General features: G+C 31.1%; 2 protein-coding genes across 3 annotated transcripts; one reads left to right on the forward strand and one right to left on the reverse strand.

Annotated features, from left to right (window-relative positions):
• Window positions 1-40,222: 40,222 nt before the first annotated feature.
• On the reverse strand, window positions 40,223-112,167 carry LOC129947759 (cholecystokinin receptor type A). Of its 2 annotated transcripts, none has more exons than XM_056058439.1 (6): window positions 112,055-112,167; window positions 73,097-73,698; window positions 65,461-65,658; window positions 45,405-45,590; window positions 40,861-41,044; window positions 40,223-40,797 (listed from the first exon to the last, which is right to left on the reverse strand). In XM_056058439.1, the coding sequence occupies exons 2-6, from the start codon at window positions 73,611-73,613 to the stop codon at window positions 40,404-40,406; spliced, it is 1,479 nt and encodes a 492-aa protein (XP_055914414.1). In that variant the 5' UTR covers window positions 73,614-73,698; window positions 112,055-112,167; the 3' UTR covers window positions 40,223-40,403. The 2 variants fall into 2 exon arrangements, with proteins under 2 accessions (XP_055914414.1, XP_055914413.1); XM_056058438.1 differs by having other exon boundaries at window positions 40,861-41,047.
• Window positions 112,168-120,785: 8,618 nt separating this feature from the next.
• LOC129948518 (uncharacterized) lies at window positions 120,786-122,399 on the forward strand. The gene has a single exon (XM_056059554.1). The coding sequence runs from the start codon at window positions 120,786-120,788 to the stop codon at window positions 122,397-122,399; it is 1,614 nt and encodes a 537-aa protein (XP_055915529.1).
• Window positions 122,400-144,179: the final 21,780 nt, after the last annotated feature.

A 144,179-nucleotide genomic window follows, 5' to 3' on the forward strand; every position in this document is an offset into this window, starting at 1 on the left:
ATTCAATTTTCTTTCACTTTCTACGTCATGTTAAAAATATAACAACAACGAAATAAAATATTGGGAATGCTTTAAAAGAAAAGGTATGTAGACTTACATATAAGGGATAGCAATTTTTAAATGGGACTATTACCCTTAATAGGGTATTCCTGGAAATAAAACAACAGCAGGGAGGATTGGTTATTAATGTGGGGGTACACGATGTTTATAAATAGTTAATGTAATTTGAAATTGAATTTTTCATAAAGAAAATAACGCAGTGTGGTGGCGGGGTGGTTTACCATCCTTTTCAAACCTGCCACGAAGAAGAAGGTTTCATTTCCAAAGACCAAGTGGTTTGGCATTCGTGATAGCACAGCGTTAAATGGAAGGAAATTAAACACAGCATTCTCTCTTTCTTATATGAAACGATACTTTCCGTTCACTAGATTTAGCCAAGGTAATTCACAACGTGTTTTGAGTTTTGACATTTTGGACTTGATCTACTCGATTTAATTTGTTCCATCAACCCTAACGTAGGAGACTTAATATAATAATATAGTTATCACCTTAAACTTAAACGTCAATGCGGAAATAGCTGCCATCAGTATTAATCTCACACTTGTGTCCGTTTGGTAAATCAAGTAAAGTGCCTTTTATGGATAAACTATAACCTTTAAGACTCTGCTTTATTTTTGTTTTATGAACCACGTTGAAGTTAAAATACCCCTTGTTTTGCCTTAAGACTAGTTAAAAGGTTGCGTGTTTTGATTCTATGGAGGAATTTTGAACGACACGTTTTCGGTGGGATTGGTCTTTAAAATCGAGTTCAATAAATTCAATGAATGGTATTTCCACTGATTTTTCTTGGTGATAAAATTTCGTCCATTTTAATGTCACTGACATTTTCAAAGTACATAAATCTCCATGAAATTTCAACAGACACAAAATCCCTCAAGTTATTTGGAAGAATTTAACCCTTTTACTGCTTTAAACTTGGATTTTTGTGTTTTGAAATTTGTATTTTGTTTTTAATTCTTAAAATTAAACCTTATTGTGAAAATGGCCTAAAGGAATGCTGTTTACCCGAGACATGTCCGCTATTAGAAATTCGAACAACGTTTACTGTGTTCACTTATTTAAGAAATTACTACTTTTAATTTAAAAGTTCCTAACAAAAGTTTTCATAATATTTAAGTGATTATGATTGATTTTTTCAAACGTAGCATTACGGCATTGGTTGTTTTACAGGGGATTCGATTCTTTTTAAAAATTACCTTTTGATTCCAATTCATTATTACGTGAACAATATTTGAATTCGATTAAATTTTTAATAAAATTGGTTTAAAATGAAGACTATTTGTTTTAGTTTCGGACTAACATAAAATACAAAAATAGGACTTGATATGAGTCATAATGACAACTTCCCGTTCGTAACGTCCATCTACATTACTAATGGTTTAGAAAAAAAATATTGATAACAACATTTTGTGCGTAAGATAAAAATGTTTGAAGTCAATGAGCCTAACTAATAATCAAATTAAGTGTAAAGGAACATTTGTGGGAAATTGACCTAAATGCTTTGTACTCTTATTAAGAAACGATACATGTAATCACCTGAATATTAAATTCGACTCTTAACAATAAACCATTTATGGTTTGAAATTAAGAAAAAAATGGAATTAACATGTATGGATTATTATTTGTGATCCTTACAATATATGTTTTTTTTTTAAATCCATTCTAGGTCCAATATTTCTCTATATTTTCAAAACACTTGAATCCGATTTATAAAAAAACAGACCATTAATTAATAAAATACATAAGATAAAATAAATGATTTTAAAAAGATTGCTGGTAAAAAAGCATATGGAGAGGTGGTTAGAAGTCAAATGGCTACTTCTAAATACCAAATGGCTGTTGAAAAGATGTGAGCTGAATGGTCAAGAATGGAATGCATTAAAAGCAACTGAAAACATGGTTCCTATTCACAAAAAACACGAATTATCTGACGAGACGGTTCAGGCAATGATAGCGGATTAGCTGGAGGCTGATACAATTTGTATAGACAGTGATACCGTGTTTCGAGGTTAAGATATTTCTTCTAATAGAGAAGACTTTCTAGGTACTGATCATCGCCAATCCACAATAAACACAATGACTTGTTGAATGCAATATTTTCCGAAGAAACACAAATGAAAACAATAGAACGATGAAGAACTTACAATTTCAAAAATTAAGACACCTACTACATCAAGAGATTTACTCGGCTAACTTCGAAAACTTATAAAGGTCGAGCTTTAGACACTTTTGTTTTTTATTAATAGCTTAAACGCCTTGAAAATATCAAAAATTTGAATTATCAGGCAACATAAATGTGTCTTTAATTTAAATTATGAAATGACAAACGTGAAATCGATAGAATATACTGTTAAAAAGATAAAGAAGCATTTCTTTTGTTGCTTTGAAAAATAGCCGAGGCTTTAGCGTTGAAGTATACTTTGTATCGTTTAAAATTATAAAAGAGTCAACACTCTTGCTAAAACCCATCTTTAGAGTCGACTTTGAATTTACGAATTTAAAAATGATTTGAATCTAGGTTCTACATTTCACTTTCAATCAAAAATAAATTGAAATCAATTAAACATATTTACATAAGTTGGAGTTCTGAAAATGATTTTTATCAGTTTTTTCGAAATTAAAACAGAATGGATTTTGGATGGAGGGAATGGATTCGATTTCGACCATATCAGTTGGTGTGATTTGAATTCAAAATGAGGAAATAATTGAAAAACAGTAATAAACTCATTTGCCGTACCTTCTTTGTATTTCAAAGAATGGACAAAGTATATAAAATGATATTTCTTAACAAAAAATATCTGACTTTCGAATAAAACTTTTTTTTTTCAAATTTCAAACTATTATTTTCGATATTCAGTAGTTTTTTTTTTATAAAAATTCAACAGTCCGTTTTTTCATAACAAAATAAAATCTACAACAAATAGTACGCAATTTTTTTTTAAATCTTGATATCTCTCAAATAAGTAGTACCCGTATCATGATGGTTAGTGCGTTGGACTGTCATGCAAGGGATATTGGGTTCAATCCCTGCCTGTGCGACCTTAATTAAAAATAATAATTTTCGCGGGTACTTCCTCTTGCGAGGAATTGACAAATCCTTCAAGAGTAATTCTTGTCATGAAAAAGTGCTTTCTCAAACTAGCCGTTCGGATTCGGCCTAAAATTGTAAGTCCCTTCCATTCCTGATAACAGTACTCGCACATAGGAATGGTTGAGAGTTGTAAGTCACTAGGCCCTGGTTCACAACGGACTGTTGCGCCACCCCATTTGATTTGATCTCTCAAATTAATTTGTTTCATCGAATTTATAAAAATTTAAGAAAGGCTACTAAAATTGGTAAAAATTTGTTTTCGACAAACAATCTATTTGACAAAACTAGATTTTTAAACTAAACAATTTTCTTATATGAAAAATATTGTTGGTGATTTTAAAATTTGTAAGAATAATTCAACTAACAACTTTTTAGACGCAACACGAAAACCTACAAACTTTTTTTAAACTATTAATATCTATATTTTTATTTAATAATATTAATATCTTCTATCATTTATAAAGGAGCCTCATTTTGTATTTCCATTTTTACTACCAATTTTAAACGTCCAATTCTAGTGTTAATTGAGCCGCGAAGCAAGACCTGCTTGTGACTGCCAATTCCAATTATCAATTTTATTCCAGAAAAATTGACACAATTTGGCACTTAAGGTTAATGTAACACTTAAAAGTGTTTCGTAGAATTTTCGTTGCTGTAAATAACTTATCTATAATATCGATTTTCTTATGGGCCGGAAGCCAAAAAGCTGCAAACAACATTCACACAAGACAATACTAACTTAGCTGGAAAACATCTTATTTACATGAACATAATGTACACAGCTCTTCAGCGTAATAAACAGCTGATGCTGTTCCTCTTGTACCTTGCTACAAATTCATATTGAAGCACTAAGGGGTTATCTGATTTTTAGTTTCTCTAAAGGATAAGTATTGGTTAAGCGTTAAGAAAATCTTGACACTATTTGAAAAACACGAAACAACGATGCTCTTGGAGTTTTAAAATATTAAAAACTTTTACAATATAAACGTAATTCACAATTTTTTAAAACAAAAATTATTTTAATAACATAAATTAAAATGTAATTTTGATTACTTTTTCCTAAATATATGTAATAACAAAGTCAATTTTAAAAGGATAAAGTAAAATTTAATTTTTTAAACTCCTACTCCCATATCAGGAAAAGGATTAAGCTAAATAACCTTTGTTTATTAATATTAAATCAACTCAGTAAATTGGTTTTTCATGAATTCGAATTTATTTAAAATTATTTCTAAAAAATCAACAAAAAATTGAAAATATTTCTTTTGACACTGTAGTAGGTAAAATTTAATGTTTAGAATTTATAAAAAAAATTCAATCCAATTCTTTGTCATTTTTTGTGTAGAAAGTTTTCGCAATATTACCCTAAGGCTTTTAGAAAAAACTACAACTTAATTTCAGGAATTCAGATTTGTAGGTTCTATGCTGTTGTGCATTTTTCATGAAAAGCCAAAACATTCATTTGCAAAAAAAAAAAATGTTTAATAAAAATTCAATATTTTTTATTTATATTATACACTTCCATAAAACTATAAATTGGAATTTTCATAGGTAAGTTCATAAAAAAGAATATATATTCGAAATGGAAGTAACACCGTTGGATAGGTTGTATACGTTACTTGTATGTGGATATACATATATTTATGTATGTTTGTTAGGACTTTTTGTTTTGAACAGTTTTCTAAATGAAGGGTTTTATTGTTTCCAATACATACGTGCTGATATTTTTGTGGTTGGTTTTTTAAGAAAAATTGTTAAATTTTTATATAATGGATTTATTATGATTGATTTTCAATTCGAAATAAAGAAAATAATTTATTTTTTTGAAGAAAACACACTTGGTCTTATTAATGTGTCATTTTATTTACAACCAAGATAACGCCTGAAGTTGGTTAAGCACTGAAATCCTAGAAGTTTCTTCCTTACTTATTATAGAGTTAGGGTCGTTAAACACTAAAAATTTGGGTATAATGATCTTAAATGTAGAAAATTATGATTTACTTTTATTAAACTTGATGAGTCTTGGGAATAGGATGGAACTATTCTGACGAAATTATTTTTTTTTGTAATTTTTGAGCAAAGTAAGTCATTCTAAGAATATACTTTAGGAAATGAAAACAATTTAGATTTAAAAAAAAAGAATAAGCAAATTACTGTTTTACATTTAATTTTTAAAACAAATTCTCAATAAAAATATTTGTTTGGATTTTAAAAATATAGTGCAATGAAATTTTATATTTACTGTTATTTAAAATTATTAAATAAATAAATGAATTGTCAAATTAATAAAAAAGAGGCTGGGATGCGACGCACACTGATAACTTCCCATCCCGTCTGTCGATTTGTCTTCATTAAAAGGTTTTTTAGTTTTCGTGTTTTGTTAAAAAAGTTTTCAATTGAATTATTCCAAACAAATTTTTAAATTATTGACAATATTTTGCATATGATAAAATATATTTTAAAATCAATCAAAGTTAACGAGATTTTTTAGTCGTTTATTTTTACAAATTAGATGAATAAAATTAGTTTGAGAGATAACAAAAAGGGAACATCAATTTTTACCAAATTTCAAATTTGCGTACTATTTCTTGTAGATTTTATATTTTTGTAAAAAGATAAATGTAAAGTTTTGATGAAGATATTTGAGTCTAAAATCAATTTTTACAAACTTTGAGTAATGTTTTTTTAGGATTTAATTTTTTATGAAAAAAAATCTGTCATATTCGATTTTTCTCTAAATATTATTAGATGTTAAAAGCTTTATTTTTCGTAGGTGATTTTTTTTTTTTGATTTATAAAAAAGCATTAATAAGCACACACAGACATCTTTCTAAAAATCTTTTATTTTCAATTTGACAAATCGGACTTATTACAATAACTTCCTATGGGAAATTAATACGAACTATAAAAATGTACATTTTCCAGGAAAGCTGATCTTTTTTTTTAGGAATATAACAAAGAATTATGCATAAATTAAAGAATTTTCTGGCGTATTTTTCTCTGACCAAATTTCGGGGAGTCTGCTTGCTTGTAGAATTGCTGTTTTTCAAAAAGTAGCCACCAAAAGTTAATAATAGAAAAGAGATAAGTTTGTGTTTCCTAATTTAATGATATTAGTGCATTTTAAAAACATAATTTTTCTTAAAATTAAAAACAAACAAACTAAGGTAAAAAATAAGTTGGGGAGAAACTATAGTTGCCGTATCTGTTCCCACTTCAATTTTAGAGTGATTCAAGGTGTAATCAAGGCTTATTAAATTTATAGATATAAAACGTGCATTGTTTTTTTCAATTAGCACCTAGTTTAGCGAGAGCGTCACTTTTGGTGTTTTTGGGGCAATTACACATTTGGGTTTCGTATTTAATTCTCAATTCTAGAGCATCCAAAGCAAATTTACTTCAAAAAATAGATTTCTTCATTTTTTAAGATCTTAAAAATGTTTGTATTTAATATATAATAAATGTTGAAAAAACAAAACACACAAACAAAACACACAAACAAAAGTTTGTTTACAAATATTTCCGATGTTTTAAAATTTAAAAATGTACGTGCAAAAAAAAGTTTATTGCCAAATATTTCAAAAAAAAAATGATTTTTCAGAATTAATTAACATGCGTTTTAAATTTAAATTTCATATCGAAAAGACGACATTTTTTCGTGAATCGAATTTCAAAAAAAAAAATGTGAAGTTAGTTTTTAAAAATCAAAAATTAAAACAATAACATTTTTGATAGTCAAACATTATTAAGACAATGTTAAAACTTGTGCAGAAAAAAATTATTTAGTTCTTTTGATAAATCAAAAACAAAATAACGGTTCTATGGGGGGGGGGGGGTAGTACCCTTTTGGAGCAATACCAAAATATTTTTTTTGTGCTAAGAAAAAAGTCTTAGGGAAAATTTGAAAATTTGATACAAATCTATCTGTCCATTTTTGAGAAAATTGAATTTCGTCTTTAAAAAAATTAAAAAAAAACCTAATGCAAATCGGCCTTAATTCTTTGTCTCCAAAAAATACCCACTCATTTTTTTTGAACGTCCTCTGTGCATCTTTCTTATCTGTATAAAAATAAATATTTCATGTCGACAGAAATGGCATCCCGAAAGTACACAGATACCTCTCTAAAAATCTTTGATCAAGATTCTAGGGATATTGAGACGTCGAGTAATGTCAACATTTTGAATTCCACAAATCGGACCGATTACATTCAATACCTATGGGTATTGAGACAAAAAAAAATATTTGGTATGAATATGTCTACGAATAATTGAGAAATCGGATCAAAAAAATTGTATCTCAAAGTTTGGGAAGAAAAAACAAAACATTTATCTGACCAAATTTAAATTACTGACAGTATTTTTAATAGTTAAAGAGTCTCTTTTAGTTTTACATTACGGTCCAGTTTTTAAGTTTAGTATTTTATTTAACACCTTAATTATTAATTTTGCACTAAATGTGTGAAATAATCTTCCCTGATTACCAATTGAGGGGTTAAAAGTAACACACATCTGTACATTATGTCACCATCATGTATCATGTTCGGTATCTTGTTACTTGGTGCGTGCAACTTTTGCCTACGGCAAAGGAATTTCAATTATTTATGTTCTTAACACATTAAAGATATTTGTTGTATATTATATGATCTATAGAACTATAATGTTTCATTGAAAGGACCATCCAATTAGAAACATACATATTTTGCCCTAAGTCTTGCTTTTGGCTTAAAGTATTTACATGTCGTTATAGTCCTGTCGTATTCGTTCCATGACCTTCCCCTTTTCTTAACATCGAACTAATTGCTACTGATGTAGTTTACCAGAAAGTTAAGTTTTCTATAAATATACCTTCATAACTTTTATTCCACCCTTACCTTATATAGTCTTTAAAATTTGTGAATAAATTAAGTCCTATGTGGACTGTAAGTACTTGTTGGGATGTTTTAATTTAAATTTAAACATGGTCTACATTTTTATTTAAAAAAGGGCACAAAATAGAAATTATTAAAATTTTAGAATTATTATTTTATATTTCTATTTTTTGATAAATGAAATTCTATCAAAGGAGTTACTTTTTCATTTTTCCTTTTTATTTTGACATTTTTGTACAGAGTGGGAGCTCGTCCTTAAACTTTAGCATTACATCTACAACCTACTAAAATTCCTTTTAATGTGAGTTAGTTTTCATTAAATAGCGTCTTCATATAATTTCACTATTTAAAACATTTAAAACGTTTAAAAGTTTCGAAATGACTTGGGATAAGGTAGATAAATGAAAAACTTTAATCTTTTAACGTGCTTATGAGAATTAGGAAGCTTTTAAAAACCAAACGTCAACAAGTTTCCTTCCTCAACATAATCTCATGAAATAATAAAAAAAGAGAAAAATATAAAAAATGAACCAATCGCACCATCATCCATCGCCATCGTAATATTCCCAAATTGCAAGCAAGCAAAGTGCCGGTAAAATGAAGCACTTTTCATCTCTCGAATGCTTCCGTTTGCCTTGAAAGGAATTATTTCCAACACTTCAACATAGCAAACACCCAATGGACTTGTTCGTTGTTCTTTCATTTTCTTCCTTGACATTTTTGTAGATTTCAGAAAGTTTCTCTTCAAAAGGAAAAAATACCTTTGTACATGAATAAATTTCCATGTCCCAAAGTAGTCGGAAGTCCGGAGTTATGAGTTGGTAACAAAACAAATCTGTTCATCAGCCAAAAACCACAATGTTGACATTTTGCTCAAATGCATTTGCTATCATTTTGTGTTAATTCACCAAACTCAACCGGGTAGAAATCCTTAAATCCAAGAGACTATAATTGGCACCAAATTTCGGGGAATCTAACACCCAAACATTTGAAACCATTTTGTCTTTCAATGTTACAAATTTAATGCAAAATAAAAGGGAACTAATATTTGTGTATTCACCAGAGGTAGAATCTATCATCCAAGAAATACTTCCATAAATATGTCATACTTTCTGGTAATTCCTTAAGTCCAAGTGTATGTACAATTTTAACTATGGGTGCTAGAAATAGCACAAACATAAAAACAACTTGGATACAGTGTTCCATATTTAGCTTTCCAAACATAAAAAATTTCATTTTATGACATTTTTTTTTCAGAATTTGACGCTTGACTAACGTCAGTCAAAATGTATTTATTGGAACAATGTGTCATACAAATTAAATGGCTTTCTGATTTATGATGATTTGCCAAACTCTATTGAAGAGATATGTCAAAACAGTTTGACATTCTCAGCACTCAAAACATAGATAACAACCATCGAAGGTAAAAGCAACCTACATATATTTGTTACTTTAATATAAATTCCTTACTTTATGTATACAAAATTATATTTAGATAGTAATATTCCCGACAAAACAAAATACTTTTTTTCAAATCAATATAAAATGTATCTCATTGTTTTTTTACCCCTTTTTTTATGAATCCCGACGCCAGGATATGTAGCCACGAAAACTCGTCTTCAGTTGATTTGCAAAATATTTTTTAACAAACTAATAAAATCAAAGGATTCAAATGAAAAACTTTTAATAAATTACAATATTCTTCTGGCAACTTTCTTAATTTAGTTTTGTGTCTTTTCGTTTTGATTCTTTGTTTCACTTACCTTATTTAAAATAAGAATGTAAACCTATCTCCCTACAACCTTACTAGATACAAATTAAATAGATGTAATAAGTCGAGGAAAATAAAAAAGAAAACACCCAAGAAACAGCAAAAATTTGTGTATAAATTCTAAAAGTTTGCACAAAAAGCTTCCGGTTTTAAGGAGGTAAGTTTTGAATTCGTTTTACAAATTATTTCCTTGGTTTTTGTGAAACTTGTGAAAGATAAAAAACAAAACATTTGTATTTATATCAGTTTGAATAAAATATTTGCTAAGGGAAACTGAATTGCTACAACATTTAAGCAATACAAAAAGAACAATACGCAACAAATTTAGCTTGAAAGTTTATAGGTGGTGTGGCAGCTATCAGGAAGGAGTAAAAGTTAAGGGAAAATAAAATAACATCCTGGCCAACTATTAATTTTTTTGTTTGTTAAAAATCTGTTTTGATATTTCCCCAAACGGGGTTGATCTTTCCGTAGAAATAGGAACATAAATGTAATGTGGGAAGGTGGTAGGAAAATGACGTATTCATGTCTAAAAGACTGACTTTCAAAGCCAAATAGTATATATTTCCGAAATAAAGGCTAAAGGCTGCTTGATTTTGGAGTCCTTGAAAAATTACAGTGCTAATTTCTATGGAAGGATCATAACTTAAAAATGGATGTAGATTTAGAAAAAATTACGTCATAAGATAAATAGCTGGATAACTTCTCGACTGTCTTTCGTGATTGTCGTTCTATGTTTTTTTTTATTGCTTTACTAACAAAACACCCTCTCATGAAAAAAGGTTAAAACGGCTTATAATTAGTTCTTATACCAACTGCCGTTGTTTAGATTATAAATAAGTTTTGACAATTCTATGTTGCGGTATTGATGGCAAACTTCCTTAGAAAATCCGTAAAAGCTTTTTATATCGAATGAGTTATGTTTTTTTTTTAATATGCCGTCAATTAACTAATAACCTCTTGTTATAAATTCAATCTTTTCGTTCTACGTTATCTACGCATTTTTGCCTAGACTATATTTGTGCGTAAGGTCACCAAAGCATCCCTCACATACAAGTATAAACTTTTAAGTAACTTGCATTTAATTATTCGTTAATTATTTCTTAACCAAAAGATTTGGTTGTTCTATGTTTTTCTATCACTGAACAGTAATCTTATAAAATTATACTAAATAAAGTTTTGAAATATGGTTAAACGGTTAACTAACGACTTCAAGATCCATTTAAATTTTTCCTTTCAGATACATTTAGTTCTTTCGTTTCAGAAAGATCCCATTTGCTATCTACCCTTGACCAATTCCAAACCCCAACCTTATCTGTATTGCGATAGTGTTTCGGTGTTGTCTGCAAATTATTTGTATATCAGTTTCTGCCACACTGGCTTCGCATTACTCAAAAACCTAATCAACAATATTGATTTTAATTCGTTCTTTGATAATAACACCTCGATAGGTATAGCCCTTTAATCCATATGTCCCACGTAAAAATGTGTCTTTCAACTCTTTGGTATAAAAAATATTTACGAACTCTTCGAAATGTCAGAAATTCATTGTGGAAAAATATTTGAAAACCAGGCTCATACCAAATCAAAATAAGGATGATATTAATGTCAAAAAATGTACTTTTTTTAATGATGATTTATCTCCTGGCCCAGATGATTTGCATGCAGTATTATGAAAAAAATGTACAACCTTTTTATGCACACGTACACTTTTTTTAGTACTGTTTTGTATTTCCATTTCTCAAGAAATCTTTCCAAAGTTTAGGAAAAATTCCATTAATGTTTCTGTTCATAAAAAATGGGACAAAAAATGATCTTATCAAAAACAGGCTTTCTTCAATTCCCAAGTTTTTTGAAAGCATCATCTAGTAATCTTTCAGTTTTCATTGTAGACCTTAATTTCTTCCCAACAACATATCTTCTTTAAAGGCAAATCCACGAAAATTAATCCTACTGAATTTGTATCTAAAACTCTAAACGAATAAATGAATGACAATGATGTGGACGTTAAAACCGCCGGTATAAAGTTCTTTTTAAATTTTAACTTTCTAATTCCATTTATGAAAACTCAGGAGTCCCTCAAGGGAGCCACCCTGGTCCTTTGTTATTTTTCTATCAACTATGTTTTAAATGTCATTGATTATTCAACTGTTTCTACTCATGACGATGATATGAAAGATTATTTCTACTCCATCTGATTCTGTCTAACTTCAAAATGATCTTGACCTATTTATAACATTTTCCTGTTAGCGTTTACATCTTCCCTTACGAACGTACAGCCTGCACCGTTCATTTTGTATGTTGTTTTCGAAACATAGGAGTTATATTTGCGACATGTTATTATCAAGGAGAACTTATCCCTTGGCTTCATCAATCGTTGGTCTAAGGAATTCTCGAACACCTTTGTTAGACTTATACTTGAATACGCTTGTGTAGTCTGGTCTCTTCTAAAACTCTCAATCCCACAGAATTAAATCTGTATAATGCAGATTTCTTTGATTTGCAATCTGGTGTCTTCCTTAGGGTGATAATCTATTCTTACCACCGTATAAAAAATGCTTAAAGCTCATTAGAATGCAAGCCCTCCAAAACGCCTTGAAGTCGTTGATATTCTTTTTCTACTCCAGCTTTTAGCAGATACCATAGACTCACCAATTCTTCTAGGAAATAATTCAATTTATCCTAATCCAACAAACGGTAGACAGGCTAATCTCTTTTGCTTTCGCCTTCCTGATTACTATGCAAATGTTGGCCTTTTTGAAACTATTACAAGAATGATGCGCTTAGCTAACAACGTGCTGGTATACACCTTTGGCTTCCATATTAGTCCTTCGGCCCATAGAAAAAATCTCTACAACTAAGTTTTAAAAAAAATTAAATTGATAACTCTTCCAAAAAAGAAAGAAAACGTGCAAAGCAACCAAAAGCAAATAAGATTTCGGCTCAAGTATTATGAGAACAAAGAAAAATATTGACATCACTTTTTTAAAATCCACGCAAAATATTGTTATTAATATTTTATCAAGGTTTTAGAAGAATTTAGAGACGGGAACGGAAGGGAAGTTGTAAGTGTGGGTTGCATCCCAGGAGCCTCTTTTATATTTTTACAATTAGTATAGAAAAAAGAACACAAGGAATTCAAAGAATTCTGAAAACCGAAATAAAAAGTTTTATTTGCATTTGGTATCTGTATTTTGCCTGAAGACTTGAAAGATACTTTTTAACTTTAATTAGTATTTCTTCAATTGAAACTAATAACAAATCGAAAACATATGTTTAAAAACAAAATTGTTGAAGTTTGATTTGTCAGTCATTGGAAAAACACAAGTAATTAAATTAGCAAAAAAGTGTTATACACTAAATTGAAAATAAATTGTATCGAAAAAGTTTTATTTATCTTGAGTTCTTAAAATATGACACAGCGTTTTGTATGTTGAACACTATCACACTCTATTACACCCAACCAAAAAAAAAACACAAATCATACAGTTTTCCTGAGAAGGTGCCAAAAGCCACAACTATCCCTCTCCCATTTATTCTTCAAAATTCAATCATCAATAAGACTAAATTAATTTCAGTTCGTTAAAGTTACCATCCGCTTCCAGGCCAGCCATCATCGAAGACCATTGCAATCATTTACATAATTCCAGTGCCATTGCCGCATGTCTCAAATACCATTCCATTGCCATTATTTCAGTATTCTATCTCTTCTCTAAGGACTTATACTCTGCCAATCGAATTTCCATCAATGACAAAAACACGAAGTGAAAATTCATCATCACTTTTGAATTGCGATCGATATAGAGATACCAGGATAAAAGAAAAAATACGAAAAGGCATATTGATAGCAGCTTAACTAAATTAATCTTGGCTCTTTTGAATTTCCATATCCTCAACACGCCCATAAAGAAGAATTATTCAAAAAAATAGAAAATGTTTAGTTACTTTCCACCATGTGAAAGCTTTTACCGAGTTCAATTTAGGAGGAAAATTAAACCCTGATGCCTTAAAAAAACATAAAGTTTTATTAACCTACAAACGAGAACGTAACGGGTGTTTTTTGTTTGGATGTGTGGTTTTCAACCTGTCAATAATCTTTTCTTAGTTCGTCTTTCTGACAGCTGTCACTCATTTGTAAATCGTTCAAAATTTTCTAAATTATTCGGTTCACGCGACGCAACCTCGGTTCTAAACTATACGTCTCCAGTTGTGCACTCTAAGTTGGGTGTGGTCACTTTTCACTTCTAGGTGCCACTTGATCCGTGGTCTTCTCCTACTGCTTTGTGCTGTGGGTGTGGATTTTAGAATTTCCGGGCATTGACATCATGCTGAGATCTTCTGATTATGTCAATGTCATCACTCATCAGCATATGCCACTTATTAGCCAGACATTTGAAAAATAGTGTCTCTAGTATTGACGTGGGAGATCTGTACAATTCTTTCTAGGACGATATTCAAGAAATCGCATGACAGAGCAACCCTATGTCTAATCTTTTTTTTTAAATTGAATCTTTCTGTTAAGTTGTTTCCAAACTTTTTCGAGCAACTCGAATTTTTCATGATCAACCTGCACAAACAGAGCAGTTTGGCAGGGCTGCCAAAACTAAACATTGCTCTATACAGCTCGTTCCTGTATAAACTGTTATATGCGATTTTTCGAATTGAAGTTCTCGAGTTTTCCCAGGATCTGCCGTAATGTGAATGTGAACGCTGTTCATATGCTTTGTCCAAGAACTCGAAGAAAATATCATTGGTATTGTCATAATTGTTTTCTGTGAGGCTTTTTATTGACGTGAAGGACCCCCAACAACTTTCCACTGGGGTTGGAACCCAATCTCTAGTTAAGGTCCTAGTCAACCCTAAGAACATTAAATTATGTGAATTTCATTTTTCTTAAAAACCACACGTTTAAAACAACACCCTTTACATAGCCTCAGCGTAAACCTACCTCCACTATGGCTTTGTGTTGAGAATCTATAAAAAATAATTACGTTCTACCTCAAAGAAGGTATGGAAAATGCTTTTAAATGATTCTTAAAATTATTATCAGAATTTTAATTGTGTTTTTTAAGGTGGATTAAAGTATTTGAAATTGTAATTTCCCCAGGGTTTCTTTTTTTTTTTTAGTATTTTATCAGTTTACACTTAGAGCTGAAAATTCCAATTTATTTTTATCCCACATTTTTTCGATTGTGGTTGTCTAAAAACAGCTTTTCAATGTTCGTACATAGGTTCATTGCCACAATGGTTATTAGCTGAGTCAAGAATCCAAAGAATAGCCTCGAGCTAAGTATAACTATTATAACCTCACTGATGTTGGCTTTCTGGTCTAAAGCGTGGTCGTTGTCGTCGTCTATAGAAATGCTTGGAATGTTAATTTCTATTGAATAATTATTTTCAACGAATGTGTACAATGTGCATCTGGGGAAAGCATCTTTAGCTATTTAGCTTAATTTAGTGCATATTATTAAACTAGGTATGTTGAAAATTTCAATCAGCATGCCGATGATAGGAGTATGATAATAATGACATTGACAGAGGTTATTTCGCAAAATGCAATAATTATATTTGATGTATGCACACTAAATGAATTAATTCAATAAGTATCAGAATTAGCAACTTGAATGCGGATATTTTGATAAATGTTTTCAAACCAATTATAGAGAAATAATTAAAGGATTTTAAGCTATTTTAGTGAGACACTTAGTTTAAATGCTAGCTTCTAATTATCTCTTAACATTTTACTAAATTTAAAATCATAAAACAGTAACTTTAACCTCAGTAGTTTGCTTATTTCATTTATGACTTTAAGGATTCTGGTTTTTTCACAACTGTCACTTTTTAGACGTGTTCAAATGCACCTTTTTTTATATAAGAAATCAAAACTATTAAAAATTAAGAATAGCCAGTAAACTTATTCACTTTGCGCCAAGGTACTTATTTTATTTTATAAAGAAACCTTCACTAAGAAACAAATATCATTTTATCGATTTCACAAGGTTTTGTAAAGTTAAGAGGCTCATAAATCTATTAAAAAAGCTATTAAAAAGACTGCCTCAACTTTTAAGTCTTCTGTCGGTCTCTTTTAAATCATTTCATCAAGGAAGAAATATTGGTTGGCATATATCGATTAAGATTTTAAATGTATCTATTTAGTTCAAGATTGACGTGCATGTAAACATCATATATGCGGAAATTAATAATAACATTAACATTTTATGTCTCAATCTTCTATCCTTCTTTCAAAAAGGGATTTAAATAAATATGAATAACAACTTCATTAAGGTAGACTCCTATAACCGGCTTGCATTATTTTTATCCATTTATGAATCCTGATTTTTAAATCTGAAAAAAACATTTTCCAAAGATTTAGATAAATATTGATTCTTTAATACTAAAAACAGTTTAACTGAAGACGTTAAGAAAATGACAGTTCGCTAAAAACAAAAAAGCTGACAAACCTTTGATTTCAAATATCATAAACTAAGGACCTGAAAATTAAAGGCAACATTTTGTGAGGCCATAGCTTTATTAGATGTAGAACCAGTACATAATTTTTAAATCACCTCCTTAAATTAATATAGACTATCTAATTTTATCAAATAACCAAACCTTATAGAAATTATATAAGTATCGATGATTATAACAATTTATTATCAGATCAGACTCCAGTAATTTTACACCAATTGAAGTGTGGAAATAGTAGAAAAAGTAAACTGTTACTTATTCAGGGATAAAATTTAATGTTTTATAAAGCTTAGATCCTCAATACGAACAATTGTACAAATTGATCATGAAGTTCAACAATTTGTTACTGATGTACTACAGGCCACGAAAGAAAGTACTGCAACTATTTCTAACTCGAGAGAAATAGAAATTAAATATACTGTAAGGGGTCTGATTTTAGGAAAAAAGGAGCGCGAAGAAAGCGGCAATCTTCAAAACTAACAGATTATAAGGCAGTCTTTAATCGTCTAAACAATAAACTAAACAAAAAAATCAATGAGTTCAAAAATCATTCACTAAAAGTAAATTTCTGAGAAGTCGGCTCACAGATGCTTTAGTTGAACACTCGTTGCAGAAAACAACAAAGCGTCTAAGAAAACCTCAGGCACAAAACTCGCCAATACAATTTATAGATGGTAAAAACTCGGTCGGAAACTCGAAAAAACGCTGATCCTTTGCTGAACATTCCGTGAGTGTCTTTGAACAAAGAAAACCCCTATCCAGGCATTAATACGAATGGGATCATATGTTACGAACTGACTTACTTAGAAATAAAGATAATAGAAGCCGGTATACCGCAAGGAAATGACCTACGACCAACCTTGTTTCTTATATATACAAGGGACATTTTAGTGGATACCAATTCTTTCCTCGTCACCTTTGCTGATGATGCTGCAATATTGATAATAAATATAAATCTAATGAAATACTGTCATACATAGTTTATATCGATGCCCAAATATGGACCGAAATTCAACTTTTAACGAATTTGATGCTCTGTCGGACTCTATTCAAAGAATTGTTGCCCATTATCCTCACACTGAAATCGTCATTGCGAGCGATTTCAATGTACACAATTGTTCTTGGCTTCACTATTCTGGCCACTCAACACCCGAAGGAAGGTATTTTGAGGTATTTGATGGGTTAAATCAATTAACTCAGCTTGTCGATGAGCAAACTCGAATCCCTGACGTTGCAGGTCAATTAGCCAACACCCTTCACTTGTTTCTTACTTCTGACCCTGATAAATACATAATCAGTGTATTTCTCCCTCTAGGCACATCAATCCATTGTATTGTATCTGCAAATTTCTCATGCCTTAAAAACACAACACAGTTAAAGAAAAAACTTCTATGAGAACCGTTTGGCAATATGAGAAAGCCAAGTGTTTTTAATGATTTTTTCAGAAACTTTAACTAGTTACTATGTTTCCTCGATAGTGATGTGGATTCTAGCGAAGATAGTGTTGTAAGTCTTCCTGTTTTTGAGAACGTAAACGATTTTATCGGACAAATCTTCTTCGCATTCGTACAGTTGCTAGAGGACTTAAAGACCATGACATACATAAATCACACAAATCAAGAGGTGTTCTTTAACGCTAGCAAACCACTGCGTAAGCTTTTCCATCTTTCCTTCTCTACAGGTATCTTTCCGAGTGGATGGAAAACAACATTTGTACAGCCTGCCTCTAAAAAAAGTCGAATCATCCTCCCCTTCTAAATATCGTCCAATAGCATTCACGTCCCTTCTTTCCAAGGTCATGGAAACGCTGATTAATTATCAGCCTAAGAAAAGTCTCGAAGAATGGAAGGTTTTTATTGACCGGCAGTATTGCTTTCGTAGCAATAGGCCCACTGGTGATCTCATAGTTTATCTCACCGAACAGTGGAACCAAATAAGATTAATGCACTTCTTATTTCAAAGGCATTTGATAAGCTCTCTTATCGAAAATGCGGTGTTTAGCATTGTACAATTGGGAACAAAAAACCGTGTAGAATTGTATGCTTCGAAAACTCTATGCTGTCTTCTGTCGTTAAAGCGATACCCACCCTAGACGCCGCTATTTATTAGTGGCACTTGCATCCAGGAAACTAATCAACTTTCAGTACTCGGTATGTGTATCACAGATCACCTCCTATGGAATGAGCATATGTTCGATATTGCCAAAAATGCTGCAAGGTGTTTAGGATTTCTCCGACGGTGCAAGCGATTTGTCCCAATTTTTGATCTGGCTTTAATTTACAAAGCCATCATTACTCATCATAAGTATTTTGAAAAGGATCCAAAAAAGAGCTTTGAAAGTGATAGGCGATAGAACCGTAACCGAAATAATTACGTCATTCGAACACCGCCGCAATGTTTCATGCCTTTCATTGATATTTTAATAAACAGAGTTCTGTCGAATTAGCCAGTTGCAGTGCACCCTCAAACAATTCAGCCATAATACTCGCTAAATTCCGGACGTACTGTAGTATAGATATTCTGTTTTTAACCGCACATCAAGAATGTGGAATGCTTTACCCAGCTCTGTTTTTCCCTTATATTTTAATATTCAAAACTTTAAGACAGACCAATGTGCATCAATATCTCCGATGTAAAATGTACCGATTAGTAGGAAAAAACTCTGACCAGAACAAACTAATTTTATATAAGCACAATTACTGAAACCCTTGTGGATATAGAAGTTTAACTATATGTGGCTGTACAAAGAAAGCTATAGTCCCTTGTGAAAAAATAAACGCTCAATTGTATATAAGACATAGCCATTAGTCAACTTTATTACGAGCTTCAAATTGAAACGGATACAGAAGTGGTTAAAAAATACGCTGTATCACTCAATCCGCGACTGCAAAGTCATACCAACTAAAAATGAAGACCGTCTTAAATGTAGCAGACATTAATCGGAAACAAGCCTAGTGAGCTGGCGGTCTTAAAGCAAGTATTGCATTTATAAACTTCTCCTAAAGTGAATTATAAATTGAGAAAGAAGAAGCATTTGGTCAATCTTTCGTGGATTGGTCCTGATTAACTTGTGGGTTTTGGAGCTGATACTTTTTCCAAGTGTTTTTTTTAAATTGTCATCAGAAAAAAATAAATTTCTTAACTCAATAATTCACTAAACCATTCTATTAAATACTTTGATATCTTCAACCTTAAGCTTTTACAAGGAATGTTATGTCATACTGTCAAAATAAAATTTAAAAAGCTTTCACGTCAGTATATGATAACTTTTTTTAGTCATTGGATACAATTCTTTTACTACGTTTTTTTAATTCTTCTGAAAGTTCTCTCAATAAAAATGACTAAAATAAAAAGAGAAAAAAGAAGATTGTTCGACAAGAATGTTAACAATTTTCAAAGATTATTCACAAAAGACCGAATCTCAACAGGTGCACTTTGGATGTGCAGCACATTTCTTTTGAAATGAAATCAATTTATGTTCAAGCTTCTGTTTTCCCTAATGAATTCGATTTCTACACTTCTACAATCATCTATATGATTCGATTATATTATCCATGCAAATTTATATAACAATTTAATAATAGACATTGGATATTTCAGATTTGTTTTCGTTTTTATTTTATTGAATAATCCAGTAAGGAACAAAACCAGACGATGATTCCAATCACATAAATAAAAGGACGGAATATTTTGTGCCTTAAATATCCTTTTCCTCATACGTTTATAAAAAAGAAAAATAAGGGAAGTGGATTTGTACATGAAAACAGGAAAAGTAGAAAAAGGAAGAAAATGATGCAATTACAATAAGAGAATTACGAACGCATATAAAGAAATATCCCCAGGCTCTCGGATTTTCCAAATACTACGAGTAGTACTCTTTAGAAAAATAAGAGGTTTAAGTTTTTGAAATGGGAATTATTTCACTAAAGCCGTATTAGGATTGAAAATATTCCTTTTTCAGAATTGTATAAATAAAAGTCTCAAAATGCAACAAAGTAAAAAATATCACACATTTTATGAAACAAGCTGCATAATATTAGGAATAGGAAGCATAATAAAGCTACGGCAATTCTATTCTAGGAAAATTGCAAGCCCAAAATAACATATTTTCTGACGTAGATTTATTTTTCGGAATAGTGTGATTTGGTTACATCAAAAATATCAAAATTCCATTCCATATAATTTTGTACAACGACAATGCATATCACAAAATATCTTCTATTGATGATTTTCGGTTGTGATGAATTTCTAAGAATATACAAAACTTATTGATTTGAATTTCATGGATGTCAAACTCGTGCATTGTTTGAGGAAAAACGTCCACTACCGCCAGTTGCTATAATTATTTTATTGTTGCAGACACGTATTTTAAAATATCAGAAATTCCACATTTAATCCCATGGGCAAAGCAAAACAATAAAACAAGTTATACTAATGATTCCGGGTGGTTTTGCGTAATAATTCAATTTCCGGTATAACTTTATTGTTTTGAATCAGTTTCTAGTAAACTTTCATTTGCATTAACATTGATGTAATCAAAGTCATAAGTCATGCTGTAAAATATAAAATAAAAACGATGTTAAATTTTGTATGAAGCAGCGCCAAGGGACATTGCTAGTTCTGAGAATATTTGGATTATAATTTATTTTTAAAACTGAACTGATATTTAGGTTACGTTTAATGGGTGCATATCGAAATCCAGCTTTTAAAACCGGACGAAATAAGCTAAAACACTGTTTAATTTTGTGTGCTTTTTTTAAATCCCGTCTTCAAAAATCCTCTTTTTATTTATTAAACGCGTAATTTCTCAAAGTCCAATAAATAGTTTTGATTGCAGAATCCCGATTTTAAAATCCTATTCTTTATAAACTCTTTTCATAATTCCGATTTGAAAATGATCCAGTTCTTAAAACTAGGTATTAAATTATCGAGTTTGATAAGAATGCTTTAAAAAAAGGGATTGGCCAGATTTGTAGGAATGCTTATAAGGGGGATTATAAAAGATTAAAATTTTGAACAAGTGAGATCTTAGATGACGAAATTATAAAAATAATAGTATTTTAACAGACGGGTTTTTAATTTTTGTAAGGACTTTTTAAAAGCGAGGTTTTGAAAAGACGTTTTTACCAAAGGTGATTATAAGATATGTAATGTTTTTTATAGAGTGGAATATAAAAAAAAACAATGGCACGACCATTGCGTACACATGTAAAGATGCAAAGATACACAGCTGGGCAAAAAATAGGGATTGAATGTTTTCTCACCACTGTTGTCTTTCATGTTAAATAAGTGTTTTTTTTATCGCCAACCTTACAAGAAGATTTGTTTTAACAAATAACGGTTATTCTCTTATCATTGACGCTGAGCTTATTGCATTTTCTTTGTGATATGATGAGCTGTTCTTTTAATTTTGCTGCATTAGGATTTGGAGTGTTTAAGAAGTCGGTCATACAAATAGGTTTCCATCAAATAAATTCAAATTTCGTATTGTTGTTCAAATTATTTTGTTTAACTATTGACATACGTTTTTTGTATATTACAGTTGTAATATGCGTAGAAAAGTCCACTGTTCACTAGAAGAAAAAGAAATAGTTTTACAATTAAGGAATAAAAGCTGAAATGTGAATATTTATAGTGGAAGCTCTAGGGAAATCCCAGAATTTCATAACAAATGCTCTTAACGCCAGATTATTGCTCGAAAATCGGGGAAGACCGAAGAAAACTTCAATTCGCCGGGTCATATTTTTAGCAAAATCAAACTCTTTTGATTCATTAAGGACTATAGGTGCTGAAATAAATAATGAAGTCAGCGTGCGCAAAATTCGCAGAAAACTTCAGAACTTCAATCTACCAGGAAGATTAGCCAAGAAAGTTCGTTTACTAAGAGCGAATAATATAAGTTCACGGAAAAAATTTGCCTTAAGCCATAGAAGTTGGAGTGGGCCTGAAGGAGCTAAGAAATGGCGTAATGTACTCTGACGAAACAAAAATTAATTTATTCTCATCGGATTGTCCGACAACCAAAAGGAAAGGACTATCACCCACGATATACCAAAAAAAACTATTAAATACGGTGGAGGTAAAATTAGGGTTTGGTGCTGTTACTCCTTGTATGGTGTGGGCATCCTGACCAAATACGGGTAAAGGGATATTTTGGAAGATGTTATTCTCCCATTTGCCGAAGAGAATAGGCCTCTGAGATGAAAGTTTCAACAAGAAAATGATCCGAAACATACGCCGGGTCTTGTGCGAGATTGGAAAGTAGTCTCCATTGTTTCATGACCAAGTCAATCCCCATATCTCAACTCAAGAACTTGTTGAATGAGCTTAAAAGAAAATTAGGAGGCCAATGTTTTACAAATGGAACCAATTGTGGAATGCTGTTCAGAGGGAATGGTATTCTATACCGCAAGAAAAATGTAAATAGATTTTGGAGTCAATGCCACGCCAACTTTAAAAAGTTTTGGATAATAATGGCGGACACTAGGGCTATTAGAAAAAGGTAATAGTAAAATATAACAAAACGCATCAAAATGTGTATACAAACGCCTATTTTACCCATTTTTTTGTCAGGTGCAAATATTGTGTGACAGTTCTATAAATTGTATAATAACTTAATTTAAAAACCGTTTTATGTAAATTTGTTGTTAAATATTTATAATAAAATACAAACTATTGTTAAGTATGAAATCATATCAAAAAATTGAGTTTATATGAAAAAACAATAATTGCACCTATTTTTTTGACGAGCTGTGTATACGGTACAGCTTTTGATATTCGCCTGTTTACATTTCACAGTGACTCTTCACAGATTATTTCATTACCAAATTTGATTACAAATACAGTGTACAATGAAAGGAAATAATTCTTGAACACAGATAGTACCTCAAATACAGGAACGTCTACTCATTTTTGAGTCCCGATATACTTTCTCACTACCACCATCCACTTCGCCTAAGTATGAAGTAGCTTCCGTGACATCAAGCTTCTATCCCAACCGATTACTCCCTGGCTTTCTTCTTCTTAGGGCGTCATGGACAGAGTAGAAGCGTCATGGAAATAATAAAGCGAAGTCCATATTATATTCTAGTTTGCTGCCAAGGACAAGACAGAAATTTAAGCCCCGTTTTATTCCGCCATCAACTTCTTCAATGAGTATGACGGACCGGGCAGGCTTAGGTTAAGCGACTTGTTTATCCTATAGTTAGCTGCTAGAGCTAGGGACAAGGAACTTAGTCTCAATTATTTATTTCATTGCTATCTTCTTCAAAAGGGCGCTACGGAAATAGCTTGTGTCCTCGAGGCGTAGTACCGCATGTCTTTTGGTTTCTCGCCAGGGTTATGAAGGAAATTGAGCCCTGTTTCCAAAGTTCACTTTTTCTAAGAACACGATAGACAAGCCTTTAGCGTAGCCCAACCGATTATTTTATAGTTTGCTGCTACGGACAGGGAACGCAATCCAACCAAATATTTCAGGGTCACTCTCTAAGAGAACCTCGGACTAGCCTAGCGTGATGGTAATTGCTCAGCTGGCCATTTTGTAATCTTTGTTAGGGACAGATCTTAATATTAGTACTGACGCAAGCAAAGCATTCCATTATTAGATTATACGAAGTACCGTGCTATTATAACCCAATATATAGCTTGTAAAGTATTAGCAATAAATTGTTAGTTTAATTGATAAGGAAAATAAAGTATAAGAAATAGCTTCAAAAAATAAAGTTGGTTACAAACTGGAGTTTGAAAACTCTTAGCTCAGTTTTTTTTTGCTTTTTTGGCAAGAACCTTAAACAACGACGAGTTTTATCCAACCATGTGCTACAAGGCATTATGACAGTTTTATAAAAAGGGGTATATCGAACCCAATCCACTTAAAACATAGGTCTTCTTCTTTTGTATTTTCTGTAAATTTAATTTATATAATATATAAATGCATTCTATAGTCCTTAAAACTTGGCCAAATTGTTATATTATTCACTCGTGTATAAAAACTTTTACTTTGCTTGAATATAACTTCTCGAAACTTCTCTAGGCAATAAAAGTAATGAAATTGACAAAATATATATTTTTTCAAAGTTAATACTGAGAACATTCACAGAAAAATGTGCATTTAAACGAAAACTAAATTCAATTCTACCTATAAAACAATATCAAGTAGAAAAAGTCAATAGGAAGTTATTTCAAACAAAGAAGAATATTTCATATCTGTTGTTTGTTAAAATTCCACTTTCCACTTCAACTAACAATTCTTCGATAAATCTAAAGTAACAAGTTATTGAATTCTATAGTTACTTTCCTTTCCACGCAATATTTATTTATTGGACCAAAGAAAATCTTATGTTTGTATAGATATTTCATTTCCTATCTTACTTGACCATACATCTACAATCCTCACAAAGTATAGACGTTTTATACATACATAGCTTTAAAATTGATATCAAATTTTGCACTCAAATAGAGCCATTACTAACGAATACCATTTATCAAATACAATTTAGAAAGTTTAAAAAGTAATTACGTCAATTAGATGCTTGTTAGCTTTTTTGGCAGTATACAAGTAGTTTAACAAAAATAAATAATTTTTAAACTGAAAATCAATTTTCATTTTTCCTGCTAAATTTCACTACTAGTTAAAATTTTTGAGGAAATTCAACTTAAACTTTGATTAATACAAAAAGTTTTTCATTCGGTTTGGTTGGATTTTTCAAAACTCAGCAGCATTTTTCTGTGAAAAATTGTTAGAAATAGTTTTGTCTGTGTATTTTTGTTTAGATAGTTGTGCGCGTTAAAAATAGTGGTGTAAAACTATTTTGGAAGAGAATATTTTAACTGCTCTGTTAGTTATTTTGATTTAAACTTATTATTAACAATCATTATAAAGTACTTCTTGTTTAATTATATCGCATATAAATGGTTTTCCACTTTCCACAGAAAACATACAAAATGCAAATGAGTTACAAAAGTGAAAAAGTTTAGTAATTATACAAATTAAAAAGTATTGTACATTTCTCGATTTACCTTAAAATGCAGCTACAAAATTTCATTATTCTTTGGTAATACATATTAGACGAACAAATATTAGTAATCTAAGTGAATACTTGTAAATTCGGAACACAGACATTGATGGGACCAGTTTCCTTGAAATAATTTGTAATTTCAATACTGACTACCAGTAGTAGTTTTATTGTCAATATAATTAAACATTTTTCACATCAGTATTTAATCCTTTGTTTAATTATTTTGTTACTAATTAGATTCCAGGAAATCTATTAAAGTCCAAACATATTGTGGACCTATAATTCAAATGGTCAATAAGACATTTCAAATGGGGTTAGTACTATTATGGTTGAGATACCAAGAGCTTCCAATCGAAATGTTAGTCAGTCAATGTACATAATTACTAGTGATGTTGAAGTGACTACTCCAGAAACATGATATCTTAGCTATAGAATAGATAAATATTAATTGATAGTTGTGTTTACAGGTTTGTGAATCCTAAGAATAATTTATACTGCTCGCCAGTCTGGTGGACGTTGTTCAGTCTATTAGAGGACGCATTGACATAATTTTGATTTCTTAGCCATGAGTAACTTGGTTTCGATTTTAAAAATATTAGAATTGGATGTGACTGTGATTGATAAAGTAGATATCTTATGGAAAATCAGGATGCATTTTTTTGATTATATAACCATTAATAAGGTAAAGTTAATTAATATTAAGGTTCATAAAACCCGAAAGGTGATTTACAGTTTTTTTTCTATAAAATATGGACTTTAAGTATAAGAAGGTAGTTTAACATGTTTTGCCTTTCAATTAACTTCATTATTTTTCTTTTATAAACTGCTTTTTCTCTTTTCTTTTGAAATAAACTAAATTTTTCAAAACACAGACAACAAATATGCATCAACCATTTCAAATTGAAAAAAAAATTAATTTTAAAGGTTTATTAATTATTATAGATAGTTCATTTGAACGAGTCTATGCAATGACAGTTCACGAAAAAAAACCCTCAAACAAACCTACATACATGAGTGGAACAGATCTTTTAGTTTAAAATGCCAGACAATCAGAAATCATAATATTTAGCCAATTACTTAAAATAAAAGTAACTATTTTGTAATAGCAAAGGTGTTTTCAGACCAAAGAAAATATTTTAAACATTAAAAAACCTTTCGGAAAGAGAAGCTTGTTCCTGAAATTTTTCTGAAATATTTTTATTTGGTCTGGACTCTCGTGAAACATTTCTGAAATGTATATTTATGAAATTTCCCATTTCGAGTGGAAAACTTAAAACGTTTTAAAAAAGTTTTATGGTATCCAATTAACGACCATTTAAAAACAAAATTAAAATAGCCGATAATTTCTATGAAATTTCCAAAATTGTAAATTCTGTAAAATATAAGGTAAACGAAAATTCATGGTGTTAAAAGAAGACACTATTAGTGCTACTTCTTTGACATTCCAGTTTCACGCACACAATTAAATATATAAATGGGAAGCAAAGAAAAATTTCAGAAATGCTTCTCCAAGTTTTTACACAAAAAAAATCGTTTTTAAAAAATGAGAAATACATCAGAAACAATGTTTTCTGATTTTAGATTTAATTTTACAAACAAAATTTAATTTATTATTTTTGTTCTTGAAAATCGTAGCTGTCTTTTTATATAAATTTCTTAATATTCTAATATGAACAAAGTTATTTCTGTTGATCAAATATGAAAATATAAAAATCATTGTTTATCAGTTTTCGTTGTTCTAAAAGGTTTTTGTGTTTTATTATAAAAAGTTGTTAGTTAAATTTGTTTAAAAACTTAAATTAAAACTACCAACAAGATTAACACATGTTAACTTGTACCATATTTTGAAAGTTTTTATTTCCTATGTACCTACGTATACAAATACATATTGGATTTTTTGAAGACTGAACTCATTATGAAGTCAATAATTTCATTGATTCACGACGTATTGAGAATCGAATACACATTTTTACCAATTTGCGTACAAATCCTTGTAGTTTTATATTTTTGATGAAAAATAATATTTCCTATTATGAAATAAGTTTGAAGACATACCTTAATTTTTTTGAATATATATTTGAGTCGAAAACCAATTTTTACTAAGTTTAAGTAATATTTGTTGGTGTCACGTCAAAATAAAATGTAATACAGAATTTGATTCAAGCCGCTAGTTTTATTGGTTCGTGAAATAATTTGGGTTTACCACCCACTTAATTTGTTTAAGAGGCCTGCCTGCATCATTCTGTGTTACTATCTGTGTAACAGATTTTATTTGAAGTCGATATCTATACTGGTTCTTGAGCTATGAACGACGAAAGAATCTTCCCAAACATACGTACGCACACACAGAAATCTCTTTAAAAATCTTTTATTTAATTCTAGGGACATTGAAACTAGGAAAAATTACAAAATTCTCAATTCGACAAATCGTATCGATTACAATAACTTCCTATTGGAAGTTAAAAAACGCTTAACGCAAATATGATTTAAACTTTGTTTTCTAACTTAATTACAATCGAACCAAATACTTTGGCTGTAAAGGTGTTTTCAAATCAAAAATCGATTAAACAAAAGCTCCCCTTTTAAACCCAAATGAATCAGTTATATAGTTAATTTAAGTAATTACTGATACTGATTGGTAATTTATTTTAAAAAGATATAAAACTTCATTAAAATATTCAAAGAGACTTTATTCACAATGAGATGGTTTTGATAACATTTTGGCTTGTGCATATGCTTTGGCTCATATTTACCACATATACCTGCAAGGGTTAATTTTTATTGAATGACTTTCCTTTGCGTTTAATATTTTTTCTTTAATGTTGAAATACTTTGCTTCTGTTTGTGAACTCAATTAAAAATTTAATAAAAAAAAGTGTAAGTTAAAAGGTCTAAAGAAAGGTGAACCCATTGAATACCAAGCATCTTTAAAATAGAGATAATTAAAATACCTTTGAAATACTGTTTAATGAGTAATTAATTTGACCAACAATTAAAACAAAATTCAAATATTTTTTCAAGTTTGGGACTTAGAGGGGTGTACTTAAGCGAGTACATTCGCCAGATGTATACACATTCTAGTTGTGAAATGTTTTAAAACATTTTTTTTCGAAACAAAGTGTAGTTTGGCACTTCCCACATATGCATCGAACTCTGCTATAAAATTTTTAAGGAAATGTCCTTATTCACTGCGAACCACGGTTATCGGAAAATTTTGCTTGGAGTTCCTAAACATTTATGTGGTATCACAATGGGCCATTAAACTGACCTAAGTGTGTCCGTTTCCATCTTGGACAGCCACTATAACCTAACCTAACCCTAAACATTCACCATCATTGAGTAGAGCATGTGCGTTACCATTAGCCACCAACATTTTTATCTTTTACTTTAATTCGGTAATAGTTGACAAATTGGTCATGAAGGAAGACCCAACTCATACCTTTGTTGTATGACATTAATAGACTACCTTTTGTCTCTCTGTTGTTGACCATCTTTTTAAATTTCCAAGCTGATCCAAGTTATCGTAATTATTAGTTCCAACGGTTACAACAGCATTATCTTGCCAACGTGCGAACAGGATGTTGTTGTTTTTGTCAAACTTGTGATGGAAGTACCCTCGATTTGCTTTCATTTCCGTTTCAATGATTTGAGTGGACATTTTGTTGTTCTGTTGTCACGAACTGTACCTGTAGCACGAAATCCTTTTCTTCGTAAAGTGACCAAAAGGTCACTTGGCGTGGTTATTACTTCCAGTAAATCAAGCACCATGCGTAATCCAAGGGGAAAGCACTTATTTATTTGACTCACATTTTGCCACAACAATACACTGCAAAATCGTAGCAATATCCATCGGCGCCACAAAGCATCCGCTCCTCATATCCAAAACGAACAGGCTTTAAACTAATAAATTGCTTTGTGGAATGATGACCAAAGTACTTTAACATCTCTTCATCAATTGAAAATTTATCATGAAAAAACCTTAATTTTCATCAAAGTTCTAATCTTCGCCATCTTATCCGCCGTGTCAATACATGAATTGTTGGCGAAACGAATAAAACGCTTAATTTCCTTGAATTGATTGCTAGACATGGCTTTAGCTATACCAACGAAAGTCTCGTATCTTTGTCTAAACACCAATATAATGGTTCTTGGGGTAAAGTGTGATATCCGGAAAAAAGCATAATGCCAACAAACATTTTAAGATCTTCTTTTGTAAATAAGGATGAGTGACAGTTTTGGTCCAGTGCGCATATCGGACTTTGCTCCACAATCAAATTCATTATATCATCATTGAAAAAGTGTTGAAAGATTTGATCTTCTTCTTCCAATTCCAATTGTTCTCTTACTTTGGTAAGGCTTTCCAAACATTTAAATGTTTCAGCCATGTCAGTAGAATAATCCACATGATTAGAACATTTTGGAGCAGTATTTTTTCCTCCCTCAGATTAGAAAGTGGGTTATAGTCTTCGCTTTCAAATATATCATTGATTTCATCCTCTACTCCTCCTGGGATATCAAAAAGTATATGGGGATCAAGCATGTCATTCCACATGAAATTCGTTCGAAAGGTTCCCCTTATTATGTGAATTCAATCCGGGCGAAATGTAATTCATTAAATAGCTTAAAATTTTGATTAGATTTTGAAAGCGAAGAATGAGAAAACAATGTTAAAATTTAAGGTTTTGTGGAAGTTGCTTATTGTTAACATATATTTATTTATCTCTTTTTTATTTCTTAAATCAACCAATTCTCAACAAAGATATGATTTCTTGAAGACCCAATGAAACCCTGAAATTGCATCGAGTTTAACAACGGGTGGAATTTCAAATTATTGTACATTTAAGGGCAATTCGGTGGTTAAGACCTCAAGTTAATATACTTAACGTAAAAGATATACTACAGCTTTTACAGTTGTCAACTCTTAATTCGAAATGAATTCTTGTTAGGGTGAAAGTAATGATTCTGGGGAAACCACTACTACTGATTCTGGGGAAGCCAAATATACTTATTATTCAGCCGAAACTCATAATAAGGCTGATTGCTTCATATTCTTTTGAGATTAAAGTTTATTGAACAAATTTGTCATATTTTACGATATTGCCAGATCTGCCAGTAAAAGCTGTTCATCTAACGTCTAACAAAGACGTGAATTTTGTGTGACAATATTGTCATCATGAGATATTTGATGACAATTTTCTAATGTCTTATTTTTTAAATCATCTGCCCATACCGTTTAATATTCAAACAACTTACCATTTGCCTGTGAAATTATAGGACTCTGAAACAAATTCTGCAAACGTGTGAAAAGAAAATTTCTTAGTGAAAGATATTTGAATATTGGTCGCTTATAAGCAGCTAATAAAAGGGCACTGAAAATTCAAATATTTTCAAACGATGTACTAAAAAAATCAAAAACATTCACTCCCGTCTTAAATTTAATGCTTATTTTAAAAAGTTGTCTTTTTGTAAAGTTGGTGTTTTCAACAACTTTGCAAAAGTATTGACAAACCTTAATCTGAATGCCTGATCTGTTTTTTTAGGGTCCACCAAAGACCTTCTAATAAAACCATACAGTTTTTATTTAAAACAACTAATTGAAAACGCTTTTGTAAAACATGATTCAGTTTAAAATATGCATACAATTCCACATTCATTTCAATTTCTTGTTTTTTTGTTTTCTGGAAATATGTTATTCTGAAAAAAACCAAAATTACAACAAATTGACCAAAAATAACACTCAAATAAAACCGAAACATTTCCAGCTATCGTAATGTAGTTTGAATTTAGCGAAAAGGCTTCAAAATTGCTCTTCTTCAATCCAAAAATGTTGGAAAACATTTTCACGGTTCACTCTCTGAAACCATATCATTTCCGAATTCCTTGAATCAATTTGATGAGGTTCAAGATTTTGGTTATAAACAACAAAAATCATTCGATAATAATAGAAGTACCATCTAACCACAATTTAAGTTCCAGGGATAGCTAAGGAGAAATATTTAAAGTACTTTTCGATATTTTGAACTTAAAATAATTGAAAATACATTCAAATCGAAAAAATATTTACCTCCTGCTCTGTTTCTGAACATCAACATATATTCTGAAGGTTGGACACGTATTTGTGTCCTCCGAAATTACAAAACTTAATTTTACCACAGGCATTTAGTCTGTTTTTCTGTTTGTGGTATGTAAATTCTGAAAACTCAAAAATTTGTTTAAATCAAAAAACATTCATGCCTACACGCCAAGGTCTTACTTATGATGGTTCAAAAACTGAGGAACAACAATTGTACTTCCTAAATTAAATGTAAAATCCTGATATCACATACATACATATATATTGGCAATCCCCCGAGTCTATAGAATTATGTATGTGAGTTCTCATAAATTCCTTGAAAATTGATATACATTCATCACGTACACTCGGTCGATGCAGATATTCCCGAACTCTCATCATACACCATTTCAATGCATCACAATTTATTTTTCATTTAAATGGTAATGGATTATTTCGGAAAATAAATTTTAATACTATACTGACACGCAATGGAGTCTTGTATGAGCGAATGAGTTTATTTGCTGGCACAAAATGTTCAACCTACTTTCTCAAAATACATAAATAAAGTGCACCAATGGATGAGGGTATAACGTTTTCCATATTGGGCTCAAAGGTTGTAAAGAGCTGTTTTTAAAGTGATATACATATAAATAAATTTTGTTTTGTGAAGGACTTTTCACCTTCTAAAATTATCGAGAATGACAAATATTAGTTAACGATCCAAATTTCTGCAATTATACAATTTTAAATTGATTTGTTCATTATTAAAATTGAGCTCTTTTTGTGTGATGTCGAAAAGGTCAAAAAGTTAACATTTTCTAGGTCTTCTCTTGACAAAAACCAAATGGGATAGAAAGGTATTATTTATTGAAACCAATACCAGCCTTTTAGTGACCAAAGAATGAAAATCAAACTGCAAACACGAATGAAATGATATCCCTTAAACAAAATCACAATATCTCCAATAATCTCTTTGAAAATGAAATAAGGTAAAGATACGTACGTGATATTTTCATTTAAAAGAATTGTTTTTTAATTATTCATGTCCACGCGAAGAGTACTATATTTTTAAACTTGGGCTATCAAAAGGGTACAATTTATTTTGTTTTTTTCAATTTTTGTTTCGTTTGTTTAAGAGAGTGTGTAAATATCTTTAAAAGTTTTCCACGAACACTTAATATTGTACATGTCTCAAATATGAACTGTAATGAACATGTAGTACAAGAGGACTTAAAATAATTTATTTCTTTTAATACATCCGAAAACGTGGGTTAAATCCAAGGTTGTTTGTTTCCATTTTTATAGGTGCACAATCTAAAGAGCAAAACAAAAAAGTACGTATACGCCATAGTGTACAAACAGTGCTTTTTTACAGATTACCACTTTGTAGTAATTTTATTATGTTTTTCTTTGAGCTTCGAGGTGGAGCTTATGTGGATAATATATCGTATTTTTCGCACCCATAATCTTGAACAAGCTTAGTTGTTATTAAGGGCAATTTCTGCGGACCAAGGACTTGAGGTAACACCCATTAATTCTAAATATAAACACAATTACTGCTAAAATATACCGCTGGTGATTTATGAAAGGAAATAAATTGAAATAAGAAAATAGCATTCTAAATATGTTGAGGAAATGTTTGTAAATGATGGGGATTCAAACCTTTAACATGTTTGGTTAAATAGCCAGTCCTTAACAAGCTAAGAAATCTTAATAAAACACAAGAAGATACAAAAAAGAAGAGGACTCATTTCAAATTTTGATAGAACCGAAGGAACAGACATTTGCAGAATTTTATTTTAGGATTTTCGGTTATATCCTGTTCTTTTTTATAACAAATGTTCTACACTACATCCAGGACTCAGGATGGTCAAGGGTGACACACCCTTTTTACCCACTCTTGTTGGTATCATCACCTTTTTGCATATCTACACCTTCGTACTGCTCCCTGTTATGTGATGTCCGAGTGAGATTATGATGCCTTAAGGTGTCATCAACCCTCATATAAGCCTGACCAAAAAGTATTTCGACTTCAACTCGCCTAACAACCTTAAATCATAAAAGCAAGTTCATAAGAACAAGCTGATGGCATTGAATTTTGTATTATGCTATATGAGACTAAGACTCAGTATGTAGTTAGTTTGCCATAGTTTATGCAAATGAGAAGGAGAAATTTTCACAGTCCATAAATTTGACATTCTAAAGCAAACACATTTTATGAAATATATAAAACTTTTATCGATTCAGAGCTGTGAACTTTTTTCAAAATGTTTAATTCTCTCAAAAATATCTGTGAGAACTTGCCATACACTCAAGCTTACCATCAATTTTAATTTAAAAAAAAATAAAAAAAACATTCACTGCCCAACTATTATGTCGGTATTAATGAAAAACGATATTCTGATAATATATTATTCAAAGCCTAGCACAGCCCGATCCCGACAGTCCATGGGGTGACACTTAAACCAAACAAAAACAAAAACTTTTACAAAACTTTTCCCACCCCCACAGATAAATATATTATGCACCTTACAAAGCTCTGGCAGGACAGGATTATCATTAAATGATGATGCATCCTTTAATATTCTGTGTAGTTTTTTTTCTCTGTGTTTTTTTTTCTGAAAAAGTACATAAAGTTGTGGGTGTGACATTCAGAAAAAAAAATTAATTTTTAATTTACTATCAAAACACACTTAACTCAACTTCTTTGAGCATCTGGTTCTGTTTAAGTGCTAAAAACATTGTGTATTGTACCTACTCAATGTCTTATCTTTATTTCTTGGTTATTTATCTTTAAGCAAGTTTTTCAACAATCATTATTTTTATGTTCATCTAAGGATTCCAGTTTCTATCTCATCTGAAACTATTTTCATTTCCCGGATATACACTTACCCACAAACAATATTTCGATGTCAGAATCAGCAGGGGCATAAAGTTTCAAAATTGAAATTATATATTTTTGTACTCATATAGTTTCCTATCTCATCATAAAAAGATGAAAGTTTGAAATGGGAAGGAAAAATAAGTTTTGTTTAAATTTTATGATGATTATGGTCAGCTGCTGTTTGGAGGGGACGGGGTGGTTGATTAGCTAAGTATATTTACACAAAACACGTATTTCGGTATGAGAGTTTATAATTGTTCTAAATTCTATAGTTTATAGTTACTTACAATTTAATATTTCCGCACTTACATGTGGCAGAAAGTTTTAATTTCAATAAAAGTGCATGTTAGCTGATGCAAGATAGTAAATTTTAATTATTATTACTTTTCGGATTTCAAGCCAGCCAGCGAGCGTTAGAGAAGGACCTTCTTTTACCTCGAAATTGCATATGCTTAAAGTCCTTCGGGTTTCAGGAATCCATTTGTTTGATATTTTTCCAGGAAGAAATTTAAAGATTTTAAAAATTTTGATTTTAGACATGAAATTTTATTTTTAATTTTTTTTTCTTATTTAAAGTTAAATATAATTTCGTCCATTTTATTTTATAATTTGTTTTTAAAATTTAATTTTATTTACAATATTTTATTTTTCCTAAAGGTAATAGTAATTAGACTTTGTTTTTTTTTTGCTAAGAATTTGAATTTTATTTTTATGCTTAAATTAAGAGTTTTTCAAAAAAGCCCAACGTTAGATATTTATAAATTTTATTGATAATACAAATTAACAAAAATATTTTTTATTTTCTTTATTTTTTATTTCGTTATCACCGATTTGATTCTTATACATATAATAATAAAAAGATAGAAATTGTTTAAAGCTTTACATTAATTAACAAAAAAAACATGAGAAAATAATAGTATTTTTTTACATTTATTTCACATACACAAAACGATTTCTATTGAGAAACGTATTTTATTTTTATTTTGTTTTATTTATTATTAATATTAAGCTGATGTAAAGTTGTTTTTTCTTTAAGAAATATGAAAATCAACAAATTTGATAAGAAAAGATTATAAAAAGAAAAACAAAATCTAAAACTGTGGCAACCCTATAACTCAAACTGAAATAACTCAAAGAAAATAGTTCTGTTAAAGTTACAAAACATGAACATATGTTAGTTTCTTTCTGCTTCTGGCTTTTCTGATTGGTCTTTTTTTCTTCATTTTCAATGTTAAAGTTCTTTGTAGTTGGTATTTAATAGAAAATATTTTTTGAGCTTTGGAAAGATATAGACATGAGTTTTATTTTTTGTTGCAAACTTTACTGCTACATATTACAAGGAAAATGTTTTAGAAATTCCAAAGGATAAACTACTTTTGTAAATGGAAGGAAAAAGAAAAAGTTAGGTAAGGATATTTTTGGCTTTACTATTAAGTTTGAAGGTTATAATGTGATGTTCAACTTAAGCCTTTAAGCATTCATTCTGCATGATGATGCATCAACTCACATAGAAAATATCAATGTTTGCTGCCTTTTCATTTAGACGGTTTTTGTATTCGTAAAAGAGAACTGCACATTATTGAAGTAATTTCCAATATTCAAGAATACGATTTAAAGCTTTAAAATGATTTAAAATTATTTTATGGAAACTTCCGTGTTTTTTTAAAAAGATTTTTAAATTTTAAGACAAAAAAACGTTTAATATGGAATACAACCGGAATTAATTAACTGAAAAAGAGAATAACAATATTAAAAATAGAAAAATTAGAAAGTTACAATAACTTGATTAGCATAATATTTGCTTAAGTTAGTTAACATTAACTTACATTATGTATTTTACCTGCATAATCACAAAGTTCGAATTTTGCCTTAAGATTCTTCTATCACATTACATTAGGTTTTTAAATTATGACGATTTGAAAATAATTAAGACTACCAAAAACCGATTAAGTTAAGATTTGAGTCGTTTTTTGACTCGATATGATATTTTTAAAAATCTTGAATTGAAGAGTTTTCTGGTTCTGTCTAAACTATATCTATTTAAATCTTAAAAGTACCCATTTTCTACATTATTTTCATTTTTTTTAATATAAAGGACAGACTCGTTACATAAATACAAATTATTTGCCAACCATTTTGCGTTTTTGTGTTAAAAATGATTTCAGTGTTAATGGTTCTTCATCTTTTAAAGATTTATGTAAGACATGTGAAGTCTAAGAACTTTCAAGAATTTTCCGAAAACTTTTTGAAACAATATAATTCTTTTAACTGAATATTGAAAACAGAAATTGTTGATTTAGAAAAGCATCATACATTTTACTGAAAACAAAAAAATATATGCATGACCTTAGAAAAGTTTTTAAAAAAAACCAATGTTTCTTACGGCCAATAGCTTGACAAAGTTAAAAAGCTGTTGAGATTTGACTAATTTCCTTATCAAGTTCTCAAGCTTTAGAACTCCGATTAAGATTGTTTGAAGATCTGAGATAAAACTTCAAATTTATTAGACTCTCAAATTTGAGGGTCTAGTATATAAGAACAGGTTTTTCTTGGACTGTTTTAATGATTAGTTGATACTGTTATCAATTTTATTTAATGTGTAATAGTAATAAGTTGTTAGAAAATACTGTTATGGACGCGGGCAAGTCCAGCTCAGAACAACTCTTAGACTAAAAAGTACACATAATAAAACAATCTGTCAAAATAAACCTTCAAATATTAAACGTTCAATATATCAAAACTTGACATTTTGTTTGTTTAAAGAAGCCAATTCTTCTCTGTGGACATTATATCCATTTAAGAAGCCATAATTCTGATACTGTTAAACTTTGTGTTGAAAAACGATATTTGAGTTTCAATAAAAATTATATTGCAGAGTAAAATCCACCTTGCTCTCATTTATGTTTTCCCAACAAGGGACTTGACCTTTTACCTTCGGCACTGTAACATCAATTCTATGAACTTTCAGGGGAGGAAGAAAGTCAATAATAACTCGTTTCAATTTCTGTAAATTTAAGGTCCATTGACATTCTAACCGCAGATAATTATGTAAATTAATAATATGATAGGTCTAGTCATAGCGAGTATTTCGAAAATTTATCAGAACCAAATAAACAAAACATTTTAAAAGCAAACAATATAAAAAATATTGAAAATAAACAAAACAAATTCTAAACGACATATAAAAATTAATCTTATAGGCTTTTCACACCAAGTTCAATACTTAGTTTTCTCGAAAATATTAGTTTTTGCCGAAAACCTACATTGAAATTTCAAGTTTTCCCATACATTTTTAGTAAATCACAAGTTTGTTAAGCGAGGAACCGGAATTCACTGGGGCTACTGACGTTACGACCCCAAGGTCGAGGAAGAATTGCTCATAGTTCTTAATAACGTTTCCAAGGGATGGAACTCGTCGCCACAAATATGTTCGACGCTTTTGCTTGCTATCTGGAGATAGACTTTCCCGTAACTCCGTTTAATTAAAAGAGTTGGGGAGATATGAGAAAGGCGATAAGTTCATTTGTGGAGGACAATAAGTATGAAAGAACATTTCTGGTTAAGTCGGCTAAGTCCCAGCGGTCTATTAAAATTTGCCCCAAAACATTTCACAGTGTAGGAATCATTGTTCCAGTGACTAAAACCACAACAGTGGGCTATCGCAACTTGATGATGAACAGCCTACCAACATCAAGAAGATCCTCAGTGTATTAGACAAACCAGGCGAGTCCTCAAAGGAAGAAGCCAAAGAGATAGTCATTCCAAATTGCAGCCCATCATACAGCTTCAGTGTGTGTGATTTTGGTACGAATCTGGAACAAGGAATTGACCTTTTCTGCTCCGGCTCTTCTCAACCCCGCCTATTAGTTGAAGGGACATTTGGCCAGCAGAAGCAATAGTCGCAAGCTCAGTTTTTGGATTGAATTTGTTGTGAAAGAAGAAGAAAAAATTTTAAATAAAATAAGTTGTTGTTGTTGATTCTATGATATATTTTCTAAAAGAGGATAGCTGCAGCCAAGCGAGCTTGTAGTTGAAACTTTTCATCGAGACGAGCTAGTGTTACGTTACAATCAATTTGAAATGGTTAGAATTCATTTTATTTTCACAAATAATTTGAGAAGAACAAAACTTTTTAATCACAAATTGTTTTATCAATTCAAAATTTGACAGCCGGACAGACAGAGTAATTGGGCACATCTTTAGTACCATTATAAAGGGTATTTTTTTTAGTTTATTTTAGTTTTCAAGAAGTTATAAAAAGAATTGTATTTAATGTTATTTCCAAGAATTTAGTTTTATTAGTTTTGATCAAGTAATGGCTGCCACGGTTGATCTTGAAAACTTGATAACAAAATCTAGGATCCGTATTTTCGCAGATAGTCAGGTCGCTATTAAATGTCTGGGATCTGTTTCTACAAACTGTATAAAAGTCCATAACTGCCGATCATCTCTAATGGAAATGGCACAACAGTTTAATAATGACCTTTGCTGAGTGCCGGGCTTAAGAGACATTTCAGGAAATTTTAAAGCAGATGAACTCACCAGAAATGGTACACTATAACCTATTCCAACACGTTTGGCTAATGATATCATAATAATCCCTAAATCAAAAGTATTTCTAATGCAAGACGGTATGAAGAAGGCAAACAACCAGTCGAATTAAATCACCACGGGTCAGGTTACGAAAAATATCTGGCCTACGCTGGATTCAAAAGCGATCAAGGTACTTGCTATCTCTAAGCAGACCGCACATAAACTTGATAATCGGTGTCATAACCGGCCACTGTCTAAAAAAAAATCACGCCACGCAGTTAGGCAAATGATTTTTGCAGAAGCTGTATGGATGATGAAGAGGAGGAATCAGTTCTTCATCTTCTCTGTACATACCCTATTTTAATTCAAAAACGCAAAAATAACCTAGGAGAATTCTTCTATAACGGTATTAATCAGTCTTTCACATTTCGTACGTTACTCAAACTGTTTTCAATGAGCTTAGAAGAAAGCCTCAAGATTCATGTGGTGTCACAATGGGCCATTAAACTGGCCAATTCCATCACGAACAGTCACTTTAACCTAAGTTAACCTTACCTAGAGGTTTGGATAAAACACAAGAGTCTTCAACATTAGTGTAGAAGAAATGACTAAAATACAATATTCAAGATAAGGTAAAAATAATTTAGGATGTGCTCTAAAGGGTAACATAAACTGAAGTCAGCAAAGCAACATAAACAAAACATTAAAATCAGAACAAAAAATATCAAATTGTCTTAGCTAATTAACTACTAACTAACTTTTTGGCAGGTCGTTTTGCTATGATAAAACTAATAAATAAATAATTTGTACAAACTAAATTACAAACAAAATCCTTTTTATTTTATCTTTAATGAAAAAGATTTACGAGTACTCAATTTCTTAAAATAACATAATACTATATAACTAAAGCTATTGGTCTCGTTGTTGTGTTATAATAACTAATAGTCTAATCTGCCTTTTTGGGTTTTGTCTGCAACATCTATTTTATTTGGTGGTCTTATGGTATTTGAGTTTCAAATTAGTGTGTAAAAGCCCCAAAGCCATTGTGAAATTAAAGAACAATGCAATGCAGACAAACTAACCACAGACTGTATTTTTCCTGATAACTTACTAAAAACAAAGAAGAATTATACACAACCACAATATTTTGTTTGTACATTTTTTTTTATAGAAATTGTTCAAGGAAAAATTTTGCTAGCTTTTTTTTCATTCGAAGCTTCACTTAACTTCATTGTTTTGATTTTGGTTAAAGATTCCCATAAAATTACTTTTAAGCTTATTTTGTTTGCTTTCAAAAAAATAAGAAATGCTTGAAATTTGAAACTTAAATAAAAATCCCTAAGATGTATTTTTTAAAATTATTTTTCGATATCAATATAAAATAAGTATTAAATAAAAGTAGATTCATCCATGCCTCAACCGTTAACCCACCATAATTTAAATATTTATAAGTAAAAAATCTACAACTTGAAAACTATGTTTTTAAATTTATTTTTATTTTTTTTTAGAAAAAGAAGTTCATTTAACTTTTGTTAATATTCGATTCCATTCTTTGTTGTATCAATTTCAAATTTTAAATTTTATTTAATTTTTTTGTAGGTATGCAGTCTCTTAAAAATATGAGCTCTGAGCCAATTCAAAATTAATGGGTCTTAATCAATATGATAACGTTGAATCGTTGCATATTTGTTGGAATTGAAATTTACTTATTTCCAAGTCAGTGTCTTGAGTGGCAACATCTCCAATGCTGATTTTTCGTTTTGGGGAACGAAATCTTTTGAAGCAACGAAATAAATTCAAAAATGCTTTTCGAAAACCCCGATTCATGAAACAATAAGTTATTGGATTACAACAGCTTGACGAATAGGCTAGAAGCTGAAAGAAAATCACTCCAGAATATCCCAAATTTTGATAAACCAATGATGGGCTGAACATTGAAATTGTATTGATGGTATACAATGGAGTCCAACAGATGAAGAATTCTAAAACAACCATAAATAACATTTTTATCACACGTTTCTTGTTCTGCAAGCTCTTTTCTATATTTGTCCTAAAGAAAAAGAAAATGAAATGACAGTAAAATAAAAAATTGTTTATCTTCTGGAAAACTTACCTCCGAAGACCTTGTTTTCTTCTTGTTGAATAGGAAAATTCTTTGAAAGTGGTCGGCGTTTGCACGCAATTGTTTGCATATTGAGTATAGTTTGCAAGATTGTCACGAGATGTCGTTCGGTAGGACATGAAGCTCCGGTTACTTGGTGAACCATTTTTATTAATAAACACCTCCATTAGATTGTCTGCTGTTGCAAAGTTAAAAACAGAAAAAGAAATTGGTTAAATAAACAATTCACTTGTAAAAGTTAATTTTAACTTTAGAGTTCTTAAACATAAAACATTTTAATACAAAATCAATACTAAGCCTTGACGTTTTTGTTCCATTCACTTTTATTCTAAGGATTCTCCTTATGTCTAAGGAGGTCTCAAGATCTGTTAAAGGAAATAATCTTTCTTTCTTTCTATAAAAATCTTATGAACCAGTACAAATAAATCCTACTCACTGACCAAATTTGGAAGCTGACAGAAAGTGATATACTAAAACGAGACTAGTTTAAGATTTTATCATCAACAAATTTCGAATAACTGGCGATTCCAAGAACAATCCCGTAAACATTAAATTGACGAACATAATTTTCTTGGCGTTTTAAAGGCTACTTATCCTTATTTTAAACATAATATGGGGCTTTTTATAATACATCCCTATACAAAACTCATCCCAGGAACCAAGATGAAGTCAAATAAAAATAAGTTTACAAAAAGGCGGTTTGCTGTCATGCAACTTTAGTAACATCGTTGTTTTAAAAGACTTGTACAGAACTCTGGCAGTCAGCAACAAAAGAGAACTTTGACAGACATGTTCCATAATAAAATACGAAACAAAAATAAAATAAGAAATAATACAAATTAAATTTTCAATTCAGATCAACATCACAAAAAAAAAAAAGAATCAGGTATAAGAAAATATAGAACTTAGGGTAGTCCTTAATTTAATTATTTTTAAAGAGGTTTTTTAAGCTTGACATAAATTTAAGAAAAAGAGTTTTGGGTGCAACCCACACTGGAACTTCCCTGAGATTGCAATTATGATTATTAATCTGTGTATACGTGTTTTGGTAGTGCTTTGGATTAATTGATTTTAAAGAAGTTCCAGTTAAAGGAGTGCGATGGATTCCTGAAAGGGGAAACTTATTTACCATGCAATATAATGTGTGGAGCTTTTGTCCACTTTAAATGTGTTAAAGTTGTTGATATGAAGGACGAAGCTATCCTCATTTGATGTGATAATAATATAAAATATATAAAAGAAGTAATATAGAAGTTTGAAGATACTCGTATGTGGAAAAAGAGAAAACTTAAATGACGAAGGCCTATTGTAAGTTAAGTTTTGGCGATTTCTGAACTAAGACTATTCGAAAAACTTTTCTATAATAGTTCATCTTTTCAATTAACAAACTTTTTTCCTTAATACCTTATTACCCGGGCATGATGGTTAGCGCCTTAGACTGTCATGCCAGAGGTCTTGGGTTACATCCCTGCCTGAACCATCTAAAGTTTTTTTCAAGGGTACTGACTCGAGTAATTGACAAATCCTCCAAGAGAATCTAGTGTCATGAAAAGTGCTTTCTCAAATTAGCCGTTGGGATTCGACTTAAAACTGTAGACAGTGAATCATAGGGTGTTTTAACATAAATTGTTTGCGCTTGGATTTTATTCCAAGCTATTGAGTTGGTTGAAATCCTGTATCCCCAATATTGCTCCTATAGTAAAATTAAAAGACTACCGTTCTGGTTATATATTTCTCACATCTGGTGTCCTTCAAGCTAGTCATTTGGGTCCATGATTATTTCTATATTATTTATTAATGACGTATCGTCAATTTTTTTATCTTCTGCACGTCTTTTATTTGCAGATGATCTTAAGTTGTGTCGTAAAATAACAAGTTTATCAGATGTTTACTTACTTCTTAAATATAAACTTAATTTGACTGAATGGAGTCAAAGAAACGATCTTCATTACAATGTACCATATTCTGTTTAATAATGAATTAAATGATAAACGTTGATTGTAAAAACAGGATCTAGGAATAGTCTTAGGGGCCAGCTAAAGCGATCATTGAAATCGACCCGGACAAATTTTTGAGTCCGTATTTGACGGTATTTCCCTTTGATAAGAAATGAAAATTATATACTGATCGATCAGAAATTACACAAAGAATTTTTGTTGAGAAAAAAAGTATAATGCACATTTATTTGTCTCTAAAAATGTACTTTTTAATTTTCCAGACGGAAATTCATTTTCCTGAACAGCTGATACTTTTATGTTTAAAAGTGAAACGAGACTTTCCACTGATTTGTGTTCTAATTTTACACAATTCCAATGACAGATTTCTGTCAGTAAACATTTTTCGGTGGATTTCAATCAGGAAATTCTTTACAACGACCGAAATTTTTAATGATAGCTATAAACGATTGTCATAAAAACTCCAATGTTTGTTTTCAATGATGAAAACCAATGATAGCTTTAACTGGCGTCTTAGATGTAAAACTCTTGTTCCTGTCATATATTAATTATTTTGGTCAACAAGGCAATCAAATGCTCGTTTTTTTAAAGAGAAACACAAGAAAATTCAAAGATCCTTATTTGCTTAAGTCTCTTTTAACGATGCAAAAAGTGTTTTTGATATAACGATAAGGCATAGGTCTGTAGAAATGAAGAACTGCTTGCGAAATCGTGATACAAAGACTTGTAACAGTGAATAATTAAAATCTAAAAACTCTGCTTTGGCTTACTCGAGGCTGGGTCAATTATGATTGTGGAAGTAGCGAGTGTTTGTCGGAGAAATTGTCGGTCCTATTTATTGGAAAATAATTAACGGTTCTCTATAAATAAACAACTTTCCTGACTCCTGGAAAGAATAATTGATAAGACCTTTAGAAAAATATTAAATACGCTGAAATGTGAAGAATTTGGACCAATGAATGCTAGCCATTTGAAAAGGTAGTATTTAAAAAAACTTAAGCATTACTTCAAAGTCACAATTTAAAAATAGACCTTTAAATGGGTTTTCAAAAGAGTTACACACTGCAATTAAAATTAAGTTTTGACACCGTGGAAGGAAGAGCTATCTAGAAAGAAATATTTATTGTGTTTTTTGGACTTAAAGCATTCATTTAATGATGAAAATGGAAAAATATTGGCGTCAGAAATAGAGAATTAAAGTGGTTTGAATCGTATTAAAATAAAGAAAGTAAAGAGTGAATGTGTATGGTGAAACTTCGAATCCGATTGAGCTAAGCTACGTTGTTTCTAAGTTCAGTTCAAAACACTTTTATTTACTATCTATATAAATGATCTTAAAAACGTTTTATAACATAACAAATTAGGAACGTTTGCGGATGATGCCATTGTTTAATATGAGTGTGTGTCCAGTCCAGTGATAACAGTGTTGATATTAAAAATAAATTACAAGTTACAAATTAGATAATTACAAATTAAACTACATAATTTTTATAATAAAAACTGTCAATAAAATTTTTCAAAAACGTTTACTTAACCTCAAAAACGTTGTTATGCGTCGCATTAAAATATTTTAGAAGATATGTTATTTTCTGGTTATGAAATTTTCAAAAGCTATAAGTTGATTTTTTATCAACTCCTACCAATTCTGTACGAATCCACAAAAAGAAGGTTTAGTTGAAATCGATAATTTATTTAGTTCCTGTGATATTTATGTATATATTAAAAAGAACCACACACTGAATTTTTTGTAGTGCTTTTTTGAATATGATGATGATTTTACCTGCAAAAAAACTCATTTGATGTTGGCATCTTTCTGGGTTCTTGAGATATATCCAACGAAAACACGTTTTTCAAAAGTTTGAACTTAAGATCTAGACTCACACAACGTTAGGAGTTACTGTTTAGTCAGGAAATTTTAAGTTTGAAGAATTTTTTGAAAACAACAGGACCGCCCTAATACAGACATTGGAAAAAATTATACCAGCATTAATGACTTTTTTCCCGGAGACGGAATTAAACATAAAGTTACATACACGTATATTTTCGTTATTTGAAAATCTGTCTGTAGAAAAATTTTTTCATTTCTTTCACATTCTCGGTGTAATTAAATTTCAACCTTCATTTCTTTCAATTTCCATCCAAATTCTTTGTGGTTCTATTCTCCTTTAAACCCATATCCTATTCAGCTCCATCTTAAGGATTAAATGTGATATTCTAACATAATCACCTCATTCTTCGACATTATTAATTTAGATAATGAAGTATGTTTGTATTTTATTTTTTCAAATCAACGCAACGTATCGGAAAATAAAATTAATTTATCAAGGTCTTATCAATTTCTAATGGTAAAATAAATTAACCAAATTAAATCGCAACATTGGGAATTTAAAGGAGTTGTTGTTGTTAAGGGCAATGACAAAATCTAAAATCTTTTTTCTCAAGGGAATCAATAAAAAATGTGACCGTCTGTTTGACTTTACTTAAAATACCAAACTGTTAAGAGTATTTACCAAGTTTTATCGAGAGAATTTCTAATTAAAAAACAAAATGTTTTAAAATAATAATTTTAATCTTACTTACTAGATTGTGTACTCTTTGCGACTTTCTCAGCTCGCATCCCATGCCAAAGAGTCCTTGAGATTAGGGAATACGTTGCTGTTAGCACAACTACAGGAATAATTAAGAGGATTAAATCCAGAAATATATTGTAGGCTTTTTCGTATTGCTTGACGCTGGGTGGCCAATATTCACGACATTTATGGTGACCTGTAAAAATTGAAAAAAATAACAATATTTAAAATAAATCTTTTTTTGAATGTTTAAGAAGACAGAAATTTGTATCTGTTGAAATGATTGTTTCGTCGCCTCAACAAAATTTTTCAAAGGAGGTTTTTATTATATAATATACATGTAAATATTCAATTTATATGCTTACACGAGTGGAATGAATTAATCTACGAATAAGTCTTTAATCTTTGGAAAGAAAAACAAAACAAACCTATAATCATGTTAACATTGGTGATAAAAAACAAAGATTATTGCCAATTAGTGTGGCCTTTTCATAAATCAAAACGTTGGCAGAAATTTACTGGAGCGTGTGAAATTGTCTATAAGTTAGGCACCTTAGAACTCATTATAAGATTGGAATGCTTGAGAGTTATTGTTTTTCATTCAACTTTAATATTCTTAAGGTTTTTTTTTGCACTACAGAAATTGATAAATATTGGCTTATATCTAAATATAATTCAAATTCAGTAAATGACTTTATGCATCTTGAAATTGATATGGTATATAAAACAATTGTCTTATATATATATGTAAGTTTGTTGCCATCTTATTCACAAACTTAGCCACCATAAAAACTACTTTTGCCAGATATCTTCTACCGTCTCGACACTTTGCAAAAACACTGTACATATTTACATCTAGTATTTAGGATCTTACTTTTCAATATTAATATTTTATTATTTTATACTAATTTTCAATCGTATGTAAATTGTTCAATAAGTAGTATCAAAGATATCAAATCCGACATAATTGTTGATTTAGGTATGTTTATTAATATTATTCTTGTTGTTATGTTTTTGTTAATAATGTTTTTATTTGTTAATTTAATTATAAAATATAGTTCTTTACTGCATCAACTTGTGTCTTACAATCAAATTATTGGAATCATTCTTATTCTATAATCGAAGTTTCAAGCCAAACAGTTGAAACTTACAAATCAACAATTAAGATGGAAGAAATAAAAGTTAAATTCTGTTTAACTTCAGAAACTCGGGAAAAACAAACTATTGTTAACGTCAAAACTATTCAAATTTTGAATCAAGAAGAAATTTTTTCTTTTCCAACTGAATATCAACCAATCCAAAAACATGGTGAACTGGCTAAGCTGTCCATAATCAAGGGAGCTGTGAAGAGCCTTAGTACAAGAGGAAAATTAAGAAATATTACTATTACACTGAAGAAAGAGTTGCAAAGTTTATATTTGGATGAGGAAGGTAATGTAGTTTTTGGTGGTTATTATTTAGAGGCAATAAGCACAACCCCCCAACCCACTATCAATAACCCTTTGTCTAGTTTTGAAAATCCAATCCGATCTATGTCAAATAATATGGTGCTAGAAAAATTTTCAAGTAAAAATCAAAATGCAAGGTCGTGGTTGAATTTATTTTTGCTCGAATGTCAGAGATTACAAATAAATGAAAAACAATTTCCGGAAACATTAAAATCTTATTTGGAAGGACCTGCTTTAGACTGGTTTTCATCTTTATATAAAACGGGTTCAATGAATAAACCTTGGGATTTTTGGGAATCATCTTTTTTGAATACATTTGGAGATAAATCATGGAGTGAAATTGATTACGCGTATTCTTTTCATTGGTTAAATGGTCCATTTTTGGATTTTGCTTTAAAAAAGATAAATCTTCTTATTGATGTCGATCCAGACCTTAGCATAAATTCTCAAGTTAATTTTATTGTATTGGCTTTACCAAAATTTATAAGATCGAGTTTAAATAAAAAAGAATTAACAACGATCGAAAAACTTATGTCTAGTTTGCGACAACTTGATCCTATATCAAACAATAATACACAACCTAGCAAATATAAAACAGACATAAATAGACAAAAACTGAATTTCGTGTCATGTCAGATTTGTGAGAAAGCTGGTTTCTCAAATAGATTTCATTCAGAAAGCGTATGCAGAAATAAAGTAAGACCAGCTAATATAAGATTCTCAGAGTCAAAAAACTAAATATTATCCTGCTTATAAAGCTTAATGTTCTAGTTAATAATCAAATTGCAGTTGCGCTTTACGATTCGGGAGCCAATATATCATTAATTAATTATACATTTTATACGAAATTACAATTGAATAACAATATAAGCGGGATTCAAATGATTAAAACAATGAGTGGTCTTACAGATGCCCACGGCGAAGTAACTGTTACTTTAAAAATATTTAATATACAAAAAGAATTTTCATTTGTAATAATAAAAAGTAATTTTTTTGAAGAAGATTTGTTAATCGGTCTGAATTGTATTAAAGAGTTTCGACTATGCCAAAATGAAAATTTAGAAATTACTCAAAACTTGATTCGTATTCCTGAAAATTTTATATGTAATCAGAGCTTGATTTCAACGTTTGAAAATAAGAGGAATGATTTAAATGATATCCTTAACCAATATGACCTTGTTTTTGCGAAAGAAAAATTTGATATCGGTACTGTAAAAAATTTCGAAGCAACGATAAGATTAACTGAAAACAGATATATTTCGAGAAAATCATATAAATGTTCCATTCCGGATAAAATAGAAATAGAATCACAAATAAAACAATTATTGAGAGCAGGACTTATTGAAGAATCATATAGTCCATATGCTTCCCCAGTGACTTTAGTTTATAAGAAGGAAGAGGGAAAGAAATCACGATTGTGTATTGACTATCGTGAGCTTAATAAAATAGTTGTTCCTGAAGGTCAACCATTTCCTCGAATTGATGATCTTGTTGTTCGTGTAGGAAAGTGTGTTTACTTTACGAAATTAGATATCAATTCAGCTTTCTGGTCTATTCCGTTGAGAGCTAAAGATAAATACAAAACCGCTTTTGTGACACACCATGGTCATTGGCAATGGTCATGTTTACCTTTTGGTTTAAAATCAGCTCCTGCTATATTTCAAAGAATTTTATCAAGTATAATTAGAAATAATAACTTAGATTCTTTTGCAATTAATTATATAGATGATATATTAATTTTTTCACATAACTATTCTGACCATTTAAACCATATTAAAAGAATATTACATGCTTTACAAGACCACGGTTTAAAGTTGAATACAAATAAATGTAGTTTTGCACAAAAAGAAGTAACTTATTTAGGACATAAAATATCAAATAATAGTATTAAACCTATTAACGATAATTTAATTGCTATAAACGATTTCCCTGAACCAAAAACAAGAAAACATATAAGACAGTTTTTGGGCAAAGTAAATTTTTATTTAAAATATATTGCTAGATCTGCAATGACTCTAGAACCTTTACATAACCTCTTAAGAAAAGATGTAAAATTTGTATGGTCAGATAAATGTAAAGACAGCTTTGAAAAAGTAAAAAAATATTTATGTACAACACCTGTTTTAGCGATATTCGATCCAAATAAACCAATATACATTTATACGGATGCTAGCATAGAAGGAGTTGGTGCAATTTTGAAACAACCTCAAGAAGATGAATCTGTTAAACCGGTATTTTATTTCTCGCGAAAACTTAACAAAACTCAGAAAACAAAAAGAGCAATATATATTGAATGTTTAGCAATAAAAGAAGCCATATTATATTGGCAATATTATTTAATAGGCGTAAGATTCAAAATATTCACTGATCATGAGCCATTACGTAATTTCAACATAAAAAACTGCAAGGACATAGAATTACTTCATATTTTAAATTACATATCTCAATTCGAATTTGAAATTCATTACAATCCGGGTAAAAACAATTCAGAAGCTGATTGTCTTTCGAGAAATCCAGTACTATCAGAAGAAAATGAAAGTAATAATTATTCACAAATAAAAATAGTGAATCACTTTACAATACAAAATATATTGGATGATCAAAAGAGATTAACGTGTGATAAAAATTATAAAATAAAAAATAACATTATGTACAGAACTTTAAATAATAGAGAGAAAGTATGGTTAACAGAGGAATATGGTATCTTATTACTCAAAGAAATACATGATTCGCAAGGCCATATTGGTTTCAAACAAATGATATTAACAATTACACCAACTTTTTACTTTAAAAATATGCACAAACATATAAAAATAATTTGTAGGACTTGTGAAACATGTATTAAAAATAAAACAAGATTCGGTAACTTCAAAGCTCCGTTATCGCAGTTAGGTCCAGCATCAGTACCATTAGAGATAGTATCACTAGATACAATAGGAGGTTTCTCGGGAAACAGGTCCTCAAAAAAATATTTACATTTAATGGTAGATCAATTAACAAGATATGCATTTATTTCTACGTCAAAAACACAGTCAGCAAAAGATTTTATAAATCTTGTAAAGTCAACTGAGAATAAAGGCAACATTAAGACGATTTTTGCTGATCAATACCCAGGAATCAATTCTTCGGAATTTAAAAATTATTTGAAGAACAAAAATATAAATTTAATTTTCACAGCAATAGACTGTGCATTTTCTAATGGACAGAGTGAGCGAACAAATCAAACTTTAGTAAATAGAATTCGTTGTAGAATGTATGAAAATAAGAATAGACCCTGGTCAGTAATTGCTGATCAGTGTATTTTTGAATATAACAACACCATACATTCTTCAACGGGTTTCTCTCCGAATTATTTATTAACAGGTGTAGATAACTCAATTATCCCAATAGAATTAAATAAAAATACTCTCGAAAATTTAAATTTCAATAGATCTGTAGCAATACAAAATGCAAACAGATCACATATCATAAACAAACAGTATTATGATAAACACACTAAAGAAATTGATTACAAAGAAAATGATTTAGTTTTTATTCAAACTGGTAACAAACTGAATAGAAACAAATTAGATCCAGTTCGAATGGGTCCTTTCAAAATAAAAAAAAAGATATCTAATTCCATTTACGAGATAGATTCTGGCCGAAAAAAGAAAGACTTGAAAATTTTTCATAAGAGTAAAATAATTCCTTATTCTGATGAAGCCTCTCGGGGAAGGGGGGATGTAAGTTTGTTGCCATCTTATTCACAAACTTAGCCACCATAAAAACTACTTTTGCCAGATCTCTTCTACCGTCTCGACACTTTGCAAAAACACTGTACATATTTACATCTAGTATTTAGGATCTTACTTTTCAATATTAATATTTTATTATTTTATACTAATTTTCAATCGTATGTAAATTGTTCAATAAGTAGTATCAAAGATATCAAATCCGACATAATTGTTGATTTAGGTATGTTTATTAATATTATTCTTGTTGTTATGTTTTTGTTAATAATGTTTTTATTTGTTAATTTAATTATAAAATATAGTTCTTTACTGCATCAACTTGTGTCTTACAATCAAATTATTGGAATCATTCTTATTCTATAATCGAAGTTTCAAGCCAAACAGTTGAAACTTACATATATATCTCTGTGGAACACATACATTTAATAGATTAATTAAATCGGAGTATTTTATGTGGTAAGACAATATATCATGAAAGATTTTCTAAAGAGTTCAGACCAATTAAAGCACATCTTGTAGAATAACAATGCATTAAATCTAAATTTAATTTAAGTTGTCGAACTACAACTTTTGTAAAAGACTTTTGAATTTTCTGAATGCGATTTTTCGAAACTGTTTAATAAGGGTCCCAAACAACTGAAGCGTATTCCAAATGAGGATGTACGAGAGACATATAGACGGATTTTATTGCATATGGATTCAAAAATTCGGCACAATTTCTTTTAAGAAAGCCCAACATTGAATTCGCTTTAGTAAAAAGATAATCCATATGCACAGAGAAATTTGGTTTGTCATTGAATATTACACTGAGGTCCTTAAACTCCACATAATAGAAAAATTCAAGTATAATGGTAATTTATTTATGAAAGTCAAAGAATAATGGACCAAGATGGCTCCCTTGTGGAACACCAGATCTCACATATACTGTTTTTGTTGATAGCTTGCAATCCACTTGAGAAAAGTTGAATGAAACCCGAATCTATTAAGTTTTTGAACAAGAAGTGGTATACAAATGTAAGAGTTGAAATACTCTAATGAAATTAATGACTAAATAAAATAGAATATTGAAGACACCGTCAAGTAACACTTCGTTTTACGATATTATATATATGCACATATGTATATATGCTCAAGAGATAACTCTCATTGTTTTTGCAAACGTTCTTAATAAGTTTTTTTTAATGCTATTTATTAAATAAAAAGCTTAACTCATAACAGCATAATCGAATGACGAACAATACTGCTTTTGATATTTTGTAACAGTTAATTTTTGTTATATAATTTGTTATATAGATTTAAGCTCAAGAGTTTTTGTTAATTTTAAGATTTTCAGTTCGAATAAAGAATCCAAATGATTAATGATTTTTAAGTGCATGATCGTTTTAAGTTTTGCATCATTATTTTTAAAATCAAATTAAATTTAAAGTTAAAATAAATCAAATCGCTTTCCGAAAATCAGTATAAATTACATCAGTCTGAAAACCAGATTCCAAGGCATTTGACAAATGTTGAGTAAAAAGCGACAAACTAGTTGAAGTAGATCTACCACTCAAGAATTCATGTTAACATGGAGAAATAAATTCTTTAACATGAAAATAAATTTTGTTTCTTACAATCAACTTAAAAAGCTATAGCAGAAAGTTTGGCGACTGCACGATAATTCTCAATCTTATGTTTTGGACCTGATTTAAATATGGGATTTATAAACGAAAACTTCCAGTCATCTAAAAGAACTTCCTTTGAAAGAGACAAATTGTAAATAATTTGAAGAGGTTCAACTAAAGATAAACATTTTTTAATTAAATATTATGGAATACTTTCCGGACCTGGAGTTAGACTTCATTTAATATTCTTTCCTTAACATCTTCTAATGACAAAAAGAGTGCACTAATTTAAAGTTGAAAACAGATAATTTAAACTGTCTGGAATAATAAAGTACAGGTGAATGATCCACATAAACATTCTCAAAAAAAGAAGCGAATAAATCACATGTTGTATTTAAGTCTGAAGAATATTGATACTCCATATTATTGAAAATAACCGAGTTCTGCTTCTTAGAATTTAGGAAAGCCCAAAATGATTTTAGGTCTCTTGATATATTTGATTAAGTATCCAAGATATATTGTCTGTATACAAATTTATCGGACTCACGTCACATCTGACAGTATCGATCTCTATAAATATTAGACTTGCTTTTTAAAAGCTTTGTTTTTATATTTTTAACATTGTGGAGTCTTTTGTTACTCCAAGGCAATTTTGAATTACATTTATCTTTGTTTTTTTTTTTGGAATAAATCGACAAAACCATCAAATGAACACTCTAAATTTTTTTGATAAATTGCATCCAAGTTTGTTCCAAAAAGATATAATGACCAATCTATTGATAAAAAGTAATCATTTTCTCCTTTTAACAAATTGATGTTATTACAACGGAATTGTTCAATTGAACTTTTTAAACTTAAGCATATCGATTTATGATGAATAGTATTTTTTACAATTGGAAATAAAGATTCTGCAACTTCATAAGCTAGGTTATTATACAAAAAGAGTAAATCCAGATATCTTTACATAGAATTGCTTATACAATTTACTTGAATTAAGTTAAGAGACAATTAAATTTTAACTCGATAGATAAGGTAAATAAATAAGTTAATATTACGTCATTGAATAATGAATTCTATCGTGAACAAGCAAATTTAGAACAGTCGTACTAAAGGCTCAAAATCTAGAACATTTTCTGGAGCACGCAAGAAATACAGAAATATCCAATAACAGGTTTCATTTTGATATAAAATGAAAACAAATTGTATTGCTTTTTATTATTGCTATACTACCGACATTAGAAATTGGCTGTCTTCGGTTTGTAGAATGTCTAATTTCAAAGATATATGATTGATCAACAATGCTAAGTCTTCTGCAACATTACAGACTATAACAGCAATATTATTTATTGTTCTTGGGCGATGTACAAGGTTTCGAAGCCTACAAGTTTAAGAAAAATTATATGCAGATTATAGGAAATTTAAACGATTACGCTTATGCAAGAAGGTGCCATTTGAGAAGTTAAATATACCAATTATAAATAATACCCGCTCATCTTAAGATTTCTAGAAAGCACTGGGCTTACTGATATCTTATCTTAAAGAATACTTCATCAGGTTGTTAAATAACTCAGAAATGCAAGAAATTTTTAAAAATGCGAAATTTAACAAAACCCTGGAGATGACCGCATGTCCTTTGAGTTTTTAAAACATGTTACGGAAAAATGTATCTTTCTGAAAACATCCGAATTTTCAAAAGTGATTTAGTCCCCAAAGCATTTCAAAAATCAATTATTTCTCCGTTTCATAAGGATTTCCCTTCTTAGCACTTGCGAAAATCTATTTGCTGGATTCATTCACAAAAGACTGCAAAAGTGATTGGAGAACATTAAAATCAGAATTTCAGGCTAGTGTCTAAAAGCTATAATCTAATTTTTCCCATTGGAATATTACTGATGAAACTTTTGGCGTTCTTTTTAGATTTTCGTTTCTGTCTATCGCTTAAGTCTCTTTAACAAGCTCTTCTCTGTATGTTTAGGAGGTCGAAAAGTCATGAGAGTGCTTAGAGCTATGTACGCCAACAACAAAGCTTACGTTCGGGATGGTTACTCTATACCCTCTTTTACTGACCTCAAACAACGCTGTATTCTGAGCGTCCTGGTATTTACAATGTTCATAAATGATATTACTGATGAAGTTAGGGGTGGAATAACTGTGGAAGGAAAATTGACCTTTAGTATGCAGATGATATCATGATCTTTTCAAAAAAAAATAGATGGAATGTAGGTCATGATAAATAGGCTTTGCGTTTATTGCAATCGATGGAACCTTGAATTAATATGCAAGAATTGAAAAAGATAATTTTTAGAGGTGGTGGTTACAGGTACTCAAGAAACAAAAAATGGGAGTAGAATGTGCTAAAATTTCGCGGAATACCATGACTTAGAGTTTTATAAACCAAAGACCTTAGTATGAAGACGCACCTGGAGGAAAAATTGTCTATAAGAAATTTGCATCAAGAAGAGGTACGTTGAGCAAAGTTCTATGAACAAATGTTGTTCCGCTGAACCTCTGGAAAAATGTCTGCTATATTTCGTTAAGAGGATATTTTGATCATCAAGGAATACTTCTTGAATATTTAAGTATGCTTAACTAAAATCAGGAACACTTCCTTTGATTGTGGACACCCTTGCCATAAATGTTTAATACATTGTAAACGTAATCGATTAGGTAAGGATAATCGGATACCAAGAAAAATTTTCAAAGCAGTCATCTAAAGAAAAATTGGGCTTGCCTTGCAACAGCTTGTAGAACTTCCATACACATAATTACAAGAGAGCATCCATAAATGCTAAGGATAAAGTTAAATTAGGTCCTAGAGAAGTTTGGAAACATCCTCTTTCAATGCATCGGAAGCCAGGTCTTCTTTGTGTGGATCCTACTACAGCCATCTGAGCTTAAAATTGCAGCAGAAATCGTACCTTCCAAATATGAACTCATCAGATAAAATAAACATTTTTTTTCAAAGCAAAAGGATAATTGCTGAATCTTAATTTTGTTCCACAACAACCAAAAATTCCTTCACTGTGTAGTCTTTGTAATTTGAAAACACGTAAAGTAACATTTCATTTTATTGCGAAATACCCAATCCTGATGGAATTTCGCTTGAGGTACTTTAGGAAACGCAGCGTGAACGAAAGAGAAATGCTTGGCAAACTCAACGGTGACCAGGGATGTGTTGGACTTTACAAGTGTACTATCGCAAAATAGCACTACGATATAGAAAAGCTTTTCTGAAAGAAGATTTTTAATTAAATACAATAGTACGAAATTTGTTCATTTATTGCTATTCAAAGCAGCAGGCGATGACTTGGTAGGGAGCATGCACCAACTCATCTGCAAAATTTGGTCGGAAGAAAGCATGCCCGATGAGTGGAATCTCAGCATAGTGTGCCCGATACATAAGAAAGGAGACCCTCTAAACTGCGCCAACTACAGAGGCATCAGTCTCCTTAACATTGCGTATAAGATCCTCTCTGCCGTATTATGTGAACGTCTGAAGCCATTCATCAACAACCTGATTGGTCCTTATCAGTGTGGCTTCAGACCAGGAAAGTCCACTATCGACCAAATATTCACACTACGGCAGATCTTGGAAAAAACCCAGGAGCTTCAAATCGATACCCACCATCTCTTTATCGATTTTAAAGCCGCGTATGACAGCATCTATAGGGAAGAGCTCTACCGAGCAATGTCTAGTTTTGGCATCCCTGTCAAACTTATCCGTTTGTGCAGAATGACGATGGAGAATGCACGCTGCTCTATCAAGGTCGGAAAAGATCTTACCGATGCATTTGATGTCAAAAAAGGTTTTAGACAAGGCGATGCACTGTCATGCGACTTCTTCAACATCGTTCTGGAAAGAATTGTGCAAAACTCAATCGTCAACACTAGAGGCACAATCTTCCAAAGATCCATCCAATTACTCGGATACGCAGATGATATTGACATAATTGGAAGATCAAAGCGTGATGTCAGTGGAGCGTTTTTGAGCATTGCGACGGAAGCGAAGAAGATGGGTTTAGTGGTCAATGAGGGCAAGACCAAGTATATGCTGTCATCAAAAAAGGACACTGAACGACGACGTCTTGGACAAAACGTCACCATGGACAGCTATAACTTTGAGGTAGTTAAGGACTTTGTCTACCTAGGCACCGCTATTAATGCAGACAACGACACCAGCGCTGAAATCAAACGAAGAATAACTCTTGCAAATCGCTGCTTCTTTGGACTTAGAAGGCAATTGAGAAGTAAAGTCCTCTCTCGAGCATGTAAAATCACCATCTATAAGACACTCATCATCCCGGTTCTCATTTATGGCGCTGAGGCCTGGACCCTGTCAAAGAAAGATGAGAGCGTCTTAGGATGCTTCGAGAGAAAAATTCTTCGGGCGATTTTTGGTCCCGTACGCATAGATGGAGAATGGAGGAGAAGATATAACGACGAGCTGTACGGGCTGTACAGCGACACTGACCTAGTTAGCAGAATCAAAGTCCAACGGCTTAGATGGCTAGGTCATGTAGAGCGGATGGACATCAACGCTCCAGCCCGGAAGGTCTTCGAATCCAATCCCGAGGGACGGCGCAGTAGAGGAAGACCTCGACTCAGGTGGCGCACCCAGGTGGGAGAGGACCTCAACCAACTTGGCGTGCGAAACTGGAGACAGCTAGCTAGGGATCGAGCTGGCTGGAGACGCTTGTTGGTTGAGGCCCAGGTCCGCCCCGGACTGTAGCGCCACCTTAAGTAAGTAAGTAAGTAAGTATTGCTATTTTTGTTAATGTAATCATATTTTAAAACGTCAGTCTTGCAGTTGGCCGTATATGCCATAGCATTAAGACTCAAGAAATGTATATCACAAAATGTTATGAAGTATGAAATTAAAGAGTCATTTACAAGGCTACGATTGTTCACAGCATTAGACTGTACCTACAGCTAAAAATTTTTCATAAGATTCAATATTGTCAGCAGTGAATTTTTAACATGTTTGCATAGTGAATTTTAAAAGTTTTAATACGCTGTTGAAGTGTATATCGTTTTGTTTATGGAAATCGTTCTAGTTTTTATTTGGTAAATGTCAAAAAGTAGACATCTTCAAAATGGACAACCGTTAAAGCAGCGGACTGCTCAAAATGAAATCTTTTATTGAAAAATTCCTTACCAGATTTTATTTAATTCTCACAGAAGTTCCGTAAAAGAATGGCTTATTCAGGATTAATTAGTAACGTATTTTTATTGAGAAATTCGTACACGAGAAACAAAATACTTGTAATCAATTTCACACAGCTTTACAAATTTTCCGATAGCTTACGTAAGTTTTCGAAATTTTCACTAAGCCGTGCACATTATTCTCTTGATTTCTTGACAACTTTAGGTCTAACCGAATTTTGTTTTTTAAACTGAATTTTCTACTTTATTTTCACAAGCTTCTGATTTAATTGGATTATTCATCAAAACTCAGAATTTTTAACAAACGAAAACCATTGAGAGGATTGTATTTCACTACCTACAAATCTTTAAAGAAAAGTACGTACACGCCCGTGTGCACATTTCTGATGCAAAGCTCACAAATAGTACGTATACGCCCAAGTGTACATTTGTGATGTGATGATTTCTTTTGTGTTTCGTGTAGTAATTCTGCTTCCACTGAATTGTTGAGTAGGCGATTAAATTGTATGTGGGTGAGTGTGTAGCCTTTATACCTTTTAACAATTCATCTCATTGTCTGAACAATTTCAGTCTGAACTTTAAAACATATGCCCTCTGTGTGATGCATTTAACCGAGCTTTTTCTCAAATGAAATGAAATAAAATATGTAGGGTTAAGTTATCTCTTGATGATTATATGATTATTTTCTTTTGTTTGAATTAAGCTTTTTGGCAGTTAATCACTTTTAAATGGCTAATTGAAACCTACGCAAGACCCGTGGTTGTGATTTCGATAATTGCTGCGTTTAAACTGTAATTTTGTTTTAAACACAACAAAAACGATGTCAGGACGGAAGGAATGGGAAAACGATTTGACGAAAATAGTCAAATCAACTTCTTGATTATAATTTGAATTAGCAGCTATGATTTTTATAGGTACCTGTCTCATTTTTAAGGATTAAAAAAAATTCTTTATTGGTGCAGTTTTTTTGTTCATTTTATTGCTTCTGGGAAACATGTTGTATCTAATTAATAGTTTGTTGGGCATTGAATAAAATAGGTTTTTTCATGTGGATGCAGGTATCCGTATAAACCTTAGAAATAAGAAAAAAAAAAACAAATATTATTTTAAGTCATAAAAGTCTAGGCTTTTTTTTAAAGCTTAGTATTAATCATTACAAAAATGGAGACTGGGATGCGACCCACACTAATAACTTGCTAATTAAGTTTAAACATCTAGTTTTTTTAAATAGTCGAAAACCAATTTAAGTAGCATTTCATAAATTTTTACAAATTGGAAGAATGAAATTAATTTGAGAGATATCAAGAACCGAACTTCAATTTTTACCAAATTTGCGTTTTAATTTTTGTAAGTTTAAATTTTTTATGAAAAAACAGACTGTTGGATTTAAAACAAAAAATACTGAATATCGAAAACACAATATTTTCTGTGAAATAAAACAAAGTTTGAAGATAATTTTTTGTAAATTTTTGAAAAGCTATTTGAGTCGTTAGTAAATTTTTAATAAGTTTTAATATTGTTTTTCTGTTAGGTTTTTATTTTCTGTAAGAAAACTGTCAATTAGTTTCTTCTCAATTTTTTTCAAAATGTTGAAAACAATATTTCTTATAAGTTAAAATTAGTAATAAGCCATAATTTAAAATGTTTGGAAAGATATTTTATTCGAAATTCAATTTTTACCAACTTTGAGTAATGTGTTTTTATTCTTTATACAAAAAATTCTTAATAAGATTTTTCTCAAAATTTCACCAGATGTTAAAAACGTTATTTTTCGTTGCACAAAATTGTTTTGGAGATAAAATATTTTTGTATTCGTAAAATTTTGCAGTTGAAACATTTTTTTTCAGTTGTTTGGTTTATAAAAAAAGCCGTTAATTAGATTTTTTCCAAAAATGTACTTGTTTGCTATTTCTTTACAATATATTATATAAAATTTTGATTTATGTCTCTATCGTCATGGGTTCGAAAGAAATTTAGGGTTAACCAAAATGTTCATCTTTTATTTAAACGTACTAACTTACTTAAGGTGGCGCTACAATCCGGGCGGACCTGGGCCTCAACTAACATGCGTCTCCAGCCAGCTCGATCCCTAGCTAGCTGTCTCAAGTTTCGCCTGCCAAGTCGGATGAGGTCTTTACCAACCTAAGTACGTCATTTGACTCGCGGTCTTCCTCTACTGCGCCGTCCCCCAAGATTGGATTCGAAGACCTTCCGGGCTAGAGCGTTGATGTCCATTCGCTCTACATGACCCAGCCATCTAAGCCGTAAGACTTTAATTCTGCTAACTAGGTCAGTGTCTCTGTACAGCCCGTACAGTTCGTCGATATATTTTCTCCTCCATTCTCCATCTATGCATATGGGACCAAAAATCACCCGACGAATTTTTCGCTCGAAGCATCCTAAGACTCTATCATCTTTCTTTGACAGGGTCCAGGCTTTTTAGCCATAAATGAGAAACGGGATGATGAGTATCTTATAGATGGTGATTTTAGATGCTCGAGAGAGGACTTTACTTCTCAATTGCATTCAAAGTCCAAAGAAGCAGCGATTCGCAGGAGTTATTCGTTTAATTCCAGCGCTGGTGTCGTTGCCTGTCTTTTTTTAAACTGTTATGTTAAAAAACCACCAACGCAATTTTGTTGAGAGGCCTTTTTGCATCTTTCTGCATTATTATCTGTATAACAAAATTCATATGAAGTTCTTGAGCTATGAACAACGAAACAAACGTCGAGAACGTACGGACATACGGAGGTACGGACGTACGAACGTTTGTACGCACGCACAGACATATTTCTAAAAATCTTTTATTTCGACTCTAGGGACCTTGAAACGTTGAGAAATGCCAACATTTTTAATTTGACAAATCGGACCCAATACAATAACTTCCTATGGGAAGTTAACAAGTTCATACTTACAATTTTGGCTGCAAGTGTCCCCAAAAGGCTATATTACTGTGGGCTCCAATACATTCTCCAGGACTCTAAGGTAAACTTTTGCATTGACTTCGGATTCTAAAAAGCCTTTTACATCTTCAGAGAAGCTTCCCAATACCATCACAAATTTAGTTTTGGGAGTACCCGCAAAATGCAATTAGAGCTTAGTCTTTCTTTTGGTTCTCTTCGCGCAAAGATAATCCCATATCCAACATGGAGATTCAATTTTCGTTCGTCCGAAAAGATGACATTGTTCCACACGCATTGAGTCCAATTGAGGTGCTCCTGAGCACACAGCAATCGCTTTTCTTTGGCTCTTTTTGGAAAATGGGGCTTCAGTACCGACTTGAGTGCATTAAGTCCAATTTTCACGAACCGTTTTCTTACTGAGCTTGATGAAATTACTTTGCCTGTTGCTCGACACTGATCGTTTTAACAACCACCGAAGTTCTTACCCGATGCCGACGACTGTACAACACCAACAAAAGATCTTCCACTGGGTTCGTCTTTTTGGCCTCCCTGAGCCTTTTTTTCCTGTTAGTAGCCCTTGATTTACGATATTTTTTCATTTTTTAAATTTTTTCATAATCACTTCGGTTGGTATTGGACCCGTGACATGATGGTTAGTGCGTTGGACTGTCATGCAAGGGGTCTTGGGTTCAATCCCTGCCTATGCCACCTTAATTTAAAAAAAAATTAATTTTCGCCGGTACTGCCTCTTGCGAGGAATTGACAATTCTTTCGAGAGTAATTCTTGTCATGAAAAAGTGCTTTCTCAAACTAGCCGTTCGGATTCGGCCTTAAATTGTAGGTCCCTTCCATTCCTGACAACAGTACTCGCAGACAGGAATGGTTGAGAGTTGTAAGTCACTAGGCCCTGGTTCACATCGGACTGTTGCGCCACCCCATTTGATTTTTTGATTTTGGTATTGGACTACTATCACGAGCCAAATGCTCTTATTGATAATAACATAACTTTTTACATAGTTTTTGAATGACATGTTGTTACCTAGTGTAGAAAAAACCCTTAGGGTTCCTAAATTCCAAGAACTGATCTCGAAAAGGGTAATCAAATGTTTGACCAAAATTGTTTGAACAGCACTGTATAAAGTAAAAACAAATGTTTTAAAGTACACATTTTTATTATGTTAAAATACGAAGCTAAAAGTATGTAATTTATTTAAAGAAAAAACACATGGCCTCAGAAAGTGTAAAAAGATGTAGCAAAATGTTTTCAAAAAGCGTAAAGTTTAAGATTTATTTTATGAGTGATATTTCTGGAAAGTTACAGAATTCGAAACAACTTTTTTTCTCAATTCAGTTGAATTGTTAATTTGCATCTAATTAATCCCACGTTCTTCATTCTATGATCCGTAAAATTCAAGGAAATTAAAAACCCTTAAGAACCTTGATGTTTCAATATCCGCAAAGTTGATAAAAGAAACAGAAGCACAAATAGAAACAACATTGAAAGACTTTCTCATTTGCATGGCTGATGGATAATTATGTTTGATTCAAAACTTAATTATTCCGATTCCAAACCCTTATACGATACACAGTTGCTATCGTGACATAAAAATCTCTCCTCTAATACTGATTGCTTTTCTTGTTTAACTTGATGGCACAAACAGATGGAGTAAATGGATGGATAGGTCTCGGTTAGAGAGAAATCACATCTCTTAATTAGGATTCACCTGATGTCGTCCATAGCATCTTCGTCCAGGACTGTTTTAATTGACTTCAATGCGCTTCGAATTGAACTTCTGGTTTATACCTTTATGCATGTTGGTTTCTGTTAACTGTTTTACGTGACAGATCACTCATTTGTTATTAAAACACGAAAGTTTTAATTAAGGTACAAACGACTTAGTTTGTTTGGAAATTATCCTCTTAATTATAGCACTGAGGTACGAAGCATTTCTATTTGCAAAAGTTATGCCACACAATTTTTATTTTCGAAATATGACAAAAACACCAATTCATGTGATACCTAAATAAGCAAGCCTTTAGCTTATTTAAACAAGCGTTTAACCAGCCATGCTCTTGAATATTGATTAGTTGTTTGATATATCTTCATGTGGATAATATATCCTCTTGCAGTTGACAGTGACCCAGATGCTGTGATAAAAAGTAATTTTCATGCTGTAAGGAACGCACTTTATATGCTTTATTACACACACCCACGTCCTTTGGAATTCCCATATGACATAAAACTTTATTAACTGTGGCCGTAACTGTCACCGTCACCGTCACGGTTGCAGTTGAATCATGTAGCTAACTTTTTGAGGTTAAATAAGGGTTTGGGTTTTAATGTCAGCAAATCGATAGATACGAGTATCTTGAAGAGAAACAATTATGCATCGTGTGGTTTGCTAATTCTGTGACAGCTAATTCTGGTCACACATATACATGTGGTTAAAAACACGTATACCACGTAAGTGGTATAAGTAAGTTTTTAACTTAACTTATGCTCTGGTTTTGAGGTTAAGGTCATACTTCAAGTGAAGAACTCACTGGGAATGGGGGACGTGTTAGGTGTCCATGTGATTATATTTACTATAAAATATTCTACAAGATGTAACCTTAAACCCTTGAGGTCCTCTTAAGTTGTTCTATAGTTTTCAACACCATATGATGTTGAGTTTATCCATATGCATGAGTTTCTATTAAAAATATTCATACCTCAAAAGACGTTACATATCGTGTTGGATGGGATCAAATCTAACAGCCACAACAACAAAAAAAATGATGGTGTGCCTCAGGGCTCTGTTTTGTCACTACTATGTTTTCTCATTTTTATTAATTCTTGTCTGGAATTTCTAATCCATTTGCTTGCGTAGTTGACGAAAGTACTCTTAGTTTTCATATTTAGGACATATTCATTTTTAGATGAACAATTATTTTCTTCTGATTTGAATCAAGAAGGATAATGTATGATAAGCCTAGTCAAATTCTGACTTTTGCAACATAGTGTAGAATTTATTGCGTCAGTATTTATAAGGAAACTTACTTACTTATTTACTTAAGGTGGTGCTACATTTCTGTGTGAACTAAGTCCTTATCCAACAAACTTCTCCATTTTGCTCGATCCCTGACTAGATATCTCTAGTTGCGCACTCCAACTTCAAGTTAGGTGATGTCATTTTCTACTTGAGCGTGCCTTATCCTCTACTGACTGACCTCCTAAGACTCTTCGGCCTGGAGCTTTGGTTTTTATTAACTCTACGTGACCCAGCCATTTCAGTCGTTGTATTTTCATCCTTCTTGCTAAGTCTATGTCAATGTACAGCCCGTACAGCTAGTCGTTACATCTTCTCCTTCACAACCCTTCTATGCATATGGGATCGTAGATGACACGAAGAACTTTTCTCAAGAAATGACCCAAGATGCTTACATCCGCTTTTGATATAGTTCATTCTTCTGCACTTTATAGCAGGACGGGGATGATGAGGGCCTTATCTAGCAACATTTTGGTCCCTCAAAAGAGGGCTTTGCTACTCAATTGCTTTCTGAGCCCGAAGAAACAGCGGTTAGCAAAAGTTCTTTCTTAATAACAGCATTTACCCTCATGAACCGCTGAACCTATTTTTGCCACTTCTGCCAAAATACAAGCAAAAGCTCTAATGCTGACGTGTAATCTCTGCACTACTCTTTCAATTAAAAGGTTAAAGTAATTGCATGACAGCGCACTACCTTGACTTAAGCCTTTTTTCAGATCGAAGGGTTCTGTTAAGTTGTTTCCAATCTTTAGGAGGCAGCGCGAATTCTCCATGCTCATCCTTCACAAACGAGTTTAGCAGGGATGCCAAAATTAGGCATAGCTCTATACAGCTGGTCCCTGTAGATGATCTCGAATGCGGCCTTAAAATCTATGGAGTTATGGTGGATGTAGATTTAATATTCTTGGGGTTTTTTCAGCATCTGCCGTAATGTGAATAATTGATCGTCTGTGGACTTTCCTGGTCTAAAATCAATTTCGAAAAAACTGAAGACATGATTGATTTATTAAAGTCACTAGAATACCGTTTTATTGTCTACTAACTCACCCTATTTACTTTAATAAAATAGCCCAAATTACAATTCCTTTCCTTAACTAATTCAACCATTGTACTTGTATCTCAAGGAATTCTCCATCAGGACATCTTTTTATACCAATTTGGGTCGGACTGTAATGGAAAGAGATTCCTTCTATAGCCGTACTACACGAATGTGGAATACTTTACCACACTCTTTGTAACCTTGTCATTGTGATGTTTAGGAATTCTAAACAAATGTATATCAACAGATATATGTTAGATTTCAATTTAGAAAATCAACAATGTTTGAAAAAAGTGGTTAAGATCTGTGTAGACCATCAGATTATTATTTGATCGGATTCCAAATCATCAAAAACCTACGTTTTAACGTTCTAGTATTTGCAATTCCTCCTAGCTGATTGCATTCCCCTTTCCTCCCTTAGGAAAACATTTCTAACTACTCTAATGTCAACATCACGACTATATTCATTATCAATCAAGCCTTCGTCGTCGTTTATGAGTGTGACTAGAGTGAGGTTCGTTGAAAACTCTAATGGTTTTTAGATGAAAATTGTACGGTGTACACCTCCACCCATTCTAAATTCTGCAGCTTTTATGCAAACACATGATGGATGGGTGGATGCATGATATCCTCTAGGAACTTATTTATTATGAAAATGTTCTCATTCGCAAAAGTATATCATTTGCGTGTATGTTCTCTCTTGTTTTGTATTAATAATTTAAGCGATTCCTTGTTGATGGATTAAGTTGAACATAATTATTTCAAATGTTTGCTTTTTAATAATAATCTGACTGTGTTTCTCTTTTTCGTATTTCTTCTTAGCAAGAAAATCTTATGCATAAATTATTTATAAAATTTAACTTTTTTATATCCCTATCCTCTCCGAAACAAAAAAATTATATAATCCATTTTTTCCTAAAGAAACTTTTATGGTATCAGAACATGCAAAATACCAGTCCCAAAGTCTCGCCCCACGGTAAACATATAAAGTCATAATAACCACCTCCATAACGGCCGCCGACGACGGACGGAGGAAGAAATATAATATAAAATTTAATATTACTATAAAGTGGGTTTCCATGTAGGTATCAAGGAAGGTATATCATATTTTGTTTTTTGAAAATATAGACAACAGAAACAAAAACTTACCCTTTCCAATGGGAATTAATTTGCTGAGAACCGCAATTGGCACCATAAACATTAAACTGCAAATCCATATCAGAGCAATTAACTTATATGCGTGTTTTAAAGTTTGCCACGTTCGAGAGCGCAACGGATGACAGATGGCGTAATAACGTTCACAGGAAATGGCAACCAATGTCCATGCGGAAACGGATACGGAACAAGCTGCAATATTGAACATTTGAAATAAAGCGTTGAAATAATGAACAAAATGTTAATCAAGAACATATTTTTGATTGTTATTGTTTTATTTTTTTTAAATGACATGACAATTATTACCAATAATTACTTTCTAATGGAAGTTTAGAAACACAAGGTTGTGGACCATGTAGTTTCTATTTTATTGTTGTTAGCAATATGTTAAAGACGTAGAAACTTAGTTCTTTAGATCCTTAAGACATCACCAAGGTATTAGAATCATATTTTGTTTTTGATAATATTACTAGAAATAAATATTTCTTTTACAAAACGAAACGGGTTTTGATAAGAATCCTTCGTATACTGTTTTGACTATTTGATATCTTAACTCTAAATTAGTATAAGAGTTTTTTAGAAGTTCGAATTTCGTTTTCAGAAGATGTACCTTCTTATTCTTCAGCAACTTTGAATATTTCGCGATTTCTTAGAAATGGTTTTGAAGAATAATATTTTGTATAAATTTTGTCTTATGTGTGAAAATGAATCCACTTCCACTTATACTTGTTCTCCAAATTTTCTAGCAATTCATTTTCCAGAATCGATTTAATTTTCAAACTTCATTTGTTAAACAAGAATCAAGTATACAAATTCGCTGAATTATAAACAGGTTGTCCTTTGCAATTCAATTTATTGATGTACAAAATAATGGAGTTTTATGAATGAAAACAGATTGAGTGAAATGAAATTAGATTAAATGCGCTGTTGCTGAGAAACCGACTCTTTTCAGTTTCTGTTCCTTGAACCAAAAATAACAATTTTAATGATATTTTAGATTTTTTTCGTCACAAAGTCAGAAATGTTTTTTGGAAGAAGTGATGTTTGGAAAATTATTAAAGTCTTTTAGTTTTTAGTAAGAAAAGAATGGAATAAAATAAGTTGCCTTCGGTGAATCCGTCCATGTTGCACAAAACGTTTTATTTTTTGAAAGCCAATTTAATGTTTCTCAGAAACTTTTAAAAGTTTAGCGGCATCAACTTTACTTTAACTAAGATTCGTAGAAACTATTTTTTTAATATGATTGAAATGTGTATACCTTCTTTCGAAAATTTAATGTCTTAAAAGATAGATAGGTTAGGTAAGAATAAAGTGGCTGGATTCTGGATAAGGACATGCTTAGGCTAGTTTAATGGCCCATTGTGATACTACAAGAACCTTGAGGATTTCTTTTAAGATCAATGAAACCAGTTTGAGTCCCTCACTAAACTAAAAGACTGATTGTCTTAATATAATTGAGGTCGTTTAGATCGTTATAGAAGAATTCTTGAATTCTTGCCAGAATAGGGCATGCACAGAGGAGGTGAAAAACTGTTTAGTCCTATTCCTCAACCATACAGGTTCTGCAAAAGTGATTTGAGAATACGCCTATCCCCTTGGGGTGCTTTCCTGTTAGACAGTTACGGTTAATACACCAATTATTGAGCTTATATGCAGTCTGCTAAGAGATAGCAAGAACCTTGATTGTTTTAAATCTATTGTCGGTTAGTTGACACGTTGTGATGTTATTCCACCTGATTTCGTCTTTATAGCGTCTTGTATTATAGCGTATTGTATTATCAATAGCCATCTGTACTAATTCTGGTGAGTTCATCTGCCATACAATTTTCTGGAATATGTCTACGGCCCGGTACTCAGCAAAGGTGAATATTAAACTGTTGTGCCATCTCTATCCGAGATGATTGATATTTTAGGACTGTTATAAAGTTTGTAGTGACTGAATTTAGAGATTTGATAGTTGCCTAACTATCTTAGAAAATACGGACATCAAATTTGGAAATCACGTTTTCCTTAAGCCGGGACAGGACTTCTTTTATTGCCAAAAGTTCGATTGGAACACGTTACAATGATTAGAAAGGCGGAAAGAAAGAATTAATTTCAGTCATTCAGATTACACACCCCCGCCAAACCCTTCATTTGTTTTTGATCCATTTTTGTAAAAGTGTCTTCTTTGAATTCCCTATCCTCCAAGAAAGATCTGATAGGTATCGAAATCTAGAAGTTTCTGCCGACTTGCAGTTAAGGGATGGTGTAGTTTGAGTGCTTTGGAATTGATTCTAAATACTTAAGAATTACGGAGTGACCAATGTTATAATAAAGCTTTGAGGCGAATAATAGATCTTGCAGCTTACTGTTTGCTAAGTATATCAAGAGGTGTAAGGTAGAGTAGGGTATCCCGTGCCGCAGATTGTGTCGTGCGAAGCGATCCACTTATACCTGGGCAAGTTGAACGTTCGACTTTATTTAGTTTGTCACGGTTAATAGGTTTTTATAAAGCAGTCCACCATACTGCCACACTCTACAATAAAATTGGTCTAATTCTCGACTTATTATTGGGTGTAAAGATGTCATTCTAAAACTGCTACAGCAACGTCATTTGCAAAGAAACCCGCCAAATAAGTTATAATTAGGATGAACCTTGTTAACCTTTTATTATTTACATTTTGCATATTTAGCAAATGGTATTCATGCTTTGTAACTTATAATTTTACAAACAATTCGGTAAATTATAGTAAATTATTTAATGATTTTTCAAATTTTCTACTATAACATCCTGTTTATATGATTTTGTTTATATTTTAGGAACTTTAGCGCCAATATCCAGTTCCTACAAACAAATATGATTTCCTTAAATGTAGATACTTTTTCTCATCAGTTAATTCTCTTTCGTGCTTATTTAGACGACCTTAATTTAGGTTGATAAACTCTTCAATATGTGTTACATTCGTGACTTCAAAATATAACTATTTCATATTTTTTTTATTGTCTGTTTATATGTCTTGGAATGAATAATCAGGACATCATAATTAAACAGACCAAGCTAATTAGGTATTATATAGACAGTTAATTTTTTTATAGGAATAATAAAACGTCCTCTATCGTCAATTACCTGCAAATAAAATATTCTGGAGAAATAACTTCAAAAAAGTCTTAACATATCACGAGAGCATTGCTGTCTGTAATTATTTAAATAATTGTGATATTTAATTAAATTGTTGATGTACTCAATACAAAAATTTTTAATAAGAGATTCAATTTTGCGATTGTTTGAATTTATTGTCATTCATAAATGAAGGAATCTTATTAACTTTTGATTGTTTTGTTGTATTTTTAATAAATAATTCGGAAGTGAATGAAACAGAATTCAAGAAATGGGAAATGAAACAAACAGAAGTAGGTATTTAATCGATACTTTACTTGGAGGTGAAAATAAAACGTGCTTTACCATTTATATCCCAGAACCTTATTGATATGCAAAGTTCATACACTTTTCGAAAGTTAAGGTATAAACTGTCAACGGAGGAAAAAGTCATAAAAGTCAGAAGTTCACTTAATCATGTCACAAAAACGAAAACCCACAAAAATCGTGAATTCCATCGTCAATAAGGAAAAATCCAACTGAAATGCAGTTAAGTGCAAGGAATTATCGATTTTTTTTTTGCATTTCATCTTTTTGCCAACGGTAATGCAATCAAAAGCAATTGGTTTGGCTATTTCCTTTAGTCCTGACAAAAGCAGACAGACGTTTAAAAACGTATCCGGTTTGCGGAAGTTGTTATGAAATCCAATCTTCAACTTTCCCTAGTTATATCGGGTGTTTAAACTACAGTTCCTGCAAATCATGGTTATTCAATTTATGAACAAAACAGTCAGTAATCTTAGTAATAAAATGTGATAAATTTTTTGTATTTTTATTAATTTAAATTCGATAAATGCGAACGCTAACAATGCTTAAGAATAAATGCTTAAAAACTATTTAACATCTAATTTTGATCTAAACTGTTAAAAATGAAACATTGTTTTGAAATTTATATTCTTTAAATTGTCATTTGGTTAACTTTGACAAGAAAATACAATTTATTTAAGACATCATTTTATCAATTAAGAGGGCTATGAGAACTAAAGTTTGATTTTCTAAAAGTTGTATTTTGTTGTTAGTACTTTATTTGTATTTAAAAATAGTTAATATGTTCAGTAAATGTAAGTTAATAATACTAATCCTAAATAATATTAAGTCTTCTTGTGAAAGTAGTCATCCAGACGTAGTATTAGTTCTTTTGAAAAGTTTAATGTCATCTGCCTATAGAAAAGCAATAAGAATTTTTGGTCATTCGGTTAAAACATGAGAAATTCTTCTTCTTTCTCGGTTCCTACGCTAGTTGTCAATGACATTCCTCTAGTTAGCTCTAACTTGAGTTATCTAGATAGATAACTTGTTTGCAATTCAGTTCGCCGAAAATTCCAACTTACCAGATAATGTCATGGCCCTCCAAGTTCTTTAACGTGAAAATGATTTTATCGAACCAATCTTTTTTCGTATTGAACTGTGAAGAGAGTTTTCAAAGATCCCAATATTCATAAATGGTTGGTAACCCCGCTATTATACTAAAGAGGCGTTCTTCCACGCTATCAAAGCCACTGCTTAAGCTTTTCAATCTATCCTATTCTTTTGAGCCCGTTCCGAGTGGTTGGAAAACTGCATTTGTTCAGCTTATTCCAAAAAATTATGGACCGATAGTACTAACGTCCCATCTTTCTTAGGCCATGGAAACTATCCATAACTTTCAGCTTAAGAAATATCTTGATTAACGGAAGCTTCTTAACGACCGGAAATATGGATTTTGTAGCAAAAGGTCCACTGCTGATCATGGTTTATCTCACCGAACTGTGGAACAAATCTTTACATCATTTTGAAGAAAGCAAGATTATTGCACTTCATATTTCAAAGGCATTTGATATAGTCTGGCATCTTGCTCTCTTATCGAAAATGCATGCTTTTGGTATTAAGGAATCTCTTCCTCGTTGGATTAGAAATTTTCTTTCGAACCGTTCAATAGTTGTTTTGAAAGGATTCAAGTCTGAAACCCATACAATTAATGATGGTGTGCCCCAGGTATCCGTTTTGTCTCCGATTGTTTTCCTCATTGTTATAAATGATCTTCTTTGTGCTACTTCTAATCCAATATGATAAGATCATTACATTCCGATCTACACAGCATTGTACAAAAGGGGAATAAGAAACCGTGGGGAATTTAATGCTTCGAAAACCCAATGTTGTATTGTATTTTAAAAGCGAAATATATTGTTTTTGCCACTATCTATGAGTGGTCTTTGCATCAATGAAACTGAAAATCTCAACGTCCTTCGATTGTGCACCAGCAATCACTTTTTTGTAGAGCGATCAGATACGCGATGTCGCCAAAAATGCCGAAAGATGTCTAGGTTTTTGGGGAACATGCAACAAATTTTTCACTCCGTCTGATCTGGCTATAATTTAAAAAACCCATGTACGTCTGAAACTTGAATATAACTCTCAGCTCTGGGCTGGTGCTCCAGTAACTTATTTAAGCCTCTTGGACAGTATTCAAAGAAGAGCATTTAAAATGGTTCACGTCACTTGAACCCGCGCGTCTAGAAATGAACATCAGTTCACCCTTGAGCCCAACTTCAGCCGTATTATGAAGTACAGAGATTCATTTTTTAGCCGTACTTCGCGAATCTGAATTGCCTTGCTACGCTCTATCTTTCCCTACATTGTTCAAGATTTCAAAATCAATGTACACCGACACCTTCGGTCATAAATGGCAGCCTTAGGGCACACCAGAGTTCACAATAAAGGCAAAAACATTTAAGCAAAAGAACGTAAAATTAAATAAAATAATAAAAATAGAACTTTTTTCATCAAAACCACGATGGTTATCGCAAACAATAAAATAAAAGGAAAATACCTTGCATACCATTCAAACAATCGCAGATTGCAGTTCATAATTCATTTTAAGGGCCTTTTTTTAGACTGGATTTATAAATTAGTTTTTTTTTTTAATAATTGGAAAACGTGAATTTTTTTAAAGTAGTGTTTAAAATAACACATAAAGTATACGACAAAACTTAGAAACACAATTTTTCAAAAAAGAAGAAGGAGCACCATCAGGACATGGACTAAAACTCTCATCTAATTTCAATATGTTTTATGTGCAACAGTATATGTTCATTTATTTCAAAATTAATATTATTGAGGTGTTCAAAGCTTAAACTAAAGAAGAAGAACAAAAGTTCATTGTGTTAGAAACAATAAAAGCTTCTTTGAAATAGCTTGCCGACATGTTTGCAATAACTTTTGGATCATGAATAGATGATGTGGAATTTGACAAAGTGAAATATATCTGGATTAGAGTTAAGAGCTTAATCAATTTTATGACTTTATCATCATCATAGTGAAAATGCTGAAGTTCTGTGTGCTCTCTAAGAATAAAACAATTAAACCCTACAATTATGGTCTTTTAAAGTCACAACATAAAAATAAAGTCACATCGCCATTCAAAAAGTAAAAAAATTTCATCACCTCCTAACACAAGGTACGATTTTTTTCATTTCTATAATTGGGGATACATCGACTGGTACACTGTTAACATACTGCATATGCAAGCAAAACGAAATCTGCAAGAAACTTCGCGGGAAAATTCTTCGAATAACAAGAGAGCCAGTGTTGAATGTAGCTAAAATAGATGATTCCCTTTATTTGCAATGTCTGAATAGAGCGCAAACATCGATAACTTGAGCGAATTAAACCATGAACTTTTTACACGAAATTATTTAAACGAAAAACTCTCTCTTAATCAAGTGACTGTTATCTTTAAAGCAAGGACTGAAATGCTTTATCGACCTTATAGAACTGACCTTCACCTGATATGTAGTTTGTGCAACCGCAATGAAACCGAAAACGTGTATAATTTTATAGCTATGAGCCCAATCTTACAAGAAATCCTCAGGCTTTAGTTCTCAAAGAGTTTCCTTACCTTGTTGATGTCAATTCTGAAACAAAAGGCAAAGTATCCCTCATATAAAGTACGAGTAAAATTATTGTACTATTTTCAAGGATTTCTCGGAACAAATTTTATTCTTTAAACAAATTAAAAGTCACAGAATTTAGAAATATAAGGACTGTAAGGGACAGACAAAACGGTTTATGAGACGTTTGTACATATTTATTTCTTCAGGTTGATCTCAGTTGGAAAAAATTTAATTCTTATTAACATTTGTATCCTCCAACGACCAAAACTCCCTGCCTTAATGCCTTTTTACTAATTTGTGGTCGAATAAATTACATTAGGACGAATCGTTGTTGGTTGAGGCGTAAATTAACATTTTGTCTGGAATGTAATATTACAACCGCCACACCACTAATAACAATGTGGGGCAATATACCATAGCAGCAATTCATTATCTCGCTTCTGCAGAGCACTGTTTCTGTTAATGGAAAGAAACATCATGTCTAAAAACTTGGATATGGATTCCCTGAACCTTTACGACTCTACGTATCTAAAGTTAGCTTATAACTATAACTCTAACCCATGTAGATGTCAAAGAGTATTAAATACACAAAATTCCAAGCAAATCCAGAAGAACTTACCTTGCAAATAGGGCAATATTTTGCACATGAATTCCCCGAAAATGAAATTTCTCAGCATCGCTCCGACTAGCGTAAAGGGTATGCATAGCATTCCCAGCAATAAATCAGACACCGCAAGATTCAATAGGAACACGTTTGTTATTGTGCGCATTCGACGATTTTGGACGAGTGTTAAAATCACAAGGATATTCCCGACAATGGCCAGAAGGAATATTGTTGCATATAGACCAATTTGTATCTGTCCCATAGCTGCCGGAGATGAGGCTGCCGATTGCAATGGCGGTGACGATGCAGAGATTGCAAGGCCATTTTGAGATCCGATATCCGTTGTTGTCGTTGTCGTATCCGTCTCTGTTATCCTCGCCGTATTTGTTGTCGTAGTTGTCGTCGTCGTCGTTTTCGACGAGATTAATGAAAACGTTGTCCCTGTGACATTTCCCCATTCGTATGTCGCGTAATCTAAAAGGATGCTCTCTGTGGTGAAATTCATTAGATCCACATATAGATTGAGTGTCATTTAAAGGATTCTCGATTTGATAGAGCTCATGTGACTAATGGACTTTCAGGTTGATATCTCGTAGTTAAAGTCTTTGGGATCATATCTGCAAATGAAAGAGAAAAAAATATAAAGAGACGTAAATGAAAAGGAAGCTTTTATTAGATTCTGTGTAAAGGAATCTCTATGTCATTCATTTGGATGGATGTATAGAGTGTGCTGCGTAGCGTTGGAAACAAATTATAGAGTATGGGTTGTGGGTAACATTTATTCAGCCATTTCTCAAGATTTATCGAAATTACTTCCAACTCAAAGCATCAAGTATAAGTAAAAGAATTTTTATGCACTCGCAAGCTGGAATTTCAAATTAACTTAATGACAGGTTGTTCGTCTAAAGTGCCGGAATTTACGTAGCAATATAACGTTGCCAAAAAAAAAATAATGTAACAAAATTTGTCATTTCTGAGAAAAGGGAAAGCGTAATGTGGTATAAGCTTTTAAAAGCGGGTGTAATGGCGTTCATGAAGCGACATACGAATGTTCACCGAATTTTAAAATAGGTCTTTTATTTTTAGATCTAGATTTTTTGTTTCGAGAGTTAGGTTAATGGAAAAGATTGTTTTGATGTCATATTTTAAAAAATATTTCAAAAATGTCTTAAGATGTTAAGTGAACATTAATTCTTTACTCGAATTTAGATAATTCTGGTGTAATTCACCACTTCCCAAAATTATCAATTAGACTTAATTTTACAGAAACCGGACTTTTGGTTCCTTGCTTATATCAAATTCTTTTGCCTTAATGTGTTTTTTTCTTTAAAATTTTCGGAACTTTTTTATTCCATAAACAGAAAATGATGAAGAATGTCTGCTACGAGAACTTTGTAAAACAAATTATGTCAAATCTTCTTTCTTTACTTATTTCAAAATAAAATCAAGACTCGTGTTAATACCACTTAAACAGTCTAGTTTGAAGTTTGAGATATTTTCTATCCTGATTTCTAAAACTTTATTGTAAGATTTTCAATTTCGTTTAAAAGTTTGTCTTTTAATTTTGTCTTTCACAATTTCCAAAACTTAATTTCTTGCAGCCGAATTTCAATACAGGTCACTTGATATTTTTCAAGTCATCCTCTTTGATAATTGTCGTTTACTATCTGTAGTTAAAGTAGAGAGCCTATAATATCTTGGATAAATGTACTCTACTGAAGGTAAAACTGAATAAAATGTCTCTAGTTGTATTAAAGCCTGAGTTCAGAATGTTGTCCAATATTTGGAAGAAGTAAACTCTCTTGAATACAACCATTGAACCATTAACCAACTTTTATACAGAAACAGTACCTGTAAAATAAAACAATTATTCTTGGAAATTGAAAACCTTTATGTGTAGATATCTCTGAAACATGTCAACTATTTTCTGGGTAAATCGTTTTTTCAACGAGGCAGGAACCTTATTGAACTATTAAAAGCGCAAGTTGCTATGGATTGGAAACACGTTCCAAAAAAGAAAATAACTTCATAAAGGCAGAAAAAAAATTCAAAAATCCTTGGAGAAGAATAGTGAAGGAAGGAACGAAGTGAAAAGCTGGACGTTTTTAAAATAAAAATAAAAATAAAAAGACAATTAAAATTCAGAAATTAAGAGAAGAGCGAACAAAAATGATTGTGTGAACTATCTCAGGGCGATATAATTTTATCTACCTTTGCTTTTTCTTCTTTCTAATTTTATTCTTTAATGAAACATCTACTTTTTGTGATTAATTTCAAAACTTTTCTATGGTTTCACAAGTTAGAAGGTGCTAAAATAAGAACATAATGACTTTTTTTTTAAATAATGAAATAACATTTTATTAGCTATTTATATCCGCCCACTAACAGGATACTGAAAGTTCACTCATTATCTCAAAAAATGTATTCATATATTCGTATATCCTTAACACAAAGAATGGGCGACAAAAAGACTAATTCAATTTGATTCTAATTTGTTTAGAAAAAATGCAAAAATAATATTGAAACTTATAAATGACTTGTTATTTTTGAAATTTTATATATATAGAAAACCTATAGTTACAAAAAACATAATAATTATTATTTGCCTAGCAATAATGTCCTCCATTTCCACATCCTACATTCCAGGATGAAAATAACTCAGAATCTGCTTAATAGAAAATTGGCATGGATATAGGAATTAGGTAAAAAGAAAATGTTTTTTTCTAACACGGAACCTTTTGTACACCTATCCCAATATTTTTTAGAGTAGGCTTCATGACTAAAATGTGTGAGTTAGAATTTGATGTTGAATGTAGAAACGAATGGCAGTTATTTTCATGGAAACTTGTAAATAGGAAGTAAAGAAAGTTATGCGACTTGGTTACTGTACTCAACCTACACTTTTCTTTTGAAATTAGCTAAAAACACGCAGGTTAAAGCATTCAAGTTGAGTACAGTCTATTATGTTTAATATTCTTAAACATCACTAATCCAATTTTAGGAATATTTTTTGTTAACTATCTGCATGAAATATCTGTTGATATATCGAAATGAATTTAAAAAAATCATTTGAAGCATCAACTAAACCCCCTTTTTAAAAGTTACGACGATGACGACGACAACGAACGGCCTTAACTCTCTCAAACTCAGATTTTGTAATACACGTGTTTATTTGAATGCCTAAATAATGATTTCCATTTCCATAAAAGCTGTTGATTTGTTTGAATGAAATGATTTTGCTTAAATATTTTTGAAAATATCCAACAGATTATTTTGGTTCGTTATGAATTTTTGAGTTTATCTCTCAAACTATTTATAAATTAAAATGGTTATGGAATTTTTAATTTCAAATGGATGCCAACATTAATTGTAAATCTCTTGAATTCCCTTTTTGGCCCAACAATCGGTGAGTTGATGTTCTTTGATGTAATTTTAATGGACACTCCTCAGAAAGGTATTTAACATAAATAACTGACATTTTCTGGGTAAGAGATTTATGAAGTTCAGTTAATTGAAGTGAATATAATACGATTTTAAATAAAAGTTGATCTTGAAAGTTTTTGTTATAAGAACAAAAGAAAAACTCGGAAGAAACTTTGAAGGTAATAATAACTTTTTAAGTTTCAGATAAGGTAAGGTTTCGAATATTGTAACATTTTCTGTAAAATCTGTCAAAAGTATTTGTAAACTACAAAATACTTATAGCAAATCAAGTGTAATGTACATTTTTAGAAAGAAGTAAAGAAAACACCTTCAAGGTTATGAAAAAGACATTTTTAAATTCATTCAAAAAAAGAATCATAAATCTTTGAAAAAATGATAACACATTTTGCAAACGAATTCAAATTAAAAAAAGAGGCTGAGGTGCCACCCATACTGAGAATTTCCCATCCCGTCTATCGATTTGTCTTTCTTATAAGGTTTGCACGTTTTCGTATTTTGTTTAAAAAGGTGTTAGTTGAATTATTTAAAAAAAAATTTTAAATTACCTACCAACAAAGTTTTGCATAATATAATGAAATAGTTTGATTTCAAAATCTATTTTAGCTAACGACATTTTTAGTCGACAAACAATTTTGGTAGCATTTTTTAAAAGTTTTAATTTGAAGTCAATGTCTCTTATTATTCACGAGATATCGAAAACCGAATATCAATTTTTACCAATTTTGCGTACTAGTTTTTGTAGATTTTAATTTTTTTATGAAAAAAACTAACTGTTGGAATTTTATAAGGAATTTATTAAATGTGGAAAACCGAAATTAAATATTTTAAAAGTTTTAGTATTATTTTTTTGTAAGAAAAACTGTCAGTTCAATTTTTCTTTAAACACTACCGAATTTTGAAAACAATATTTCTTATAAAATTAAATTACTTTGAAGCCATCATCTCAAATTTTTGAAAAGATTTTTGAGTCGAAAATTACTTAAGCTTCAATTTGTACCAACTTTTAGTAAACTTTTGTAAAAAAACTGTCGATTCGATTTTTCTCAAAATTTAATTGAATATTGACAACAATATTTTTTAAAAAATAAAGTGGGTTAAGATTTTGGTTTAACAACTTTAAGTAAAGTTTTTTTAGGTTTTTATTTTTTATAAAAAAAAACCGACAGTAAGATTTTTCTCAAAATTTTAACAGTTGTGGAACACGTTATTTTTCGTTGCACAAAATTGTTTTGGAGATGAAATTCTTTTTTATTCGTAAAATGTTCGAGGAAACAATTTTTTTTCTTCAGATTTTTGATTTATAAAATAAAAACAGTTAATTGGATTTTTTTTCAAATAATATATTTTTTTGGTATCACGTTACAATATATAATATAAATTGAATTTGGGTAAGTTCCGTTTTCCGAACGTATTCAATATGCTTTCTTTATGTTTTGTGAAATATTTGTGAAGTTGGTCGAGTTGGAGTTGTTTTAAAATTCATATTGCATTTAATATTGCTTTTTAATATTTATTTATTATTATTTTAGGGGAAAACATAAAAATATAAGCAAAGAAAAGATTTTCTTAAATACATGAAGGAATATCCTTATTTTGAATTTGAGACAAATCCCACACTGAAACCTTGTTTCTGGATGGAATAATTTGTAAAATTCCGACTGGAAAATTCACATTCTTAAAAAACTTGCACACAATAAGCGAGAATTCAAAGCAATAAGTAGTGGATATAAACAGGGGCCTGATTTTGAGGTTTGTGCGGATCGTTTTTAATTCGACCTTTTAAATTCGACTAACGTCGCATTTCCTCATTCGTGGTGAAGAGAAAATAGTTCTTCCTATATATTCCAGTGATTTGACACTTTTGGGTTGACAGCTTTCCAAAAATTTTGTTATGCAATGTTAAATTTAAAAAATGGAATCAATAACTGTGTATATTTATTCTAAAAGGGAGGAATTTGTTGCAATGCCCTTATTTTTCTTCATAAGCTACGACGAGAGCCAGAAATTGATGTCGATTTGTTTGCTTGTTTTTATCGTTCCTTGAATGAATTTTGAGTTTTTATTTTGTATTGTGGATTGTGGATAAATTATAAGAAAATTAAAATAAAGCTAACTCACATTTTTATATACGATTAATTACAATCAAGAATAAGAATCCACGAAATCGAACAGTGAATAATAATAAACACTCTTTCGCCTGTGAATCCCAAAAAAAGCTGTCGGATTTCAGCTCGCCAACAAACATTAAGACATTTCAAATTCCCCTTCGAATTCGTTAATTGGTTGAACTCAAAACGAAGAAGGCGAAAGCAATAATTGAAAAATGTAAACTCGCTAGAAGAACGACTCGCCACGAACCTCATAATCAGGCTTCAGAGTTCTTAAATTTTCAACTGTAGAAGATGTCAGTGTTGTTTATGGGATTTAATATTTTTGTACTTTTGACACACCTAATTGTAGTTCGATCACATTTGTCAACCTTAAAATCCCAGAATCAATCGACAATTCCTGCGACGAGCCTGCGGTGTTCACAAATCCAATAACCAATACCAAAATATTAGACTGTGAAGATCTTCACAGTAACGATATTGAGAATAGTCCGACAAAATCAAAAAGCATGGAAGCTCAAAAATCCTCTTTAACTTCAAAAACAGAAAATATGGTTACAAATAGCCAAGGAAAATAGAACCAATCTAAAAAGTACTTTTCGTGCAATTGAAAAACTTTGCAATGTTTTAAAAGAAAATTAAATAACGAAGTACATAAATCGTTATAATACAGAAATTCTAAAATTAGTTTCTCAAAAGAATGAAATTAAATAAAAACGTCTAGAAATAAAGGACATGAAACTTAATTTGGAAATCCTCTTAATTTGAAAATATGTGATGAGATTTTTGTAAAATTCCAATGATCTCAATATTTCCCTTTATTAAAGGAAAAGATTTTAAGTTTTTGTTGTTAATGAAATAAGTTAAATGGTTGAAGTTCCTTTGTTTTTTAAGATGTAATGAAGTCATTGATTGAACAAATGTTGTTGTTTATTTTTAAAATATTTCTTTAGAAAAGTTGCAATAAACTAATTTTGTACAATTGAATCTCAATTTCAGAATACATATTTTTGTAAATTTTTCTAGGTTCGCCTTTGCAAATATTATATGTGCAAACTAGACATTAACTATTTGTACAGGCTTTTGTTGGGTATAATATAAAGTTTTCAATAAACATCGGACAAGTGTTTTAAGATTTTCATTTGTTCTTTCAATTACATTTCTAGCTTAAAGAGGTCTTATATTGTAATTAGATTGATACGTTTTGTCTAGAGGGAATCTGTAGGGAGTAAGTATACAAGATTCAAGTGCAAAGCCAACACCTCCTAGCAGTCAAAAACGTCATTTTCCACTTTGATATTTTATCCAAAGATGGTGCTTTGCATCACTCATAGACCATATTAAAGTATCATGGCTTGTACCAGGATGTGTTGCATCAACAGATCTGATTCTCATTTTATAATCACAATATTAATACCATGATAGCCTTTCCAGTTATCACATAAATTAGAACCCTTATAAGGTTTCAGAATTTTCACGTGGGTCCCATCGGCACAGCCTATTCTGTACTTTTCATGAACAAATATTTTGGAATCTTGTTTTTCAGTATCAGTCACCTGTAGTTTGATCCATACGTGGCATATGTTGGATTGCAAAACATTCAAGTTTCGTCAATGATTTTATAAACTGTTTGCCTTGCCAAGGCTGTATCCAAATCCTCTCCAATAGACCTTTGGTAACTATCTTCGGTTAAGAAGCGAAGTGTGGCTGAAAGTTTATGGCATGGAGATATTGATAAAAAAGTTCTATTTCCCTTTCTTCATCTTCAATTTTTACATTTGGAAGTAGTTGCGAAATTTTCGAAAAAAAAAATCGAAATTCAATTTTGATTTGAATTTATCCGAAATTTAGAACATGGGTGAACATCTTTCTTTGTTTTCCTATTATTTGACTCCAAAACCATTTCGTATCAGTTTTATTTTTTGTTGTTATTCGTGTTTTGTAAAACAAGTTGTCAATTGTTTTTTTTTATACCAACAAAAAAATAGCACTTTTTCATGACAAGAATTACTCTTGAAGGATTTGTCAATTCCTCGCAAGAGGCAGTACCCGCGAAAATGATTTTTTTTTTTTTTTTTTTTTAATTAAGGTACAGGCAGGGATTGAACCCTAGACCCCTTGCATGACAGTCCAACGCACTTACCATCATGCCACGGGTACTACAAATCTAAAAATTTACTTCCGTTAAAGACAAAAATTAGCACATTTTAAAGTGATATCGAGAATCGAACACCAATTTTTACCAATTTTGCGTACTAATTTTTGTAGATTTTAATTTTTATGGCAAAAACTGACTATTGTATTTCTATAAAAAAAATAACCGAATGTCAAAAAAAATATTGTTTATAAGATGAAATTAATTTAAAGTCAATATTATTGATATTTAAAGAGATATTCGAGTTGAAAATAAATGTTTACCAATTTTGAGTAATGTTTTTCATATGTTTTTATTTTTTAAATAATAAGAAAACATTTGCAATAATTTAAACATGAAGATTCCTTGTATATCAAATATGAATAAATCCGTCCAAACATTTCTTATTTGAAGTGTACATTAAATGTATGGCATCAGATATAAATTAATATTTAAAAAAGGCCACAACAACACCATTTAAATTATCTCTTTTCATAAAAACTTATAATTAATTGGGTTAAAAAAGCCATAATCTCTCATAAGATAAATGAGTTTATCTTAGCCCAGTCGCAACTGGGATTAAAACTACGGCGTATCATAACATCCCATCCAGGGATTAAATTTCATGGCTTTAACAACCGCAGTCTTTAGAGACGTGTTATATAATGGTCTTATAAAAATCTGCTTTACTTTCTTAAATCAATAAAAAGAAAAAATGCTTCTCACAAAGAAAAACTTTCCTTAAAATGTCAAAAGTTCATGTTGAATTTTCTATTTCCATGAAATAAAAAAACTCCCAGTTATAAAAGCCTCATTTTCACGAAATTAAATTGAGCTAAAATAAAATTACCTAGGTCTAGTTAGAGCTATATTCCTAGTTCCAAGGCACACCATGATACTAACTTTGAATAGAAAAAAGTCTTAAATATTATGAATGTTTAATGGATAAAAAATTTACTTGAAATGGCTTGAAAAAAATGGGCTTTGAGTTAGTTCTTTGCTTTAACAGCATAAGTGCGAGTGCGAATTCTATATAATCTCATTTATTTTTTTTTAGCATAAAAAGAAATGGAACAAAGGTAAACATTAGGTAATTTTAGAAAGAGTAGGTTTTAGTAGAATAATTTAAGAACTCACCACTATTTAAAACCAGTGTGTTATTCCGTTGTTGAGCCTTTGCAAATGAATTTCTTTTTCTACAGCCTGAGAAATATTGTTGCTTCTCTGGAAATTTTTTTCAAATTCGTTTTAAAACTCATAATTGATTGTTCAGAATTTTAACTCTAAATCCCTCGAAGTCGAAGGGTTGGTAGAGGTGTGTACTCTGAACGACTGAAATAAAATCTCTCATTCAACATCACCACGTGTTGGATAACGCTATCTCTAAGTAGATCACACAAAAGCTCAATAATCGGTGTCATAACCGGACACTGCTTAATAGGAAAGCACGCCACTTGGATGGGCAGAAGCTGTATGCATGAAAAAGAATAGGAAACAGTTCTCCACCTGCTTTGCACATGCCCTGTTCTAGTTCAAAACTAATGTGTACTAAAAAACGCAAAACATACCTTCGAGAATTCGTCTATATTTTACTTTTCGTAAGAGACTCAAACATCGAAGTTCATGTGGTATCAGAATGGGGCAATAAACTGGTTAATTATGTCCTATTTCATCACGGACTTAATCTGACCTAACCTTCAAGTCTTCTAATTTTCCAGTCATTTGATTTTAGACAAGTGGTAATTTGCTCTCTCGTTAGAAATCTTCTGTTTTGAGAATGTTAAAAAATAGCCCAGTTATTTATGTACACTTCAACCCCTAACAAAATTTTAAAGTATTTCATAGAAATTATACGAAATACATGAAAAGTAGGTGGATACCACATCCCCTGTTAATATAATTTTAGATTTGCATTTTTTTTTATTTTTATAAACATCAACTGTTTTCACTCTACTATATTTCAATTTTCGACAACTGTCTGAATTGGTAATTTTTTGGTGGAGGTAGTTCATAACTTATTTAAGAAACTAGGTGTATACCACGACCCTAAATTGAAAACGAAAAATCTGACAGAGTCTACAGAGTATTAAGTATTTCTGTGATATCGGATGGAAAATTTGTATATTTGAGTATTTTGTGCCTCCGAAAAACTGATATTTTCTTCAACTTTAACCCACAGACTGTGAATCAAATTATACAAAATATTTGACGAAATTTTTGTGTTGATAGCTTCTTATGGGAAATGAAATTAAATTTATTTTAATAAATTCGAACGCACGAAGTCAAGTTAATATAAAATGCGTGTATATTAAGAAAATAAGGAAAAATTAAGTGGAGTTGATTGAACACTGCCTTCGCCGGTTCCCCCCTCCCCACCCCCAATCAACTAATTACAGTTTTATGAATCTCGAGTATACTTCTAAGTTATTTATGAATGTGATTGATGAGTGATGATGGGAGGGAGCTAAGGGATGATGACGATGGTGATGTTAATTTAATATGAAATTTATTTTTCCAAAAAATAGTGTGCTTTTGAAAGCCGCCTTGGGCGAAATATGTTTTCAAATATATTCGTAAATCAATAGGTATAAAAATAAGTCTTCAATTTTATTTTTTTTTTGTTGACGGTTATGGCAAGATGTAAGAAAACAAACCAAAATTTAATTATTTCTTTTTAAACCTTAAGGAGGGATATTGAAAGAGCGGCGGGGCATACCTTGAAATGTCTACCTTAACAAAAAGGTCGTATTTTCCAATTTGTTTATGCTTACCTATCAAAACCACAAGGGATTCAAAAATAAAACAAATCTAGAGAAATATTTGTGTTTGTTTTTAATTTTTATTGTTTGTCATTGAGATTACATTATACATCAAGAAATTTTCAAGCCTTGTGTATGAATGTTTATTCCAATGCCATAAGAATTTCCGACTACAAAAGGAATACCTCCTTTCTCTTGTTAAATTCATTTATAATAGAAGATATTTGAATCCTTCGAGTTTACGCTTTCTATAAAAAAAGCAACAAACTTAGAATTCCAATAGAATTGTGTTTTGTTAAAGGATACGGGCTGGCATGTACCTACAGCAAAAGGACGATGTTTTACACAAATGGAGATATGTTAAAAAAGGACAAGGGCTATTCTTGAGCCTTTGGAAAAATATTTACCATACAGAAGGGTGAGATCACAGATGTGTGCCAAGTTGGCATTACACTTCTGGAATTTAGAATTATGTACGTAGTTTGTTTTTATTTGTTAGTTAGTTTCGGAAATACAAATTTCCTGAAGTTGTTTCTTCTTCCTTTATTTAACAGCAGTTTAAGTTCGACGAATATACACAAATTACATGACCAAGCTACACCAAAAATCTTAAACTTATTTTATACATTGTGTTTTCTCAATTTCCAAAATAAGTTAGAAAAATCCTTGGACTACAGTTTCTTTCTCACAGTAAAAACCTCCCAAATTGGAAAAGTGTATAGACTAAAACTTCCCACATGGCGATCACAGCCTACTCGGGAGCAACATTAAAAAAGGAAGAATCAACAAAAGACTTAGTTTATGTGAAAATAGAAACACATGTGTGCATGTGAGTGAACATACGAATGAAACATCTCAATGTCCAGGCAACTGAATCCAAGCTTAGGGTACGATACGTGGGCAATGGCAACCATCAAAGCATAGTTTTAATGTCAAAGCTGCAAGAACGTTTAAATACATTTCATGCCAAAACATATGTCATATGACAAATCCGATTGTCTTTGTAGGAAAACACATTTGACATAGATCCGACCACTCAACCAGCACCACTAAGTACCTCCTATGCAAGGATTCACTAGGGTAGGGGATGTTTTTATTTATTTTCCCATTGAAAAGGTTTTTAACACAGGCAAATATTGTCTCTATGGTCGTTGACACTACACACTAAAGGTTTTATAATGAGTTTTCTGACAATTTTCAGCTCTGTTTTATATTTAACTTATATATTTTTATTTTAACGCTTCAATAACAATAAACTCGAATTGCAAATTGTTTCTAGGAAATTGAAAAGTGAATACAAAATAAAAGAGAAAATTATAACATAAGTGTATTTAAAGCTTTTGAAATTTCTAATGTGAGCAGTAGTGGGTTTTAAGGATTTGAGAAAGAATTTTGTTATAAATGTATAAAGCTTTAATTTAGCAACACTTTGTGTTTGATATTTGATTTGACAGTTCTCGGTTATTTTGGTGATACCAATTAAGTTTGTTTATTCATTGTGAATGAATAAGAGCCAAATTAAAACTGAAAACATGTTCAAAACATTTATTTTCGAAAACAGTGTTTCCTGCAAAATATTTTCCTAGAATTCTTTTTTTATGTTTCTTTATACAGAATCCCAAATTTAATAAAAACATTTTTTATTTGATTTTGTTAAAACATATCGAAATTCTTAAAAGTTCTTGGAATTGTCTTCCAAAAAAGTTGCAGAATAGAACTACATTGTAAATAAATATTCGCCGTACACCTACTTTTCAATTCAATTCTAAAATTGTGGACATTTCAAATACCACTTTTAACAACATTGATTTCGTAAATATGTCGTTTCTTTGTTTAACTAAGTGAACTTGATCAACTTATTTGAATTTAAACAACCTACTCTTTTATATTGAACCAATTGACCTCGTTTAAATTAGCCAACCTCATTGGTAATAATAACCATTTTATTTTGTATACATTTTCAACCTACTTTGCTTAGATTAACCAAACTTCTCAGTTTAATCAAACCAAGCCAAGCTGGTTGTTTAAATAATCTTTAATTTCTAGAAACAGTTTAAATCGTTTTAGTTTTTGAACGTTTTTATTAGTTATGAGATGAATTAAAGGTCTTTATTTAACTTTACGCGAAGTCTTTGAAAAACTAAACTTTAAGCTTTCATTGTGAAAAATACTTCCTAGTGTTGGTGCTGGTTTCGAATCTCTGTCAATACACAAATTTTGAAACTTTATATGATCACCACAAATATTCTTGAAAAAATATACTCTATGAATTTCTTAACCACAAAAAAACATTAAAAGGGAGTTATTTTGAATTTGCAGAACCTGAGCGTGATGTTGAAACTGAACTCAATTCAAAAACCTTGTTGAAAGGTGTAATTTTCTGTTTTTTCAAGTTTCGAAAAAATCAATTGATCCTTTTTTGTTTTCAAAAAAAATACGTTTTTACGGTGTGGTACAGAAACCGAAAGGGTTTCAAAACATAACTACATTAGTCCTTAGGTAACATAGGGAAACGAGATTCGTCATTGAGGGAGCGCTACAGTTCTGTGTGAATTATTAACTCACCAAAAACTTCTCCATCTACCTCGGTTCCTCTCCAAGTTGGGTGAGGTCACTTTCTACTTGTGACCGCCATCTTATTTGCGTTCTTCCTATACTGCGCTGTCCTGTATGTGTGGATTCGAAAACATTCCGGAGCATTGGTTTCCATGTGCTCTACGTGACCAAGCTATATCTTAGTTGTTGCACTTTTACCCTTCTGACTAAGTCACCTCCACTGACCTTCGATGCATACGAGACCGTATATCACACGAAGAAATTTTCCCTCGAAAAAACCCAAGGTTTCATCAGCTTTTATCATAGTCCATGCTTCTGCACCGTTTAGCAGGACGGGGATGATGAGGGTCTTATATAGCGTCACTTTGGTCCCTCGAGAGTGGACTTTACCACTCAATTGCTTTCTTAGTCCAAATAAACAGCGGTTAGCAAGAGATATTCTTCGTTTGATCTCAGGGCTGGTGTCGTTGTCTTAGTTTTTAGCGGCGCCTAGGTAGATAAAGTCCTCAGCTACCTCAAAGTTATAGCTTTCCATGGTGACGTTTTGACCTCGACGTCGGGGTTTTAATTCCTTTCTTGACGACAGCATGTACTTTGTTTTGCCCTTATTAACCGATAAACTCATTTTTGACGCTTTTGCCTCAATATTTACAAAAGTCCCATTGACATCACGCCGAGTTCTCACGATAATGTCAATGTGATCAGCATATGCTAGATAGCGCTTCTAGTGACGTGGGTGCTCTGCACAACGTTAAAAAATCGCATGACAGCGCATCACCTTGTCTAAATCCTTTTTTGATATCGAAAGTTCTGTTAAGTTGTTTCAAACCTGCACAAAAGGACTAGTTTAGAACTGATGCCAAAACTAGACATGGTTCTATACAACACGTCCCTGTAGATGCTGTCATATGCGGCTTTGAAATCGATGAAAAAATGGTGGGTGTCAATTTGGTGTTCTTGGATTTGTATATTTGATCGAATATTCTCGTCAAAAACAACACTGATAAGGAGTAAGGACCCATCAAGTTTTTGACGATAAGCTTTAGACGTTTACATTTTACGTCGGAGAAGATTTTGAAAGCGATATTAGACTGATGCCTCTATAGTTGGTTCAGTTTAGAAGGTCGCCTTTTTCAATATAGGGCAAACAATCGGACATGCTTCTTCCAACCATATCTTAGCAACATAAGTTGATGCATGCTTCTAACAAACTTATCTCCAGCTGCTTTGAAGAGCTCGGCATTCAAGCCATCTGCTCCAGCGGCTTTGTTAGACTTCATCTTAGATATGGCAATCTTTAGTTCGTCTAAGTCGGGAGGACGGGATTGTTTGCTTTCGTCGTGTTTATTGAATGGATTATCTTGCCTGCTAGCGGAATTCGGTTCGTCGTCGCCGTTAAACAGTCTACAGAAGTGATCCTTCCATATCCTCAGCTTTGACTGGTGTTCCATTATGATGTTTCCACTTTCGTCTTTGTAGCCTTTGGTTCTAGGTTTATTTACGTGAAAATTTCATTTCACCTTGTCTTTAACTTTCAAACATCATTCTTGTATCTTTTATCTTGTTCGACTGAGGCTGCTTTTCTGATTGCACCTTGGCGATGATTCCACTGGTTTTCGACATATTGTGTTGGCGGCAGAGAACTATGAGAGAGGTTGCTTGTAACTCGGTGGGAGAAGTATTTGACGATTTCTTGGGATTGTAGCGGTTTAACGTTGTATGTTCTCCCAGCATCTGAATGTTTTGCCTTGGGTCTGAAACCCCGAATTGCTACTTTGGCAACAACGAGGTAGTGGTCCGGTCTGAGTCCGTCCACTTCTCGGCAAGTTCAGATATACATGGTGCTGGAAGCGTGTCTAACGTCGATAGCAATATGGTCGATCTGGTTGATGGTAGTTTCATCTGGAGAACTTAAGTTTCCTTTGTAAATATTGAGGTGTGGAAAACCCGTACTGGCTGCCATGACTACGTTGTTGCAAATGTTGTCATGCAGGATTATTTCCCGATTATTCATACGCATGCACGCCAAAAATCTAAATTTATCGCATACGCCGAGTCCTATATTCAGACTTAAGCTTCCATCTCTATAAATTTTAGTATACTCAACAGTTCCAGTTCACTGATTATGCTTCAAGAATAGCGTTTTGTGAACTCCAAACACAGATGATCTGCAACTCTTTTCTATGTTGGACCCTTTAAACTCAAAAGAATACGAAAATAAACCTAGAGACATAGAAGCTATATAGACCGAAATTCGACGTCATTCCAATGCAATTCCGAAAGTGTACGATCATTTTATATTGCGTCTTTCTTATCGTACCGAAATTGAGGGTCGCCATTTATATGATGTTGCTTTTAAGACTAAAAAACTTTAAACTTATAAATATATCAAGAAAATTGCTCCTTTTCGTCTTTGGACCGCGACCAAGATTGTTTCTCCACGATGCCTTCTAGTGATGCTGCTACGATTTTAAATCCTTTCGGTTTCCATAATGCACCTATTATATACGTATTTCAAGTCATCAATTTATAACAAACGACATTAGCAGATGAGGGATTGTACCAATTTACCTTCTTTGAAAATTGATAACTTAAAGTGTTTTTTTTTTTCAAAGAGAAGTACGAAAATCTCTCTTCCACAAGGCTAATAGTTCTATTCGATTAAAAATTTAACTTTCAAGGACATAAATGCCATTCTTTAAAATGTTCATTTTGAAGTTTCAAAGCAACAGCTTGGCAGGTATATTATGCGCTCTATTAAAAAAGTATTCTCAACATAGAATAGGCGATAGTATGACTTTCATATCAACTAATAAATGCTTTTGACATTTGGAACTTGGCAGTCAAGACTTATAACTTCCTCGGACTAACCGTTCGGCTGTTTTTTTGTATAAATTGTTTATGCAGAAAACAGAGAAATTTGTTTGAATAAATAGGTTATTCCTTGTTGACAAAGCATTGACATGAAAGAACCTCATTAATAATATCTCAAAGTATGTCATTGTCATCGAGACTTTATTTTTCTAAAGACCAAAAATAATAATGGCATCCAACACACTGATGGATATGGCAGTGGCAGCGGTCCTCGTCATACATAATACATTTCTTATGCTATAATATTCCCTTTTGAATATTCCTTCCTCATTAAGAAAAGATTAATATTTCTTCTCAGATTTTATTCCGTCACCTCCTCAGTTCCATCAACATCATCAGTTCTGCGTTTCTAGTATTTCGATATATGGAAAAAAATTAAGTATACCAAATCTAGGACGGTTTGAAGAGAAGAGAGAAATGTCAAGGACACTCAAAGCAAGGCATTGGCTTTTGCATCGTTCGTTGTTGTTTAGAGTGTTGATAATGATGATATGCAAAGACAATAATTATTCCTCAAGCAAAATGTCCTGGAGTTTGTTTAACAACATGACTGCCACTATGACTGCATGTTGAATTGAATGGATGCGTTTGTTTTCGAACTATAAAACTCCTAAGGCTCTGGGGAAGGCAGCTTGCCACGTTTTGAGGTGGATGTTGTTTCAAATGCCGAGGAATGAAAAGGATTAAGGTGAAAACACGTGAAACAATAGAAAATGCAATGTTTTATGTTTTTGTTCGCGGTTTACTGCACTATTAAATTGTTGAGTTTAATTGGATTTATAGTTTTTGAGGCTATAAATCGACTTGAGGAATCCAGAGCATTAAACTGATGAGTGTGTATATTGCACTTGAGATATGTAGCAAACAAAACTCAATTGAAAGACCGAAACAAAGTTTAATCTTGAAAAACTTGAAGAAATAATCTTAAGAAACTCAAAAACTTTTTCGGTAATATTTCTTTCAAATAAAAAGAAATCTCAGAACGGAATCTAGAATCAATAAAATGGCAGTGGTATATTGTTTGATATTCCATCACAAAAATCAATTTAATTTCAAAAGTTTTTGTTTGTATTTTGAAGAATAGCCTTTTGTTGAATATTGTGATGCCAGCATAAAATCTTCTAGGGTAAAATTTCATAACAAAGACTTTGTTTTAACAAAAATAAGAAAAATGTCACAAAAAGAAATAAATTTAATATACCTTGAAAGATTTTCTTCACACCAACATATTTTTACTTTTAAAAGTATTTTTGACGATTGAAAGTAATGGAAAAATAAAAATGAATGAAGAAAGTTTTTCGCTAAAAAAATAAAAGAAATTGTGAAGCAAATTATGACCATCCTTATCAGGACTTTTTGTTTTGTTAGACACAAAATGAGGTCAGGCAGCGCAAGGGAAATTATGTGCGGTATAGAGGTTTTCATTGTTTAAAAGGTTTCTGCGAAAACATGAAGAGGAAGACTGTAGACTTTAGTGACCAATAAAGCTCACCGAATGATGATGAATTCTTTTAGATAACAAGCACAATGTGTTTTGACAACGTTCTGTGGAACATCATCGTTCCGAAAGTTTTTGTTTTGTTGGTGGGTAAATTTTGAAAAAATGCTTCAATAAATAAAATGAAGGCACGAAAGTGCTCTTGTATACAAAGAGTTTGTTTAAAAATTTGTCTCTAAAAAAAATCTTTATTTACTAATTATAATTGTTTTTGAAACTATTTAGAAAAGGTGGTTCATGGGAATAGGGCTTAAATATGATGTGTTTTTTTCGACGTAGGCTTAGTGTCAACTAGTCTCATTCGATTCCTTAGATAATGTCATCAAACTCCACTACGCGACGTGACGCTCGGTGAGCAAACAATTTCAATCTTTATAAATTGTCCGTTTTTCCGTTCGACGCATCGTCAAGCGTGAGTTGCATCTTCCATTCTTATAAGTTGACAATTGTTTAACAGTTGAAATCCGAACTAATTATCACCAAGGTACGAAATTTGCATTAGATATGCCTGCGGTATTTGAGGTTAACGACGATATGCTGTTATTTATGGGTCATGAAGCGCATTTTCAAATCAACGGTTTTGTAAATATTCTAAATTTCCGTTATTATTCTGCAAAAAACCATCAAAGCGTCCAAGAATGACCGTTATATTGCTTTAAAGTCACTGTTTGGTGTACACTTTCAAAAAAATTAATCATTGGTTCTTAATTTGTTGGGGAACAAGGCAACACGGTGATTGACATTAGTGCCCCGTATATATACACTCTTAATAATTGTTGAAAATCAGAGTTTCTTAGAAGAAGGCAAATTATCCACCCGTCAAATGTCTGGTGTGAATAAGATGGAACACCTCCTTACACTGCGATTGCCACAATGAACGTCGTACGAGAGATGTTTCCTGGTCGCCTCATTTCAACTTTTGGATATATGCATTGGTCTCCTAGATAACCGGACTTGATGGTGTGCGAAGGCTTTTTTCTTGCGGTTAGGTATTTGAAATCACTTGCTACGTACACTAGACAAACTCAAAGTTGCAATAAATTCAAATTTGTTGGACTGACTTTCTTCGTGCTACAAACAAGATGGACGTGTTATGCTCGATTACCTTTTTAAAACTTAAATAGGTACTTATTTGTGTATAATAAAATATCAATAAAATTTGAATTAGTCCCTATTCCCGTGAACCACCCTGTATCTTCAAGTTTTTTAATTTTCTTAGAACTATTTTATTTTGTGCTCAAAAATATGTTTATGTTTTATTTATTTATTTTTTTTTTGAATTTCGTTGAAAAATGTTGACCTGTTTTGTAAATATCGATTTAATTTTAGTTGAAATAAAATTTAAGATCCGAAAAATTACTCATTTTTGATCGCGAAATATAATTTTGAAAATATAAGAGCCTGACAATCGGTTCATTATTTCTTGAGAGAATTTTAAACAAAACAATTAGACTGGGATGCGATTTTGATTAAAACTTGAACAGTAATTTTTGCTATGGCCAGATCAATTGTTGAATATATCGACATAATTTGTAATCTTATCTTTGATCGCATCGAAATTGCAAAAAGACGTTGGGATTTTTTATTCTCTGCTAGATGGAAGTTACTAGGTATTTTGCTTCTGAGTAAAAGAAGGAACGAGCATGTAATAATGTTTGAAACAGATGTTCTTAACTTTTATATCTAACAAGCTGTAAAAATTGAGGATGAAAACACTACTATTTTCTCATATTGTCTCTTTTTTATTTATTAATTTTTATATTATCTCTGTACATATTTCTATTACGGTCTTTGTAAACAATATTGGTTGTTCTTTGGTGAGGCGCATACACTTATAGATTTTTTGCCGAGCTGACACGGGAGCAAGCAACATAAAATTTTCCAACAATTAATACATCTACATCATCAAGGTGCATTATAACTACCTCTGTGTTCTGTCTGTGGGGCACAGTCACCTCTGATAATGACTTAAAAATTTTCTATATTTGATGGCATTACTTCAAAAGCACTCTTGAAGCTGCACACTTAAGGATTGTGACAATGTAACAAATATTGCCTATCGGTATTCGCCGTTGTACTTCGCTCACCAAATCACTCATGGGTTGTTTGGTAAAAGAGATCCAGATAACTGATAGACTTGTCCCTGAACTTGAAATGTAGGCATAAAATCTCCATGTCGGATTTCATTGACACCGAATAACGTCATTTGGAAAGCAGAATTGTAAACATGAATCATATTAAGAAAATGGTTAGAATCTCGATGAGAGTAATTCAAAAGACTTTTTAATAATTCCGGTGGATCAGCAATTTCTGACAATGAAACTTTTCCTACTGAACAGCAGAGACCTGGTAGTTTAAGCTATTTAAATGCATGACAGAAATTGCACTTGGTATTCATATTTCTTATCGAAACGTGAGATTAGTGATTCAATGATATTTGGATTTTATATGCATAAATAACAAATTATTGGCTAACATTATCGTACTGCTCCGTGATATCCTCTTTCATTAAAAAAAAACTGCATGACAATTGGACAAGAAGTTTCGAAGACAAACCGTAATAAGGATTTCCTCTTTTGCTTGATTTCAGTTTTACACATTTATGCTTCAGCCAGACCACTCAGAGGAAGATGCTTTTTCTTTCAGCAACAGCATCGTAAAAACTATGACAAGAAAGAACTATGCTTAAAGAAAAATGTGATTAGATTTGAAATCAAAGGAATTCCTTCAAAAATGAAAAAAAATACCTCATCCCCCTTTGATTCGCCGATGACTAATGTCTGTTCCCTACTCTTAAGTTTGTTTGTTTTGTTATTTTATTAAATAACTCTCACAAATCAGACGTGTTCACCACCATTTGAAATATGGTAAAAGTAGAGGCTTTGTGCTTATTAATAGATAATTTATTGTTTGAATTGTTTAATACATGCATGTTCGTAAAAAATTATGTAAATATGAAATCATTATTAAAAGATTTTTATTAAAACATCTGATGTAGGTTCATTAAAAAAACAGCAGGTGTAGATTCATCTAATTTAATAATACCTATTTGCTAAAAGCAATCATAAATATTTAAGTTCCTCATTATGTACACATAATTATGGAATATTATGAATCAATGAATTTCTATTACATTCATTTTACGAGCTCTACGTACATAAAATAGATATTTGTGTCTAATTTATAAAACATTTGCTATATTGTATTCCCGACTAAGCAAACAACATGTTTTATTGTATATTTTATTATTCAATCTACGAATAATAATAATTAAACAAAGATACATTGATTTTAATTAAATTTTATGGTTTGAAGATCAAAATTGTTTTATTTTTTTTCTATTTTTTTTATTATAAAATCAATTTACATAACAATAATGTTAATTGAACGTGAACTCTTGGATGTTTTATATTTTAAAAAAATGTTTCATCAGCAAAATAAATTACTCTCGTCTCTTATACAATAATTTATTTCATTCATCCATCACTATCGTCGTGTCTTTGGCATAATAAAAAGTCAAGCTCCTAGCTCTTTTCACAATACCATTTTATTCCTTATAAATGTAATTAATATTAGTTAAGGGGGAACTCTCACCTAGGTATTGTGTTACAGGGTAGTGCAAAAGTCTCGTATCATTTAAAGATGCCTTCGAGTTTCCAATCACCAAAATCGTGCATTTCAGAACTCTCAATATTGTATGGAAAAATGTAAGAATGTGTTTGATAATTTCAGGACTTTATGACCAAGTCTCGCAATGCATAAAATATATTAAATAATTTTAATAGTTGTAAAATAAAGAAAAATTGTTTTCCAAATTTAGATGCAACTGCTTCAGTATTTTAAGTTATTAAATAATTAAATTTTTAAGTAAGCAGGGGATATTTAGTTTTCAAACACTTACATTTCCTTGGCATCACCCTGTACCCATTTCGATGAGAATATTTTACTTATACAATTTATATTGAAAATTTCCGAATGTAATTAATCTAATGAAATGAGACCAATTTTCATCTTCAGTAATTGATTTAATCTTTGTTGAACAACAAAGCATACAACACACAAAATATTAAGGATACTTTTGTATAGGTATAAAGGGAACATTTAATAATATTCATAAAAGGTTAAAAAAGGTTGCCATTTTATTTATTTGGGCAACATTAAGTAAAATAATAAATTTAGGGTAAAGGTGGGATATACAATTAAATTATAAGATTCTTTATTACGAAGGGGATTACAAAATTATCGTTGCGGAGGTTAAAGTTTAGACAATAAACTAACATAAATCTTGTCAATCGATCTCACTATGGGACATACAGTCTATTGTCTTGTCAAATGGTTCAATTCTCAATTAAAACTAGAAAACTGATTCTAATGTTTTTCGAAGGACGTAAGGACTGATTATTTTGGAAAAACATACAAAAGACTGACATTTTATAAAGAATTTGAATGGTATTGCGGACTATATTTTAAAAATTAATGACTGTTTTGTTTGCAAGATAAAGACATTCCTATGAGTCAGCTAAAATTATAGGCTTAGCACTATCAGACTTCATAAGTAAGCAATTTAATAAAAATAAACTATTAAAAAAATAATACTGAAAGCTAATCGTGATGTTGTTTACTCCTGAGGGATTTTTTTTAAATAACGTATGTTCATTGCTCGATTCACAGAATTCATTTTGAAAATTGTTTTCCATTAAAAGTTAAATTATCTCATGAAAAGAATAATTTATTATGTCGGTATTTATGTTTAAATAAAACTTTAAAATTCCGATGCAATTTTCTTATTTGATTGTCATTAAATCATTTGATAAATTGTATTCCATTGAATGAAAACAATTAGACTGCAGAATTTTTCGGGGTGTTTATTTATTTTATATTTATTTGATTATTTAAGTGTTTGTTAAAGTTCACAACATGGGTGCATAGGTATACAATATATATATTCTGGTATTGTTAGAAGCATTTTTGCCATGCTGTGAAATTATTCAATTTATATGAAAACACGAATTTTCTATTTATCAAGAAAAAAAAGAAAAACGAAAATCATTCGCAATCCAGCTTTCAAAACCACAAAATAAAACAATTTTAAAATAACAATGGGAATAGCAGAGCAATTGTAGAGGAACCTGTCATTCACTGTTTCGGCGATATAAATTTAGCAATCAATTTTTGAATTAGTTTATTTATTATTGATAGAATGAAAGTGTTTTCTAACGAATAGAACAACTGGAGATTCATTGATTGGTTAACACCGCTTTGGTTTGTTTACTTTCAATTTCGATTGTATTCTGAAGTCTTACGTTTTTGAAAACGAACATTAAAAACTTTAAACAAGATGAAAAAATCGGTCGGATTTCATTCAAAAATTATATATAGTTTTCAAATATGATCTTAAAATTAATTTGAGAGATATCAAAACCAGACATCAATTCTTACCAAATTTGCGTACTATTTTTTGTAGATTTTATTTTTTATAAAAAACGGACTGTTGGATTAAAATAAAAGTTTGGAGACAATATTTTTAATTTTTGAAAAGCTGTTTGAGTCGAAAGTAAATTTATACTAACTTTTATTCTTTTTTTTAAGTTTTTATTTTTTGTAAGATTCGATTTTTCTCAAAATTTAACTGAATGTTGACAGCAATATTTCTTAAAAGAAAAAGGTGCTAGCTTAAAGCCAATTTCTCAAAGATTGAAAAGATATTTGAGTCGAAAGACAATTTTTACTAATTTTTTCTGTTGAGGTTTTTATTTTTTGTAAAAAAAACTGTCAGTTCGATTTTTCTCAAATTTTTTAAAAACAGTATTTTTCATTGCACAAAATTGTTTTGGAGATAAAATCATTTCTTATTCGTAAAATTTCGAGGTGACAAATTTTTTGTTCAGATTTTTGTTTTTATGAAAAAAAACGTTGGTTGGATCTTTTCCAAAAATATTTTTGTTTGGTATAACGGTACAGGTTATAAAATTTAAATCAAGTCTCTAGCGTCATTGGTTCGTGAAATATTTAGGGTTACCCAAAATGTTCTTCTTTTTTAAACTGCTATGGTAAAAAACTACCCACGCAATTTTCTTGAGAGCCCTTTCTGCATCTTTCTGCCTTATTTTTTTTAGTAGTAAACATATTATTGTTTATTGTTTATTGTAGCTGAATTATTATACATCTTTTCATTAAACATACAATTTACAGAGACTTGGTATTAAGCTACCTTACTACTGAAAAATTTATAAAAATGTTTTTAAATATCATAGTTCTTAATAAATAATTGGTAGAAGGAAAAGCTACAGAAAAAACCTTCTTTTAAAAGATGAGATGGAGAGAAGGGGAGGGAATAACTAACCTCGATCAAATCGCTGACTTTTTACAACCATGTTTGTTATAAGTGATGTTTGATAATATAACTTTACATGTTTAACATAGAAACAAAATACGTGTATCACGCAATTTTATGAATAAATAAAATAAATAAATTAATGAACAAGTATAATAAACAAATATAAATAATGTTAATAAATAATCGAACAATCAAATGAATTCATAACATATAAATGAATTTTTGAACAATTAAATAAATAAATAAATAAATAAATAAATAAATAAATAGATAAATAGATAAATAAATAAATAAATAAATAAATAAATAAATAAATATGTATCAACAATAATAATTAAAGAGAATATCACAGAAGAAATAATAAATTAAATGAATAAGTAGATAATTTAATAAATAAATTAATAATAATAAATAAGAAAAATATCACAGGAGAAAAAGTAAATAAATAAATAAATGTATTTGTGAATAAATATATCACAGAAAAAAAAATAAATAAATAATTTAAAATGTAAATCCCTACAATTAAGTAATGTAAATATATTTCTATGTATAATCATAAAGTTAGATTTGATATGAGGTAGTTATCAGATGAACCACATACAATGTCGTATCTATTGCGTAGATTAATTATTCTACTAGGAATTCTTTCAATATTTGTCAATCTATGTAGTTCCGCAGTCGAATAGTGCCACGGCAAATTAAGCATCATTTTCAAAATTTTGTTTTGTATTCTTTGTAACCTAAGAATATGAGTTTTTGCGCATTTCCCCCACACAGGGGATCCGTACAATATTATGCTTTGAAAAATTACTTTATATATAATTAACTTGTTTTCCTCACTAAGCTTTGAATTTCTATTTATAAATGGATAAAGCATTTTTATTGTCACATTAACTTTATTTATTGTTTGTTGGATATGTAGTCCAAAAGTTAATGTTTTGTCAAGATGCACTCCTAAGTATTTGGCGTTGGATTTCCATTCTGTCTGCGATCCGTTAATTCTTAACCTTCCGCTGGGTAGAAAGCAAGCTTTTCTTTTCCTTGTGAAAAAGACGGCTTGAGTCTTTCCAGGATTCACCTTAATTTTCCATTTATTGAAATAATTCTCAATATCATCTAAGGCAGATTGCAAAATGGTTTCAATAACTAAACCATTTGAATCAGCTGAATAAATACAAGTATCGTCTGCAAAGATGGCGATTTCGCAGTCACTGGGCTTTGGAAAGTCAGATGTATATATGTTATACAAGAATGGTCCCAAAACAGATCCTTGGGGAACACCAGCAAAGATTTCTTTCGAATCTGAGCATGCAGCATTAATGAAAACATTAAATGTTCGTCCAGTTAAGAATGAGTATATGATTTTATTTATGTAATGAGGAAAATTCAAAATTCTTAATTTATGAATGAGACCTTTATGCCATACCGTGTCAAAAGCCTTCTCGATATCAAGTAAAACTAATCCTGTACTTTTCCCTAAAACGAAGTTATTTTTAATGTCTTTAGTTATCCTGTGTATCTGATGGACAGTACTGTGGTGAGATCTAAATCCGAATTGCTCAACTGGCAGGATATTATATCGATTTAAGTGATTTTGGAGATTGTTTTTGATGACCTTTTCAAGGCATTTGCTAATCGAGCTCAGTAAACTAATTGGCCTGTAGTTGCATGGCATAGACGAATCCTTTCCTGGTTTCAGAATAGGAATAATTTTTGCTTTTTTCCAATCCTTCGGGAAATACCCTAAATTGAAGCATCCATTAAATAAATTTAGTAGATACTCAATACCCTTTGTTGGTAGTTTTTTAAGATATAAGTTACGTAATTTATCGAGACCAGGTGACTTTGATATTTTTAAGCCCGACAGTATAAATTTGAGATCATCAAGAGTTAGAACATTTTCTTGAATATCAACTATTTGCGAACTTAAAGTATCACAGGACTGTTGAACAGCGACTTCAAGTTCATTGTTTCCTCCTATGTTACTGGTAATTAAATGATTTAAAGAGAATTCCCTGGCCAAAGCATCAGCTTTTTCAAAGTTTGATAGCATAACTGTACTTCCTATTTTAAACGCAGGAATAACACAATTTTTCTTTTTTAAAACCTTTGCGATATTCCAAAAGGGTTTGCTTGCCTTGTCCAAACTCTGCAGTTTATTGTTCCAAAATTTATTTCTGTATTCTGAAATTAATATTTTTATTTTATTATTTAATAACTTCATTTCTAACAAATAAGCACGATTTCTAGTTCTAAGCCACCAAGATCTGTATTTATTTCTAGCTTTTATAAGATTAATGATGTTAGGAGGTAGTAAATTTTGGTTTTCGCAAGTTAATTTTTTTTTCGGTACGGATTGTTCTATGCTTTCAAGAATAATCTTCGTAAAATTTTCTACTGCTACATCTATTTCGTCGCATGTTACTTCTGCTGGAACAAGTTCCGGTGTTTCTTCTAGTTTTACGCGAATAACTCTCTTATATCTTTTCCAGTTAGCATTTTTAAAAACGTATACAAAATTATTATTTCGAACAGGTGATCTGTAAATACTACACACCACTGGGAGATGGTTAGAACTCATGTCATTTATGACCATAGGTTGGCTTACGAGTTCGGGCATATTTGTCAAAAATAGATCTATAGTTGACGGGTTAGATCTGTTATTAGGAGGAATACAGGTAGGATGAGGTGGATATAATATGCTAAAAGGATGCCTGGAATTTAAATCTGATAGAATGTTGCCCCATGCATTCGCTCTGACGCACCCCCAACTTCTATGTCTGCAGTTGAAATCTCCTCCGATTACAAAAAATCATTAATTCTAACCAATTTTAACAAATCATTTCTTAGATCACATCTTTTACTTGGTGAGGTATTACCTCCCGGGAAATAGATTGAAATTATTTTTACCGAACGACCGTTTTCAAGTGGTATTTCAATACCAATATTTTCAATTAGTTTCGTATTGACTACAGAAAGTACGTTATGCTTAATTGATCGTTTAACAACCACGGCAACACCTCCTCCCCTTCTCTCTTCTCTATCTAAACGATAACATTTGTAATCTTTATTTGAGATATTAATATTTTTATCTAGCCATGTTTCATTAACTAGACTTACATCAATATTATGCTTACATAGAAAAGCAAAAAATTCTAATGATTTAAATCGAATGCCTCTAGCATTCCAACAATTTATTTTTAAGTTTACATTCATCATTATTTACCTGCGTATAAATACTTAATAGCTAATTGAGCAATACAATTGAATTGATCTGCTTTAGATTTGCAATGACTGAGAAGTGTAATCATCTCTGCTGTAAGAGAGTTGATTTCATCCATAGAGAAAAGTAAGCTGCTTGTGTTGGTTTGCTGACGATCGAAATCGGTTTTGCTGGTGGTTCTACTGGACCACACGTTTGGGCAGGTATCACGTTCATTTACATTTTTCGCTGCTGCAGTTGGCTCCGAGCTTTTGTGTGGTTTAAGCGTTGGAAAGTCATCATTACTCGGGATAAATAAATGTGGTTGTTGATTTATATTTCGCTTAGTCATCATAAAGCTTGAACGTTGTTTATTTCTTGAAGAAAGTCTTTCTCTTATTTCAACGAAACTTTTTCTGCTAATGCATGATGGGTCATTTGACTTGTGTGCTTCGTTGCAATTTGCACATTTAATGATCATTGATTTGCATTCGTTCGTTCCATGATTCTCTGAACAGTTTGCACAGTGCGTTTTGATGTTACAATTTTTTTCCCCATGGCCATACATTTGGCAATTATAACACTGTGTTATTTTGTTTTTTGGTCTTCGGGCAAAGTCCCATTTAACTTGGGTTCTGAAGATTGAACGTGTGTTTTGCTTTAATTCATTTAATCTTACAGAACCTATATCAAGATAAACTAAATAAAAAATGTCTATGAATTGAGCATATTGTTTTTTAATAATTTTAACATTTTGGCATTTAAGTCCAATTGATATAAGTTCATTTTTTACGACATCAGTATTAAGTTCATGTAGTCCATATAACATCACTTTAAATGATCTCATGGCTGGGAGATCATGGGTATAAAATTGCCAGTTTTTTCTTTTTAATGCCTCTCTAAGGCTTTCGCGTGATTCAAGACTTTCGCAATTTATTTTGATGCCAATGGACATTTTCTTAATGCTGTAGTCTAATAGATTTAGATCACTACACAATTTATGCACATCTTCACTCGTTTTTTGAAGAACGCACACAGATGGAATTTTAGATTGTTTTTTTGATGCTTTTGGAGTAGGGTCTATAATTTCATCACATTCGATATCACTGTTATCTGAATCCGGTAGAGTTTGCAAGAGTCTAAATTTATTGTTTCTATTTGGTTCCTTAGAACTCATCTTAAGGGTTTTGACGTGTGAAGACGAAATGTCTTCAACACTAGGCGAACGATTTCGTTTACCGATTTTGGTTTTTTTTTTTCACTTTAGTATACCGCACAGAAAATATACACGTCTAACGCATGCGAACCGCTGATTGGTACTGTTTCTGCCTTATTATCTGTATAACAAAATTTATTTGAAATCGATATCTCTTCTGGTTCTTGAGCTTTGGACGACCACAAAACGTCACGAAAGTACGAAAGTAAGTACACATGCACACATAGACTACTTTCTAAAAATCTTTTATTTCGACTGAAACGTCGAGAAATGTCAATATTTTGTATTTGACGAAGCGAAACCATTAAAATAACGAAAAATAATGTTTTTAATATCTGGTAAAATTTATAAAAAAAAAATGAAAAAAAAAAAAAAACATTTTTCAAAGTTGGTAAAAATTGATTTTCGACTCAAATACAGTTTCAAAACTTTTAGATATTGGCTCTAAACTAACTTTTCCTTTTAAAAAATATTGTTTTCCACATTCAGTAAAATTTTGGGAAAAATCGAATTGACAGTTTTTTTTACAAAAAATATTGTTGATAATTTTTAAATTTTAAGAATAATTCAACTGACCACTTTTTAAGACAACACGAAGATCTACAAATTTTCAAGCAAGTCGAATCGTCAGACCTGATGGAAAGTTATGAGTGTGCCTCGAATCCCAGCCTCTTTTTTTCAATTTTGATATTGAAAGGTTGACGACTAACAATTTCTTACAATTTTCTTTTTTAAACGATTCTAACAACAATGTAGAAATACCAATATTGTTCAAAAATGAAAGGACCACCTTGAATTTTAAATGTCAGAAGTCATATAGTTTTAGAAAATTATTACAAATCAAAGAACGCATTTTGTGATGTTTACTTTTCTTCAATGTTAAAACATTGATGTAGCGTAATCATCTGTTTAAACCAAATTATTTATTTAATAATTTTACTGAAAAGTTTACAATTTCACCGATTTTTTTATTTAATCGAAAAAAAAATATTTTTTTGAGAATTAGTGAACTTTGAAACTTTGAAACCGTTCATGAGAAAATTTATAATCAAAAAATATCCATTAATTTCGATTCAAATTCGTTAAGGTGGAATATAAATCAAGTACCATTTTTTCCATCTGCATACTTTTCATTTGCTAAAATATTTTCCTGGAATTATTTACTCTCCTCAAAAATTACAAAATAAATTAATTTCGTTGGAATATTTCTTTTCGGTTCACAACAATCATAAAGTTAAATAAACATAAATCAAAATTTAATACATTTAAAATCTTTATACCTAAAATTCTAACAAATTAAGCAAGGACCAACCTTGTAAGATTGCAGATTCTTAACCACCTTCAGGCTTTATCTTGGTTGTAATTCTCAATCTAATAAAATAAAAAAGAAATAAATTAAAGCAACACGTCCTCTAGGCATTGGTAAGGTATTCAACTTGAATAACACTCAACTTACATAATAAATATTGAAGTTGTGTCATTTTGTGACAATCTAATGCGAGCGAATAACACACATAGATTGCTTTTTATTATTTATTTGAATTGGTTTATCTCATAAAAATTGGAACTTTTATTTTCCTCTTTTCAAACATATCTTATCTCAACCGAAAAGGGACATTATCATGAAAAAATAAGTTATGGTTGCAAGGATTTCTTAAGGAAGGAATTCGATTGGGCACTAAAGTGAAGGAATTTCTGTGATGTTTATTCAATAAGCTTTAATCGAATATCGCCTGTCAACTCTGTTTGTCAATAGTTCTGATTATTGCACCAAAATACTTAGATGTTGTATTTATCGGAAACATTTGATGGAAATTCAATTGTATCTCTATTTTCAAAATGGTCTTCTGTGTCCGCACTATTTTGGTAGGTGGTAGAATGGTTAGAAAAAGTGGGTTTGGTCATTTGGGCATGTGATAATAAAGTTTTTCCTCCCATCATTAAGAAAAGAGTCTAAGGATTGTCAACAAAAACAATGGATAGATTAACCTTCGGAATAGACAGAGACTTTTCTTACCAAAGGTATTTTCTATAACCTCGATAAATTACATGGCGAAGGGAGTAAACCTAAAAGTTACTCCTCCCATTACCTGTTTTGTCTAGTTAAGAGGATATTTATTTAGTAGTTTGGCTGAGGCATAATGATTATTGCGAACCTGACTGGAAGGAAGAGATATTTTCGTCCTGTTTTTTTTGTTTACCATGGTAACTGCCTCTCGTTGAAATTAAATTGGCTATTCAAACCAATGACTGATGGCTTCAAGTCAGTATGCCTCTAGTACTTCACGTAATTTCCTCTTATTCACTCAATTATTGAAGGATGAATTATTGTTGATTTTAACACCTATTTCAATAAATTCATAAATTAACACCTAGTTAAGCGTGCTGAAGCGTAAACGCAAATTTTTCTGTTCTTTGCCATACATTTTGGTCCATTTGTGTTATGAGGATATGACGTATTAACACCAAAACTTTTCAATACTTAATCAATTGTGTGTGAACCATTTCTTCTTGAACTGATCCGTAAACACAGAATGTTATAATGAAAAATTGGTTTTGAAAAAAAAGATTCTGCACCATTAAATATAATTACGATATAATTTTAAAGAATTATGATGGTTTTATCTTGCGGTTTATTTATGGGTTATTTTTATATTTTTTTCTTTTGTTTTCAAGGCCACAACATTTAAAAATTGAACGTATCAAGTTTGGCATAACGAATAAAAAACAGGTATAGACAAAAATTTTGCAACATCCATTAAGCTTTCGGTCCATTAAAATTTCAAACTAATTGATGTTCGAAACAATAAACCAAAACGATTAATCAATTAATTTATGTATATACAAAACTATCAATTTCAATGAATAAAGAGTTGAATCCTTTTGTGTTTTGCAAAAAAGTGTCAACCACCACCACAATTTCAAGTTCAATGGAAATTTCAAAAATAAAATGCCCATTTTCGACGTTTCTTTTAATTGATTTTGATATCATGTAAAAATAAATATCTCAATTTGTTGACCATTGCAAAATTATATTGTTGTTTTTCTTTTATAGTGCACGATTTCAATTATGAGAAAATGGTAACAAATCTTTTGTATATTGGACGTTTTATTGACAAAGACTATTTTAAAAATGAATACAAAATATTGAGAAAAAAACGTTTTCATCAAGTTTTATATTGTATTGATTTGTAATAAAATAAAAGGGGCTGGGTGCGACCCGCACTGATAAATTCCTATCCCGTCTTACTTAAATGGTTTGTACTTTTTTGTGCATTGTTAAAAAAGTTGATAGTTAAATTATTCTAAAAAGTACAAATTATCAACAACATTTTGCATACGGTGAAATAGTTTGATTTCAAAATTTATTTTTGTTAATGAGATTTTTAGTAGAAAATCAATTTTACCAATTTTAGTAGCATTTGCGTATTATTTTTATTTTTATAAAGAAATTAATCGAGTGTTGAAAACATTATTTCCTGTGAGACAAAAATAACTTGAAGCCAATATTTTTAAATTTTGAAAAGATATTTGAATCGATAGTAAAATTTTAGTAAGTTTTAGTAATGCTTTGTTTAAGTTTTATTTTTTATAAAAACAAACTGTAAACTCAATTTTTTCTTAAAATTTAGCGAGATGTTGAAAACAATAAGTACTTTAATAATATAAAATTAATTTTAAGCCAACATCTCACATATTTTAAAAGAGTCGAAAATAAATTTTTAGCAACATTTATTAATTTTGTATAGGTTTCTATTTTTTTTTTAAAAAGCTGTGAATTCGATTTTTCTCAAAATTTTACCAAAACTTGTTTTGGAGATAAAATATATTTCCTTCGTAAAATTTTTGAGGTGACAAATATTTTTTTTTTTAGTTTTTTGATTTATAAAAAAGAACGTTTATTGGATTTTTTTCCAAAAATATACTTGTTTAGTATCATGTTAAAATATATAATTTAAAATTTAATTCAAGTGTCTAGGATTATTAGTAGGGTTAACGTAAAATGTCACCCTTTTTTTTAATTGTTAAGATACAATAAAAATACACTCGATGTTTTTTAAGAGCCCTTTCTGCATTTTTCTTTCTATACTGTTTCTTGAGCTATAGACGACTTCACGAACGAACGCACTTCACGATTAAACGTACACACCCACGCACAGAAATCTCTGTAGAAATCTTTTATTTAGGCTCAAGGGACCTTGAAACGTCGAGAAATGTCAACATCTTTAATTCGACACATCGGACCTATTACATTAACTTCCTTTGGGAAGTTAAATATATTGTTGTCAACATTCAGTAAAATTTTGAAAAAAAATCGAATTGACAGTTTTAAAAAAAAAAATTAAAAAACGGAAAAAAATTAACAAAAGTTGGTACAAAATGATTTTCGACTCAAATATTTTTTAAAAATTGTAGATATTGGCTATAAACTACTTTTATCTTTCAAAAAATATTGTTGTTAACATTTTAAAAAAATTTGAAAAAAATCGAATCGACAGTTTTTTTTACAAAAAATAAAACTCTAAAAAAAAAAAACAATACTATAACTTGGTAAAAATTTACTTTCGACAAATAGCTTTTCAAAAATATTGGCTTCAAACTTATTTCATTTCACAGAAAATATTGCTTTCGATACTAAGTAATTTTTATATAAAAATCCAACAGTCCGTTTTTTCATAAAAAATAAAATCTTCAAAAACTAGTACGCAAATTTGGTAAAAATTGATACGAGTACATATAGAAACAAATTTTTAAGCAAGACAAATCGACAGACGAGATGGGAAGTTATCAGTGTGGGTCGCATCCCTGCCTCTTTTTTTGTTGTAATTTTTGACTAATCATCAATTGAAATACCCCTTAATTGTATGCTGTCGTTGATCATGTTTCTTATGTTTGAATACAAAAATAATTGTATATTTAACAAAAATACTAAAAAAAAAAATAGGCTGGGATGCGACCCACACTGATAACTTCCCATCCTGTCTGTCTTGCTTAAGAGTTTGTCTATATGTACTCGTATCAATTTTTACCAAATTTGCGTACTATTTTTTGTAGATTTTATTTTTTATGAAAAAACGGACTGTTGGATTTTTATATACAAATTACTGAATATTGAAAACAGTATTTTCTGTGAAACAAAATAAGTTAGAAGCCAATATTTTTAATTGTTGAAAAGCTATTTTAGCCGAAAGTAAATTTTTACCAAGTTTTAGTATTGTTTTTTTTAGAGTTTTATTTTTTGTAAAAAAAACTGTCAATTCGATTTTTTTAAAAATTTTACCAAACGTTGAAAACAATATTTCTTATAAGAAAAAAAAATAGTAAGAAGCTATTATCTCAAAGTTTTGAAAAGATATTTGAGTCGAAAATCAATTTTTACCAACTTTTATACATTTTTTCTTGGGTTTTTATTTTTTGTAAAAAAAACTGTCAATTCGATTTTTATCAACATTTTTCAGAATGCTGGAAACAATATATCTTATAAGATAAAATAAGTTTGAAGCCTAAATTTCAAGTTATTGAAAAGATATTTGAATCGATATTCAATTTTTACCAACTTTGAGTAATGTTTTTTTTAGATTTTCATTTTTTATAAAAAAAAAACTGTCAATTTGATTTTTCTCAAAATTTTATCAGATGTCAAAAACACTATTCTTCGTTGCACGAAATTGTTTAAGAGATGAAATCATATTTCAGTCGTAAAATTTTGGAGGTGACAAATTTTTTTTCAGTTTTATTGATTTATAAAAAAAAACGTTATGTTGATTTTTTCAAAAAATATACTTGTTGGGTATCACGTTACAATAAATTATATTAAATTTAATTCAAGTCTCTTGTGTTTTTGGTTCGTAAGATAATTAGGGTTAACCAAAATGTTCACCTTTTTTTTCAAACTGCTATGGTAAAAAAACCACCTACGCAATTTTCTTGAGAGTCCTTTCTGCATCTTTCTGCCTTATAATCTGTATAACAAAATTTATTTGAAGTTGATATCTCTTCTGGTTCTTGAGCTATGGAGGACGAAAAAAACGTCGCGAACGTACGGATGAACGGACGTACGAACGTACGTACACACGCACGCAATGACATCTTTCTAAAAAAAATTTATTTCGACTCTAGTCGAGAAATGTCAAAATTTTCAATTTGACAAATCGGACCCATTACAATAACTTCCTATGGGAAGTTAATAATAATTGCCATCTTAAACTTTTTTTTCGGTGAAAAAATGATTTCATCTCCAAGAAAATTTTATGCAACTAGGAATAACGTTTTTGGCACCTGGTAAAATTTTAAGAAAAAACGAGCTTACAGTTTTTTTTACAAAAAAATAAAATCCGACAAAACTTACTAAGAGTTGGTAAACATTATTTTCAACTTAAATATCTTTTTAAAAATTAAAGATTTCAGCTTCAAACTAATTTCATCTTAAAGAAAATATTGTGTTCGATATTCAGCAATTTGTATAAAAATATGAAAGGCCGACAAAAGCTTTTATTGAAATTTAAATCTACCAAAAATAATGATCAAAATTAGTAAAAATGGATATGCGATTCTCTATATCTACTCAATAAATGAAGGTATTTAGTTTAAATTAATAATTATAATAATTATTTATCTAAAAAAAAAATTGTTATGAAAATTTTGTTAAGGTTTTAGGAAGACAAACCAACAGTGTGTGTCGTAGCCTCCTTGTTGCTGCTGTGGTAAAAAAAAACTTTGTAAATTTTTTCAAAGCCATTTTTGAAGTCGATATCTCCATTGGTTCTTGAGGTATGGGCGATATAAAGAGCTTCCCAAACGTACGGACGTGCGCACGTACCTACACACGCACACACAGACGTCTCTTTTAAAAAACTTCGGGAAATGTCAAAGTTTTCTATTCGATCGATTACAATAACTTTCAATGGAAAGTTCAAATTTCAAAAAAATCGGCGAATGGTGAATATAAGTCATAAAGTTTTTTTTTTTTTTTCAAATAACTCGAAAACTACAGTTTTTCTAGAAAAATTAGTATCTATGAAAAATAACTTTTAGGGTGTTAATGAACAGAGTTTAAAAATGTATTATTTTCCTTTAAGGTACCATTCCTAAACTTTATTTTTAATTGAAAATAATTGTCAAACATTATTAAGATATACAAATTTAAATTTCAAAAAAATTACCAAAAACAAATATTTGGAATTTTGTTGATTTTACGAACAACTTCAAAATAATTTTAGACAATAAAGAATATCGTTTTTGAAATCTGGTAGAATTTTGAAAAAAATACAAAAAGTTTTTAAAAATTGATTTTCGATTCGTATAACATTTACTAAACGCTTTATAAAAATCAAACAGTTAGTTTTTTCATAAGTTAAAAAAAATGTACAAAATTAACCTAAATTGATGTTGGAAATTGATATTAGAAAAATCTAATGTCTCTTTTTATATATGTATGTACTTATGTAGGTATTTAAGAAGAAAAAGCTTTTCAAAAATGCTACTAACATTTGTACAATTTGGTTTTCGACTTTGAATTTCGAAAAAAAAAACAAATGTTAAAATCAAACTTATTTTATCATATGGAAATTCGATAATTTAAAGTTAATTTTTAAGAAAAAAAAAACAATTAACAAATTTTTTTTACAAAAAACGAGAAAAAAAAACAAAAACAGAAATTGTTTTCGACTTTAGTTAGAGTGATTTTTTGGCTAGGCTATTATCTTTTTGACACTAGTTTAAACAGCTGACGCACGTTTCGTGTTTTTTTTCACTGTCAATCATCTTCAGTTGCATCTATAATTTAGCCATGCATCGTCTTACAAACGAACAAAGCTTGAAAATATTAAATTTTATTATCAAAATGCGTGCTCTGTTAAGAAATTTCATTGGGGTCTATTTTACCGAAAAATTATGTTCAGCGGAGAAGCTCATTTTTGGCTCAATGTGTACGTAAGAAAGCAGAATTATTGATTTTGGAGTGAATATCAGCAAGATTTATCAATGCATCCATTGGCATCATTGGACCGTACTTCTTCAAAGATGATGCTTATTGTAGGGTAACTGTAAATGGTGAGCGCTACCGTGAAATGATATCTGACATTTTTTTGCGCAAAATGTAAGAGCTTGCCACACAGCACGCGCAACAATGATGGACTTTTTGAGAGGTGAGTTCGGTGAACATTTAGTTTCACATTCGGGACCCCTTCAATTGGCCACCTAGATCTTGCGATTCAACACCTTTAGACTATTTTGTGTGGGGCTATGTTAAAATTCAGGTTTATACAGTTAAGCCCCCTTCAAATGACTCCTTGGAAGACAACATTGAAGCATTTATTCGTATGATACCGGCCGAAATGTTGGAAAGAGTATGCCAATATTGAACTAAGCGAATGGACCATTTATGGTGCAGTCATGGTCAATATTTGCATGAAATAATCTTTAAACATTAAATCATATGGACCGTACTATTGATTCAAATATATTACAACAATGAAAAATATTGAATTTAATTTTATTCATGTCCTACAAAATGTTGTCAATAATATTTTGTTGAACTATTGGACAGTTTAATAATTAACAAATAAACGAAAAAATAGTGTCATATAATTTTTTGTGTCAAATTACACGAGCGTTTAAGTTTTTTTACAATTTTTATTTTCCAAAAAGAAGCCTCTAGTTTCCGATTTATTTGAAACCTAACCCTCTCCAAATTCTGGAAAGTTTTTTAAAAAATGTTCAAGACAGGATACATAAATTAAGCTCTCCAACAAAATTCCAATTCTTGAGAGTGAATGCCTAATTTTTCTGAAATATAGTACATACACCTAGACGACAAGTTTCTACTGTAAATTGGATGTCTTTGTTTTTAGTCGCTTTTATCAAAAGTGCTTTAAAAACGTCAATTGTATTTTATTTGAAGGCTGGCCTTTTTTTTAAATTGGAAATATAAAAAATAGTACCCGTGGGTCTTGGGTTCGTTCCCTGCCTATGCCATCTTTTTCACGGGTACTGCCTCTTGCGAGAAATTTAAAAATTCTCAAAGAGTAATTCTTGTCATGAAAAGTGCTTTCTCAAATTTTCCGTTCGGATTCGACTTAAAACAAAAAACCTTAGATTCTCTCCATCCCTGACAATAGTACTCGCACACAGGAATGGTTGAGAATTGTAAGCCAGTACGCCCTACTTCCCAACGCACTGTTGAGCCACCCAATTTATTTATTTTAAACTTATGAAACATTATTAAGTCATAATCTTATTCAATCTTTGTTTCAAGTAAGTCAAAAAATTAAACAATAAATAACACAAGGCTAAATTGAAATCCTCATTCATTTAAAAATTCATAATTAAAAAACTTGAAACAAACTCGTTGCATCATTTTCATATTCCTTTGTATTCACCATTTTAATTTTATTTGATCCAACTTCCTTGAGAATTGGATTTATTACATTTCACTTTAACAGTATTTGCATAATCATTTTTCTTAATAAATTAAATTTCTTTCAAGTGAATTCAAGATTAATACACAGGAATGTTTCGCTAAAAAACAATATTTCAATTTAAATATGATTATGATGGATGATTGTTGATTACTATTTGAACTTTTTGCGAATTCCCAATAACAAACGGATACTTTAAAATAAAACTTATTTAATATCATCAATCTTTCTAACGTAATCATAATCAAAGAAAAATATTTTGAAAAATATATTGAGGAAAAGTTGTTGACCAATCTACACTTTTAATGTATTGGAAATATAAAAGGTTTCCATACATTTTTTGGATTGATACGTTCATATCGGAAAGATAAGCATGTTTTAATTTTAAAACTTCTCGGAATTCTGGGACGGATGAAAAATGAATTAAATTCTTACAAAAAGATGTTGCTATTATATATACAGATTAAAAATGTATAACTTATTTGTAAACTCTAAAAAAAACATAACAAACTTGTCTGTATTCAACACCAAGGATTTCTAGATTTAGATAAGAACAAAAAGTTTCAACTTGAAAAAAACCACTTCGAGTAGTCAAAACTTTTAACTTAAAACTTACATTTGTTTGATTTCAAAAAACGATTATTATTCGAGAACTGTGACAAACTTTTTTTAAATATTGGTTTCAAAATGATATCCCAGGAACAGGCTCACTTTAGGGTACTTTCAAAAAAGTTAATTTTAAAAAAGCTTCTTTAAATAGAAAAACAACTCTTTTGTTTTACCAAATTTATTTCCACTTTCTATATCCGTTAACTATTTGAGATTCTAATTAACGTTCAAATAACATATTTTAAACAAAAAACTCACACTCCAATAAGAAATAATGAGATAATTTATATGAACAATTATTAAATATCTATAATATGTAACACTACTGTGTAAATCTGAGCTCGTAAACATTTTTTAAAATCAAAAAACTTATAGCAGACCTTAGTCAGATTCAGATGAAATAAATACTAAAATGTTTTTATTCAACTCTTTATAATAATTTTATAAATCACATTTTAGAAAAAGAAAAATAAATGGCAAAACAACGTATGCAGGGCCAGCTAGTTTTGCATATAAAATCATTTCATGTTAAATTTATTCTACACTATTTATAAAAATAAAAGGATTTATTGCAAACGTATTTCCCGTCGCTTTCCCAAAATTGATCATTGTACAGTGAATCACAAATTTATGATTTTATTCCTTCTTATAAATTTGACCCAACCCAAAATAAGTCCAATTTTCTTAAAAACTGCGTAGGTGTACCTCTTTAAATAATAAACCATAACACATGTTATTTTTCTCATCGGGTTGTAAATCCACAAATAAATAATTGAATATTTTAAAATGATTTAAAATAATGATACAAAATTCTCACCAAATAATTATTTCAGTGTTATCCACATATCCAATGTTATATTTTATATAACAATTAATTAAGTATTTGATTTTTTAATTTAAATTTATAATTATTAATTTTATTAAAATATTATTTAGTTTTTTTCTTTTAAAATGTATTTTTGTACTTAATTAATTATCCACATTTAAATTTGGTTTTTATAAAAACCCATTTATTTTTATTTCCTTTATTTTTATTATTAAGAAATTTTTTCGAAAACAAATATTTCACTTTTAAGTTACAATACAAATTTCACTTAAAATACTTTACTTTGTTTTTAATACCAATATTCCAGTTCGTTTGATATTGAATCTTTAATATTCTTATTTTCACTTTCACTTATTTCTTGAATGATTTTTGAATTTAATTAAATATTTATTTTATTTTATTCTATTTAAATTTTCACAACTTTCTTGGCAGAATTCATTAATAACGTTTTTTTTAATTGAAGATCAATATTTAATTATATATTATTATTTTTCTTAAATATGCTATTCAATTTTTTTTTGAAATTTCTATTAATTAACACTCATTTAATTTAAATATACTTAAAAACTCTTACATAAGTAATTTAATAATAACAAAGTTCTTTTTGATGTTTTTAATTTAGGTTAGTAATTTTAATTTAATTTAATATTTATAAAGATAATTTTTAAAATTGAATTAATACACAAAATTTTTGAATTTTTAAAAATCGCTCACTTAATTTATTAAATTTATTAACAACCTTTTATTTTGTTAATTTTTAAATATTCTATGCCACAATAATTTCGTATCACTAATTTTCCTTTAAAAAGGATTTTAATCCAAATCACTGTACCGATTTTTCTTATATCGTTTTTGGGTTATTTATAACTTGAATTCTTACTTTCATCCGATTCGATCGAACTCAACGGTTTGAAGAATGCCGAAGAACTAAATGTCCTGAATTTTGAAATTTTGTTTCGTTGGTATCAAAGGATTCAATTCAAATAACCACAGGATATCGTGATGAATGGATACAAAGTGTCGTTCTATGTTCTGTTCAACTTCGAGATAAAATCAGCGCCTGCGTTGGAATACACAATATACAAAGTCCTGGAATTTTTGCCAAAAGGCGAGGGTGTAGAGTTGGTGTTTTGTTTACACAACTGTAGATCTATGAGTTTCCAGTGTAATTCCCGCTTTGCGTAAAATTAACCTTGAATTTACATTTTCCTGAATGAATTCCAGAGTTGTGTAATGTGTAAAGGGCTTGTAAAGTGGATATACAAACCAATACATACAAAAGAATAAAACAGAGCTAAAATAGCATTACTTTGAAAGTATCGAAGCCATTTTTTCTCCTGCTTACGCGATGGTCAGGATATATATTTAAATGTGCATATTGCATTCATCGTTCTCTTTGGAATTGGAATTATGCAATATTTACAAACTATATTATGGTTTTCTGTAGTCCTTGATGGAGAGACTAAATATCTCGATGCTTAGAAGCTTGTTTTTTATTCCGTAGAGGCTTCTAGGAAATTTAAAAGTAGTCCATAATGAATCCGGCTCATTGCACCAAGGAGTGATTTAGTTTTCTGTTGAAGCGTTAATAACCATATCAAAGGCAATAAAAAGGACATTAAGTCCTTAAGCAACAGCGGCAACCTTATGTAAGTTATTATGAAGTTAAACAATAAGGACCTACTGGGAAATTCGTCATAAATTTAAATTCCTCTATGGTAAGTTTATGAGGTGCAAGGATATCTCAGGTACACTTTGGTAATTTAGTTTATGTTTACGCACTCAAAAAGGAAATCCTGCATACATGTCTATGGCTTTAATTATGATTTTTATACGAGGATATAATAGAAAGTACACGTCTACGGTTTCAATTTTGAGTTCATAATTAAATATGATACACAGAACCGTCGTTAAATCAACCAAGCTCAAGTTTCGTGCTTGAAAGTTTATGAATGTTGTGTACGTTAACGTTGGTTTTCATCAAGATTAATATTATCTTTTATAATAAAATATTATACTTAATGGAAACTGTATTTAATTATTCATGCGTTGCGACTGGGGGATGCATCGTTATTATATTGCGTGAATATAAATTCGAGAGAAACTAAAGTTGCAAAAAAGAAGGAAAGGATTTCTGTTTTTAATCGCAAATGCTGTATAATCCCCGTCATCACCTCTTGACACGTAAACCCAAAGAGTTTGTTTTTATTTTTTCTACGAAGGTTACGTTACGTGTAGATAATAATTGGAATGTAAAAATTTGCTTTTTTTTGAGTAAAATATGTGCACATTGTATACAATGGGTAACTCGTCCGAGGATAATTTGGAATAAAGACTTTTTTAAGTAGCACTAGGGCGTTTAGTGATAATTAAAAACATACGCTAGAGAAGGCTCATTGTTGTGAGCTTGTGGTTAGGTGGTAGAAGTTCTATAAGAAACTTATTTTTTTTCTAACTCAAGGACCAACGTTATTGTTTTGTTTTTTAGGTTTTTTTTGTTTTTATTTTTTGTAAGCAGTGTCGGACGAAATAATCATGACCAATTTGCTATAGGATTGTTTTACTTTTATTTAGCGTAAGCCTCTATTTTGTTTATTTAAGGTGCCTACATTTGCGTAAATGCCTTTAAAAAAGGTATAAGTACACAAATTAGGGTTTTGCAGCAGTCTGATGTAGGCTGGAAAATAAATTATATACCCAGTGTTTTGGCAAAGTTCTAGAATTTTAAATAATACAAGACAGAAATATTCTTCGAATTAATTTTGTATGGGTTTAACCATGGCATTTATTTTTAATTTACTTTACAATAGAAAATGTAATCGGTCTACTTCTTTCCATTGTAAATTTTGACATTTCTTGACATTTAAAGTTTCCTAAAACGTTTATACCTTCAGATATATATTTTGGTGTGCAATATCTCAAGAACCAGCAAAAATATTGAATTCATATACATGTTATTTTACAGGTAATAACATCAGAAACATAGGAAAATTGCTTTCAATAAATTAAAAATAACTATCCAAGTAATAGAAAAAATCTCACAATACATTTAAACGTCATAACAAATGAAAATAAACTTTAAAAAAATCAACAAAAATTTGTTCATAAAACAAAATGAAAAACTATTTTGAGGCTGTGATTTTTTACATCAGTTTTTAATCATGAAAGTGTCAGATTTCAAAATTTCGTCAATTTTCGAGATTTGACAAATTGTATGACCTCAATTTTAACCGAAAGGTAATCTTGGAAGAGAAAATGACTACGAATTGATAGTGTCTTGGTCTTGGCCTGAACTTACGTCCCTTCTTTTTAAGGTCATGGAAACGCTGATTAGTTATCAGCTCAAGAAATATCTCAAAGATCGAAAGCTTCTTCATGAGACACAATACGGCTTTCGTAGCAATAGGTCCAATTGTGATCTCATGGTTCATCTTACCGAACAGTATAGAAAATCCTTACATCACTTTGGGAAAAGTAAGCTTACTGCACTTGATATATCAAAAGCATTTGAAAGGGTTTGACAACAGGCTCTCTAATCAAAAATGCGTGCTTTCGCTTTTCATGAACCCCTCCTTCATTGGATTAGTAATTACCTTTCGAATCGTTCAATACAAGTTTTATTGGATGGATTTAAGTTTGGAATGCATAACATAAATGCTGGTGTACCCCATGGCTCTGTTCTATCAACACTCTTTCTCATTTTTATTTATGATCTCTTGCCTGCAACTTCTAATCCAATACATTGTTTCGCTGACGATAGCACCTTTAGCTTTTTATATTCGTTTCCAGACTCACGACCCTTCTCTTCGTATGTGAAACTGCAACGAAAAAATATGATAAGCTCATTTAATTCCGACCTAAACAGCATTGTAAAATGGGAAATAAAAAACCGCTTGGAACTTAATGCTTCGAAAACACAATGCTGCCTTTTTTCGTTGAAGCGTGATGTACTCCTCCTTGCCATTATCCATAGATGGCACTGACATTGAGGAGACTGAACATCTCGATATTCTCGATATGTGTATCATCAACCACGTTTTGTGGAACGATCACATACACGATGTCGCCAAAAATGCCACAAGGTGTTTGGATTTTCTAAGGCGATGCAAGAAGTTTTTCTCCCCCTCTGTTATTTACAGCACTTATATACGTCCAAGGCTTGAGTATAACTCCTATATGTGGGCTAGTGCTTCTTCAACTTACTTAAGCTTAAGCCTATTGGACAATATTGAATGTAGAGACTTTTAGATTGATTGGTGATAATACAATCATAAGATCATTTACGTCACTTCAACATCTTACCCTCTTTTACCCCTTATTTTGACGGGTTATGCCCTAAAAAATAGTCAGCTGCATTCCTCTCTTGGTGAGCTTCTAGGAATACTGATCAGTATACCCTCGAGTCTAACTCCGGTCGTATTTTCAAGTACAGAGATTCGTTCTTTAGCCGAACTACGCGAATGTGGAATGCCTTGCCACACTCTGTCTTTCCCAGCCATTGCAATATTCAATATTCTGGAATTCAAAACCAACCTCTTTTCCCTTTTCCTTGAGCGTGCTCGTATTATAAAATAAAATTAGGTCTATTCTATAAATACGTTGACAAAAATATACGCTCCAATCGGCTGTGACTCATTTTCGTCAAAATGTGACTTTTAAATGTTTGTGAATGTTCGTCAAGTGTTCATTTGGACCGTTAAAATACAATTATTTATTATTTTGTTAAATATATAATTGTATTAATATTATAATTTAATAAACATTTCAAAAAAGAACATTGCAAAATATTGAACAGCCAGTTAAAAATATCGTTTTCCATACACACGAGCAGATGTTAAAATATATAATATAAAATATATATATATATCGCATACAAAAATCTATTTATGCACCTTCAAAAAATGAAACCTGTCGACCATTTAGGCTTTCTCTATAGATACGTTTCTTAATTGGATGCACTAACAAGAAAAATCGACAAAGCAAATAAAAGATATACATATTCCATCAAACATTTTATCGCATATTTGCATCATCAGAATATACACACATGGAATGGAATATCGATCATAATTTTTAAAAAACATATTCGTCTCAATATTTTTTTTGAACTACAAAAAAATCACTTTATAGATTTAATCTGTTCTGGGGCTGATTGAAAAAATGGTAATGACATTCTAGCTTTAAAGGTTGAAGGATATTCTTTTGAACCTTGAAGCAACAGACAGCAAACTTGTTCAAAGTTCTGGCACTTTTTATTTTCTCAAGTTGTTTGCATAAGAAAGTTTCAATATCTAAAAGAATTCACATTGTTTGCTTCAATATACTCAGAGTACTCGTACAGTGACACCCTTCCAAGAAAACCATCCAAGTATGTCAAATTGTTATTGATATGCAATCGGGAGTCAGCAGTAAACCAGTCAACTCCGCACCTTGTGTGTCTGAAATCACACTTCAATCTTCCACACCTGATTTGGGCTCCATTATTATCATGGATGAAAATCCATTGTGTCTACAGATTTCGCATCTCAAGATAATTTCCTGCTAACTCAGGTGTTTTTTCTTTTAAGTACATAGTTTAGTGACATCGTCAAGAACCTATAGGATAACAGACATCTGGAATTGCCGTCTGTATCAGGTGGCTTTTTTAAGGCCGCCGCCAGCTGTTGATTCTATAAAATTTGATATGAAAATTATAACAATACGTCTATTCTTCAGAAAATAGCTCATTTTCAATAATTGCGACGTGCGTCGTCGGGCTGCTGACTTCGTTAAACTTTGGATCTATTGAATTTCTAATACTTTTTCTTTGTTAATCTGTCTTTTGCAGCGATGCTTTGGTTACAAAGAGGTCATTAACTTGACAGAGATAATGAGAAGCTGAAAATATATTGTATTAATAGAAGATCTGGAATACTTTTTAAGTTTAAATACTAAAATAAGTTACAAACAAAAATTTAAAAGCTGTAAGTAATCCTTTTGTATTAATCTTTATTATTTTGGTGCACTTAGGCACTAACGTATTTTTAACCTTTTATTAAAAGCTTTAGTAAAATGGAACGACATGCATATCTTCACGCTTAAAGTTATGTTTCTTTAATATAGTTTTGTAGTTTTTATTTTACGAGCGAGTAAATTTAACATAAAATAATAAAAATGATGATTTGTTTATAAATTTTTATAAAAGTTTTATAAACTATTAAAAACAACATTGTCCGTATGATAAAAAGAGTTTTAAGTAAGTATCTTTTAAAAGCTAATTTTTATGAAGTTTTAGTTGATGTTCAATTACAAAGATGTTTATCAAATGATAAAGTTTTTATTTCTGTTCCCCGAAAATTGGTATCAATTATTTTGCTAAAGTTTTATTATTTTAAATACCGATTGGATTTTTCTCAGAAAATACCATAATGTTTAAAATATTTCTATGTATAGAAACAATTTTTTTTAAAGTTTCTACCTTTATTTATTCTCGAAAAAGTCGACTTAAAAATAATCACCAATTTTCAGCAGTATATTTTAGTAGTAGTAGTTTTTATTCTTGTACAAAAACTATCAGTTGGATTTCACCAAATGTAAACAATAATGTTTTAATATTACATAATTAGTTTGAATACAATATTTTTAACTTTTGCTTAGATATTCAAGCCGGAAATCAGTTTTTAGAAACTTTTAGTAGTACTTTCTTAGGTTATTTTTTTTTTGGTAGATTTCTTAAGGGATTCAAATGTTTTTTTATTTTCTTTAGAAGTTATATTTACAAATTTTATATCACTCACAATCTAAAGTGTATTTTTTTAAAAGTATGGCTTTTCAAAAGATAAAATGGCCAAGAATACAGCTTTGTTATAAATATAAGGGTTTGACATTATGTTTTAGTAATGATTTTTGGCAAAAAGATTTCAGCTGGGAGGTCCATCTCTCAACCACTTATTCCTAAATATCTCATGAACCAAAAACGCTAGAGACTTGAATTAAATGTTATACAATATATTGTAATGTGATACCAAATAAGTATTAAAAAAATCCAATTATGTGCTTCTCGAAAAACACACAGCGTCGCTTTGAAGAATGGTTCGTGTATCTTACCCCTTAAACATCTTACTTTCATAAATGTTCTGCCTATCACCTGCAACGCCACCTGTTTCGTTTGCAAGCAAGTGTCTGTGACATCTGTCCTCTCATAGCGTTTTGTGTATTCCCCGTGAACGGTCATTTCTTTTTTATAGACCAAAATTAAAATATTCAATTACAAAAATATATACTCAGTGCTATTAATACATCATTATGAGTGATAATCAAGATAATGATTCCATTAGTGAAACACGGAAGGAAGTTTCTGATGCAGATTTACACATCAAAAACTCGGAGCAAGAAAGGAAACGACAGCGTGCTCAAGAAAGTGAGGTTAGCAGAAATTATACCTCGTCTGATGATTTGGAATCTGATTGGAATTCTTCGAGACCTCCAAACAAAAGAGCAAAACAAGATCCAAGGATTGAGGCTCTGTTTAATCAAGTAAGTTATTTAACTAATATTATAACATCTCAACAATTTCCATCCTCGGGTGAATGGAACGAATCGAATTTACCAGCAACAAGTAGAGATAGAGGTGGCAATACACCCTTCTTGATTGATCCTGTTCAGACAAGAATGCTTGATTTTGGTGAGGCAAAAACCAGCGTCGACAACAAATATGCTATTAAGCAAGCACATCATGCTAAAGTGGAGTCCCTGATTAAGCTCCAGCATTTTCTGTCTGATTCATGGAAAGATGTTAAATACTTTAAGTCGCTCCAGGGTTTCTTAGCTACTCCTGGCTTTATCGAATTAAAAGTCAACAATGAGTTATGTCATCTGAATAGGGGAAAAGATTATTTAGCATCGACTGAAAGAGTAATGGCAGGCCTGACAAATGGCTTGCTGGATTCGAAGGATTTAATGCGATCAGGTTTACAATGTATAATTAATTGGGCAAATAATTCTTCAAGTGAGTTAACTCCTTCTAACTTACTGGATAAGTTTGTACAATTATTTGGTCCGAGTTCTGAAAACTATAAAGTTATGGAACAAATGTTACAAGTAGTATGCGGAAAAAGGGCTGAGTGCGTCGAGGTTAGACGTGAGCGCATTCTATCCGAAATGGGAAATAAAAACTTGCAGTCGACATTGCGAAAAGTACCTCCAAGTGCTGAACATCTTTTCGATCAGACCAATTTGGGCTCAATAATCAATTCGCTTGGTGGTACATCTATGTGGCTTAATCCGCCCACTTACTTAAAAGATAAGAGAGAAACTAAGCGAAATACGAATTTCCAAGAGCCGTCTCCAAATACTTTTCATTCATCTCGTACTTTTCGTAATGATTTTCGCTCATCAAACAGAGGCAAAGCAATTCCAAAGAAATTTAAAAGGGATTCAAAGAATAATTCCTTTCGTACAAGAGATAAGAAGTGACGATCAAAACAAATCATTCAAGGGGGGCTGTCTTCAGGAATTTCGGACAAATTGGCTTTCTTTGGGAGCAAACAATTTTATAATGAAAATCATCTCTGGTGTTCGAATTCCGTTTTGCTGCAAGCCCCCCTTAAACTTTCCAACACCGGCATTGATAAAAAAATTTTCAACCACTACTTCTCCAAATATGACGAAATTAATAAACGAGCTGAAGCTTCAACATATATTGGAAAATCCGAACATTGCAGGGCCAAGTTTCTTGTCCAAAATGTTTCTTGTTCAAAAAAGCGACGGAAGTTTTCGTCCCATTTTCGACCTTCGAGGTCTGAATTCTTATATAAAGACAAAGCATTTTCAACTAATTTCCCATGCAGTAGTCCCAGAGTTTCTCCAGAAACACGACTGGATGGTAAAAATCGATTTATCTCAAGCATACTTCCATGTTCCTATATCAGTGAGCCATCGTTGTTTTCTAAGGCTAGTTTACAACGAAGAGATACTGGAAATGACTGCTCTACCATTCGGCCTTTCTCCATCTCCTCAAATATTTGCCGCTTTAACGAATTGGATCGCGGAGATCCTTCGAAAGCGTGGCATTCGCGTTTTAGTCTATCTAGACGACTTTTTGGTTGCCCATCAGGACAAGAAGAAATTAATTTCACAAACCGCGGAGGTTGTGAATACTTTGGAACTCTTGGGATGGTGGATAAACTACCAAAAAGCGGTACTAAATCCAATGCAGAAACTCGAGTATCTGGGAGTAACATGGGATACCATGGTCAGTACAATTTCTCTCTCAAAAAAGAAAAAAGAAAAGATATTGCATTCAATAGAAATCTTTTTGACCAAACAGCTCCACAGCCAGAAACAAGTCCAAAAATTGTTAGGCCAATTGAATTTCGCAACGTTTGTAGTTCCAAGAGGTCGCCTGTACTGTCGTCAATTGCAAATATTTTGTCGCCGCTTCAATCGAAAGCCATTAAAGAAACAAAGAGCTCCACCACAAGTAGTTGTCGACTTAAGATGGTGGCGCGGAGCCATTCACATGAAGTCAGACTTGCATCCAAAGCCGTACACCAATTTCTTGACAACGGATGCAGCGGACACAGGTTGGGGAGCGCAGATAGACGAAAAACTGTTGTCGGGCGGCTGGACCAAGGAACAAAAAAAGTGGCATTCAAACCGAAAAGAATTGTATGCGGTTTATGCGGCTCTGAGCGCAGAAAAACATCATCTGAGGAATGCCGACATTCTTGTTCAGTCAGACAACAGAACATTGGTAGCATACATTCGAAAAGAAGGAGGAACACACTCTTTAAGTCTACTGGCACTAACACGAAAATTATTGATTCTGGCAGACCGTTTGAAGATTCGTCTGTCAGCACAATACCTTCCGGGGAGGTACAATTGCATTGCGGACAATCTGTCTCGGGGACAGCGTCCGCCAGAGTGGCACCTGTTGTCTCCGGCAACAAACAAAATTTTCAATCTTTGGGGTACTCCAGACGTCGATTTGTTCGCGTCTGCAGAAACAACCGTCGTCAACAGCTACGTCTCATTAGACTGCAAAGATCGATTAGCTCTCTTCTCAAACGCCTTCAGCCATCAGTGGGACTTTCGACTGGGTTGGATATTTCCACCGCCCAATTTAATGCCAAGGGTATTAGACCACTGGAATTTGGCAAAAGGGCGCTACATTATAGTGGCACCAGTTTGGGAGAAAACGTTTTGGATGGCCGATTTGAAGTCACGAGCCCTAGCAAATCCAATGGAAATAGAAAATCTACAAAAAGTTTTAGTGGATGTGTCAACCAACCTTCCACCAGCTCAAGTAGACCGTTTAGCCCTTCAGGCTTGGTTAGTTGGAGGTGGGGCAAACTAATAGACAAATGGTCTATTCCTGAAAAACAACTTTTCAATGAAAGCTGGAGGCGTTCTACTCTAAATACATATTATCCAGCAATTAAACGATGGTTAGACTGGTGCGAACAAAATATAGTAAATCCGAATTCACCACAATCTCAACACATTGCGAGGTTTCTAGCGCATTTGTTTTTAGACGAAAATCTATCGTACAGTACGATTTTGGTTCATAAGTCAGCCATAGCTACTTTCTGTGTCCAGTTACCTGAAGATTCGGAAAATATTTTGGTTAAACAAGTGCTCAAAGCAATTTCATCTGCTCAACCGAGGAAAGTACAATGGCCAATTTGGGATCCCCAGATTGTATTTGACTGGTTGGCTTCATCCAATGCTAAGAATACATTGTTTGAGGCATCTAGAAGAACAGCTACAATTCTCTTGTTAGCATCAGGTCGCAGGGTGCACGATCTAACATTACTGCGGATTTCAAAAGATAATATGTCTTCAGCGGATGGGGATGTAATATTGTGGCCAGTTTTTGGATCCAAAACGGATTCTTCCACTCATAGGCAGTCCGGGTGGCTTTTATCCAAGCATCCTAATCAAAATGTCTGTCCAGTATTTTGGATTAATAAGCTCATATCTGTTTCGGAAAAAAGAAGAACAAAGATAAACGGATTGTCTAATCTCTTTATAACCTTAACAGGTGATCCAAAACCAGCATCTAGGACTGTTATAGGTGGATGGGTTCGATCAGTTCTCAGAGATGCCGGTATTGAGGCATCACCGGGAAGCATCAGATCAGCTATAGCTTCAGCCAGATGGGAACAAAATCATTCTATTCAGGATATACTTGCCAGAGGCAATTGGAAAAGTGAAAATACATTTAAGAAGTTTTATTGTAAAGAGATACAAAAGAAAGATGGAAATAAATCGAAACTTTTATTTTCGAATTTTCGTCCAGATTAGAAATGTATTCTGGATTATTATATTTTAATTAATACCTATTTATGTTAACAAAAAAAAAAAAAAAAAAAAAAAAAAAAAAAAAAAAAAAAAATACTAAATAAAATGAATTACTTTTGGTTAAATTTTTTAATAAAAATACAAACTTTTTCACATAGCGTTTTGTGCCTTATCACCAGCAGATATCAAACACGTCTTCAAAGCGACGCTGTGTGTTTTTCGAGAAGCACATAATATGAAATTTTGAATTACAACAAAATTGTTATTATGTGCTGGAAAAAAACACACAGCGCCGCAGGAATATCTTCCTGGTGAAGACGCTATGAGAGGACAGATGTCACAGACACTTGCTTGCAAACGAAACAGGTGGCGTTGCAGGTGATAGGCAGAACATTTATGAAAGTAAGATGTTTAAGGGGTAAGATACACGAACCATTCTTCAAAGCGACGCTGTGTGTTTTTTTCCAGCACATAATAACAATTTTGTTGTAATTCAAAATTTCATATTAACTTTTTTTTATAAATCAAAAAAAATGAAAAAAAATGTTTTACCTTAAAAATTTAAAAATATGGCTTCCAACTAATTTTAACTTATAAGAAATATTGTTTTCAACATTCGAAAAAATTAACTTTAACTTTTATTAGTTTTTTAGTTTAGGTTTTTATTTTATTTAAAAAAAACATTGTTGGTATAAATTGGTTTTCGGCTCAAATATCTTTTTTAAAAGGGCAGTCCATATCCATTTAAATTAAAATCGAAAAAAAATACAAACAATTCTTAAAAATGATTCTTGGCCAAAATGATATCATTCGTTCCTAAATTTTGTTGTTAACGAAAAATAATGTTCTCAGAAAAATCGCATCTATATTTTTTTATAAAAGAAATTAAACTTACAAACAAATTCTACCAAAGTTCCTAAAAATTGATTTTCGAATCAAAATTTTGGAAATACAAAAAATAATGAACCCAAATCATGTTTTCATACGCAAAATATTGGTGCTTTAAATTAATATTAGAGAGAAATTCAACTGAAAACTTGTATATCTGATAAGAAATATTTTTCGACTCAAGTACCTATTATAAAAACAAAGAAAAATATGGTCTTCAAACTACTTATGTATCTTACAATGAAGATTGTTATTAACATTTTATCAAAGTTTAAGACTTCCCTTTCTTTTTTTAAATTGCCTTAAGTATGCAGAACGTATAGAAAACACGCATACATCTCTCTAGGAACCTTCGATTTAGATTCTTTTCAACAAATCCCATTGATTACTATAATTTAATTCAATTTAATTTCAAGACTTTTCATACGAATATTTAAAACAGTATTAAAAAGAACTACTTTGCTTTTATTTGAATAATTAATCATAGTTTTCCAAAAAACGCTAAAGATGTTAAAAGCGTTTGATTAGATAGCCGCCCCCAAATTCTATTCTATCAGCAAATAAAATAACTGCCTTTGGCCCTCATTACGAGAAGCGAATCAAATGTTCGACTTTGACCGAACGTTCGAGAAATTCAGTACAAAGAAAAATAAAGATGAGTGAATTTCGTCGTTAAAATTGGTTAACATAGCTTTTTTCTACCAGGTTGGCTTTAACATTGAATATTGAAATGGTATTCTCGAAATGAGTGATTTCAAAAACGTTCGGTTTCAGTCGAATATTCGATTCGCTGTCCATAATAATTCCAAAATAGCGGATTTTCGGCCAGTATTGAAACAATTTTAATGATATTTTAAAAAAACGAATTCTATGCAGAGAAGAATATTGAAAAAGAAACCTGTTTTTGGGCCAAGTTGCTATTGTGAATGATTTGAAAAACGAGAAGCTTATTTGAGCAAAGCATTAAAAATCAGGTGGTGAATTAGTTGTTATACCATCCACACCTTATCCCTTTTTTTTAGTGTTCGTAAAAGTATGATTAGAAAGTACTAATTAATAATTTAGAAAAACTCTCTTTTTTTCAAAAAAAATTGCAAATGTCCACATCACCTTTTTTACCCTTTTCAAGTAAAGTAATTTTCATATGGGAAAGAACGTTATTTTTCAGATAGTAATTTTTTCCGGTTACAAAATATCCAACACATTATAAGAACGAAAAGCATTTACAGTCTTTTTGTTTCATCCTTGTGATTTGTAATGCTCGTAATAATACAAGAAATAAATGTTTCACATACGCCTCCGAACGCCATGAAAGGGTAATAAGTTCCACAAAAACTGAGTTTATTATATTTTTCTTCAGAAACAATGGAATTTATTTTTGTCTTCGCGGTTTATTTACGACAGTTATTTGGCACTTTATGGTCTAAACAACTGTTCAGTTCATGCCACCTTCCTTCCATGGTTGTTACTTTTTATTACCTAAGATTCTAAAACTTGGATCATATGTGGTATTGGATTTTATGGATTTCAAAAGTATTTGCAGTTTTAAAAAATATGTATTGTATGTTTATACCTGTACAAAAATTATATATTTCTATCATGCGTATGATATGATTTATATTGCTTTTTAGTTCAATATAAAGCATGCATAATTTTTGAGCCTTACCGACCGACGTGACATTCTATCATAAGTATCGTACATAAAAAGTAGGTATAATATAATAACTGAATTGTAAATATAATTTACTTTTTTGTTATATTTATTATTTTGTTTTCAACCTGGTGCCTATAACCCATTACCCTAACCCCACAAATATATTCAATAACAATATATCCTGACGTCTGACACTGTCCTGAAAATATCCTAAAAAATTCACTAGGTCATACACTCGAATACGCCATTGCCTGTTGGAATATTTTTCAATTATCTCTTTTTACTAAAAACGTGACAAAATCGCAATAAAAACCATCAAAATGTCACGTTGGAGATCTATAGCGAGGAGCAAAAACATTTCTACACTCAAGGAGAATAAATTTATATATATATTTTTTTTTGAAAACAACGTTGAAAGGAAATAAAATTAAAAAAAAAACTTTAAATATTCGGAACAGATAGTATTTCTTGATGAGACGTTCTATTTTTGGGATCCACAGCAGCATCTGGACCTAACGATTTTTTGGTCTTAATAAAAAAAAACAAAAGCGTTTTTAACATTTCAAATGTTGTTGTTTTGTTTTTGAAGAAAAATGTTCATAGTTTACCCACGTTATTTATGTAAATCGTTTTTGTATCATACATTTTTTCTTTTTTTAGATTTATCAAGAGAAACCTTATAACGACTAACAAAAATTATGCTGAGTTTTGTGTGGTGAAAAATCATTATCATAAATTTTATCCATTTTATTTCTATTACATTTTTATTCATCGTTTAAATGTTGACATTATCCCAGCATGTGTGCAAATAATGGAAAACCGCCAAAAACAAAGATTCTATATAATGTTCAAAGTTCATATACATTTTTATGTTGGCAATTTAGCAATTTGTTGACAGAAGGTGTTTGTTAAGTGACAACAAATAGCTATCAGGTTAAAATGTTTTGTTCTATATAAAAATATTCAAACAAAATTTTAAATAAAATGGAATAGTGCATCGTACGTTCTTGCATTTAAATATAATTGAAATTAAGTATTTAATTTTTTTTAAATAATGTTCTTTAATTTGAACTTAAAAGTTTTAAACTTTTAGTTTACACAAAAGGCAAGTAGATACCTAACTTAATAGACAAAATGTTTAACAAAACCCACATTTTTATCAAGATCAAGTTTAGAAACAAGAGCCCAAAATCTTAAACGATTTGGGTAAAATAATGGAATAAAGTTTTTTATTTATTCGCATTCCAAAAACAAAAAGACTAAAAGAGCCTAATAAAACATAATAAAAAAGATTTAATTCAATGTTAAAACAGTTTTTGTAGGTTTTCAAACTATAAGAAATTTCAACATCTTCGGCGTTCTTCTTTTTTAGTTCAGAGCAGACCTCGAACTTTCAAAAAAATAATTGTGTTTCTCTTTGAACTGAGATCGTTCAGAGCTTCAAATTCGTGTTTCTTTTTTTAGTGCTGAACATATTCAAGAGCGCGCTCTGAAAGCTCAGAAAAAAATATCAGAGTAAACGGAGTAAAATGCTGAACACAAACCATTTGATATTTGAAAGCCGTGAAATTAAAAAAAATCATCGTCAAAACAATGAAAATGGTGGAAGAGGTTGGCCGCTCTAGTGCAGAAAGTAAGATTATTTAGACAAGACTAATTGCGTATAGCATTTTTATGAATCAAATTTATTTCTATCGTGAAATAGAGCAACGCTGACTGTTTTTTTAATTAATTTGATTAAAGACAATTTTAAACGCCTTCAAACAGACGCCCAAAAAAAAACATTTTTTCAGAAAATTGTTCAAATATTTACGGAGAATTCGACGTTAAGGTAACATTTAAGCAGGTTGACTAAAAATAGAAGGGCTTGAAGTGATATTACAAAAATAGGATTCACTCGAAAATGTTGTTTGAAAGTCTTGTCGCAGAATGTCGGCACCACTTTTTCGGCATAGTTCTCATTTTTATAATTCACCATGAATTGATTTCCACAGTATTTTCTTTATCTTCATGATCAAAAAACAAACTAAATACTTCCCTTAAAATAATTGCTGTATCCATTTTTGTTGAACAATAAACTAGTCTTTCTTTTCTTAATTACCAAATATTTACGTTGGACAATATGACATTTGAAATTTCAAATCATGACAGTATAGTGCTCAAGTTGTTTCATAATTAAATCAGAGAGCTCTGAAGACACTCTACTCAGAACTCTACTCTGTTCAATGCTCAGCTCTAAACTATAAAAGAAAAACGCCATTAATAGCGCTTTTTTGAATACACTATTAGATCTATCTGAACTTCTAAACGAATTACGAATTCTTGGCGTGAATCAAATAGATGCATAATTTCTTAAATCTTTATGGTTGTAGAGATTACCACCTCAGGTTCCCGCAATTTGACAAGCATTAAGTTAGGAGCTTACAATTTTGTCTAAACCGAAAAAGTAATGAAAATATCTCCATCGACAACGAGTACGTCACTTTCACAGCAAGTGCAACAGCTCAGTTCCCAGCTGCATAAGATAATGAAAATGTCAAGAGTTAGAGAAAATGTTGGTCGCCATAGTCAGAGTGCACATCGTTCAAACAGGCCGCATTCGAACTTTCGTGACAAAACAAAGATAACCATAACAACATGCTTCATTTACACGGCCGATCATAGAAGCTCATATTATTTGTAACTTTGGACTGCTCATCGATCTCAAAGGCAACCGATTAATTGACAGCACAACTCAACTTAAAGCTAAAGCAAATACGTCACCCGACAGCGACTCAGAGTTAACTATAAAAGCAAAATTTTCAAGAGCTCGTGAACATAAATAGGAATCCGATTAACACCCCAGGATCAAAGCAGTGTTTGCTCGTCCACGTCACCTCGGTGCAGACAAAATACAAAGGTGCTCAATCAGAATTCAAGTATTTGATAGAAAAAGGTTTTTGTCGACCCCCAGCCCAGTGGTCCAGCCCTATGAACATGATCAAGAAAGCAAACCCGATACCGTTTATCCAGAATTTTTCCAAAATATAGCACGTCCCAAAAATATTCTCCAAGATAGATCTGCAAGCATTCCATCAAAAATCAGTGAGCTTTGTGATATTCCAAAGACTGCAATAACAACACCATTTGGGTTAATGGAGTTTTTTTTTTTAAGACGGATGGGCTCTGAATGCATCGCAAACTTACAAGCCCAACATTTATCAAGTTCTCCGTTTCCTTACATCGATGATATTTGCATTGCTTCGTCCACAAAAGTAGAAAACAAAAATCATTTGAGACAAGTCTTCCAAGACTTGTCTCAGTCTTACAACCAATCCATCGAAATGCGTTTTTGGCCAATCGGAGCTGGAATTTTCGGGCTATAAGATCGATGGCGATGGAATAAAGCCTCTTGTCAGCGAAATAAAAGTTATTAAAGTTAAAAGGAATTGAAAAGTTCTTAGCCATATTAAACTCTTACATCTGTTTCTTACTATGAGCAGCCAACAAACAGATGATTTTTCAAGCACTTATCAGCGGCAATACAAAAAATGACAGATCTGTTATCACGTGGTCAGCTGAAGCCGAACTTGCTTTAAAGCAATGCAATTCCGATTTGGCAGTAGCAACACTACTGTCACATCCAATCATCAATGCGGGAATAATTCTCAGCACGGACGCCTCCGAACGAAATCGTAGCTAAAGTCACAATCTCTAGGCTGATCTCCTGCGATACACACGTCTTATAAGTACAACCATTAACCTTTTATACAAACGTACATATTAATAAAAGTGGATTTTAGAATACGTATAGTCGACAATCTTTTATTTTAGAAGTCGTCTTAAGCTACTTAGCTTATACCTCCACACGTGTAATAATTGTACAGTATGAACAGTATGTGAACAATTTCTCTCGTTTCCTGTAATGAGTTAAGGCTTGAACAAACGGTGGCAATCACGATAAGGGGGTAAGATCAAAGAATTTTCCCGAGGAAGGTATAAATCTTCGTTGGATGCTTTTTCTATTCTTGATATGTGTATATCGTTAGGGTGGAGATAAAACCTGAGTCGCATATTCAAGAAGAGATCGGAAAAACGTCATGTAAAGCGAAAGGGTCACGTTAGGTCTAGAAAATTCCTTCGAATATCTTTTAACAAAACCTAATGCCTAATTATTTTCATCATTGTAAAGTAGAAATTTCAATTCACGGTCATATAAAAAGCGGAAATCCCTTTAGTTTTATGTAATTAAGGGGAGCTGTTATAATGTGTTTACGAGGTCACTGTCGGGCAATTTTTGGTGCCCAGAAGAAAGCTACGTCTTCTTGAGTTCCAATGATTTTGAAGCGCTAACGGATATTTGACAATATTTAATGACCATTTCAGCATTTGTAAGGATAAAGAAGAGAGCCTCTAAATGACAACCTTGGGGAATACCATTAGTGACTGGAATAAGATTGTAAGGAGCAGAGCATCGGACAGAATATTCAGGATTTTCATGGTAAGTAGTAATCCATTTAAGGAAAAAAAATTCAAAACCTAAGGAGTAGAGTTTGAAGACTATTAAAATTGAGAGACATTTTGTAAAACCATATCAACTTCATTTCCGTTGTCTAAGCCTCTTAAGTTGAATGAAAAGAAATCTACAAGGTTTGTGGTGTTAGATCGGTTTTTTTAAAAGCAGTGATGTGCTTGGGTAGTTAGGGATCTGCAAAGGTAGGTGAGGAGTTCATATAGAATGCTATAAAAAAATGTTTAAATTTGAGAAAATTTAGCAATTGGTCGAAAGAAGGATTCAGGATCGTTGATAAGGTAATAGTTTTATGCAAATATTCTTGGTAGAGAAAATGGTGTAGGTAGTTGAAATAAAGATAAGAACCAAGGTACTTTTAGTAGTCTTTAAGTCATTGAGAGCATGGGAATATATTGAAGATAAGAACAATTCCTTGTGATAAACTTCAGAGGAATCCCAATTAGATTCAGCTTAAATGTGATGAAGTTATTGCCTTCAAATAATCAGTGTAAATGCAGTCGAGTTAATAACCGAGTTAAAGGGTATTATAGCAACTATGCAAAAGTGCAAGTCGAATGTTTTTGCATAAAAGCAAATCTTTTATTGCATACTATTCTTGCAGTTAAAATGTAAAATATCATACAAAAATTGTTTAAAAGTTTAAGAACACACAGCAGTTAAGAAATTGGTCTATAATTAGTAATATTAGACTGGTAAATTTATTTGAGCTCTGCTTTAAATTTATTTGAGCTTAGAAATATGTAGTTCAAATATAAGAAGAAGGGAAGATACTTTTATAGATTTAGATTTTGTAGCAATTCCGTCTGGTCCAGAGGAATAATCATTTTTAAGTAAGTTCAAATAATGCTGGTAGAAAAAAAAATGTTCTGTATTGTCAGTTGGACATTATTTTAGGTGGCCTTGAGAGTCTTGTAAGTATAGAAAGACATTATCTTCTTTTTTACAAGAGTGTCAATGAAAAATTGCTGAATGTTGTAAGCAAAAGCCTGATAAATTTTTGGAGTACCTACTATCTAAGTTATCTTTATAATAAGTAAAATTTACTGGATAGCTATCAGATTTTCTTTTTGTATTATTAAATTTCTAAAATTTTAAAGTATGTTAAAAATATGAAACTGCAATGTTATCAAAAGTAATTAGAATATGAAGACGCATCGAATTAATATTTACATTTGAATTTGGTTATAAAAGCATTTATCCGTTTTTGAGATATGGAATTTCGAAAAAAAAATTCTTAAGATTCTAAAAGAATAAACTCGAAATTCAATTATTCAGGTTTTGGAAGCGAGGATAGACTTTTGGTAGCACCCGATACAAAAGTATTTGAAATGTAGGCTACAACAATTTAAAATATACAAATCACATGTAAACAAGATTTTAGCGAACTGACAATTATTTGAAATGTTCCTAACATGTGCGCTGTTTAAAAATAAAAACTGCAGAAAACATTTAGATTTTTCAATGGTGTCATTTTCAAATGCTCCTGATGAGCACAGAATTTCAATTCAAGACTCAAAAACTATACAAAACAACTTTTGGCATAAAATACTACAACCCTTACATAATTATTATTGTTCCATAATATAAATGATGATAATTTTCACAAAATATATCAACGCATTAGACATCTGACACAAGATTGACTTTCTCATTAAAAACTCATTAGAGCCCAACAAAAAGAAAAAATTCTAAGACTTTAAGACTGAGACTGACAGAAAGTACATTCAATAGCATTTTGCCATCAAACTGGAAGAGTGTTGTAATTCTATAAAAGTTTATTAATCTCAACAAAAACATAAGTCGATTTTCTCTGCCTTAATATTAATGATTTTCCCATGGTCCATGGAATCATCCAACAATGTACCGAACCCAGCTGACTTGACTATCGCTTTAGCTTCCAAGAAGCCTATTATAGTATTGCTTCTCATTTATTTATGGGTAGATGCTTATGTACAAAGCCTACCCCTCTATCTATCTCTCTCTCAGTGCTAATGAATCCCCATTAAGGCCAATAAAATAAATGGTTATGTCTGATTAAACTTGACTCTGGCTCAGATAAATATAAAATATTCTTCTCCTTGTGCACGGAGAGCAGAGATTGAGAGAAAAACAAAAAAAGGACGAAAGGACATTTAACAAGTTAAGTAGATGTAATGAATTAGTTTTGCAATAAAAAGTATGCATTATATTGGATTTATAAAATTGTGCGTTAAGCTTCCTGGATATGGCGAATTTTATTCGTGAAAAGTAAAAACGAAAGACTTTAAAAAAGGGATGCCTTGTGATGTTCTTGAAACGTTAAAAATGGTTTACAAATTTTAAAATTAAGTTTAAATAAATATTTGATAATAAAGCTTGGAGATACTTTGCGAAATTAAGATGAAACCGACCTTTACCCACAACAGATGCTATTGGACCCTGAATGGATGAAGTGCTTTCCCTCAAATTTGTTTAAAATTTGATCCCAGTGATAACATCGTCAGCTTTTATAACTTTCAACTTAATACCTTATGGTTGTAAACTTTTAGTTTTTTTTTTAATTTTCACAGAAAAAGTTTAAGTTCAAGTGACTATTTGCTTCAAAATTCGTACATAACAAACTTCCGAGAAATGGTTTTCATCGAATGGGGTTCAAAGTTGTATATGAAAAATTCTCAGAAATCTCTGACAAAGAACAGAATACAAGCGTTTCTAATAAAGATACAGGTGCCAAATAGTTTAAAAAATAAAACAAATTCTTATTAACTTGAAATTTGTTTGTATCGAATACTTTATAAGTCATGAAATTCTACTCGTAACCTGCACTAGATATAAATTAAACAAATAAGGATTTATACATCTAATGAACCAGCACACTTCTTGGAATTCAATTTTGTGGCAGTAATTAACTTAAAATCGTCTATACAAACTTCATTGCTTTTGTTTATGACCAAGACCATTCATCAATGGTATTGATTTCACATCTTGCAACCTTTCAGTCTTGAAACACCTCATCTTACTTCACGGATCACAAGGTATATAATGTGAAGGTAAACTGCAATCATGTGAAACCAAAAACCCTCTCCAGAAAGTTTCTGAATAAAGCATATCGCAATTAAGCATCATCAATGATTCTATAATGTTGCAAAAGGATACACCAGCACCAAGACTGCTCAAAGACGACAGAGAGGTATTCTGAAATATTTAAAACATGAAACATTTTCGCAATTTAAAAATTAAATTTAAATTGAATATTCAAAATAAGAGCATAAGATTCATTCCCACTTAAAAAAGATATAAATTCTGTTTTTTTTTTCAGCGTTAAGGTAGTGCTTATTGGAAAATAAAAACCCTTTTTTGGTTACCTATTTTCAAGTTGATTTGTCAAGGACATCTTCAAATTTTTGCTTAAAATTTTAGTTTTTCTTTAGATTGAAAAAAATGAATAATTTTGAAGGCGAGTCTTTTTGTTTTTGTTTGGTTTCAAAGGGAGACGATGAGTTTCAAAAAGGACAAAAATAATATAATAAGCTTATTTTAGCATTTAACATCGTATTTTTTTATATTTACTTGAATCTTATTCGTCTACTAATGTGGTACCTAATTAAACAAAACTTTTCTTCCATTTTATAGTTAAAAAGTTCAAGAAGACTATCATAGAAGCTAAAAGTTCAAACCCAAAATATTTATTTGTCTTTCAAAGGGTATTATTATATGAACTTATATAAGGGCTAGTATTTATTTTGATATTAAACTTTTTCAAATGAGTATTTCTTTTTTGTTTTTTTGACAAACAATGTTTTGTTCTTTCCTAAATGTCAAGAAGTATATAATAACGTAGATAATTTAAGATTTTTTAATAAGAGGTTTCATTTTTAAAAACACGATTTTTGAGTAGCTATCAATATTGAAGTTGTAATTTTTTGACATTTGATAAGTAAAAACTACATAATTTTTAAAAACAGAAAGATACGGGCTTAATCAATGGATTGAAATGGTTTTAAATCGATCTATATATGTGTGAATATAGAAATTAATTGCTGTTCGTTTGTTTCACTGAAACCCAATTTGTCTTATGTTGGTCTTGAATTATTTGTAGAAGAGACGATCTCTTCTCTCTTAAAAGGTGAAAAAATATTAAAAACTTTGGAATATTCATACAAACCATGAGATGCAAATAGAACAACTGTAGGACATTAAAGAAGTTGACGGATTGACCCCGCCACGATTAGACTGTATCGCGCGCCAAAGATACCTACATGTACATACGCCTTGGATAATTGGTTGAAAAGAAACGCTAAAGGAACATCAAATAAGGAATAAAATGCTTTTGAAGATTTATCAAATAAAGTAAGATAATATTTTTTTTATATTGTTACAATTGCAAACGAACCCCTCATTAATTCTACCTATTACTAAACGTAATAAAATTTCGTTAATACCTACAATAGGGGAAGCTCGTGCTCGTTATTTATACCGATTTGTTGTAGGTCCTTGATGAATGTGCTTAAAAGAAATGAAAAACGTATCATTTTCATCAAGAATGGGAACTGAACTACTTCTTTATTATGATGAAAGAAAAATGTTGCTGCCTAATATGCAATACATCTCTGACCATACCTAAAAAAGAAAATTTAGAGCGACATTTTAACACAATGCATAGTAAATATCAAGTGAATTTTTAATTAACAGTGAAACAAGAAAGAGTAAATTGCAAACATTGAAATCGCAATTAAAAATCCAAGAAAACATGTTTTTTGGGCCAATTGAGCAGCGTAAAGCTGCAACTGAAGCTTCTTTCCAAGTAAGCTTCAGAATTGCACAAAAGTGCAAACTTTTTTCCGATGGAGAATACATCAAGGAAATCTTCGAAGCAGTTTCAGATTCGCTGTTCGTGATTTTCAAAAACAAAAACGAAATTAAAAAAGCTACTCAAAGTTTATAGCTGTCTCGAAATAATGTGATGCACCGCATAGAAACGATAATTAAAGACATAGCAGAACAACTACAACAACTACTCTTTTTCTTTTTAATAAACTTCCTATTATATCTTAATAAATCCTTAAAATTTATTTGCGTTTTGATCGAATTTTTTTTATATTTATTCATTCTTCCCTTGCTTATCTGTACAAAACATAACATTTTTAGTTTAAAGCGATATTTCAAGATGCAGAAGTTTTTAAAATACATTAATATAAATTAATGATACAAAAGTTATGCCAATTGAATTTGAATGCTACTTTTATAAAGAAAAAAACAGTCTAGAGGTCTATAAAACGTACTTACTGTAACAACCTCAACAATGATAATTTTCCAAAACCAATATTTTTTTAATAACGCATTTATTAACATTAATTTTATTGAATTTATTACAAATTGAAAGAAACTGTGTTGCGTACGGAGAGACGTGATATTCAGCCATGCATCATAATTTAAAAAAAAAAAAACACACAATATTATAGTTTCCTTGGTTAGAGTCGAAACCACCGCTAATATTAGACACATTATTCATAGAAAATGAGGTATCTATATAATATGTGAAGCTATGGTAGTTGTTTAAGGCTAAGGCTGATAAATTTCCTTTAACCTCGTGCAAGCAATATTTTCCGGTGGTTTAACTTTAACCCCTGCAAATTTCGCGTATAGTTATTATATACAACGCAAGTTTATCTATCTTGAAATTATATATAAGAATATATAAATTTGTGTGGTTGAATCTTGAGCACATAATAACAGTAAACAAATTGAAACACCACACAACCGATACCACAGGTTGAGTGAATTTTGTCGGCTTTTCGACTTCACTTTGAAGAATAAAGTCTTATACTTAGTTTTGGGTTCTAGTGGCATCTAAGTTATTATGGAAATGGTATTCAAACGTAGGGATTTCCTGTTCGTTGTTATGGGATTCGTTGTTGGCCACAAATTTTGGTTAATATTTTATGGAAACTCTATAAGAGCGAAAGCCACCAATTTTGCCTGGTTTAAGTTCTTTGACAAAATTGTATTTATTGTTTTCATTTTATTAGTTCTATTTATATTTTAATTCAAAAAGACTCTCTCAAAAACCTAACTCAAAATATTCAAAAAAGGAAGTGTTGACAACGTTTTTGAAGCTCATAATGGCGACCAGAACTTATTGGCCAATGTTTAAAAAAAATCGTACTGGTAGAAGGAGAAGAGGAAAATGTCTGTGGTTTCTTAATGTTCCATTTTTTAAATACTCCAATAAATAAGTTTTTAGTATTCAGCTCAAAGTTTTAAAAAATTTCATTGGATAAGAAAATAAATAAGATTCATAATCTACAACTATTTAGAGGGTGTTTTTCTTAGGTGCATGAGAATGTTGGATTGTTTTATTTATGATTTCACAGTTAAGAATTCCAAACTGCTTTGACGTTTCTGTTGAGTAAGGTACTCAACGAGTCTTTGGTAGAGCAAAAACCCCTCTTGACTTGTATCATGCCTTTGACCCTGATAACTACCCTTTTACTGTTCTTTCTTCAAATTTCTCGTGTCAAAACACTACAGTTTAATAAAAGAGCTCCTCAGAAAACTGTTTGGTAATACGAGAAAGCCATATGGGGCGGTATCAGTAATTATTTCAAGGTCTTCAATTGGTTCCTATACTTCCTCAATAGTGACTTTGATACCAGCGCTTATATGGTCATAAATTTGATTCTCCTCGGATTTAGAACTTTTATTCCGAGCAGGGTTAAAAGCATCAGACATAATTAACTGCTTACCCTACTCAGGGAGAGCCCGAAGGTGTTCCAGTAAGCTAGAAAGGCCTGCAACGCCCATATTCGACGGACAAAATGTATACATTACCAAAAATTACATCAATTTAAGTCATTTGTCAGTGAGTATTATGATTCCGCTTGTACTTGAGCACGTTAGTGAAACTATAGTATCCCTGCTACTGCTCTGAAGAGACATTCTTTAACGCTGGCAAAACCACTGCGTAGTTGTTCATTGGTCTTACTCCTCAGGTCTCGTTCCGAGTGGATAAAAAACAGAATTTGTCCAGCCAGACCCCCAAAAAAGGCAAATCTTCTACACCCTTTATTTTCCGACCCTCTGATTAATTAACACATCAAGAAATTTCTCAAAGACCAAAAGCTTTTTAATGACCGACAGTACGGCTTTTGCAGCAAGAGGTCCACTCGTGATCCCATTGTCCATCTCACCGAGCAGTGGATCAAATCCTTACACACTGTTGGAGAGAGTAGGGCATCAATTCCTTTTATCAAAATTGCGTACTTTCGGTGAACAGAAACCCTTTCATGAATCCCTCCATCATTGGATAATTAATTACCTTTTTGATCGTCCAATTAAAGTAATGTTGGATGGATTTAAGTCTGAAAAGCACAAAATAAATGCTGGTGTGCCCCAGGGGTCTGTTCTATCTCCAACACTCTTTCTCATTTTTATCAAGGATTTCCTAACTAAACTAGAATCTTGCACTTCTAAAACCGAATGCTAACTTATATTTTTAAATCGAGATATATCCCCCTTGCCGTTATCCACAGCTGTCGCTTCCAAGAATTACACTGAACACCTCGATATTTTTGGTATGTTTGTCACCAACCACCTCTTGTGGAACGATCACAAACGCGATGTCGCCAAGAATTTCACAAGGAGTTTCGGTTTCTTAAAGCGATGAAAGAATTTTGTATCCCCTTCTTATCTAGCTGTTATAAACAAGACTTAAATTCGTCAAAGGCTTGAGTATAGCTCCCATCTCTAGGCTAGTCCTCCTACAATTTACTTAAGTTTCTGGGACAGTATTGAAAGTAGAGCATTTAAATTGATTGCTGATAATATCATTGTTGGTTCCTTTACGTTGGATTGCCATAAAATTTCTTGTTTCTTACTTTTTTACCCTTATTTTAACAGTTTATGCTCTAGAGAAAAAACTAGCTGAATTCCATCTCTTAAGCAGTTCAACCTTCACCCTCATCAGTACCCTCAAGCCAAACTATGGCAGTAAGTCAAGTAAAGAGATTTTCTTTTAAGCCGTACTACGCGAATGTGGAATGCTTTACCACACTTTCATTTCTCAGGAATTCAAAACCTATTCTCAAACCCTCAACTTTAAATCCACTTTTTAATCAATATCAAAATAGGGCTCAAATGTTCTTAAAGTAGCAATTCCAAATTCTTCAGGTGACAGTTTAGGGTAGGACCATATCCAATATCATCAAAATTGGATTTTGTGTAGATTTGTATGATCCCAATCCAACAATTTAGCTTTTTGACGAAACCTTTCTATTTTTATAGAAAGCTTTATATTGAAATTTTATAAGTTCATCCTGAAACATAAATGTCGAGATTATGTATTAAAAAATTTACAACAATCAGGTTAAGGTTCAAGTATTTCGAATAGCTTCTTATAGAGTCAACAACCTCAAAAACGAACGTCTCGTTCTCAGAGGCCTACTTGACGCATTTTAATATTGTATAAATATCCTCCTAAAGTTAAAAACTTTCTAAAAAAACAACAATGAACAGTTTAATGAAACTCGTCTCTTGCACACCTAGAGACTAAAATAGTAAAATTTCTCTTCATGATACCATCCTCCAAAACCACTTAACTAGAATTTACCTAACTTTCGTTTTGGGTAATAATTAAATGGTAGATTTATTTTTCCGGTCATTTTGTTTTCTATATAGTGCCATGTGATATAATCTCTAGACCCTACCTATACACCTTATCGTAGCATCGTCGGCGTTGGCCAAAAATTACCACACGAACGAAACATTTTTATTTCTACTTTCCTCACTATACTTGTAACACACATACTCGTACATATATCTAAAGGTATAATTACTTCTTAATTACTTGACATAACTTTTCACTCAGACCATCAGTTGTTTAGTGGACCCACAATTTAGCTTTATTTATTTTCTCCTTAATAAACAGACTAATAATCCGACTGTCCTTTTCTTCTTATGACACAAAGAATATTAAGTATATAATTAATTGCCATGGAGCCGAACATACATACACGACTTTACCGAAATTGAGAGATACGAGCACGAATACCTCCCTTAAAAGTTGTTTTCGTTCTTCTATTTGATCCTCAGGGTAAGTATTGTATTCCAGGACAAATTTGAAGTTAATTTCAGCTTGTTATCAATAAGTATATACTTTTTGGCATCTGAAACATGTGTGGACTTAATCTGGAGCCTAATTGAGTAGACGGGCATTTAATTTTGTCAGTATCGTCATTACCTTGCTTAGGACGATGTTTAAAGGTTTATTCAACAAAAGCAAGTTCATTCGACCCATCTATACGCATTTTGCTTTTGGTGCCAAAGGACTAAGAATGTGTCTTGTGTCTTGTTTCTGAGCCAGCAACTTGTAAGACCCCTTGTGGCTCTCATAAACTTTTTCTGCATAAAGGAAAATGTTATAATAATAATAAAAAGAAGTTAAAGGCATCACCTGTCAGTTAGCAGACACTCGACATGCCCGAGTTTTAATGTGCGTACTCTCCCATATGCATAAAGCAATGAAATACAGTCTCAGTGACAAACCATCCCCACCCATTTGTCCCCAACTGAGATTATATAAAAATGAATACTTAGTTATCCTTCCAACCCCCAAGTTCCTAATTAGGGTGTTTGAGCGATTCAAAATTCAAAGGTTTCTTGTCCTTTCATAGAACTTCACTTCTCTCATGAAGCCTCAGGCATCGTGGAAAGTTGAATAACAAGGGTTGCGTCTTGCGTGTCTCTACATAAAAGCCAATTGCTGGCACAATGAACATTGAATTCATATTCGATAAAAGTACCGAACTAACCTTCCTACCAAAAGTTATATGTTCGCGTTGAGCCCTTAAAAATATACATTTTAAAGTAGGTAACTGAGAGAGTTATGTAAGGTTGTGTACCCTTTTGCCTTGTTGCCATATTGACATTGCTATGGGAATAAAGTTAAAGTTAAAGTTTTGCCGGGAACAAACCCAGTTGTTGGTTTTAAATTGTTTAAAACAACACCAGAAGAAAGGAAGTTCGTATAAATGTTCTTCTGGTTAAAGATTCAACTGATGCCAAAGGTGAAAGATCGAAAAACTAAGAGGAGCACGACAAGTAGCAGCGTTGACTCCGAGGACGATGACGATGACAGAGAAGACGTGCTTATCCTCGAGATTATTCCCAAGCACGATACTGCCGACGACACGGGCATATTCATTTCAAGCCAGCAACGATGGGTTAAGGAGATATCGTAAAAATTTACAGCATCTTTGGAACGTAAATTTTCGCTTCTTTAAGCAATTTCATGTTCGTCTCGGTCTCAATTGTGTGTGATCAACAAAGTTAAAACACCGAAATATGTTTATTATTTTTCGTGACATGAAGTTCTAAGGGTTGTATTATGATGATTAGGTTATATAGAAACCCCCTTTTGTATTTTTGTGTTTGAATAAAGGTGTTTTGTTTTGTGCTTGAGCTTGACTTTGTGCCATTGTTTTGTCATAAGAAAATAACTTGAATTTTCTTTTTCTATTTTTTGTTTTTGGTTGAACTTTTTTTTTGGCAGTGTAGCGTTGGTGGTGTTTGATTAAAAATGCAATTTAATCTGATGTAACACCTACGAATTACATGATTATGATGATGATGGTTGTGTTTTTGAAAGAAATTTAATTTATTTGTCTGAGTATGACTTATGAAGTCTAGGTTAATAATGAAATGTCTTAAATAACTTTGTAATTGATGTTGTTGGCAACTAATGTGGATAGAAAATGAAATGGTTGTTTTCTTATGTGTAAACATGAATAAAACGTACTTTTAAAATTAATCAAAGTTTCGTCAACGCTAAATATTCTTACTTTACAGTTATGTTTGGAATATGTGGCATAGAAGATTTTCTTTGGATTTTAAAAATTGTTAACTGACCGTTTTTTTTTATAGAAAAAGGCAACTTAGTGAAGCTTTGTTTTATTTAATTGTTAGTCACGAAAAACGTTTCCAAAATTGTACAAAAATTAATTGGCTGTGTTTCTTTTAGAAAAATTTAAAATGATAACAAATGTGAACAAATTGTTATTTGACTTGAAAATCTTGAAAAACAAACGAATGATATTATCGTCCAAGTTTGGATTTAATTTTATTTGTTTTTAAAGAATTATAGTTAGAAAAATCTATAAAAAAAATAAAAAAAAAGGTTTTAAATCTTATTTAGGCTTAGTATCAATTGTTAATTGAAATTTGAAGATACTAAGATGTCAATTTGATATTTTTTACTCAAAACAGCATCGCAAAATGTGCAAATTCATATCACCGTTCATAAAAAGGTTTGATGGACAGAATTCAAATGGAAGTTCTTCGTAAAACCTTACCGAAGCGACGGTATGCAAGGTATTTGTCGAAGTTTATGCGGTCGATGCTGTCGGTTCTTACCAAAAGGACCAACGTTCATGACTGACAAGACCAAGAAACTTCAGGGCTTCCTAGGTTTTCTGATTCTAGAGTTTGCACTTTTTTTAAAGAAAAAAAGCAATATGGTTTTTAACGTTTATTTAAATTTGTATAAAACCCAACAGTCATTAATTTTTTTTTAAAGAATCTGAAAAAATATCATTTGAATATTTCGAGAAAATATAAAGAAAAATATAAGAATCCTATCTCTATTTGTATTTATCAGAAATACAAACTTTTAAAAAAATGCTGATAAAATTTAAAAAAAAAATGGTTTCATACTAAAAATGTCGACAATATAAACGGAAATTGAAATCAAGTTTATTTTATTAAATGCATAACATTGTTTGTAACAAATTTTGTTAAGAAATCGTTTTTAACTCAAGTATTTTGAGTAAAAAGAAAAAGTTGACTTTATTTTTGTTATATCAAACAAAACATTATTATGAATTTTTTGATAAAGTTTTAAAAAATCCGCAGTCACAGACTGACATATCAGTTTTCTAAGTTAAATTAAATTATAAGATTTCAAAATGTACCTGCAAAAAAAGTTTGTTTTCAAAAAATTAAATAGTATTTGATTTAAAAATGTTTTATTTTCATTTGGAAATTGTTGGAGCGTTTTTCTTTTTAATTCATTTTTATATATAAAATTTTGAAATTCCGCTTTTAATTACAATACAATTTAGTAAAAATATGTACATATATGTGCTAAGTAGTATGTTATGTAATGTGTAATATGTTAATTTAGTATTTTTTAAACTCAAAATAAAAAACGATGACATTTTGATCATCAAATATTATTGAGATTGTTTAAGAGTTTGAGCAGAAAAAATAATGACATCGGTTGATTAGTTCTTGAGAAAATAAAAACAGAAATAAGGGTTCTATCGGGGAACTCTTCTGAAGCAATACAAAAATATTTTTTTATATTGAAAGAAGCCAAATTAAGAAAAAAATTAAAAACATTAAACAAACAAATCGATTAGTTTTTTGAGCAAATTCGAATTTTCGACTTTTGACTTTTTTTCGACTTTTCTAACATCGTAATGTCCTGTTTGATTAAAATCTCGAGTTCAAATTTGTTACGGATGCAAAACTTGTCATGTATAGTTCCTATTTGTCTCAAGTACAAATTATTTTCTGCTCTTGAGAATGAATCAAAACATTGGCTTTTCACCATATACAAAATATTGTCATTTACTTTCTGTATAATTAATAAAAATCAATTCGTATAGTTCAATTAACAACACGCAATTACTTGATGGCTTAACGTCCCGAATTTCTTGACAAAAAAAAACTTTCATTCCAGGTTTTTGAAACGTAACCTTTTATTATTGAAAGAAAAAAACATATTTTAGGTTTTTGAGGCTACGAAAATTCATAGAGTAGTTTTTTGTCAATAAAATTCGTGATGGCTTTTCAAATTAAAATATAATCATTTACTTTGATATTACGTTCAAAAACTTTTAAGATTTTACTTATTTTTATAAAAAAATCCTCGTTAGTTTTAAGTGTTCGGTTTTCATACATTAACCTTAAAAGAAAAATGAGTTAAACTATACCTAAAAGAAAAAGATGTGTGCTTTTAAAACCGCTTTTAATTGTCCTTAACATTTTTGAAGAGCATTTGTAATTGGACGTAGGAAGTTTTTGTAATCGGTATGATTTGTCAGATTGAAAATTTTGCAGTCAAAAAGATTTTTAGAAAGATGAAGCTTTTTTCGTCATCCATATCTCAAGAACCAGTAGAGATATAGACATGAAATCAAATTTAGTACAATTTATAGAAAAATCTAAGAGATACTTTTTTACAAAAAATTAAAATCTAAAAAAAAACATTACTGTAAGTTGGTAAAAATTAGTTTTCGACTTCAATATTTGTTGAAAAATTTAAGATATTGGCTTAAATTTTTTTCGGCTTCAAATAAGTTCGTCTTATAGAATATATATTTTTATTGATATTCTGTAAAGTTTTTAAAAAAATACAATTCAGTTTTTTCATAAAAAATAAAATCTGCAAAATTTAGATTTGTTAAAGTAAGATATTGTTCTTACAAAAATCAAATCTTTTTTTTTTTTATATGAGACTTTTTTTTTTAAAGGCGCAACAGTCCGTTGACAACTAGGGCCTAGTGACTTCCAACTCACAACCATTCCTGTGTGCAAGTTTCAAATCCGAATCCGAAGGGCTAATTTAAGAAAACACTTTTCATGACAAGAATTACTCTTGGAGGAACTCTTCGCAAGAGGCAGTACCCGTGGTGAAAAACGTTAGATTGCACAGGCTGGGATCGAACCCAAGTGCTCTGGTATGACAGTCCAAAGCCCTAACCATCATGCTTCGGGTACTACATATAAAAAATAAAAAG

The sequence above is a fragment of the Eupeodes corollae genome, chromosome 2 (genome assembly GCF_945859685.1).
Source record: "Eupeodes corollae chromosome 2, idEupCoro1.1, whole genome shotgun sequence".
NCBI classification, from domain to species: domain Eukaryota; kingdom Metazoa; phylum Arthropoda; class Insecta; order Diptera; family Syrphidae; genus Eupeodes; species Eupeodes corollae.

Coding starts and splice junctions, on each gene's coding strand:
- LOC129947759 (XM_056058438.1), bottom strand. CDS start 73,613: ATGACACTCAATCTATATGTGGATCTAATGAATTTCACCACAGAGAGC. Junction 65,659..73,096: donor AATATTGCCCTATTTGCAAG/GTAAGTTCTTCT, acceptor TCAATATTGCAG/CTTGTTCCGTATCCGTTTCC. Junction 41,048..45,404: donor CGCAAAGAGTACACAATCTA/GTAAGTAAGATT, acceptor ACTTTGCAACAG/CAGACAATCTAATGGAGGTG.
- LOC129948518 (XM_056059554.1), top strand. CDS start 120,786: ATGTTTCTTGTTCAAAAAAGCGACGGAAGTTTTCGTCCCATTTTCGAC.